This window comes from Ziziphus jujuba, chromosome 10 (genome assembly GCF_031755915.1).
Source record: "Ziziphus jujuba cultivar Dongzao chromosome 10, ASM3175591v1".
Classification (NCBI taxonomy): domain Eukaryota; kingdom Viridiplantae; phylum Streptophyta; class Magnoliopsida; order Rosales; family Rhamnaceae; genus Ziziphus; species Ziziphus jujuba.
This window is the reverse complement of record NC_083388.1, coordinates 6384797-6528975: the sequence shown is the minus strand read 5'-3', so window position 1 is coordinate 6528975 and position 144179 is coordinate 6384797. Positions and strand designations below refer to the sequence as shown.

Below are 144179 nucleotides of genomic sequence, written 5' to 3'. Positions count from 1 at the left end.
CTTGTTGCTTAAAGTTACAATTTTTAGAGCCAGCATTTAATTTAAGGCGCTTTGTTAGCTATATAGTAATATTGACATGGGACTTAATCATAAAAGTGCTTTAGAGCGATAGAGAATGAAATTTGTGCTTTGAAAAAGAGGAACTTCCACACACACACACACACACACACACACACACACACACGCTTAGAAGATGAAGACGAAGAAGGATGTGTTTTCTTTAAGGGTGAAGAGAGAAAAGGGAATGAACCTTGAGAGAAGTGTCCTACGAACAAGAAGATTCGCGGCCCAAAGTGCAAACCAAAGGGCCAAAGGGAAACCAAACACTCTCTTTTTTATTTTTCTTTATAATGTCCATCACGTGCCCTAACCATTAATTCAATTAATTTTTAATTTTTATTTATTTTCCTATTATCAAAACAAAAAGGCTACCATCCGTTAATTTAATTACCCTAAGTAAGGACACACGTCCTTCCTAGAGGGCGAGTGTCATATATCTCCATTTCTCTGTGGGTGAGTTTTATTTGTGGTTCTTCCATCTTCTCACATAGCATTTAAACATTAAATATATCATATCCATTCATCCTCCTCGTAAAAGTCCCTAACCAAATTATGAAATCTTTGCCTGGTTCACACAAATTTCATAATCACAATGATATAACTATCATCATAATGATTACTCCAGACGAGAAAACCAACAATCTGAGGAGTGATTGAAAGACACTTCACGTGATTAACAAAATTAAATTTTATTCCTTTTTTAACAATTCATTGCTTCCTACTATGTATATATCATTAAGTAATCTTAATTAACGTTAAAACACAATCCAAATATATATATATATATATATCACGTTTTCAGGAGCTTAAATTTGTAAAAAGTGGATGGAAATTGAATTATATACTTTCACACCCTCTTCATAATTAATTAATTAATTTACAACTCTACTAGCCTTTTTTCTTTTTTTCTTTTTTTATTTGTGATATTTTTAACCTTTTTTCACCGGGATTTATGATGTTAAGCTGTTGATATATTTTATCATAAGTGTATCAACAACAACAATAATATGACGACATATAAACCCAACAATTTAAGTACAAAACATACCGGAGGTCATCAATTTCCTAGTTAAATATCATTTATATTAATGAATTAGATTATATAGTTTGTTATCATACATTTCCTAATATTTCCCCAGAAAAAAAAAAAAATCCTTATTATTTAAACCTCTTATGGCGTTCAACTCTGTCCATAATGATTAGGCTTGTAAATCCAAACTGTTGTTGGGCTTTGGACATTTAAAAAGAAAGTTTTGTAATAAGATTTTGGTCAAACTCAGGACATGGACAATTAGCAAAAGATATAAAAAAATTGATTACTTTTAATTAATTCTCTTAACAAAAATATGCTATTTGTTATAATTCATGAACAATTATAAATGAAATTTATATAATATATTACACTTTAAATAGTTGTTATCAAGGAGTTTATTTTTAAAATTTTAATATACAAAATAATAAAATTTAATATCCAAATTTAAATTTGGCACATAAACAGCTGATTATCACGCCATAGCAGACTCTTCTCTAAGTACATAATCTCAAATTCATCTGGGATAAGTCAGGACTTAGGAGCGTCTTATCCTCTTTTCAAGAGAGAATTTTTGTTTTTTTTTTTTTTTAATTACCATATCATTCCTAGATTTCATTATATATTCTAAATATCTAACCAACATCAATAATGTAAAATAACAACCATATATTATTTTCATGAAAAATTAAATTCATTTAAAGTCTGATAGACAAAGATGGGTAAGGATACGTTTATCACTTATTATCAGTTGGAATGTTTTTTTGTGTCTAGGACCAACTATACGTTGATATCCTGTGCCCGGCCATAAATAGGATAATCAGAAGTTCGGTTGAATAGGAAAATCTATGCCATCCTTGGGATAATATTACAAGTCTCCCATTACTAAAAATGAAACCATGTCTACATTGGCAAGTTAAATTTTCACATCCGCTATTATATCAATTGATAATATGGTATGGATTACCAATAATATTCCACTATTATTGGTAATGAATTCCTAGTGATAATAAACAATATATATTTTTTTATATGAATAAAGTTTTTTTTTTCTTGCATTTTATTTTAATATCGAAAAATGAAGTTTACCTTCCAATTATTGCATGTACACAATAATAATCTAATAAGTTATTTAGTTTATTTTATTATTGATTATCCAAAAATAAGATTGACAAATAATATAAGACAATATTAATTTACAATATTTATTTTTATTTTTTAATTTTAATACTAAAATCTTAGAAATGGAAAATTAACCACTTAATAACAATGTATTAAATTGTATAGCATTAATTTTTTTTTAAAATATTAAAAAAAATTTGGTTTTCCTTTTTTGACCCTTTTAGTATTTACAGTGTTAATATCATGCATTATACAACAGAGTAAAGATCTCACTAAATAAAATATATATATATATATGGGCAACTCGATGATGTTAATTTTGGAATTTCATTTTTAAGTTCTTATATCACATGAAAGATTGATTATTTACTGAATCGATAAAATTTATTTTTATTAAATAAAATTTTAATATATCATTAAATTGATCATTTCTATAATTTTAAATTTTTAAAATGATAAAAATGTTAATAATGAAAAATTTGATTTTAAAATTATATTATCTATGAGCTTCTGACTTCCATTACAATATCTCAATACATTTCAAAACCATGAGTTACCTTATATTACATCCAATTAAGTTTGTATATTCAATTGGGCACTACACCTTAACTAGAAGCTTAGAGGAAGATTGGTTAAATATCTTGCATTATTATTTGGACTAATTTTATAAAACAAAGACCCAATTAAAAGCCTTTAAAAAAACATAGAACTTAATTTGGAAAAACCCAAATAAACAATCTCAATAGTGATTGATTAGGAGGCAAATCCAAACGGAGTTCATGGGCAATCTCAATAGCGAATGACTCATACGCAATGTGCAATACATCATATAAACTTACAAAAGATAAAAAAATAAAAATAAAAAAAAAATGAATAATTAAAAACAAGTCTGACAAATCCCATCCCATTTTTCCCTTCTGACAAAACACAATCCAAAACGACAAAAACATTAGATTTGGGACTGTGGAGGCAAGCTCCTACGCGGACTCCACGTTTAATCAATGAAAAAATTAAAAATTTCTAAAGAATTTAAATCGAGTGGGTCTAAAAGCGCATGGAAAACACGCGCCGCAACCCAAAGCCACTCCAACAGCTAGAGGGAAACTCCCCGCGCGGAGAGGGAGAGTAGAATGAACGCGCCAGAAGAGAAGGGAAAAAAAAAAAAAAAAGATAAAAAAAAAATTGAATGAGGAGTCATGTGACTTTTAGAGAGGGTCCATAAAACTACAAAAACTAGGGAACAAAAGTCTTTATACTTCTCTCTCTTCTCTACTCTTATTGCTGGTTGTGATTATTGGAGAGAGAGAGAAGAAAGTGAGAGGTAGAGAGGAACCCACCTCAGTTTCGCTTTCTAGGAAGCATGTTGAGGAAGGGTTTGTAGTTGTTTTTAGAGAGAGAGAGAGAGAGAGAGAGAAGAAAGCAGCTCATAGAAAGAAAGAAAGAAAGAAGAGGAAGAGAGAGAGAGAAGAGTAATCTAAGGAAGAAGAAGAAGAAGAAGAAGAAGAAGGAAAAGAGAGAGAAAGAAGAAGATGATGATGATGTTGATGAGAGAGAAAGATCAGCAACAATAACAGCAGAGAAATATAATATATATTTTGGAAAGGAAAGGTCGTTATTGCATTTCTCTCACTCTTCTGCTCTTTACTCTGGCCTTTTCTCAGCCCCTCAGGACCCCCCTCTCTTTGGAAGCTCATTCATCTCTCTTATTTCAGAAAAAAAAATAAATAAGTATTTAAGAAAAAAACCCCACCAAAAAAAAAAAAATTTATTTTTTGGTCATAAAAGCCAAAGTGGCAGTGGTAGTAGCAGCAGAAGAAAAGAAACCAGCAGCAGCAGTAGTAGCAGCACTAGTCTCTCTTAACAATTACAGCAGGACAGAGAAAGCCACCCAACAAACAAGATCTCCCTATTTCTTTCTCTCTCTCTCAAAAACTTTTTTTTTTTAATTTTTATTTTCTTTCACTCTCTCACACTCTCTCTCTCTCTCTCTCTAACAATCTCACTGATACAAATTTCAGAGACCCCACTTTTTTTTTACATATATAATACCTACATAGATACATCCATAGATTTAGTTCTAGAGTGCTCAAAACTTTTTCCGTATAATTGTATTGGATTGGATTGGATTTGATAAAAAAAGGAAAATCATCAGAATTAGTTGTGGCTACTACAAGGAGGTTACCATCAGATTCTGGTGCTTTTGCAGACTGGGTGGCTTCATCCTCCTCCGCAGCTGCAGCAGCTCGACCACCACCCACTGTTCCAGACGACCTCTCCCTCGGCTTCAATGCTGGGCCCACCGCCGCAGCCGCCGGAGCCACCTCCTCTTCTATGTGGCCCTTGGGAGGTCCATCTTCTTCCTCCTCCAGGCCCATCAACTATGGTCTTCCTCCGGAAATGGGCATGGTCGGTCTCCGCGACGTCTTTGTCGTCGCTCCAGCTTCATCTTTCCACCCCCATAACAACCACCATCACCACCACCACCTCCACCACCACCACGAACCCCTCCTCTCCTCCTCCTCCGACCACCCCCATTCCATCAACGTCTCTTCTAATCCCGCCACTGCTCTCGGTGTGGGCGTCGGCGTCGGCGTTATCCCTCTTCTCACAGCTTCCCCTTGTCTCGCTACGGCCCCGCCTCCCAATTTAGCAGGATCCATAGATGACGATTCCAGTAATGCTCTCGCTGCTCGCAGCAGAAGCGGCGGAATTCAATTGTGGCAGCAGCAGAACCAGCAGCAGCAGACGCAGCAGCATTTCTTCAAGAAGCCCGCGATTCTCGATCACGGCGGAAATAGCGGAGGAGGTGCAGCCCATCTGGTTCAGAACAGCGATGGCTCAGGTGGACTTGGTGGGTCTGGTGGGGGTGGTTCGTCTTCGGGGACAACGACATGCCAAGATTGTGGGAACCAAGCCAAGAAAGATTGCAGCCACAGGAGGTGCAGGACGTGCTGCAAGAGCCGCGGTTTCGATTGCGCTACGCACGTGAAAAGCACGTGGGTACCCGCGGCTCGGCGGAGGGAAAGACAGCTGATGTCTGGTGTTGCTGCTGCTGCTGCTGGTTCATCGGCTTCGACTTCGGGAGCTAAGAAACCTAGACTCGTTACCTCCCAGCAAACCACCACCACATCTCATACTTCCACTTCTAATACCACTCCTCCTAGAAGCTTCGACACCAGCTCTAGTCACCAAGGTTTTCTCTTCTTTCATTTTTCATCCACTTCTTCTTCTTCTTCCCTCTATTTTGTCTTTATTTAGGGTTGTGGAAATAATGAAATTGCTGAATAGGTGGTTTTCTTTTCTTTTCTTTTTTTTTTTTTTTTTTTTGGGTTTGAATAATTTGTTGATAGATGCTAAAGAGGCATTGCCAGGTCAAGTACGTGCACCAGCAGTTTTCAAATGCGTACGAGTCACGTCGGTGGAGGATGGTGAAGATGAGTATGCATATCAAGCGGTGGTGAAGATCGGTGGGCATGTTTTTAAAGGTTTTCTTTATGATCAAGGTGTTGACGGAAGAGATGGGTTTCCTAATCTTTCTGAATTGCATTTGGGTGGTGGTGGTGGTGGTGGTGGTGGTAGCAATGGAGGTGTAGGAAGAAATGGGGCGTCCTCTTCTTCACCCATTTTAGATCCCAATGATGTCTATGGAACTTCAACTGGAGCATTGCTTGGTGGTTCAAGCTATGGTAATCCAATAAATTGAAACAAAAGTTATATACATATATATTTCTTTGCCGGGTTGTTAAGATTTTGGAATATGGATCAAAAGGACTCGGAAAGGAATAACCTCTTGTAGTTGTTAATTAATTTATTTTGTTGTTTCAATTTTCTTTTATTATTATTTTTTTTTGCCTACTAATGATTGATATTGTGTAGATCAGACTTTGCGTTCAGACTTTGCATTTTTATTAACATATATATATGCTTCTATTTTCTCTGTCAAATTAGTTTTTGCTTGTTTTTTTTAAATTTTTTTTTATTATTTTCTTTTTCTTCCTCGTGTTTATATTTATTCCTTTGTCATCATATTAGACTGGGGATTATCATTTGTCAAAGAAGTTGCACTTTCTCTCTCACTATTGCAGAAGTTTCTGTACCAAAATCAAAAGAACAAATTATTAAAGGAGATGAAAGTCCTGCTCTTGTAGATATATGTATTTTCTTTATATATATATATATATGTACACTTTGATATTTGCACCTTTGGTTACTTTCTTGTAGTTGCTGCCTTTCTTTGTTGTTGGTCTCTTTTTGTTCATAAGAGTTATTGCTTGACAAAGGTGAAATCTACAGTAAAAGGTATGTTTTTTCCATCATAAGCAGACACTGCCATTAACCTTATCTTTTTTGTGCTATAATTTTGTCTTTCTTGTACGCACTGTTGACTCGTGCGCTATATACAAAATACATAATTTTCTAAAGCATTTTTTTTCTTTCTTTCTTTTGGTTTTGTATGTATTTTCAAAGTTAGTTTATAATGGTCTTAATTTACTGTACTAGTTTCTCTTTACTGTTCGGTAATCCAATTAGTTTAGTTCTTAATCAACCAGAAGTAATTAATTGTGAATTTCATAATAATCATAGTGTTGCTTTAGACTTTTTACCACATAAGGAAGTAGTTGCAATGTCACTATCATTTTTTCATCAAACAAGAAAGAGCACTCCTTCATGGATGTCCTGTCATGCCCCCATTTAACTCTTTGATTGAACTTGTGCGATATATGGACAAACCTTGTGGTTTACTTGCATTCATGAAGAAGTGAGGTACTTGCTTCTGATGGTGCATTCTAGTAAAGGTAAATATTTCCAACCAAAATGTCGATATTTCAAACTCTTTATCCAGCTTTGTGAATCGCTTCCACCTATCGATCTTTAGCAAGTTTTCTTTTGTATTTTATTTTATTTATTTTTTTTTTTTGGGTCAGCATCATTGCCCCAAATTAATGTTATATAAATGCACTGTTTCAGTGCTTGTGTTTCACAGTTTCTATTGAACTGAACTTGCACTCGAATACTTTTCTTCTCGCATCGTTTTGATTGGTTATGTTTTTTGTTTCCCTAATTGTATCCCATATCAGTGAATGTGATATGTGCAATGTATAGACATTAGTGTTGTACAATGTTTTTTTATTTTATTGTATTAATTATGTTTGGTAATTGTTGAAATATTGTTTGCTTGTTTATTCTTGACCATTTTGTCTGTTTATGTCAGTTGTGCTTAGCAGGATAATTGCTGTCGAGCAGGATGGTTATTTGGCTTAAATAGTTTTATTTATTGAGATGCCGGAGACATGGATGACTTACTGTTTTGGCACTAACCTTGCATACAAATGTTGACTAATGCTGCTTAGCTAACGGTGTCCTAATTCAATGCTTACCGTTGATTTTTCTTTGCCCCCCACATGCTGTTCCCCTTTCTTTGCCAGCATATATTTTTTTATAATATAGATGGATTTCACCATGTGAATTGCATTAGAGCATTGTGGTTTGTTTTTGTTTTTGTTTTTGTTTTTTTTTTTTTTTTGTGTGTGTGTATATTTTGCTATATATGCCTACCTCACTAAGTTTGATATATATTTTATATGTGCTTAATTTTTATTTCTTCTACCCTTCTAAATCATGTCTCAATACCTTTCTTTGAATCTCAATTTTTTTTTTCAAATAGAAATATCGAGTAGGCCATGTTTGGGCACCGAGAATCTTGTTTCTTGAAACAATTTTTATTCAAAAATGTTTAACAGAAAATTGATAACTAGTATGATATTAATGCACTTATATATTCTTGTCTCATTGTTTGCTTCATCATGTCAGCAGGTCCTTCTTTTATTAAAATAATAATTAAAAGATACCCTTCTTGGCTAAGATTTAAAAAACAATAGACTGTTGACCTGGGAAACTAAAGAAATTTTATTTTTTAGGTTGAATATCATATTCTTCTTATGCATTTGAGATCTACTTGTTCTTCTCATCATAACTTTTCTCCATCATCATTTCCAGTACGTATATGACTGATCGATTAAGGAACATATTGATTTTATATGAGTTTTTGTTTTGTGAAAACAGAAGATTTTAAGTGACTGATTTGTCTGACAATTGCACAATGCATGTCATAACAAATAGTAGGATAGTGAATGCATACCTCACATAATATGCCATTTTCATGAATATCATAAAATTAACTCGTTCTTTAGATTGTAACTTAGGAAAGTTAGAGAGCTAAGAATAATTGAGGCAACTGATACCAGATTAACATCGAGTATGCTAGCAAGCTTGTTTAATAATTTGGGTTATTTAGGCAAATTTTGTCTGCATTTTTTTCTTTCCTGTCAAGTAATCAACCCGTTTATTTATATACCATTTTATGTATTAATTAGCTTTAGATTGAAACCACCAAAATAGAATTAGTTCAGAAGATCCATGGGTTTAACATGCATTTAGTTTTTACAAAGAAATTGGTTGCTTTCAAGGAATATAATGTTTTTTCAAGACACATTTATATATATATATATATATAGTCTCATTCATATATTGTCAAGAAAATGCTCCATGTCCATGATTGTAGATGCAAATCTTGATGTCCAACATCGCATGTGGATTTTCTACATTGAATGAGAATCCATGTTTTAGTGTTTTCTCAAACATTATGGTAAATCTTTCATCTTCTACAGTCTGATGCGTGAAATTTGTCCGAGTTGTTATCATGATTTTATGTGTTGTGAATGCAGTGATTTCTGTGCAAAACTAATGATCTGAAACTAAATTAAAACACGATTAGATGAATTGACGAATGACCAATAATTTGCAGCTTGGTTAAATATTATATGCTATATATGGCCTGACCAAATTGACTACGTTGTGGCTGGTAAGAAGGTAATACTACAGTTCTTATTTTGTTTCTGAAACAAAGAATCGTTTTTTACCTTTAATTGTGTGCGTCCTATTAATGTTTATTAGAAGGTGATGGTTGTGATAAGAGCTTGCCCATTGTTATATTAGGAACCTTTCTTTTATTATTTGTTTAAATCTATGTTTGACTGGTTACATATATTAATATATAAATAAATAAATATTTCTTCATGTTCTTATCCATTTACGAGATAAATGTTTGTTTTATTGTATGGTATTGAAGAATGGTTAAAAAAAGTACACAAGGACTTGATTATTGAGCCAGTTGCCAATTTGTCATCCTAAATCCTAACAATAATCTTCTGTATGGAAGATGATCAATTTGTGTGCGTGCGCTTTTTTGCATGGATGTTTTGGACGTTGTGTATTTTGTTTATAATAAATGTAAACCATGCAAAGTAGGACGAATATTCTGATCATCTGGGATTTGATTTTTTTTTTTTTTTTTTGGGTATTATATCATTTAGTCGCGGTGAAGGAGAAGGTGAAGAATTTACTGGTTTCAGAAAAGCTCAAAAAATTGGAGTTAGAAATATTATGTTGAATCTGGCGAAATATATAATATAACCATGGATATTTTTGTTTTTCCTTAGTGACAGTCTCCAAAAATGGTGATCAAGTTTCATTCCTTTTACAAGAACAACATTAATGAAGCTTAGTACAGATTCATTCATTGATGAAGAATTTGATGCCCCATAACCAATAATGAAGCTTATATATATATATGCTTAGTTTACGCAAATTTATATTTTGAAAAGAAAAAAAAAAAAGAAGTCATGCATATTAATTTCCTCAGGTGACAGGTTATTAATTCAATCCCCTAGCAGAAAAATATGAAGTGAAAAAATTGTTTCTTTGTTCCTTTGATTCTACAAATGGATAGAAAAAGAGGGTTCACGGTGAAACATAAATTTGTTTTCCTAATAGACCGTAGATTTTTTTTCCTTTTTAGCCTCTAATATAGAATAGAATAGAAGAAAATTTTGCACATTAAAGCTGAAAAAGTGAAAACCTATTTTTATTTATTTATTATTATTTTTTAATAAGGAGTTTGATCGCTTTCTTTATGACGTAAATTCTTCTAATAAATAAATTGTAGCACTCCTTGCCAGAAGCATTTTTCATTTTTATTTATTTATGTTTTCTTGAAATCCAACCCTATACTGGCCAATAAGACAATTATGAAGGATAATTTCCAATACTTTCTTGGTATTATTGTTACTCTCTGTGCAAAGCTTTCTGCGGTACAGCTACTAATATATTCCATGTTGATCAGCATCATAGCAAAGAAATGGGTTTTATTAATGATTTTTGTTTTGTTTTTTTTTTTTTTTTAAATCTTTTCCAATGGTGTTTTTGATTGGAGTTTGGTGACGGTGGGTGGGACAGTGGGAGTAGTACTTAAGGTTTAGTTTTTTTCCCATAGATTTTCCATGATAAACGAATCTCTGGTGTTTCCAAAGTGACTGTTTCTACAAAGGGATGGGCATATGATGGAGATTTTTCATTCAATTCTGCTTACGTATATATATAATGCAAAAGGGTCATTCAGATCATCACGATGAACAAAAAAAAGCTACTAAAAGCTAGGTTCGCACATTTCCAAAGCAATATTGAAATAAAAATAAATAATTAAAACAATTTCCAAAAGATAATTATCAAAATGGGCAAAAGAAATTTGTTGAAGGGAAAGTTTCTATAAATGGTAATGCGATTAGCTTCTGATATTTTTACATTTATGGTTGGTAATGTTTGTATAAGGGAATCTATAGCTACCAATATTAACTGCTAATACTCTCAAAAGTCAAAAGTGAACCAAACAAAACTGACTGTTTATATGCTCTTGGTTGAGTGACATTAATTGTGATTTGTTTTTTTAACCCAAAAAAAAAAAATAAAAAATTCCGATTGAAATGGGTTAGTTGCAAGCCCTTGCTTCTATTAATTTCGTGTGGCATATATGGTAAAGGTTTAAAAAGAATTGGGTTTATTTTATATTCGTGAGAGTTTTAAACTATCTATATTAACTAATTTTATATTTATGAGAATTAGAGATTTAGGGATCACATGTCTTTGTTCCATTAGGTGTTGACTAATTCATAATAAATAAATAAAAAATTGATAATTATCTCCCTCGAATTATCAAACACGCAAAGTGTTAAAATAAAACAATTTCACTATTTGGTCTATGGAGTTGAATTTCTAATAAAAAAGAAAGAGGGATCATTAGGTATTGAATCCAGGACCTAAATGTTATTATCCTTAATCATGGCCAACTAGGATGTCCAAAAAGGATAAATTTCTACTTTTTAGATTTTCTTGTTGGTACAAAATGGCGTGCATGCTTATGATTTTCATTGAAAAACTTCATATCGATTCTAAGATATACACACTATCACCGTGTCATTTATGAGAATATATATGTGGTTTATTTGTAAGTTATTAATCATCAAATAGAATATTTAGTCTCAAAATATGGGGTTGAGTGGATAAAATTATGAACTATTAAATTTACCAAATAATAAAAGAGTATAAATTGAGGCGAAATAAAAGTTAATTAACATGAGAAAAAAGTATGATTTTAAAAAGTATTATGTAGGTATACATAGTTAGATATATAGTAATACGGAGCAATCCCCTATGAGACTAACTAATTAGTAGACTTCTTTTGTTTCAGTTTCCTTTTCTTGGAAGAAAAGTTATAAAGAAATTGAAGTAATATGTGTATATATATATATATATATATTAATATATATATGACCTTATTTTTATTTTATTATTATTATTTTTTTAACATTGAGAATGTAGGTATTGGAACTTGGAATCTCTATCCCAAAAAGCACTGGCTTTGCCACTTGCCTATTCTCAAATTCAAATTTTTGTTTAATTTTTTCTACTTAAAAAAAATACTACCATTTAAAAAAAAAAATTCCTTATATGTATATATATTTATATATATATATATATATATATATATATAAATACTTCCACTTTTTGATATTATATCCAAATTCCCTTATATTAAAGTCTTCAATGTACGTATTTAATTTGCACGACCAACGAGGGCAGAATATTGCAAAGCCATATGTACATACGTATATATATATATATATCGTTTTATTATTTGAGTAAAATAAACTTTATAGAAATCTAAATGATCATTATATGGTTAGTTTATATTTAAATATATTTATCATTTTAAAAATTGATTTTTCTATATTTTGATTATATTAATGTAGCAATAAAATAATAATAATAACGTATGTATATTTGATAAATAATTTAATACATTAATAGATGTGTGTAGTGTTACTTTCAAAACTATTAAATGGATCTCATAAAAACCTAATTGTACATTATATATAAGTACTGTATATGTACGACATGCCAAATGCTTTCCACAAGAAAATATATGATATCATTTTAATTAATGTATTGATGTTGTCGTGATTTTCAAGAACCAGAAAAGTTGTCACAAATTTTATGGATATCTCAAAATGTTACAACAGGTCTTTGTATTCTTGACATGTATATTAATACTGCTTTGTAAATTATATTCCAAAATGGCCAGTTTGTTTCGTATTGGACAGTTAAAATAACGAAAAAAAGTGGTCTATACATGATGCTCAGCTGATATTTCTTTGGACTAATTAATAATCATAGAGATTAGGGTAGATAGTATCAGAGTGTGAAAAAAATAAAAAAATAAAAAAAAGAAAGAAGAAAGAACAAGAGAAACAAGATAAAAATCCATATGTATCAAAAATTTCTAATTAGATTTAGAAGCCAACACCAAGAAAAAAAGAAAAGAAAAGAAAAAACAGAGATGAAATATCTTTACTTTTATTTCGCTCAATTTCTCCACTTTCATTTCAGTTTTCTTGCGGCATCTTTATATGCAGTTTTATCAGAAACATAATAAAGTTATGTTAATTAGTTAATTTAATACTTGCAAATTTTTATTTTTACTTTTTGTCAAATTAGGCCGCCCTTAAATTAGTATTAGATATTGCAATTGAGACCTTCAATTAATTTACATATTTATTGTGTGATTAAGGATATTTTATGATGAAACAAAAAAAAAAAAAAAATTTGATAGCAACAGAATCACATTAATTATATCATGTAATTTTTCAATTTTGTTTCTCAGTAACATCCATTTTCTCATTTCACTATTATATGATCCCTATTTTCATTTTATTGAATATTTCAATTAATTATACATAATTTTACAGTACAATTATTTAGACTCTACAACTTTCCACATATGGAATATTAGAGTATTCAGATTATATGTATAGCCTCCATTGTTTCTTAAAAGGCACACTAGTTCCTTTTTGCTTGGTATCCCATATATATATATATATGGAAACCTTTCTGCTTGCTTTGCACCCCATAGTATTAAATAATTGGAAGGGAAGAATATTGTGAAAGTTCATATCTTTTTTTTTTTTGGGCTTTTTTTTCTTTTGTCTCTCCATAGAATGATGGAACAAATGTGCAGCGCTAATTGCTTGCATGCACTAATGCTTGATTAATTAGTATAAACCAGTGCTTAATATGCTTTATAGAGGGGAAAAAAAGTTGCTCAATTTATTAATGGACCAAATGATTTGGGCAAAAAAAATAAAAAATAAAAAAAATTAGTTGATGTAAAAGTTTCATTTTGGCATAATCAATGGTAGCAGCTAGCTTATAAATTTATAAACAAATACATGGCTTTCAGTGCTCCAAACCCACTAAAATATGCTCTAATTGAGTGTTGATAGAATCATAAGCAAACAAGCATTAATTGGTCGATGTGGTTGGTGGGCCAAATGGGCTTTAATTAAACTTTGTTAATTGCAAGTAAATCACATTGTGGATGAAAGAACATAATGAGAGCGGTACAAAAGGAACTAGCATTAATTTTTCGTGATGCTTTCCAATAGTTCTTGATACTAATTTTTTAAATGTTTTCCTGTGTTCATGGTATAGGTTCCTTAATCCTGCCTTTCCCTTCTAAAACCCCTTATGATTCTTATTCATTAAAAGAAAACCCTTATGATTCTCTATAAATAATTGAGCAAAGGAGTTTCTTTTATATGTAGGCTAATAAGCACTCGTAGTTCTTATATTTCTCTTTTCAATTTTCTAAAATTCAAATATACCTAGATGTTTTGCATTTGAATCTCTAGATCTTTCTTTGTTATTTCAAATATACCAAGATCTTTCTTTTTCTTTTTCCTTTTTTTTTAATTTAATTTAATTTTTTATTTTTTTATATCATTAAAGTGAATCAACAATTGAGAACGAACAAGATTTTTTTTTCCCTTTTTTTTAAAGAAAAAAAAAAGGAAAAAATGTTTTCTAAAATTGTGATAATATGGAATTCAATAAAATAGTGTTAATTTGCAACACGTTACAATTTTGTTAAAACATAAACATCTTGAAAGATTTGTGAACCTAAAAACTTATAATCTCTTTTTAGAAACTTATAATCTCTTTTTAGAAGTAAAAAATTTATTGAATAATTAAAATCAACACGAACTTTATAAACAAAATGATATTAACACTTCGCAGCTAAAATTAAAAAATTGATCGTCCCTCTTGGAAGTTGTACTTTTAGGCGTGGGGTTTGTTATTCAAAAACTGTTTTTACTTTGTTTTGTTTCTTGTTTTCGAAAACAAATCCAAACATATACTTGTTTAAAATGTTTTTAAATACCGTACAACAAATTTTTTGGCTGTTTTTAAATTTAAAGATATTGTCTAATAGCAAAAGCAAAGTTAGATGTTAAATTAATTGTTATTTTTCGTTTTTTGGATATTAAATTGGAAGGTAAAAGTTTGACGCTTTCTTTGAACTCGATTCCGGAGCTCGTACGAATATAATTGGGTTCTTTATTTTATAAAGCAATGGAATGGAAATGGGGGAATTTTCCTTTTCCAAAAGATCCTTTTCAAAACTGTTATTTTTATTTTATTTTATTTTTTTTAGCAATGTAGAAAATGCAGAAGAAAATATGCTGCACTAACTGTTAACTTCATAACAATTTTTTATAACCTGCCTTTTACTAAACCGTACTAAAACACCATAAAAGTAAGAAAAAAAATAGGTAAATAAAGAGCCTCTTTGCTTAAATTCGAAAGACCATTAAAGAAAAGCAACAAAAAGAAGGTCCAAGCATCATATATCAGTACTATAGCATTTCATGATCCTATAAAACTTTTTCACCTTTTTTTTCCTTTTTTTGGGCATTTTACAAAGCTTGAAACCTACAAGAAGAAAAGTTTTCTGAAAAAAATATAAGAGTACACTCGTAAGTTCTTAGTCTTTAGGGAGATTTTTATACATTAGACTGTGACACCAGTAAGCTCTAGTTGAGCCACTGCAGTATTTATAGCATCAATAACATCCATCTTTCCCCTGCTCACCGCTTCATCCATTGGAGTCCTCTCATGGCTAAACATAACCCATTGCCAAAACGATTTATCCGTAAAGAGAAGTGTTTCAAAATCTAGAAAAAGGAAAAATCTGGACTAAGGTCACAGTCAGGAAGATCACATACCTGTTTAATACACTTACATTAGCTCCTGCCATAATCAACTTTTTAACCACCTGCATGAACGCAAACATTTAAACAAAGAAGCTGACCAAGCAGACAGTAATTGCACTTAAGCAAACGTGATGATTACCTCGACATGTCCATTGAGGCAAGCCCAATGCAAAGGTGTATTGTTCTCAACATTAGAGGCATTAAGATCCTGCTCACATTAAGACCCCCAAAAACTACATCAATGGGTCCTAGCATATGGCAAAAACTTTATACAAAACACTAGACAATCTATAAAATTAAATTATGGGATTTAAATATAAGCTAAGTTACTCAATAGATACATTAATAAACATACCAAAGACGGTCAGTTTTATTGGTTTACTACCAGAACCGAACTGAATATGGTAAAAAACAAAATAACAGCCAAGATAGTCAGTTTTGGTTTGTGTGGTCAGTGTTGTTGGTACCACCTACCAAGTTCCCTTCTATTACTGCAAGTATTTTCAGCCAATGGTTATTTATTAGTACCATGAAAACAATATATGATTCTCACCAACATCTGATTAACCAAAATTTACATACTGATTATTGAAGCAGTTGGATAAATGATGTCCCCTATACCATTGCATCTTAACTGTCCCTCGCTCGCTTCCAAAAAATTTTGACCACACATAACCTATACCTTTTTCATTCTCTAAGCATTTTAACACATGCAGTTCAAACCACCTACTTGCTTTACAAGTTTAACATAGGACCACTTCCTTGAGAGGCCACAAAACCAAAGGCCCACCACCCATAGTTCTTCACCTACTGTTAGATAAGCCACAGACGTTCTGGAAAGTTTGGTACAACACCACCAATGAAAATGATAGTGATTATGATGACAGTCAAAGCAACTGTTTAGTGGAACCCACACAAATTTCTACATTTCAGAAATCCAAATATTCAAAATAAAAAATAATAAAAATTAAAAAAATCCTATTAAACAGGTCCACCTTCTCTAATTAAACATAAAAAATGTCCTGTGCATTAAAAACCTATGTCAGAAAATCCTTATCATTTCTAAAGTTCAAAAATTTGGTGATCGTCCTACCGATTAAACAGGCCCACCTTCTCTAATTAAAGTTGTATGCCATCAAGTGGTTTCATATACAAGCAAATGGAAAAAAACCTAAACAAAATGGCATCGTAAATAGCGGATAGAATGGTCAAAGATGCTGTTAAGACATGTGATAAAAATCAAAGAAACATTATCACCAAGTTAACAAAGTAACCATACAAAAACTACATAAAAAAAAAATAATAATTAAAGAAAAAGAAAAAGAAAGAAAGAGAAAAAAGATGTATTTTTGACACACCAATAAATAACTATCAACCAAAATTGCATTTTCAACTGAAAACTAATAATTTTAAGACTGCTGTCTCACCACTCCTCTACTGATAAGATATTCCACAACATCAAGATGTCCATTAGCAGAAGCCATATGAAGTGCTGGAATCAATTATCAAGAGAAACAGGTTAAGCAGTATTTAAACAACATTCATTATATGATACTCACAGCATTAATTTTTATTGAGATGAAACATAACAACGTAACAAAATAAAAAAATAATAATAATTAAAAAAAACTGTAACAACAATGTTTAGAGATTCCACATATAAGAAGCTAAAAAAGGAACAGGAAAATATGTATACAATACTTTGCTAGCAAATTCCTTTCGAATAAATATTATGGTATACATAAAAGAGGCAGAAAAAGAGATGAAAAGAGAGGAATGACAAATTATGATTCCCTTTTCCATTCCATGTGTCCTTCTCTTTGAATTAGAGAAGGGAAAAAATAGTTTGGATCAAGAGGAGAATGTAATTTAACTCTTGCACTATGGTTTGTTCCCCAGAGGAAAAATGAAAAAAAAAAAAAAAAAAAAAGAAGAAAAAAAAAGGAGAGACATGGAATAGAGAAGAAATTTACATCTCTATTTCCTGTCTGATTTTGATAGAAAAGACAAAAAGAGCAAACAGAATTCATCTATATTTCCATATCTCAAGTCATAGGCTTTATAAGGACCAAGTCCAAGTCTTCCATCATAAAGAGATGAAATCAATCAGATCCATGCATGTACATTATATTTCAGGAACCATATTCAATAGACTTTGGGAAAATGACTATGAAGTAGTAATGTGTCATGGTTCCTATGCTAGGCCCATAAGTTTACCTTAAGCCACTAATTGGATCAAGAACCCCTTGAGCATAAATCCAAGTAAAATTCAAGGCCTCAATTGGTGACTCACTTACATTGAAATAGGTCAGTCATACTGTTAGTCCTGTTATCCTCTAAAGATGATTATCCCTAAAAACTTTTTACTAAAAACAATAGTATTGGCAATAGGAACCCCTCACCATTTCTGATTCGGGGTAGAGTGGTAAGGCAAGGGTTGCACACGTGTACTAAAATCCTTAAACAACATATAAACACCCAAAACTTTTTTGTCCATCTTGGAAAGTGAAGTAGGCGCCTGTCGTACACAACAGGATGGTCAATAAATCCATCATCAACACAGTCATTTCTCTCTAAGTGAAGATAGTTTTAAGCATAAATCCATAGAATTCAACAAATAAACCATTTGACCTCTTGCTCTCTGAAGTTAAATATCCATTAGAAAGCTTACACAACCTTCTCTTAACAGCTACTGTAATTCAACAAGACTATCAATTCCCTCCTTTATCCCCCTCGACCCCATTTTTCTTTTTCCATTTTCATTTTTCTTTTTTTGCTAGATTGAAGTCCAAAGCTGTGCTAATTTAGAACCCTAATGAAAGATGCCAATACAAGCCAGAAAAACTATTAGGTTGTAATAACCATTAAAACAATGAAGGGTGATAGTGAAGACAATAATTCCATTACACCTTCTTTAATACAGCCATTAAACCTATATGTCAACAGCTGAAGTAAAGAATTTCACATGAAATGCTTGCAAGAAAATCCATCAGGTCATAAAAATCATATGTGAAAAGGATAACAGCAGTACATGAGATTATAAGCACGAAATTATCATTGTGTAGGATATAAAATTAATCAAGAAGTGCATCTTTTGCACCTATTGGATCATTATTACAAATTTGCACCTTTCCTTGATTCCTTCCGTTCACTCCAATAAACTGCTATCTCATTTATCCAATTCCAACAGGTATAAGGCTAATAAATAAACTAGGCACAATAATTTTCTTTCAAATTACGCTGACATCACTTATCAAGATAAATGCATTCATTTGGACAAACTAGTGTCTCCAGAAAGGTTAAACCAATATCCTATAGCTCCAAGATAAATGCATTCATTTGGACAAACTAGTGTCTCCAGAAAGGTTAAACCAATATCCTATAGCTCCAAGATAAATGCATTCATTTGGACAAACTACTGTCGCCAGAAAGGTTAAACCAATATCCTATAGCTCCTTATGTAATGTAGACACCTAGAACTCGGAGGCCAGTAGCAAGAGTTTTGGATGTATTACCTAGACACACTCAGCTTTCTGTCACAGGACCCCATGTGTAAACATAGAATAGGATTGTGTTATGCACACCACTACTGTTCATAAAGCTCTCATAACTATCTCAATTTAAAGCATACCCAACATAATAGCAGTACAGGTTATTGGGTAGAACAAGAATTATAGTTGTTTGTCAGTGAACCAAATATCTTGCTAAGTTCCTTTTCACTATTGTGCCTACATTTCAAATAAAATCGTTTAATTAGCCGGGAAAAAAAAAAACACGGAACCTTCAACATTTTTACATGACATGGCTGCTCTCAATATTCGATCTCCACTTACCATATATGTATCGTTTGAACTTTTAAGTTCCTTTTCAATCCATATAATTCAGGCAGAGGCATGTAAAGAAGAGAACTATATCTAGGAAGAACTAGTTGATTAAACATGCTGATTATTAAAACTGCATGAATTCATTCACCAATGAGAATTTTTGAAGACTAAATATGAAAGAAAACATGAAAAATGACATCCATTTCTCCAAAGAAACAATACTAAGTTGACACGCCATATAAGAGATAGTTTAACATGTTAAGAGGTTGAGCCAAAATGTAAATTCATAACCTGTTCGGCCAAGTGAATCCTTCGAGTCAAGAGAAACTCCAGCAGATGCTAAGCTTTTGACATCATCAAGGTCATCATATCTAGCAGCCTGCAAAAAATAGACATCACCATCCAAGTCAACTGATAGACTGGTCAACGAAGCATAGCTTGGCTGGACATTCTCCAAGCACTGCATTAACATTTCCTCAACTACATTGTTCTTGAATTGTTCTTTATTTATTTATTTATTTTCCCATTTAACTTTGCTTTTCTCTCTTTTTCATAGTCAGGGCACAGGAAGACTAAGAAAATTAATGGATCATGAGTATATATGGTTTAACAAGGTAACAGAATAGTTAGCAAACAGGTAATATCAGTTAAGATAATTTGAACCGAATGCCAATAACATCAGAGTATATACTCACAAGAAGCATCAATCAATCTCTTACAAGAAATTAAGGTAACAGGAATTGCAAAGTAAAACAAAACAAGAGATTAGTCAAAGGTGAAAAAAATTTGAAAAAATAATGAAAAACAGAATTTGAATTGCAAACGTAGTAATAAATAGAATATCTTATTTCAAGCTTGTAAAGCTACAAAAGGATTCAAATAGGCTAATGAGTAAATATATAGATTGTTGCATGCATATAGCAAACAGAACCTACCATAAGAATGAGTAAAAAGACAATACGAATTATCTACAACAACAAACAAACCATAAAGAAAATGCAAAAAAAAAAAAAAAAAAACTCCACCGAGCAAATTTGAGACACCATATTTTGTTCCCGCAGCTTAAAAGTAGACAAGCTTCAAACTTAGTGCTACTTCACAGGAACAACAACAACAACAACAACAAAAACAAAAAAAACAAAAAAAAAACCATTGAGTTGAATTGGAATAGCCATAAACCCTAAACCTAAAGAAGAATTGCCAAACTTGGAAATCATAAAATGAGGAAGATAACAAACAAATACGAATGAATACAGAGACTCAGAGAACGTTAAAAAGAGACATAGAGATACCTCAAGCAATGCCTCCACGTTCTCCGGCGTCGTTTCACTGAGACTCGGCTCCGTTTGACTCGGCTCCGCCCCCATTTTGCCTCAGCACCTCTTCTCTCTCTCTCTCTCTCTCTCTCTCTCTCTCTCTCTCTCACTCTCTCTGTGTTTCAGTCTAAGGGTCTGTTTGGACTTGGCTTGTTTACCTTTTAGATTAAAGCCCGTTTGGGAGATTTCAATAAAAATGGAAATTTTTTTGAAAAAATGATTATAGAAACTAAATAATTTGGAGTCAATTAATAGATTAAAAAAGTTTTTAGTTTAATTATTTTAATAAAAAAATTATGAAGGAATGAATAAATATATGATATGCAAATGAAAACAATAATACACATCCCCGTAAATTAATTTTATGTTTACATGTAAATGTATAAATATTTCATTATTCTTTTTTTAATATTCAATATAATCTTTGCCTATTGTTTTATCAAAAAAAAAAAAAAAAACACTCTAGCTATTGAATAATTTATAATCAATTATTTATTAGGGTTTGTCAATATTGCGATATATTAAAATTCATATAACATTTTTTTTTAATGACAAAGAAAAATTCATTAACTTATGAATTAGCTAAGATCAAATAACAGTCAATTAAGTAGTTGTTAGATAATTTAACATGTTATTTGTTAAATAAATTTGATTACGCTAGTATTATTGTTATTATATAGCTTATTCTCCTTCAATAGCAAATCTAATTTGAAGTGACCAGGTTATTACATGTATTATCCAAAAATACAATCCACATTCTATATTATCAATTACAAACTAAGTAAGACTTATCCAATTTACATCTCTTGAGAATCCAAATTTCATTCAAATACTATATTATAGTCCTTAATACAAATTCTATATTAACAAATTATAGTCTAATTAAGACTCTATGGTCAAATCTATCTTTGATTGAAGTACGAATCCTATTCAAATGCTAAGATCACATTCCTAATCAAACTATATATGATTAGTGTCTATATAATAGAAAGCCACAAGGAATAAAAGAACGTATGTAAATCATAAACAAGTTACATAGCAGTGATCCAAACACATTATAATACGATTTTATTATTTTGCAGGAGGGTGCGGATAAAGAAAGAAGGATCAATCATACATACCCAATAAAAGTTCAAAAAAATCGCAATAAGAAAATCGGGTTTGTCTGACTTCGAAAATTTTCCAGTTAAATGCTTATATTAGATATAGAATATAAATTGTTTCTTTTTTGTTTCTTGGGTTTTAAATATGCATCTTTAGATTTTAGAATTCAGATTTTATAATTTGATTGTTTTGATCGTGATCATAAATTGCTATGTTAGGGATTTAGAATTTAGAATTGTAGTGTTATCATAAATATGTTAGGGATTTAGAATTTAGAATCTTGAATATAAATTGTTTCTTTTTTTGTTTCTTGGGTTTTAAACACGCATCTTTAGATTTTATAATTTGATTGTTTTGATTGTGATCATAAATTGCTATGTTAGAGATTTGGAATTTAGAATTATAGTGTTATCATAAATATGTTAGGGATTTAGAATATAGAATTATACTGTGATAAATTACTATGTCCAAAAGTAGAAAGTTTTACTTTCTATGGATCCCGTTTTGCTGTTTGCCAAAAAAAAAAAAAAGAAAAGTTGAGACACGAACAAAAGGTAATTACGATAAGAAATCTAAAACTGAATAAGATAAAACAGTATTTCCACCAACATACATGGTACATTCATTCACTATGGATATCCATCACTTCACAAAACCGAGTCATGCATGTCCAAGAAAAAGAATGAGCAACAACTTTCAGTCCAAAGAAATCAAGATTAGAAATCTAAAACTTGATGGATCCAATAGTGTTTCCACCAACATGATACATACTGCCTGATAAATGACAGACATTATTTCACAACTGCACATATCATTTTTTTTAATGGTACACCATTTTGACAAAGTTAGAATAGAAACACTGTACAAAGAGTTTGAATTCAAGGTCTAATATTTGATGTTTGATGAGCTTAGAGAAATAGAATTACTTCCTACCCAACCTTGCCAAATGTAACTGATGTTTGGCTGCAGCTGCTTTATCAGCAGCTTCACGCTTAAGTGCCCTCTTTGCTCGTCGTCCAGTGTTGTCTTTTGCAACCTCCTTTTTCTTAGGTTGTTGGGATGAACCAGCGCCTGAGTCCTGAAAATTTGACCGGTAGACTGGTCTTGCTTCTTGGCGCCCAGCACTAACGTATCCATTATATCCCCATCTTCGATTACCAATGCGAAGACTCGATGAGTTGTTGAAATAGGCTTCATCTAAATCATCGACTTCATCCAAATCATCATATTCATGGTAGTCCTCCACATAATCATATACATATGGTTCATCATACACATCCTTGCGATCCTCCACGATTAAAGGCTTAAACCATGTAGCTCTCAGAAGTAAACACACACTCTCCTCAAACATATAATCCTGGATACTGTCCCATGAGAATAAGCTTATTAAGGCATTTCTACAACATTCTTTCCCTTTAAATGAAAGTACAAAGTGATGACCAGTTGAGCAACAATAACATGCCACGAAAAATTTTCAGATATTGGTTACAAGAATCCAAATCAAACCAATAAATCACACTTCTTTAGCATTTTGCATTTATTTGCATACAAAATCTTAGACATCCTTCTTCAATTGTCTTTTATATGTGGTAAACCTTTATTTTACCGTTTTTAACTTCCCAATAGTTATCAAAACTAATCTGTGATTTTGTGATGATCATATAACATAAAACTTTTTAATTACCATGTCCCTTCTTTCTAATTATAATATCAATTATAAATGCAAAAGCAAATTGAAAAATGAGAACAGAGATAAGATTTACACCTGCCATCAAGTGATCGATGGATGTTGAGGAACTCAAATGGATTTTTACACTGTGGACACGTTGGATTCTGGCTATACGTTGCCCATTGAAGAATGCATGTCACACTACAAAACCAAAAACGAGAGAAAGTGTAAACAAAAATAAAAATGATATATAGAATCTTATGAGCACCATAATGCCAAGTCATTTTTTCTGTAAAAAAGGATGGAAAAGAGAATTCTCTATCATAACGCATCAAGCCTCATTCTTTCTTAACATCATAAAGACATTTTTTAACATTCTTATGTTTCATTACTCTACCTTGATATTGTTCTCTTATTAATATTCATAAAAACTGGTTTTCCTACATATTTCAATGAGAATGGGACCTATTGGAAAATTGTGAAATTTAAGCAGATTTTTTTTGTTTTTTATGTGGCACCAGTTCTATGGTAGAGTTCAAGTCACTCTTATTAATTACAAAAAATTGAATATATAACACAATTGCAGCATTGCACAACACCATAGCTGAATTTTAAGCACAAGAGAACAGAATGATGCGACATGGAAACGTTGCTGATTATAACTCTTTAAGATCTAACCTATCCTTATTTCTTAATAGCTACCTGCCCTCAAACTTAGAAGTTAGATCTTTCACCTTCTTTAAGCTTTCTATTTAAGAATCTAGTCTAACCAATACTTATTCCTTAACTGCTTTCTTTATATATTATAAAATGTTGGTACAGAGTCTTTATCATCACCGGCTGATCAACCCTACCCCATCCAACAACAAGGAGAAAAGAAGGAGAGAAAAGGAGAAAACTGAGAAATAATCTCAGCAGAAACCAAAACGCATATTATAAAGATTACAGGCCATTATGACAAAAGCAGCTTCACAATGAGTCTAAAATTGAACACACAGACCAAGACTGTAATCTGGATGCAAAGAAAACAAAAAGGAAAATCCAGCCAAACAGAAACCATTTTAAGAGATTGATCAGAGACAAACCAGTAAGCATGCTCGCAACCTTTTACAAGAGCTATTTCCTGCAGCACTATCTTGTCCAAGCATATCGCACAGAACCCACCATGATTGTCCTCCTCTTCACTCTTCATTTCCCTCTGGAAACTCGAAAACACAAAGATCAAAAATTTCCCCGCAAAAAGGTACCTGACTCATTCATTTTCCAAGATTTTCAATTTTTGCCATAAATCTGAAAATCCCATGAATTTCCCATTTCGATAAATAACCCCAAGACAAAATTACCAATCAATAAAAAGAAACCAATTAAAAGTACCTGATCTTGGACAGATAAATTGTTAAGAGCAGTGGTTAGCTGCTGCTCATCAACGTCCATGTTGGGGAACGAAGTCATGGTGAAATTCTGATGAGAAAGCTGGAGAATTTCTTTTTGGGTATACAGTAATCTCACTAAAAATCAATACGCTGAAACCGATTTTATTTATAAACAAGATCGAGAAAAAAGAAACAGAAGAAAAAAACAAAAAGATGAGAATGATTCTGATTCTGATTCTGATTCTTATCTATAAACAAGATCGAGAAAAAAGAAATAGAAGAGAGAGAGAGAGAGAAAGAGAGAGAGAGAGAGAGAGAGAGAGAGAGATCCTCTTTTGGGGATCAATCAGAGCCCTAACAATTTGGGGAACTGAACGTGGATTGAAATTGAATTGCAGATTGGTCAGCGACGCGTCGTTTTCACTTAAATGTCAAAGAGGAGGAAGGGTGGCGGTTTGAAAATTTTCAAACATTTAGGGGAGATTCTGTAATAAAAGCAAAATTGAAGCGGTTGGGTTTTGATAAAATAATCGTGAAGGAAATCACCAGCAGGCTTACGTGTCGAATTGAGATGGCTTTAGCGACATTGTCTGTGGCGGTACTAGAGCCCCATAAAAATGTGATTTTTAATTTTTTTTCCAAGTCCAGTCCACCAAATGTTACGGCTTTGAATTTGATCCCCAAAAAAGTGTCTTTCTCTGTTTTCTTGTCGTCTTGATGTTGTGTATTACCATTATATAAGAATCAGAATCATTCTGTCGCATCTTTTTCTTCCTCCTTCTCTATCGTATAAAACTGGTTAGAGTGAGATTACTATATTATAATCCAATAAAATTAAACATAAAAATAAAAAATTTTCAAGCTTTCTCATCAGAATTTTCACCATGACTTCGGTCCACACTATGAACGGTGATGAGCAGCTAACCACCGCTCATAACAATTTATCTGTCCAAGATCAGGTACTTTCACTGGCTTACTTTGAATTTCTTTTCTTTTTTTTCTTTTTTTAAATTTTGTTCGTGGTGATTAATTTACTTAATTCGTATTGGAAGAGGTTGTTAATGGGTTATATTGTTTTGGGGTTGATTATTATCAATGGGAAATTCATGGGATTTTTCAGATTCTTAGCTTTATTCATTTTCTATTAAAAAAATTGCAAAAATTGAAAATCTTGGAATATGAATGGCCTTGGGTACTTTCTGTGGGGGAATTTGATTTTTTGTGTTTGTGCATTTCCAGAGGGAAATGCAAAGTGAAGAGGAGGTTAATCATGGTGGGGTCTGTGCGATATGCTTGGATAAGATATTGCTGCCGGAAATAGCATTTGTTAAAGGTTGCGAGCATGCTTACTGGTTTGTCTGATCAGTCGCTTCATGGTTTTTTTTATTTTTTTTTTATTGTGCTTGGATTATAGTGTGGGTTGATGCATTTAATTGTTCGATTTGGAATTCTTTTTAGACTGATTGTGAAGCGGCTTTCATCTTTTTTTTGGCTTTTTATACGGTTGTTGGCATGATCTTTGTTACATGCTTCTTCGCTGATTTGGTTTCTGCAGAGATTACTTCTTGGTTTTCTTATCTTCTTTGTTGCATGGGGTGGGGTTTACTAGCTGGTGGTACAAATGCTATTAGGCTATAGCTGTTTTACAAGACTTATTTTATTGTACAATGATTCATGTATTTTGTTCCAACAATATATAAAATAAAGAAATATGTTAAGAAAAAAGGGTAGGCTAGAATAGAATCTTGGCAGAAAACTTAAAGCGAAGGTGAGAGATCCAAAGAGTTTGAGAGCAGGTCTGATAGGCAATGTTTCCATGTGGCATCACCCTGTTGTCATGTGCTTAAAATTCAACTATGGTGTTGTGCAAGTGCGTCAGTGACAAGTAAGGAATATTGAACTGAATCATAGAATTGGTGTCACATCCAAAAAAAAAAAAAAAAATCTGCTCGAATTTTACAATCTTATAATACGTCTCGTCTTTGAAATTTATAAGAAATCTTCAGAACTATTACAGTTTTCGTGAATAATGGTAAGAGATCATGATCAACGGAGGTAAATGAGTTATGTTTAACTTGACTGAAAAGAGATTTAGATTAAAAACAAAAGCACATTATAAGATGTCTTTGTGATGCTACAAAAGAATGAAAGCTTGATGCATGACAAAAATTATTTTTTTCGTGTTTTACAGAGGAAATGACTTGGCATTTTGGTGCTCATGAGGGTTCTTTATATTTAATTTTTCTTTTTGCAACTTTTTTCTCTTTTTTCTTTTTGTAGTGTGACGTGTATTCTTCGATGGGCCACATATAGTCAGAATCCAACATGTCCACAGTGTAAAAACCCATTTGAGTTCCTCAACATCCATCGATCACTTGATGGCAGGTATCTATCTTTTTATTTTTTTCTTTTTTCATTTTGCTTTCACATTTATGATATTTCAATTAGAAGGAATAGACATGATAATAAAAAGGTGATGTTATATGATTATCACACTTATGAGATTAGTTTTGATAAAAATATTGGGAAGTTAGTAATAACAAAAGAAAGTTCTATGATGATCTCATAGACAATTGAGGAAGAATGCCTAGGATTTTTTTATGCAACTAAATGCAAAATGCTAAAAAAGTATGGTTTTATCTTTTGTCCCATTTTGATTCTCGTAACCGATTTCTGGAAATTTTTCATTACATTGTTAGTGTTGCTTAACTAGTCATCACTTTGAATTTTCACTTAAATAGAAAGAATAATATGTCGCCATTCCATTGGGTTTGTAATAAAAATGCCTTAATTTGTGTTGTGCAGCATCCAGGATTACATGTTTGAGGAGAGTGTTTGCTTACTTCTAAGGGCTACATGGTTTAAGCCTTTAATTGTGGAGGATCACAAAGATGTGTATGATGATCTTGATGTATATGATTATTTAGAGGACTACTGTGAATATGATGATTTGGATGAAGTCGATGATTTAGATGAAGCCTATTTGAATAACTCATCGAGTCTTCGCATTGGTAATCGAAGATGGGGATATAATGGATACATTAGTGCTGGGCGCCAAGAAGCAAGACCAGTCTACCGGTCAAATTTTCAGGACTCAGGTGCTGGTTCATCCCAACAACCTAAGGAAAAGGAGGCTGCAAAAGACAGCACTGGACGACGAGCAAAGAGGGCACTTAAGCGTGAAGCTGCTGACAAAGCAGCTGCAGCCAAACATCAGTTACATTTGGCAAGATTGGGTAGGAAGTAATTCCATTTCTCTAAGCACATCAAACATCAAACATCAGACCTTCAACTTGAACCCTGAGTACAGTGTTTCTTTTCTAACTTTGTTAAATGGTGTACCATAAAATAATACTGACATTTGCAGTTGTTAAATAATGTCGTTTATTAGGCAACATTTATCAAGCTGGTGGAAATACTGTCAAATCCATCAAGTTTTAGATTTCTAATTTTTGATTTCTTTGTACTCAAAATTGTTGCCATTCTTTTTCTCGGACATACTTGATTTGGCATTGTGAAGCGCCGATATTCATCAGCCAATCTTGTATCAATTTGGTGGTTGTATCATGTTATACTCCTTTCAACTTCTTTAGATTCCAAGTATTTACCATCCATAGTCATTCAAAAAAACAAACACACACACACTTATAAGCCATTCTTTTTTTGGTGTCTTAACTTGATTTTATGTCAAACTGCTAAAATGGAGGCTGTAGAAGGAATGACATTCTGCTTTTAAACATAGTAATTTTGCTGTAATGTGTCATGTTGCTAAACTTGGAGTGCTAATGATTTGTGAAGAAAATTAAGAAAATATTGGGAGACTAAGAATCAAGTACACTTTTTTTTTTTCTTTTTCTTTTTTTCTTATTAATCATTCACAACAATTTCCCTTTACCCCTCAATTTCTTTACTGAGAATCAGGAGGACCTATTCACCCGTTTGTGCACGACAGCATTTAATTGAAAAGTTAGGGCGAAACAATCTTGCCTTTTGCTGTGATTGCTACTCTTTTGGCGATCTTTTCGTGGGAGGAAAAATGATTGTGTAAAAAGGCAAGAAATAAAGAAAATTTGTCCCCATCAATACGTTTCACGATGCAAACTCAATTCCTTCAAGAACACGAGTTAAAGATCACTGTTTATTAGTTCCTTTTTCAAAAGTCTTAAACTACTGTACTGGTTTCTTTAATCGCTGGAAGACCTGGAGTCTTGTAGATTATATGGCATACAGATCAATCATACGAAGACTAGCAGCTTATTTTGACAATTCCATTGCTTACTAGTATTCAAGTACATGTTAGTTCAATGCAATTTCAATTCAGGAAATAAGAATTATATACATAGAGTTGAATGGCAAAGGTCAATCAAAAGGGTAATAAAACTGTTAAAATGGGCTTGTTTCTCAACTTAGGGTGCACTATTTAGAGAATTTATACATATATATACATATAATTTAGGTTGAAAAATGATAAGACTTTAAATTGCCAGTGAGAAGGATGAAAGATCAAAAGGACATAATATCCAAAAGCCTAGAATTGAATCTTTCCCTTTCCCACATGGAGGGCATGGGACTAGTCTTGAGAGGGCGAAAGGGTAAGTGTCTTTATAACTTTGGAAGGGTATCTGAGTTTTGTGAGAGAGTGGGGGAAGAGTGATAATGAAGATGGGGGCCAAGTGGGACCTCCAATTTCACTCAGTGGAGCAAATAAGTCACAGGAAGTGGAAGCTGCAATGTCAAGCAAAGCAAAAACATCTTCAAAAATCACTATCTTCCACCCACCCCCAAAAAGAAAGAGCATGAGAAGAAAAAAGTGGTTAAAAGAACAACCATAACATCATCACCATTTTCTTCTTCATCACCATTTTCTTCACCTTCTCCTTCTTCTTCACCCCTACCTACTTTTATACTCAACCTCCCTTGACCTCCCACGAAGCAAGCTCCATCATCACACTGTAAGTTCTCTCTCTCTCTCTCCCCCTTTCTTTTTCTCTCTATATCCATGTTATCCCCAAAACCTTTCTTCTGGTTTACATGCTTTTGCTTCAATTTACAGATTGATCTTTTATAACTTATTTAAGAAGCTGTAAAAGAAATATAGAAGTAGAAGAAGGGCTTCATTGAATTATTGCTAATCAATAACTCTATCTTTGTTCTCTCCACTGTTCTGCTCTATCTCTTTCTCTTGAGTCTTTTCAGTTTACAATTGAATTTCTATATCAATTTAGACAAACCCACATAACAAGAATGAACATATAACTTTGCTAAAATGTTATATTGATGATCAATTAATCAATTTTCTGCATCCGTTTCTTTTTTCTTTGTTTTCTTTTTTTTTTTTTTTATTATGTTCTGTTTCTTTTTTCCATTGTTCCAGTTTTCTTGGAAAACTAACGGAAAAAAAGGCATTGAGATACCAAGAAGGCAGTGTTTTCCAATGGCTTCATATAATCAGACTACTGGTTTCCGGTACAATCTGAACTCAGATGCAATAAGCGTTGCAAATGGTGATGCAGAGTTTTCAGGGATTCTAGAAATCTATGTTCATCATGCTAGGAACATCCACAACATATGTATCTATGAGAATCAAGATGTGTATGCAAAATTCTCTCTTACTTACAACCCTGATGAGACCCTCACAACTAGAATCATCAATAGAGGTGGAAAAAACCCGGATTTCAATGAAAACTTGAGGATGAAAATCACTCAGCCTGATGCTGTCCTCAAATGTGAAATCTGGATGCTTAGCAGGGCTAGAAACTACATGGAAGACCAGCTTCTTGGTTTTGCTTTGGTCCCAATTTCAAAAGTTGTTGAAAATGGAAAAATGACTGAAGACTATAGCCTCTCTTCCACTGATCTCTTCCACTCCCCAGCTGGAACTGTCCAATTGACTCTTTCCCTCGACAAATCTTTACCCATAAATCCTTCCCTCAATCCATTATCTGAATCTTCCACAACTTCATCCATAACCTCAGAAGTCATATTGCTTGATAGGAAAATATCAGAAGTCATCTTAGACCCAGTTGAGTATTCCAGGATTGAATTCCCAGACATCAATGTGGTAAGAGAGAATCAACAAATGGTTTCCGAGTACTTCGATTTGGCAAGCCATGTTACAGGTTCTAAGGCTGCCTCATGTGGAGTTGCTTCTTTTCTTCATCTTGGCTCATCTCCTCAGCCTGCTGATGACTATGAAATGACTGCAAATTCATCTGAGGACAACCATGGTGATCCCATTTCTCCAAATGAGAGCATACAGAATTCCGGCTTCTTTAGTTCAACCACAACAAGCCTAAGTGATGATCGGAACTCAGCTGATTCGATCGAGAAAAAGAACCGTGCAGCTGGTGAATCATCGAATTCCGGTAATGCCTCCATCACTAATGAAGCAGCAAACCAAGGCTGCAATGCTTGTCCCGACACTCCAACTTCGAAAAAGGGAAGAGATGCCGGAGACGAAAAGGATTCGAACTTTTCAAGCAAGGAAGATCAAGAGAAGAACAACAACTGCAAAGAAGGGAACAAAATTGGATCAGCTCAGTTTGGTCAGGTGTTTTCAGCTCCACTTGGGAACATCAATCTTGAAGCTGAGCAATCTGCAATGCAGCAACAAATAGTTGACATGTACATGAGAAGCATGCAACAATTCACTGAGTCTTTGGCAAAGATGAAGCTTCCAATGGAACTTGGTAAACCAGAACGTCCTGCTGATCATGGTGAGATTATCAGAAACCATAACAACAACATAGAACTTGACAAAAAGAAGGATGGATCGCGGGTTTTCTATGGCAGCCGAGCATTCTTCTGATTCATATTTGGTGCTGCAAACTATGATGTATTCTAGCAGAACACAGACTTTTTGTTCAATCAGAACAAAGTTCAGTGTTTCCATCAGCTTCCTGGTATTAATTAGAGAAAAAAAAAATTTCTTTAGTTTTTGTTCAACCTGTCTTCCTTGTTGTGAATAGTTTTTTCTCTAAATTTATGGTGTTTCTGTTCCATAATTATCAAAAACTACATGTTATAGTCAATTACAGAGTCATAGCAAGGTGATTTTGTTTTGTTTATTTTTTATTTTTTTTATTTTTTTGGTTTTTTTTGGGCTTTTCAATGAAAAATTTATATTGTTAAATTCCTTGTTCCTAAAGCATTTATGAAATCTGACACAGTTTGTTTCTTATTATTGCTTTGAACAAAACTTGTTTGAATGGTTGTCCATGGTTCCAAAATTCTTGTTAGCTTTCAAAGCAGATAAGATAACGAGGATTTCTTACCAACTGATATCTTATTGTCAAATTTTACTTCAAAGTCCAAACCTAAACTAAACCATGCTTATCTCAAACGTTTGTGATTTGTCGAAGAGTACTTGCTTTTTCACTCAACTCTCTTGGGCTACAAATTTTATTTATTTATTTATTTTACTTTTCTTTTTTGAATTTTTAATTTCTTTGAGAGGCTTAGATGTCAAACATATTTTCCATGTTGCTCTATTTTAAATTTTGTTTTCTTGCATATTTCGTAATCTTATGCATTTTTCCTTCTCGTGTCTTGACCTGGAAAATGGTGGATTTGGATTTGCTGAGTCAAAAGTTCATAGTGAAAAGAATATTTTGAGTTCCAACTTATACAGTTTTTTTTTTTTTTTTTCAATTTTATCAAAATCAAATAACAATTTTATATTTGAAAACTAATTTTTCAAAACCAATTAATATAGTGAGACCCACTATTAGCTTTTTTCAATATTATTGACAGGAAATAGAGTCGTACTGAATTGCCTTTATATCTTTTATTGTCATTTTTTCCCCTTAAAAAAGACAATTATCATTTTTTTTCTTTCTTTTTTTCCTTTTTCCGGTGAACCTTTTTGGATTTTAGAACTTGAATAGTGACATTTCCAATATTTCCGGTCATGGCTTTAGAGGCCACAAGGTTGTGCTGTGTCTTGGCGACGTGTCTAATTTTAGGCCAGCCCAAATCGATCTGATTTCTAACTCAGATGGGCTTGAGGTCACATTTAATCTATTGAGTTTTTTTTATTGTTATTATTATTTCTTATGTTTTTGGAATAGTCGTTTGTCGTTTATGGATAAAGTCAATTAAACTTTTTTTCACTATTTCGGTCCTCACGAAATAGTGATTTTTATGCTCATTTCTCAAAAGTGAAAAAAAGGGTTTAATCATTGATTTGGCTAGTTATATAAAAAATAATTTATTGGGATGCTGTCTTATAATAATTGTACCCTTAATTCTAAATAAATTGAATTTGTAGGCCCACTAAATATACAATTTCAGGTTTAGGCTTAACCTCGATTAAGATGAAATTGCCTATTTCACCAACTTGTAACCAAAAACAAAATTCTAAAATAAATTAATGGGATGTTTGGTAAAAAAAAAAATATTGAAGAATATTAATTTTTGAAAATCAGTTTTTTTGGATTTAATTTTTTAAAAATATATTTTTTTGATATTTTTTTATAATATTTGGTTAATTATAAAAGAAAATAAGACTTACAAGTAATTAAATAAATTTATACATTAAAATTAAAAGATAAACTTGTATTTAAAAAATTACATAATATCAGTTTTTCATGAAATTTTAGAATGATACATCTTTAGTAGAATTCATTTTTCTTGTTAGTATTTCATATTACGAAATTTATTTTCCACTGAGATCCAAAAAATTTTTCTCTTAAAAATTATCCAAGTATGAAAAAATTTCACTTTTTTATATAATTTTAGATTTCCTCTAATTTTACCATTACCTAAACACCTTATAAATGAAAACTAATTATATCAAAATACAAAATAGATGTAGAGTTTTCATTTTTGGAAATAGTTAGTCAAGAATTGATCTTAAAGAAATATGTACTAAATGTATATTTTACAACAGTTAATCTATTTAACTAATTCTATTACCAAAAAAGAAAAAAAAAACCGTATTTAACTAATTTATGGTGAGTTCTTCAAAAACATTTACCTTATAAAGCTATAAATTTTGTTAGGCATCAACTTTTTCCCAAGGCTCAGAAGCCCATGGGCTTGAACAGTTTTTTTTTCTTTTTTTTTTCCAATTTTTTTTAATTAATATGAAGTTTTGGATAAATAATAAAAAATATATATAGTTTAGACGTAATGAAATTCCAAAAAAAAGTAACGAATGATTTCTTCATGGGCTCAGAAGCCTAAAACAAAAAAAACTACAGACAACATATATATATATATTTGATATTGTTTGTTACATAGAGCATAATACTAATATAAATTATTAGCATATATATATATATATATATATATCTTATTCTCGCTGTTATTGCTAATAGTGTATTTCGAGCATATTTATATTATCTAAAAGGGTTTTTTCTTTTTTCTTTTTTTTAACAAAGAAAAAAAAAACATTATTTTTTATCCCAACCGGTAATACATTTGTGAGACTTAACTATGAACTCCTTTGATACGCTTATGTGAGTGGGAAAGTTTGATATTTCCAGTAGAATATATAGGAACTATTAAAATATTTTAAGGTCATATATAGGAACTATTAATTAACGCCATATTTTTTCGGCTAAAAAACAATAAATAACGCCATATTTTACATATGTCATCCATTCAGTAGAATAAGACATCTTATTTAACCATATACACTAATTTATTTGGCTTTTCTAGCCATCGTCACAGATTCGACCGTTTTTATTTTTTTTAAATGACTAATATTTGTATAATTTTTCGTTAGAGATTTTTTTTCTGGCTAAATATCCAAACTTTATTAAGCATTAAAAAAAAAAATAGCAAACTACAAAAGAAAAATTTAATGTCCAGCCTCATCCTCCCCACACAAAATTCCAAAAGCAAGGAGGATAATTGGCGTGCAACATGATTTTCTTTGGTTTTTTTTACCAATACATATATATATAGCTTTCTTTGTGAAGTACAATATTATTGTACTTGCTCTTTGGATGTCTTTTGTAGGAAAATAAAGGATGGTTGAACAAGAATAAATTAAGATTTGAGAGAGAAAAAAAATAAAATAAATAATAACAACAGATTAGGTGCGGGCTATATAAACCTTTCTGTCTACTATATATAAACAAAAAGGCTTTAAGTATACTTTTAAAAGACCTAGAGAATCTATCTCCCAAAAAAAAAAAAAAAAACAACACCTAGAGGTCCATTAAGAAACAAAGATTCTGAAAATAAAATAGAAAAATGCTCCAATAAATAAATGGGGAAAAATAGAATAATAATTAGGGAAATGAACAAAATATTAAGTAGTTGTATTAGTCTCCTGGATCCTACATAGGCAATCCAAACGAGAATGATTATGTATTTGGCAATTAAAAAAAAAGGCCAAATCATCCGTACACTGGTATTACATTTTGAAACATGGATAACTTAAATTAATAAGTATCTAATAACTCCAAAACAAAGGAAGATTAAAAGTATGAAACTTTTGATGGCACCCCACCTTCAATGAAAAAAGAAAATGTGGGTCCCATCGTGGTTTGCAGTGTAATTTCATTTAGGAGTTTCCAGCTGCTGCTGAAAGCATACGTCCATCAGCCTCCTCTGGCGTCTGCCTAACTCTCTCACTCACTCAACTCCTCACTCGGGCATCTCATTTTGTTTTTATATTTTTCTCACCATGCAAGTATACTATACAGACTCTCACTCTCTCTGGAAGTGGAACCCACCACCCCTACTTGTGTGGGTCCACTTACTGGGTCCCACAAATACCCAGCCTCACTATAAAAAACATGGAAAAACACACTCTTCCTCCTCCTTTCTGCTCCTCAGTCCTCCCGTATCAGGTATCGTCCTCTCTTTCTTCTTCTTCTTCTTCTTCTTCTTCTTCTCTTTTTCTCTCCACAAACACTCCAAAAATGGCGGACTACGGAGGTGCAATCTCACTCTCTCAAGGCAGAGACCTCTCTCACACCTCCGACGACTCCGACTCCGACAACAGTCCCCGAAGCGTCCCAATTCTCTCTTGCGGAGCCGCCGGAGCCGCCGGAGGAGGATCATCATCGTCCAAGCCGAGAAAACAAGGCGGCAGCGCCGGTGCAGTGGCAGACATTGGTTCGTCGCTCGAGATCTCAAAGAAACCGAGAGGCAGACCTCCCGGTTCAAAAAACAAACCAAAACCCCCCATCGTCATCACCAAGGACAGCGACCTCGCCATGAAACCCGTCATCCTTGAGATCTCCGCCGGCTCCGACGTCGTCGAGTCCGTCATGCAATTCGCCCGCAGACGCCACGTCGGAATCACTGTCCTCAGCGGTAGCGGTTCCGTATCCAACGTCACGCTCCGACACCCCGTCTCCCACGCGCCGGCTCTGTCCCTTCATGGTCCTTTTAGCCTTCTCTCGCTTTGCGGCTCCTTCGTCGGTTCTTCGTCGATCACATCTCCTTCATCGTCATCGAAGCCTTCTTCTTCTTCTTCATCTTCTTCTTCCCCATCTTCTTCTTTGTCTTCTTGTTCTTCGTTTGGTATATGTCTTGCAGGAGCGCAAGGTCAAGTGTTCGGAGGAATAGTCGGAGGAAAAGTCATCGCTGCGAGCCTTGTCGTCGTTGTGGCGGCGACGTTCCTAAGCCCTAGTTTCCACAGGTTGCCTAGCGAGGGTGACGAAGCTGAAGAGACTAAGCCTATTCGCAACAGTAATACTAGTGGTGGGGGTGCAAATGAAGGTTGTAGTGGACCGTGTACGGGCATGTCCATGTCGGTTTACAATGTTGCGAGTCCAAACCCAATCAATTGCCAGATCTCTCCTGATGTCATGCCTTGGGGCCCCACCTCTCGTCCTCCACCTTATTAACAAGAAGTAGGAGAAAGAACCATATTTTCAATCCTCCAATTAATTTTACATGTATTTCTTCTAGTTACTATTTCTTTAGTGTTATAAAAAAAAAACAAAAAAACAAAAAAAAAAAAAACAAAACTTTAGAGAATGTTGTTATTAGAGATTTTTAATTTTATTCGGTAGTTTGTTTGAATTTGGGTTAACTTTGTTTTTTGGGGTGATTCATGAAAGGATTTTTAACAAATAGTAACTTTTGTTGTGATATCTTTTAAATATCCCTGTAGCTGTGTTTTGTGTTTTTTTATTGTTGTTACATTAAAAAGTATATTCTGCTTGGGCTTAGATTTTCTCTCTTGACTTCTTTCTTGATTGAGAGAGATAGAGAGATAGATAGAGACGAAGTCGGATATAGGTCTGTTTTCAAGCTACTGTTGTTGTTCTTGTTGGTGTGCTGCCATTGGTATGTCAGAAAGAGAGGGAGAGAGCCTCGGGAAGGGCCAAATTTTACCTTCTCCAATGCAAAAGCTCAAACAGAGTGAAAAAGAGAGAGAGAGAGAGAGAGAGAGAGAGAGAGAGTATGGAAATCCTCATGCTTGAGAGACCCACTCATCCATGAGTTTCATAGCTCTTTCTTGGTTACGTTGATCCATTTGCTGCAGCCAAATGATGTCTAACAAGTTTAGTTAATTTTTAAAAGATCTGCATTATTATTATGATCTTTATCTAGGTGTCATAAAATCTGATAGATGGCTATATATATATATATATATATTAGTTCGTTTTCATGTGCTTTTTACAGTTGCAGATTGTGCTGATTTATACATAAAGTTTGACTGTTTTTTATCTATTATATGTATTATTTTAACCTTTTAATATACATGAGAGACGTAACATATGACTAATTAAATCAAATCCCAAAAATGATAATAAATAATAATTAATAATATTCGAAAAGACACTCATATATCAAAAATATACATTGATATATACTTGTTGTTGTGGGTATATTTAGCTGCTATATTCTGAAGTAGGTTTTGCGTGTTTTTTGCTGTTATTCCATGAGCCATGTCTGGCTTTTTGTCCCCACAATAAGATAGATAATAGGGTTTACGTTTGGGAGACCATTGGAAGGTGATGTTTTTTTTCTAATGGAGTAAGGAGGAGTTAAAGCTCTGGTCCAAAAAATGGTCAAAATGCTCAGATCGAACTAAGTCTTTTGACGTGACCTTCTTGCTGATAAGTTCCCAAAAAAAAAAAAAAAAAAAAAAAAAAAAACTCTCTGAATCTTTTTTCTTTTTTGTTTTTTTTGTTTTTTGGGTTAAATAAATCTCTCTTATTTAATGCCGTGCCCTTTTTTGGTCCTCTATCCAACATCAATATTTGAGAAAGAGAAAGAAGAAGACGAAGAAGAAGAAAAAGGAAGTGGTAACTTTTTTGCTACTGACCCCCAAAATGATGAAAATGATTTTACCGTGGGAAGATGAACCACACTGGCTTTGGTCATGGTCATGGGTCATATGGTCCTTTGCATTTGGTCTTATGGAGGTGACTGCCAAAGACAGACGAGGGAGGGTTTTTAAGCTCAAGTGGGCGCACGCGAACTCTGAAACTTTGCAGGGTTTTCACACGTGTAACGTTCTCATTGGCCAAATTTATTATCACGGGCTGAGATATATAATAAAAGCTGCTTTGACTTCACCTTTTATTTTCTTCCCTTCTTCTTCTCTGTGACTCTTTAACCTGCAGCGTACCTTCTTTACCTTACTCACTCGGTTCCTCTAAAAAGCTCATGTATAAACTTTACTGGCTAGGATTACGTTAATTGTCATATCCACTCTTCCGCACTTTGGTTTGGCTAATTTGGAGGAAGATGAGGGTGTGGAATCCACAATATAATTTGTTGGGAATTGAATTTGTGACTTGTGTCTTTGTGAATGCTTGTAGGGCTTTTAGGAGGTCAATAGGCTTTATCTTTTTTTTTTTTTTGGTAGGATCCGTTTGGTACGGAAGTAAAAAGTCGTTGTGTCCACAATGGAGGGGGCTAGCCTGTTAAACTTGCAATGGTCTTTGTAGCATTCTCCAATGCAAAGCCCAGTTTGGTAAAATAGTAAAATGTTGCTTTTGCTATGGGGTAAACCGGTAAAAATGTATTTGTATTTTGCTAAGGTGTTTAGAATTTTGATGCTTGGGAGAGACTATGAGATCCAAAAAGGTTGAGAAACTTCCCTTTTTCTAGTTGGTATGAATACTTGCATCAGAGCTCCCTCTATTGTCTATTTATGTCAGTCCCTAGTACTCAATCCCTCATCATTTGGATTTTTCCAAATAAATCATCTATAACAATCTTTTTTTTTTTTTGGGTGAATATAACTACCTTGATTTATATATAATTTGATGCTCATATAATATTAAATCAAAATATTGATTTATAATTATAAAAAAAATATTTGATTTATAAATAAATCAATCTTAATTTATTGTGGGAAAAAATTATTCATAATCTACTCTAATGTCATGTTGACCAAGGAATATTGGCCTTAAAACGCTAAATCTGTACTTGGATAAGATTGTTTCCTTTCATCTTCATTTAATTCATCCAACATATTTTGGAATTTTGTTAAAAGTCTGTTTAACTTGCAAATTAATTGATCTTAATTAATTGCAACAAACTTCTCAGTCTCAAGTGATAATTATTATCTGATAATTAACCTAGTTTTGAATTAAATTTATCCACCTAATTAATAAGAACAAAATATATTCAATTATAAGTAACAAACTTAATGTTCAGCTCATCATGACATATATATTTTGCCATTTCGTAACATCTGCAATGCACAAAGTATCAAAATCAGCCAATTTGCAAGTACCTAATAAATAGGGTACATATATGTCTTATATATAATATCACACTGAAAAACGAGATCCTCACCCATTAATCAGTGGACTTAGTTATCGTTTGGCTATCAATTAAAAGATTTTTATGTGGTTTTAAAAATAATAAATTCTCAAACATGATCTTTTAAAAATCATTTTTTATAGCAATATTGTATTTTTTATTATTTTTGTAAAAAACAATAATATTTTTTAATAATTTAAACATATTATTATTGATATCTTAAAATAAATAATTAAAAAATATAAAATAAAAATATATTAAATATATAATTAATTATAATAAAAATACATAGGTATAATCGATTCGATTTAATTTAGCTTAATTTGGTGGGATTAAAGATGGTCCAAACCAAATTTGCCATAGGTCCAAAGCTAAACTCTATCGGTTTGGCAGTTTAGATGGGTATTTGGCCACCCTAATCCCAATTAATATTTTATACTAATTGAAAATATTAATATATAGATATATATTATCCTTAGGGTTACTCCAATTTAGAAGCTCACATATAGACATGTGTGAACACTATTACTAAGTTGTTTTTGTAAAAATATTGCAAATATTAACGACGAATGAGTAAATTTTTTATGAAAGTATTCCATATTCAAAAATATTGTACTTTTTTTTTTTGTTTACTTTCGATAATAATCTAATTTCCACAAATATTCAATATTTAATTAATTAAAACACAAGTATTTTCATAAATTGTTTTTTCATTACACACCAAATCTTTGGTAATGGTGAGTGCCGATGGCTGGAGATATCCATAAACTCCATTTGTTTATGACACAGATAATTGTCAGAATCAAAATATAAATTTTCCTAAAAGTCCCTTAAAAAGCTTTTAGATTATAAGTCGGCAAAGTTAAGATTTTTAACTAAAAATTTCCTTTTCAATTTTTATTTTTTTTTTGGGGTGGATCTTGAACTCACAAATTCTTGAAACAAAGTTTATGCCCAAGAAACAAAATGCCAATATTCGAAAACATCTTAAATGATAAATGTCATTTTAACATTGTTATTTTTAAAATTTAACATTTTTTCTTTTTTTATCTAAGATACAAAATGAAGGTAAAATGTTAAAATCTAACAATGACATACCATTAGGAGCCTTGCAACAGAATAAGAACACGGAGTGGCCTTGTCTTTACACAATTGGGAAGAAATTGACCATTTATATTTATATTTATATTTTTTGGAAGAAATGAAAATGCTTAATTTGAAAGCGCTTTGAGAATAAGCATTTATTGTGCAAAGGGAGGTGAGGTCGGTAAGCTAGCTTTTAGGTTGGAAGGTGGTGGAAGTTGGTACGTGATATGGCTGAATCAGGTGACCTATTATATTATAATATGCAAACTTACCACTTTGGTTTGAACCAAATGCCCATTACCCATCCATTTTTGGACCCTCATAAATATACCAATTACTAAACTCTATATATCATCAAGAGATTTGAACCTAAATCTTACCAAACATCATCAATTTCAATAATCTTATTTCTTTTCATATTGGTTGAAGTAATTATTAAAGGAACCTATTTGACTTCAAGATTCACTAGCATTATGATTAAAAATTAGTTGTCACTTTATTTATTCAACTAGGAATTGTTTACACGTTGTAGTCGTTTAAAAAGTTGGTAAAAAGTAAAAACTAGAATCTTCACCATTTTTTGTCCATTTGTCATGAACTGAGCCTTTTTTTTTTTTGTTGGAATAAGTAGCTTTATAGTTTCTCAGACAGTGGTTTCTGTTTTTCTCAATTAGTTGGGGTAGAGGTAATAATTCGTATTAATAAAGGTTAAATAATGGTTGCAATGTCCAAGCGGATTAACCAATAGTTATCTCTTTAATAACTGAATTGATGGCCATTAAATGTGATACTAGTTGTGTTTGGAAACAGGTATATAATGATGGTGGAATAGTTCAAAATCATTTGAAGGAAATTGTAGATCTAATATCATCAACTACTTGATTCTTATTGTTACTTAGTTGATGATATTATAAGAAATTAACTAGCTCTATTAATTTTCTGTGTGTTTTTTTTTAGTAGAGAGACAAAAAAAAAAAAAAAAAAAAGGTAGCTCACAATTTAGCTAAAAACTCAAGGTGCGGTGTTATGTTATTCTAGATTAACTCCAAAAACTTATTCAATCTAATTGTTCTATTATTATTTCTTAATAAAGTTTTATTTTGTTAAAAAATAAAATTACAGTCTCAGGCCCTAGGAATGGTAAAAGATAATTCTATGGTGTAGCAAAAGACAGTCAGGAAGAGGACAAAATACTTTTATAAGATAAAATCTACCCGAACGCAATCCACATGGACAATAAATGCTCATTATTGCAAAGGCAAAAAACAAAAACAAAAAAAAAATTAACTCTTTCCTCTTTTTTTTTCCCCTCTTAAAAAAGAAAAATATGAAAATAATGTGTCTGATTGTAAGGTGCTCATTAAACGGAAAGATAGAAATAGAAAAAAAACTATGTCCATTTATGATTTCAGTATTTCCATTTAAAGTATTTTTTTTCCAATAATTGAGTTTAAAAACAAAAAAAAAAAACTATTTAAAAAAAAAAAGCAACCGTATATTTTAACAAATTTTGAACAATTTTTACTAAAATGAAACAGACGGTTTTCTATTGCTTTTGTGGCCCCGATTAACCAAAATCTATAAGCTATTTCACTCCAAATTATATATATGTAATTTGGTCATGCAACATAGCTATTGAGTGTTACCCAGTAAAATAATTTTTTATTATATATATATATATATATTCCGCTAAGATAATATTTTACTGGGCAACATTCACATAAAACTTAAATTCGAATAATCGGACATCAGTTGACTGACTATACACAATCCAGCAGATTTTTTTTTTTTTTTTTTTTTTTTTGTGAATATGTATTTTTATTTTTATTTATTTATTGATTTTGATGAAGAAACTCTTTTTTTTTTCTTTTTTTTTTGGCTTCTAAGATGAAGAAACTTTTAGGTCATACATATAGACTGCAAAATATAGAGAAAAGTCTTAGGAAACTGAAAAAAAAAGTCTTAGGAAACTGAAGTACATATATACATTTATTTCCAAAATCTCAGGAATAAATAATAGTCCCAGAAATATAGAAGATTCGTTTCAAAGGAGAAAAAAAAAAAAAATTATTGGTGGAAAATAAGCTGATGCTTTTCTTTATATTTTTCCACGATTTTAATGAGATGCATAACCTTAAAATAACAATCTGACCCAAGCCTTTCACAATATTGTCCTACGCATGTTGAACTTTTTTTTTTTCTTTTCCCCTTATTTTCCTAGTTCTTTCCAGGAAAACTCATTCTTTGAATAATGGGAAAAAAAAAAATTAAAAATCTTGAACAAGTAAACGAATCAAAAACTGAAAAATGTTCTTCCAAAACTAAAACCCAAAAAAAAAATAATAATAATAAAAAAGACTAAAATAAAAAAATTGAAAATGGAAAAGCTTGCAATCCTTGATATAAATATCACATTCCAAGTTCCAAGCATTTTACCAAATCGAGTTTCCAAACTTAACCCTCTCATTTTCTCTCTCTCCCATTTCTTTCCAATTTTATTCTCAAAAAGAGAGAGAGACATAGAGAGAGAAAAAAAGACCCACTTAACAAAATGAAATAAACAAAAGTAAAACAAGCTTGCCTGAGCAGAAGTAATTAAACGGTACTATAAGCTTGAAGGAAACGACAAAGAAAAACACCAAAACGACACCGCAAGGAAACTGGACAAGCTTCAATTTCCGGTGGGTCGACCAGCAGGTGGTTTATTCACCGGCGCCGGAGATGCTTCTTGGTGGGCTGCCGGTGGATTTGCTGAGCTCTCTGCGACATTGGAACCTGGAGTACCACGAGGAGTGCCACCGGGAACACCAGTTGGACTGTCCTGCAGTAAGTCATATGCCCTAGGCGGCTCGTCGCCGGCAATGAGCTCCGGCGGGAGGACCTGGGAAGCTTGCCGTCGATGACGGGACATAGGTTTTGTTTTGGATGAGAGAGAGAGAGAGACAGAGAGAGAGAGAAAGAGAGAGGCAGTGAAGGCTTTGTGGGGGTTTGATGGAATTTAATAGGAATGGCCCTGTGGAAAATGTTGGAGGAAATTTTTTAATCACGCGCACTTGAAGCGCGTGGTCAAACTTTGTAAATGCAAAGAGAATCCGAGTTTTATTTCCTGGCTCACTCATAGAGAAAAATGTGCTATATATTTTTTATGATTTTTTTATTTTTATTTTTTTTAAATTTTTAGTGAATTGTTTGTTGGTCCAATTTAAAATAAAAGCATTGATTATTGAATGGATAATGTTTGCAACCTAAATTATATCTGGAAAATTTTAAAATGGAGTGAATCTTACACCAAAAGTTCTTAGATACACTTTTTATTTTTTTTTAAATCTTCTAATTAGGAATAATTAAATATATTTCCCTTTTAGTTTAGAATTTTAAGACATCTATTTTTTTTTTTAGTTTTATTTTTTAGATATGTTTCCTATTCGATTTCATTTTATTTAAAATTTTGCTAATTTAGTTGAAACATTTTCTTTGGTAAATTAATTAAGTTAAAATTTATCCGGCAAAAAATCCACAAATAATTAATAATTTTCAATTGGTTACAGGGTTTATGGATTTTAACTGGTATAATATTATTTTAGGGGTTCATATTAACTTTTATATTTCGAATTTATTAATTTGTTAAACCATTAATATATTACTACATTAAGAGTGATAATGGTTGTGAGAAAAATATTTGAACTATGCAAATATTAAAATTTCTTTTTTTTTTTTCTCTTTTCCTTTTGAATGATGAAAATATCAAACGTTAATAGCATTGATAGACTCTTTGGGGAAAAAATAATAGTTCTGTTTATGGTTTTAAAACTGTTTCTATTTAATTTTCATTGATTTAAAAACAGGAATTTTATTTTATGATAATTTATAAACAAAAAAAGAAATGCACTTAGTATAGAACGGAAGGAAAAATTTATTCTTTAATATATATATATATATATATATATATATATATATATATAAATATAATATGCATGTATGTATGTATAAAACTATGTTGCGCGTTTATATAATATAATGCAACAATATTACAATCTTTTCAATATTTCTCCCATATAATACTTTAATGGAATAAAGGGTACATGCATATAAAATTTTATAGTACCTATTCCATATGAATTTAAGATGCCATACTCATATTACTATGAAAAGTGTTAACTGATCATCTTATTTATTATTTAATTCTTTTTATCTTGATTTAAATATGAAGATAAGATAAAAATGTAATGTTTTATATCACATATATATTATAAAATTGAGGAGATTTTAACATACTAAAATATTTGATAAATTATATTGGTTTTTGATTAGGTATATAAGCATTGAAAAATAATGATAATTTTTTTTATCATAAAAATTATGATAATTATGTCCATAATTTTATACATCTATAGATCTATTCATTCAATGACTAGTATGATCGTTGTTAATAATATTTGTTCAATATCAAGCTACATAGAATTGGCGTTTATAAAATTTGTTTTTCTATTTATATGATCTGAACATATATCATTGTTTTCAATTTAGTTTGAAAATTGACATATATAATAAATTAATTATGTATTGGCTATATATGTTTATCTACTTAATAATATTGCATGTATAACTTTGTCGGGTACAACTCGTTAAGATATCACGAACTTTAATTGAAGAAGCTGTTGCACCAACTAGACCAGAAATGGAATAATGCATGGTCCTGAAAACAATCCAATATAAGCATTATTCCTAAATCGACGTTGATTTAACTCGATGAGCCTACCTTTCTACTTCGGACTACACAATTTTTGACCTCTAATTTAGCAATTTGTTGCACATGAAATGGACACACAGATATGCTACTTTTTAGCTGTCACTAACATTAATTTGGCATCTTCTTTAATTTTAAATAATTAAAAAACAAAAAGCTAATTATATATTGTAGAAATCCACTTCCTCCTATCCAAAACTTCTGGTTCAAATAAATCACAAACATTTAAAAATATAGGTGCTCATATCTTTGAGCATCACACTTTTTTCTTCTTTTTTCCAATTATGTATTACATTTTTTTTCCCCCTTTACTTTCTAAGATTAGGTTACAAATGTCATGTCATGTCATTTTATAAAATTAGAGCATTCCAAAGTCTAATGTCAATTGAGGTGTTATTAAATTTGCATAAAATTCTAGACCCAAGATAATTATTAAAATGATGAATGATTAAATTACTTTAATTTCGCGCATAACCAAATTTAAAAATTTACCATAAAGAATATGAGCAAAATTGGGGCGTGGTATACACGCATGGATTTCATGGCTTTGCTCATTTGACATGGCTTTGGCAGAGGCAGTAAATGAATGTAGGAAACGTGGCAAGTTATAGTACCATGCTTTAAGTTTTCAACCACCCAAAAATAAAAACTAAAAAAATAAATTAAAAAGGAAAATGAAGGAGGACCACGTTTTGGTCCATCATGGTCAACTTAAACAAACTAGGAAATCTCAACTTGGGGTTAATTACAAATTATAAACAAGTTTATCTAGCTTTTCCTACCGAGGAAAAGAGTAATTGAATTTGGGATTTGGGCAATGATAGTTTTGTACAATTACAATAAATTACAGCTAAAAAAAAAAAATTGCAATAACAATGATTGTTTTGTACAATTACAATAAATTACAGTAAAAAAAAAAAAAATTGCAATAAAATTTTACTAATTTATTTTTGAAACATTGTGACATAATGGAATCACGCCTAATTAAGTTGATTCTTGATGCATCTGCTCAAGTTATCCCAAAAACAAATGGCAGTACCCTTGACTTATCAGTCCTTAGTAGTTTATACAAACTTTAAGAAATTTTACAAGCATAAAAGAAAAAGTTAAGAAATTTGTCATGCAGAATTCCAAGTAGGTTACTGTTTATTAGTTAGGCACCGACTAACGATTGAGTATGTTTGACATGGTAGTTTCTTGTCGGTAACAATCAAATTTTGTCGTAAGGAGGTTCTATCCTGTATCATATTACAAAATTACTTTTTGTTTCACAATTTTAAAAATGAAAAAAAAAAAAAAGTTAGGTAGCTATCTTACAAATATGGAGTTTGAAAAAAACTGGACACATTCTATAAAATATATAAGGGTTTTATCTCTTAGTGATAATTTATTGTATTAACGGATAGCATAACTGTACTAATTATTATCATTACCTAGAAATCATTGTCTGATGAGATAGAAATAATCTTTATATAACTAAAATTGATTATACGATATTTCTTTAACTGCTAAGCATAATATTTATCTCAAATACAATTTATAAAAAAACAAAGAAAAGATATATATATATATATATATAGATATAGATATATATATATGGATTAATGAGGCTTTTATTACTATCAGCTGGAAGCTATGGTGGTGGTGGAGGCTTTGCAATATTCCATCAGAAATTGCCTTCATAGTAAACAAACTGAGTCAGTTTAAAATGCACCAATTTAGAGACTTTGAAGATATCCAAAGTCCATATGGTTTTCATTTCATGAATTTTCATATAGGTTCCAGTTTGATTTCATGGAACTCAAAAAAACCAACATGACAACACAATTTGACACATATTCACTACAAAAAAGCAATGTAAAATCAGTTTCGAATTTTAAATTAATATTTTGAATTCTTTTTTCTGTCATTAAGTATTTGAGTACTTAAATTCAAAATAGTAGAACTCAGTATAAAATTTTCTTTTGTTATCGGTTCTATCACAATTACATATTCAATTTTATTATTATTTTTAATGCTCAATTTCCTTCATTTAATATTTAATTGGAAAGTGACACATCCACATTTCTGTAGAGGCACTAATATTGCAAAATAACAACATAAAGTTAGTGTAAGGAGAATACTCTCGTCTTATAGTGAAAGGTTTATCTGGTGGATGCCATCTGAACGTTTTAGATCGTTTTGAAAAAAATATTGCCAAAAAAAAAAAAAAAAAAAAAGAGAAAAATCTTTTCCCAAAATATTCTACTGAAATGACCCTTATAAATGTGGCGCTACTATCTGCTTTACAGAGGGAACAAACCTAACACCTCGGATTTGTGAAGGTAGATTTACCAAATCAATTCTGTCTAAATTAAAGGCCGCTTTGATACATTTGAATGAGACCGAAGTGACAAAGAGAAAGACATATTATTAATTAATGGAAAAAAATAAATATAAAACATTAATACAATGGCATTTTTTGTTTTTTTTTTTTTTTTTTTTTCGCTTTGCCCTTTAAATTATAAATTTTATCACACTGCCTCCTAAATGATTGTTTTTATACTATTAATTTTAATCTAAACAAATATTTTCTATAGATTAATTCGATAAAATTAACATTACATAAGCGTGTAACTTTTTGTTTGAAGACAGTTATATGATATTATATTACATATTTGTGTAGTATGTATAACTAATTTGACAAAATTCATTAAAAAAAATTTCATGGTTGGATTAAATTGATATAAAAACAACATGTTGGGGGATAAAATAGTAGTTTGAAGGTAAAATGGCAACAATTTCTACTATTATAAAATTGTAGAATATAAACATAGTGCACATTATGTATTTCTTTAATAAGGTTTCGATTCATATGATTGTGTTGTTGGTGTGGTATGCACAGAAACTTGTCCCAATATTGGATGTGAACGACAAAAATTGCCATGTGTGTAAATAGGCCCTCATATTTTGGAGCATAGCTTTCAATTATTAGGGAAACATGTACGGTCGTGAGGTAGACATTGATATTTTGGCTTCGCTTGAAGACAAGAAAGAATCATGGATACGTGGTGCACATGCAGGGCCAATACGTGATTCTCCTCCATTGTCGTTATCATAAAAACATATCTTCTATGTCTTTCATATTTATTTGATTTATCTATTCATTATCCAATGCATTTAACTGTTAGATTTTTGTGGGGTACCAAGTTTTATGGGCCACATACAATTTTGTTCCAAAAGTACAGGAAAAAAAAATTAAATAAATAAATAAAAAAGCTGTGGGATTTATGATGGGTATGTATGCAGGTATAAACAATTGAAATGGTTGGATTAAGATAGAAATTTCTAAAATATCATATTTTGTTACAAGCAATGAAAATCTACATTCGTACTGAAAATTATTTTAAATTGTATAACTCAGCGGTGAAAAATGAATGGTGATACAAAGAGGAAATGTTTCCAATGAGGGGCTTTTTTATTTTTAATGTTTTTTTTTTTTTGCCCTTTGTGGTGCCAGGTTTTGGTGTCTTATAAGGTAGAGGTTGAGGCTGCAACACGTAGGATATAAGGCAGCTAAATGCTCTGGGAAAAAGCTTTAAGCGTATTCAAATGCTCACACGTAAATTGGTAAGAAATTTAGACTCTAATGAAGAAGATAGAGATCGGCACCTTATGGCTATAGAGGCATTTCGACCCTTATCCCTTCACCTAACTTTTTGTTTTTGTTTTTATTTTTTATTTTACTGATTAGAATGTGTTCGGACTAGTTTTACCATACATATTACGTGTCCTTTTTTATTTTTTTAAAATTTTTTACGAGGGAATGTGAGAAACCATACTAAAATTGAATAAAACAAACATAACAAAGTGAGCACAAATAATTTGATACCGGTCGGTAACAGACATTATTCATTAAATTCTAACTATGGTAAACAATAGCTTATGGATAAATATTCCCTTGGAATAAAGAAGTTCCTCTTGAAATCATCGATTTTCATTTTATTTTATTATATTTATTTATTTGCTCACAAAAACCATCGAATCTCAAGATGACATCAGCAAGGAGATCACAGTACCAGAGCTATAAATGATCATTAATACACTTAGTGTCCCAATTCCTTTTGAACTTCTCGTTGTATTTACTACCAAACTGGGGAAACCATTTCAGATTTTAACCATAGTTCCTCTAGGTCAAAATATTTTTTGAATGTACAATTGAATATACTACGTCATCAATGGGGCAACAAGTCAATAGTCTGAAACTACAAAATTTATTTTATATGATACATTTTTTGCTACAATACTGAAAAGACAATAAAAACTAAACAAATTATATAAAAAAAAATAATAAAAAAAAACAAAACAAAAAACAAAAACAAAAACAAAGGAACAAAATATCAACCACATCCTCTAATGCAACCAATAAACCATTAGCCCCAAGGTGGAAGACATCCATCAAGTAAACAAGACTACTTTCAAGCTCCTGGACCAAAAAATTGAGAGAATTTAGGATCCTTTATTATTATTATTATTATTATTATTATTTTTCAATTTGTCAATGTTTGTTTATCAATCCTGACAGCAGATTGTCAATCCAATAGCTGCTATCAAACTATCTTACAAATGAATTTTTTTTTTTTTAAATGTCAAAATAAAACATGTGTTAAAATACAATTGAAATGTAAAAAAACCGAACATACACAAGTGCTCAAAAAAGCAACCAAGAGGATTCAAGTTTCCAAAGATATTGGGAAACTAAGATATTAACGGAAGAAACAAGTTGAAGCTTGCACGCTTCACGAGCAACTTGATTGCAGGTTCTTGGCATCAAAGTGAAAGAGCAATTTGTGAAATTGGAAACCAAGACCTGTTTACATGGTTGATAATTAATCAGAGAGCTTTCCCAACAAAGATTAGGACAGTCCCCATTGCAAGTTACGACCATTAATAACAAATTAAAGCATCACCCTCACATATATTAATATGAGCTCACCTTTCTTGTTTAGCATATTCTAACCTATACAATTGGATATCATTCCCAATTGGACGATCCATTAATCTCACTTACGGCGAATTATATATGGATCAATTTCTTTGATTTTTACTGGAGATTGGGAATAGATGGAATTTCTAAAGTTTCAGCCACTTTCGCAGGAGCATAAAAATTAAACTCTTGGCCATAAAGATGAATCGCTAGCAGCAATGCAACAAGAAGTTTCATAGAAAGAAGCATCAAAGTTAGCTTGATTATAGTACCAGAGGGAGGATGTTTTCAAAACAAATAGCAACAATTGGCTTATCGGAATTAGGAATCTATTAATCTAGCAGAAACCAGTATCTTATAATTTATATAATTATTCACATGCTTTGTTTATATATATATATACACATATATAATTCTATTAAAATGTAATACTTATTTGAATATTATTAATCTGTTGTGCGACTTATGTGATAAAAATTATTGTACTTAATTAACTTTATTCTATATTACAAAATAACCAAATGAGACTCAAATCAACAATATGAAGAGGCATGCTTTTCTACCTTGTTCTTGCAGTTAATTTCTGTTGCGCAAGCTTGAAATTTCATAAAGGATCATCTTTTACGGTCATATAAATTGTCAAACTCAGAACTGAACTTTGTAATTAATAGAAAAACAAGACCTTTCTTACAAGGCTAATAGACACATTGAACATTAAAAGAATAATAAGAAATTCAACACAGATCAGTCATGTAATTCCAGATATACGGGATAAAAAAAAAAAAATTCAACTTCCTTTGAATTATGATTGGAATTTAAACGCTCTAGGACGTTTGATGTGAAAAAAAATTATAAAGCAACAATATGCATTATTAATAATATAAACATACGATACTAGAATAATCATGTATTACAATGCAATACATAAAAATTGAGGTCATTTGATAATAGTTAAATCAGTTTAAATCTTTTCTCCCAAAAAAAAAAAAGGTTTAAATCTTATTCGTCCTCTAGGAAAGTTCAACTTGTATTACAAAATTTTTAATTTGATTAAATCTTCTTTTTATTGTTTATAATTGTTTCCCTTTTATGGGATGTTTGATAAAAGAAAAAATATTGAAGGAAATTTTTGGGATTTAGTTTTCAGAAAATTAATTTTTTTAGGATTTTTTTATAATGTTTGGTTAATTATAGAAAAAAATAAAATTTATAAGTAATTAAATAAATTTATACGTTAAAATTAAAGAATAAATTTATATTTAAAAAAATATTTATAATTAATTTTTCAACAAATTTTAAAATAACACATTTCTAGAAAGATCTATTTTTTCTCTCAGTTTTTCACATTGTGGGATTTATTTTTCGATAGAACCTACAAATTTCTCCTTTTTAAAATTATACAAATAAAAAAAAATTCATTTTTCTAAAAAATTTTAAAGTTCCGCTAACCAAACACCCCATTATAGAAGTTTCATTTCCCACATATAATTTAAAAACAAAAAATTCATAACATAAGTCCTTATAAACACATAAGTGCACAGCCAATTTGTTATAAAATCAGCTTTGACTGGAAATTGATTAAATAAAACACAAAAAGGAAAATTAAAAAAACTAATATTAAATGCATTTTCAATGGTTTTACGGATGTTTATTTATGTGGCATTGAAAGGGCTTCTAGCCTATATGGCAAAAATATATACTTGATAAACATTCAACCCAAAACTCATTCTCCAATTTGTCTCAATTTTAATTAATTAATGGGGTATATATATATTTTCTTTAAAATAATAATAATAATAATTAATAATGATTTATTTATCAATTTTTTCTCTTGAAAATATTTTAATAAAGAATGTTTTGATAAGTTACATTATCAAACTACCTAAAATAAACAGTTTTTTAATAGTATTTATTTTATTTTTTAACATATCAATTTGATAAGAATTTATAGGCAAAGTCATTGAAAATATTTTTTCTAAATTTTTGATGTGATAATAAAAAATAATATTTTATAAAACTATTGAAGGTGCTTTTAAAAGCAGATGAAAAGGCCAAAGGCCATAATTTATAATAAAAATTAAGTATTTAAACGCCTAATACCACCAAACGCTACCAAATAAACAGCGACATGGCTTTTCCCGGCACTCAAACTCAGAAGCAACTTCTTTGAAAATCTACTTGGTTGGTCCAACCTCTTTTCTACTTCAGCTTGTGGGTTCCACTCACATTCATTTACCATACATATAATTATATAATATATACATACGTATATAATTATTCATTATCATAAAAACTAATTAAACATATAAATATATAACCAAAATATAATTCATTTTATTGTCGTTATTGTCCAAAAAAATTATTATCTTTGTACGCCCTTTGAGATATTTTATAATCCTATTATATGACTCCTAAGTGATGTCAACGACCTTACCCTCCTGCAAACCAGCAAGCATCTGCACACGTCTATTTTTTAAAATGCTTTTATTCCTTTTGGAGCAGAAAAAATTTATAGTTATAACATTGTTATTGTTTTGGCCATAAAAAAATATTACGTTTGAATAATTGAAGTATTTTGCATAAATGAATGACCAATGCAATGGTGAATACCACATCTCCCTGTACCAAAAATAAAATAAAACACACCTCATAAATGACCGGAACCTGAAATCAAATTATTTTAATAATGTTCCTTTTCTCTGAGATTTTTTATTTAGATTAATTTGTATGTATACTTAGTTTTCTAGTTTTCAAGCTGATAAGAAATTCTTAATAAATAAAAATAGACCAGCTATATTGAAAAAAGCAATTTATTATGCGAGAAGTCAAATGAACGAAATATCAGAAGAGAAGGGAGACACAAGATTCATCTATTTATATAATGACTGCTTAACAATATTTGCATTAGACCCCATATATATATATATATATATATATATATATATATATATATATATATATATTTATTTATTTAATATATAACAGATAATTTTGTGGTACAGACAGTATATTTTTATCGTTGAACGACAATTTTTAAAAAAATTATTATTTTTGTATAGTAGTATTGACGATAATAATTTCAAAATTTATTATCTTTTTAAACATTTGCACAATAAAAAAATTACGGATATTTGCATTAAAAAAAAAAGACCATATATATATATATATATATATATTTCTATATTAAAGTTTGTATGCAAGCCAAAAAATTTCTCCAGAATTGCCCATGTATAATTACCCCACAGTCCTATGGAACAGCTTGATTAATACCCTTTTAGTCAAACTTCTCAGATAACCAACCACTGCCAAACATTTCACCACTCCACAATTAACCTTCTTCAACAATTAATCTCCTGGTTGGTCATCCAACCTCCATTACTTCTCAAGCTGCAAAATATTCCCCAATTCAAAATCCTCCTCCATGATCACTATCTTTCCACTGCACCGCTTTCTGCAGAAACTTAACTGAAAAAGCTCAAAAAGGAGAAAAAGAAACAATGGCAGCTAATTGTTTTCATTCACCAAGCAACATTGTTGTGGATGATTCACCGATCTTCTTCTCAACCTCATCAACCTCACCTGAGGAGGAATCTACCACAACCAGTCTTTCCTCTTCTTCCTACCATTCCCCACCACCCCTCCATTCCAAAACCTCTTACAAACTCACTGTAACAAATCTTTCCTACACTCTTCACTTAAAAAGCTCTCCTTTTTATCATTTGGTACAAAAGCCTAAACCCTTTAGCATTCTCAAATCTGTATCTTTTGTGGCAAAAAGTTCTGAAATTCTTGCTGTTGTTGGACCAAGTGGAACTGGGAAATCTACTCTTCTCCGGATAATCTCAGGGAGGGTAAAAGAAAACCATTTTGACCCTAAGTCAATCTCAATCAATGATCGTTTGGTTACCTGTCCTGCTCAGTTGAGGAAGCTATGTGGATTCGTTGCTCAAGAAGATAATCTGCTTCCTCTTCTCACTGTAAAAGAGACTCTGTTGTTTAGTGCCAAGTTTAGGCTCAGAGAAATGAGCTCCAAATACAGAGAAGCAAGAGTGGACATCTTAATGCAAGAGCTTGGTCTTGTCCATGTTGCAGAGAGTTTTGTTGGGGATGAAGAGAGGAGAGGGATATCAGGTGGAGAGAGGAAAAGGGTATCCATTGGAGTTGATATGATTCATGACCCACCCGTTTTGCTCCTGGATGAGCCAACTTCGGGCCTAGATAGCACTTCAGCTCTCCAAGTGATTGAGTTGCTTTCTTCCATGGCTCAATCAAAGCAAAGAACTGTAGTTCTATCAATTCACCAACCCAGTTACAGAATTCTCCAATACGTTTCCAATTTCTTGATCCTCTCTGGAGGTTCTGTTGTACATAATGGTAGCCTTGAATCGTTGGAGGAGAAAATTCACAAACTGGGAATGCAAATCCCAATGCGAATAAACGCTCTGGAATTTGCCATGGAAATAGTAAGGACTCTGGAAGATTCATATTCCAAAACCCATCAAAAATCCAACATAGAAGTTAATAGGGAACATTATTCATTTACCGTGTGGGCATCAGAAGAAGATCAAAGTGGCAAAATTCAACAGCATAACACCAACACCCACGAAAAGGGTGTTCTCTCTTTTTCAAATCTATTTGAGATTATGTTTCTCTGCGCAAGGTTTTGGAAGATAATTTACAGAACAAAACAGCTATTCTTAGCGAGAACCATGCAAGCCATTGTTGGGGGATTTGGGTTGGGAAGCGTATACATAAAAGTGAGAAAAGACGACGGAGGAGTTGCAGAAAGATTAGGCCTATTTGCATTCAGTCTCAGTTTCCTTCTCTCTTCTACAGTGGAAGCACTACCTATATACCTTCAAGAGCGTCGCGTTCTGATGAAGGAAGCCTCAAGAGGAGCATACAGAGTTTCCTCGTACATGATCGCCAACACCATTGTTTTCCTTCCATTCTTGTTCGTAGTGGCTATTCTTTTTGCTGTTCCAGTCTACTGGCTTGTCGGACTCAACCCCTCCATAGCTGCGTTCACTTTCTTTACATTCGTTGTCTGGCTCATCGTTTTAATGGCAAGCTCTCTGGTTCTGTTCCTGAGTGCAGTCTCTCCGGATTTCATATCAGGGAATTCTCTGATCTGCACCGTTCTTGGAGCTTTCTTTCTCTTCTCCGGATACTTTATCCCAAAAGAAAACATACCCAGATACTGGATTTTCATGTACTATGTTTCACTTTATAGATACCCATTGGATTGTTTGCTCACGAACGAATATTGGAGCTTGAGGAGTGAGTGCTTTTCTTGGACTGGTTCAAGGTGTTTGCTAACTGGGAATGATATATTGAAAAGCAGAGGATTGGAAAACGATCCAAGGTGGATCAATGTGGGAATCATGTTTGGGTTTTTTGTGTTGTATCGTGTGCTTTGTTGGATCATTCTTTCTCGAAGAGTTTCAAGAACAACAATTTGATTTTTTATTTTTTATTTCTTTTTTTAAGTGTTTACTATTATAGAAGAAACATTATTATTGTAATTAAGAGATCTATATATATATATAGGAATTTTATGTTTTCCCTTTATTCTGTTTTTTTTTTTTTTTTTTTTCACATATATTTTCCTCTTGATGATTTAGAATGTCGATTCTATTTACAGTAAGGTCACCAGGAATGGTCCAAATGGATATTTATTTTCTGCCAATGAAAAAAAGAAAGGATATTATCATACTCCAAAGATCCTTTGGGTCTAAGAGGAATGTAGATCAAGATGAAAAAGTAATATGGCCCAAATAAGAAAATGGATCCAATGGTAGATCATGTTTTCCAAGAACAATGATCGGTTCAGCCCAATTAGATTAAATTCACCGTTAATTATATAATATATATATATATATATATATATGTATTTATTGGTTTTGCTGCAGAGTTTATATTCGCCCGTCAAAATTTGAAAAGGTAAGTTTTGCTCAAAATGGTCACTTTATCACGCATCATATCTATAAAGTAGATAGATTTATTTTGGAGTAAAACTTTCCTTAAAGTAGATAGATTTAATTTTGGAGTAAAACTGTCCTTTTTGAAGTATTGTGCGATGCTAATGTTTCATGTTGTTGTGTAAATCCAGTTATCTCTTTATAACAAATATGTACATGTACATATATTTATATATGTGTTTAAATCATTAGGTTTATATTAGAACCACATATAGTTTTAACATTAACTTTTTGTTACAACTCAAAAGCAATATGAGGATTTTTTTTAATTATTAAAATGTATTAATAATTAATATTTAAAATTATATTTATTAATAATTAATTCCAACAAAATTCATTTTTCTTATAAAAAATGTTTTAATGTGTCATTAAATTATATTTGATCATTTTAAAATTTTAAACCTAATATTTAATATAATTTAGAAGCTAATAAAAAAAATATGATATTAAAAATATCATATTATCTTGATATGAGTCTAACTCTCTCTCTCTCTCTCTCTCTCTCTAATCCTATTTTTATTTCAACATGAAAAGACAAATAAAGAGGGATCCTAATTTTCTTTTTATTTGACAAGACAAACAAATGAATGGTTCTTTCATTGCATTGATAAAAGTCACCAGAAAGATTGTTTTCGAAAAAACATAACCTCCCAAGTTTGAGATGAAAATTCTACATTTATATTTGACTATTTTAAAAGCAATGATATCGAGACAAATCGGCATGTTTTGTTTATAGTCAAATCAATATGTATGGATAACGATTATAGATTCAATTGAATAAAAACGTAAAATTAAATAAAACAAGACTAAATTCCAAATAAAATCCTCTCGAATTCTCTTGAATAGGCTAGAGCTTAATACTTCATTTCAAAGAAAATGGGTCAAAAAGTGATTTCAAAGAAAATGGGTCAAAAAGTGAATCTATCTCCCATAGAATTCAACATCTTTCCAACAATTGATTAGCCACGATTTTATGGTTTATGGCCTGATTCCTTTGAGATTAGGAGTCTGAATCCTACTAGAATTTTTAAAACTGAAAGACACCATATATACCTGTTAAACAATTTGAGGAAAGGTATATTCTTTTGGCCAAGCTTAGAGATTATATTCAAAAATACAATTAAGTATTAGAGTATTTTTTACTGACACCATACCAGTACCCCATGATTATTCACGTTTATGTTAATTTTGAAATTCAGGTTCAAACAGCACATCAACATCTATACATCATCCATTTTATTTTAAGACAATAATAAATGTTTTCCCTCTGTGGAAATCTTCTTCTTCTTATTTTTCTTCCTATATATATATATATCCTTTAGTCTATACTATAAGCGAGAAGAGCTCCCAAGTTTTGGTCATGCTTTACTGTTCAAAATGGTTCCAAAACGACTACTTTTCGTGCGTTTTGGTTTTTCTTTTCCTTCCACATTTTATGCTTCTTTTTTTATTTTGCCATACAGGTGTCAGGGGTTGTGGTATGGCATGCATTATGGTTATGATGACTTACAGTATGGTAAGGATAGAGTTGGTGTACTTTATACAAAATTCTGGACTTCATTATTGTACTTCAGAAAAGACTTTGCCTTACCATGTAAGTAAAGATTTTGATTTATAATATTTTAAAGCCTATTTCCTTGGTTTTCAGTATTTAAATGCCATTGGTTTTTTTTCTTTTCTATTTTTTTTTTTTTTTGTTTTCAGCTTTTCTCTCCCCCTACTCTCTTTATCAGGGACGACAAAGAACCTGAGGATTGTGTTATTCACTACAAAATTGGTAACTTTAATTTTTTCCATTCCTTTGTGAGTTCATGAATTTCATTGTGCATGGATCTTTGCATTTTTCATTGCTTTTGTGTGCACATGCATATGATTTATATTTCAGTTCTTCACCCAATATCACATATTGATATATAAAAAACCAACATGTATTTATGAACTTCAAGAAACTAAAGCTGATGATTTCCAAAAGTGCAGGTGAGGCAGATCCAATAGCGCTGAATCTTGAAAGTTCTCATTTACAATTTGGTGAAAGGAGTAGGAAGCAGTTTGCCGAGCTTAAAGACAATGCTTAATTTGTTATCATGGGAACCATCTTTTTGTTAATGTGGACATGATAGATTACTATCAGTTCATAAGTAGATTATTATCAGTCTTTTGTGAATTTATAGCATATTTAGACTATACTGTGATAGTTACACTAATATTATTATTTTGTACATTGCAAGATGTAATAGAAATTGATTTAGGTATAACCTAATACATTTCTATTAAATCTTGCAATTTATCTTAGGAAGATAGCAATGATGCTAAGATAGATTCATCTATGACACAAGTATTTTATGACAACTTTTTGTTTAACGAAAGTAAAATAGTAATTATGAGTTTTTATGATTGTACTTATATTTCCTATGATCATTTTTTATTTTTTGTGTTTCTTTTAGTTAATATATAAATCCATGAATAAATTAAATTTCATGATAATGGACTAGAATCAAAATAAATTGTTTATGTTTTCATTAGTTTTAAAATTAATTTATTCTCACTAAATATCTAAAACATCTCAATATTGATTGGTGTATAAAAAACAAATAAAATTGAAAGGATGAAGCTAGAATCTATTTACGAACAATAATGGTTTTTGCTTTTTCAAATTTTATGCTTTTCTAGATTTTCTGTTCATCTAAGAGTTGGTGATGCAATCTTGGTGCCTTTATCTAGAAAGTAATTCATTCTCAAAAGAACGTGTCCATACCTAAAGATAAAAGACCTGTTTTAAGTATTCAAGTGGTGGAGGCTGATACATTGGACACCCATACATCGGATATCGGACACCCATACATCGGATATTTTATATCGGACACCTATGTCTCGGACACAACTTAGCTCGGACAGACATCAGTTAGCTCGGCCATACACAACTTAGCTCGGATAGACATAACTTAGCTCGGCCAGACATCAGTTAGCTCGGCCAGACACAAGTTAGCTCGGACAGACATCAGTTAGCTCGGCCAGATACAACTTAGCTCGGCCAGACATCACTTAGCTCGGCCAGACACAACTTAGCTTTGCCAGACATAAGTTAGCTCGGCCAGACATCAGTTAGCTCGGCCAGACACAACTTAGCTCGGCCAGACATCAGTTAGCTCGGCCAGACACAACTTAGCTCGGCCAGACATCAGTTAGCTCGGCCAGACATAAGCTAGCTCGGCCAGACATAAGTTAGCTCGGCCAGACACAACTTAGCTATTTCTTTAAAAAATAACAAGTTTTTACGTCTATAGAAGAAAAAAAAACCAAAGTTAAAAATAATTGCTCTTTCTAAGATTCGAACACAAGACCTCATGGGGCTCACAATGCTTAAGCAATCAACACAATCAACAAGGCTTAAGCATAAGTTGCAATAAAATTGCAATGACATTATTCTTATGCACTTTACAACATTAAAAAACATGGACATATCGACCCAAGGACGGCTTGGGGGAATCACCCTCTGCAAGAACCATGATGCCCCATGTCGAAATTCGAATTCTAAAATCCTGAACATGTCCCAATTTTAAAAAAGAAAAAATGGAATTTCCCTCAAATGGATGGAAATCCCTTGTTGGGCACTTAAAAGTGGTTGTTTTTGAAAATCGGGCGGACAGGTCCCCTTCAAATTCCCTTTCTTTTGATATATTATGAGCCCCGATCCGACGGTCGGATCAAAAGTTATGCCCTTTCAAAGTTTTTCGATCGTTTTACGCATTCTTTTCTCGCCCGCCCCATTCCTTGTGTTCCTCGTTTCTGCCATTCCATCACTTTGGCTTGTGTTTCTTCAAGAGACGATCGAATCGAGTGGTCGCAAGCCAACAATGGCCAGACACAACTTAGCTCGGCCACACAGAAGTTAGCTCGGCCAGACATCAGTTAGCTCGGCCAGACACAACTTAGCTCGGCCAGACATCACTTAGCTCGGCCAGACACAACTTAGCTCGGCCAGACATAAGTTAGCTCGGACAGACATCAGTTAGCTCGGCCAGACACAACTTAGCTCGGCCAGACATCACTTAGCTCGGCCAGACACAACTTAGCTCGGCCAGACATAAGTTAGCTCGGCCAGACATCAGTTAGCTCGGCCAGACACAACTTAGCTCGGCCAGACATAAGTTAGCTCGGCCACACATCAGTTAGCTCGGCCAGACACAACTTAGCTCGGCCAGACATCGGTTAGCTCGGCCAGACACAACTTAGCTCGGCCAGACATAAGTTAGCTCGGCCAGACACAACTTAGCTCGGCCAGACATAAGTTAGCTCGGACAGACATCAGTTAGCTCGGCCAGACACAACTTAGCTCGGACAGACATCAGTTAGCTCGGCCAGACACAACTTAGCTCGGACAGACACAACTTAGCTCGGCCAGACATAAGTTAGCTCGGACAGACATCAGTTAGCTCGGCCAGACACAACTTAGCTCGGACAGACATCAGTTAGCTCGGCCAGACACAACTTAGCTCGGACAGACGTCAGTTAGCTCGGCCAGACAGAAGTTAGCTCGGCCAGACACAACTTAGCTCGGACAGACATCACTTAGCTCGGCCAGACACAAGTTAGCTTGGACAGACATCAGTTAGCTCGGCCAGACATCAGTTAGCTAGGCCAGACACAACTTAGCTCGGCCAGACACAACTTAGCTCGGCCAGACATCAGTTAGCTAGGACAGACACAACTTAGCTCGGCCAGACATCAGTTAGCTCGGCCAGACACAACTTAGCTTTGCCAGACATCAGTTAGCTCGGCCAGACACAACTTAGCTAGGCCAGACACAACTTAGCTCGGCCAGACATCAGTTAGCTCGGCCAGACATCAGTTAGCTCGGCCAGACACAACTTAGCTCGGCCAGACATCAGTTAGCTCGGCCAGACATCAGTTAGCTCGGCCAGACACAACTTAGCTCGGCCAGACATTAGTTAGCTCGGACAGACACAACTTAGCTCGGCCAGACATCAGTTAGCTCGGCCAGACACAACTTGGCTTTGCCAGACATCAGTTAGCTCGGCCAAACACAACTTAGCTCGGCCAGACATAAGTTAGCTCGGCCAGACATCAGTTAGCTCGGCCAGACACAACTTAGCTCGGCCAGACATCAGTTAGCTCGGCCAGACACAACTTAGCTCGGCCAGACATAAGTTAGCTCGAACAGACATCAGTTAGCTCGGCCAGACACAACTTAGCTCGGACAGACATCAGTTAGCTCGGCCAGACACAACTTAGCTCGGACAAACGTCAGTTAGCTCGGCCAGACATCAGTTAGCTCGGCCAGACAGAAGTTAGCTCGGCCAGACACAACTTAGCTCGGACAGACATCACTTAGCTCGGCCAGACACAAGTTAGCTCGGACAGACATCAGTTAGCTCGGCCAGACATCAGTTAGCTAGGCCAGACACAACTTAGCTCGGCCAGACACAACTTAGCTCGGCCAGACATCACTTAGCTCGGACAGACATAAGTTAGCTCGGCCAGACATCAGTTAGCTCGGTCAGACACAACTTAGCTCGGCCAGACATCAGTTAGCTCGGCCAGACACAACTTAGCTCGGCCAGACATCAGTTAGCTCGGCCAGACACAACTTAGCTCGGCCAGACATTAGTTAGCTCGGACAGACACAACTTAGCTCGGCCAGACATCAGTTAGCTCGGCCAGACACAACTTGGCTTTGCCAGACATCAGTTAGCTCGGCCAGACACAACTTAGCTCGGCCAGACATCAGTTAGCTCGGCCAGACATCAGTTAGCTCGGCCAGACACAACTTAGCTCGGCCAGACATTAGTTAGCTCGGACAGACACAACTTAGCTCGACCAGACATCAGTTAGCTCGGCCAGACACAACTTAGCTCTGCCAGACATCAGTTAGCTCGGCCAAACACAACTTAGCTCGGCCAGACATAAGTTAGCTCGGACAGACATCAGTTAGCTCGGCCAGACACAACTTAGCTCGGACAGACATCAGTTAGCTCGGCCAGACACAACTTAGCTCGGACAGACACAACTTAGCTCGGCCAGACATAAGTTAGCTCGGACAGACATCAGTTAGCTCGGCCAGACACAACTTAGCTCGGACAGACATCAGTTAGCTCGGCCTGACACAACTTAGCTCGGACAGACGTCAGTTAGCTCGGCCAGACAGAAGTTAGCTCGGCCAGACACAACTTAGCTCGGACAGACATCACTTAGCTCGGCCAGACACAAGTTAGCTCGGACAGACATCAGTTAGCTCGGCCAGACACAACTTAGCTCGGCCAGACATCAGTTAGCTCGGCCAGACACAACTTAGCTCGGCCAGACATCAGTTAGCTCGGCCAGACATCAGTTAGCTCGGCCAGACAGAAGTTAGCTCGGCCAGACACAACTTAGCTCGGCCAGACATTAGTTAGCTCGGACAGACACAACTTAGCTCGGCCAGACACAACTTGGCTTTGCCAGACATCAGTTAGCTCGGCCAAACACAACTTAGCTCGGCCAGACATAAGTTAGCTCGGCCAGACATCAGTTAGCTCGGCCAGACACAACTTAGCTCGGCCAGACATCAGTTAGCTCGGCCAGACACAACTTAGCTCGGCCAGACATAAGTTAGCTCGAACAGACATCAGTTAGCTCGGCCAGACACAACTTAGCTCGGACATACATCAGTTAGCTCGGCCAGACACAACTTAGCTCGGACAGACGTCAGTTAGCTCGGCCAGACATCAGTTAGCTCGGCCAGACAGAAGTTAGCTCGGCCAGACACAACTTAGCTCGGACAGACATCACTTAGCTCGGCCAGACACAAGTTAGCTCGGACAGACATCAGTTAGCTCGGCCAGACATCAGTTAGCTAGGCCAGACACAACTTAGCTCGGCCAGACACAACTTAGCTCGGCCAGACATCAGTTAGCTCGGACAGACACAACTTAGCTCGGCCAGACATCAGTTAGCTCGGCCAGACACAACTTAGCTTTGCCAGACATCAGTTAGCTCGGCCAGACACAACTTAGCTAGGCCAGACACAACTTAGCTCGGCCAGACATCAGTTAGCTCGGCCAGACACAACTTAGCTCGGCCAGACATAAGTTAGCTCGGCCAAACATCAGTTAGTTTTGATCCAATATGTATCAAAAAATAAATGTAAAATGAAGAAATGTTCCATCACATATTTGATCTTCAACAGTTGCCATACTGGTGAGATCCACATTTTATGCTTCTTTTTTTATTTTGCCATACAGGTGTCAGGGGTTGTGGTATGGCATGCATTATGGTTATGATTATACATTGACCAAAAATGTTGTATTTCATGAATTGTTGAGTTTAGTAAATTCTTCAAATAGGTAAGCTCAATGTATGTTACTTATATTGTTGATGTTATTTTTATTTATTTATTTATTTTAAATTTTCTGGTCATTTTTTATATATTTGAAATCATGCTTTTAAACATATATGATTGTTTTGTTTTTTTAGGGATTGAGGTCAATTCCATTAGAATATATATGATACACCGGACATCTATACACCGGATATTTTATGATGCGATTTGGATATTAAATTTATGAAAAACTTTGGATAAAATGATTAATTTGTTTATGTTTGTTAATAATTTAAGATTAAATCCTTCTAAACAAATTGAAAAATGTTAATTAAAAAAACTAATTTAACAAATTTTTTATTCAAACTTTTCCATATTACTTCAAAACTATTAAACATTCAAATTTTAATTCAAACCACGTGCATCGCACGTGGCCATACCTAGTATATATATATATGTTGTTTGTCTAAACCAAGTATCATTCCAAAGTCTGCACTCAGACACTAGACTTAAACTAGTCATATTTCACACTTGGGAGTTCTGTTTCTCCTATAGATATGTTTGTCTCGTTTCACTTTGAAGAAGATATGGTTGTGTTTGCCTTCTCGGTGGCCATATCCGTCTCCTATATCCTTTCAAAGTAGTCGTCATTTTGCTACTCTTTGAAGCTTTTCGATTATGGTGGATTCTTGGATTTTCTTTCAAGGGTTTTACATTTTTTTTTTCAACAAAGCTATATTTAATTGTTGTTGTGTTGAATTTATAATTTTTCATGTGTTGAATCTAAAAAAGAAAAAGGAAATGTTTCAAATCCATAACCATATGGTGTGGTATGAGGTGCTTGATGGTAGTTATTAGTAATTTTAAATATTATTAATTTGTCTGTTTGTTAATTTAATAAATTTTAGTGGGGTTTTTGTGATGGAATTTTATGTTATAATATTCTCTATTACATGTCATATTTTATATATTATTGCTTGCAAGGTCTAGGCACAATTATAAGCAGGGAAGCAAGTGTCGCTGAGACCGGCGAGAAGTTGCCGATAATGTCGGTTGTTGGCCACCACCGACGCCAAAAAGGGAGAGAGGGGAGGGGGTGGGAAGAGTTTCCATCATGGTTGCAGGAGGAATGTTTCCAAAATCGATGGGTTTCGATTGAAAATGCAGATGTCGATGGGGATTTCGTTTTTTTGGTGAATATGGTGGAAAATCGGTGGATTGTCATTGGTTGTTTGTGCAATTTTCGGAAAGATCTCGATCGACGTGTATATGTGGTTGTGATCTGGGATCTGATCTGGTTTGTGTGTGTGTGTGTGTGTGTTTGTGATCTGCTGCTGTTTGGTTTGTGTGTGTTTGTGTGTTGTGAATTTGTTTCCCTGGTTGTGATGTGAGTGTGATCGGCCGAGAAGAGATGGCTGGTTGTGATTTGGGTTGTGATCTGATCAAGAAGAGATGGAAAGAGAAGAGGAAGAGATGGCTAAAGGGAAGGGGGATACGCAAAGATGTCTGAAGAGAACAAGACAGGAATTTTTTTTTTTTTTAAAGAATGTGAATGAAATTATGAAAGTGCCGAAACTGAAAAAAAAAAATGTGAATGAAAGTGCAAACTATGAATGAATGTGCAGGAATTATTGATGCTTTTGATTTTTTTCAAAATGTTAATCAAGTAGAGTAAGATATCGAAGGGAAAAAAAAAAACAAAAATTTGAAATGAAATAATCAGAACAAATATTTTCATAGGCATCTTTTATGAATTTTGATAAGAAATTTTACAGTTGTGAATATAATTCACATGTTAACAGTAACTCGTTTTGAAAAAATAAAATCACTAGCTGTAAAGAAAAAATCACGAGAGAATTACGAAAAAAATAATATAATTAAATTATTGTACTTGAAAAGCACAAATATTCACATGAGGAATTTTTTTTAAGTGATTTGTAATACTGAGGAGGTAAGGAAATGAATGTAGTATAAAAATGCATGTGTAGCAGCTCAGCCATATTTTTATTTTTTGCATCCTTCATCCTCAGTATAGATCATAGAGAGAGTAAGTTTAAAAGTTTGGCAAAAAGAAATGGAGTAAATGCAAAGTTTTTATTGAACGTAATCAGTTTCCAATCTTCTTTTCTTTTTTTATTCAACATTTATATTCATAAAAGAAAGAGTTTTTGGAAGATCCAAGTTAGTAATAAAGTTTTAATTCACAATTTTTTATCCTCAAAAGTAAGCATTTTAATAACAAATATTGTTAAAATTATGCTTATTATTTAACATAAAGTTAACTATATGTATTATGTAATTATTATTATTATTGTTGTTGTTGTTGTTGTTGATGTTATGATTATTATTAACGTTGTCATTAATATTTTTTTATTAATATTATTATCATTGTTATTCTTATTATTATCCTTATAATTGTTATTCTTATTATTATTATTATTGTTATTATTGTTGATGTTATTATTATTATTAATGTTGTCAATATTATTATTATTATTATTATTGTTATTACTTTTATTATAATTAATATTGTTAATTTATTATTATTATTATTATTGTTGATGTTATTATTATTATTTATGTTGTCATTAATATTTTTTATTGATATTATTGTTATTGTTATTCGTATTATTATTATTATTGTTATTATTGTTGATGTTATTATTATTATTAATGTTGTCAATATTATTATTATTATTATTGTTACTACTTTTATTATAATTAATATTGTTAATTTATTATTATTATTATTATTATTATTATTATTTATGTTGTCATTAATATTTTTTTATTAATATTATTATTATTGTTATTCTTATTAATATTCTTATAATTGTTATTAATATTGTTATTATTATTATTATTAATGTTGTCAATATTATTATTATTATTGTTGTTGTTGTTGTTGTTGTTGTTGTTGATGATGTTATTATTATTATTGATGTTGTCATTATTATTATTATATTAATAATAATATTATTATTATTGTTACTACTTTTATCATTATTAATATTGTTAATTTGTTATTATTGTTGTTGTTATTATTCTACTTATTATTATTATTTTTTTATTATCCTTATTATCTTTATTGTTATTAATGTTGTTATTATTATTACTATTATTGTTACTACTTTTATTATAATTAATATTGTTAATTTGTTATTATTATTTTTATTATTATTATTGTTGATGATGTTATTGTTATTATTAATGTTGTCATTAATATTTTTTATTAACATTATTATGATTGTTATTATTGTTTTTCTTTCTTATCCTTATTATTATTGTTATTAATATTGTTATTATTATTATTAATATTGTCATCATTATTATTATTATTATTAATATTGTTAATTTGTTATTATTGGTATTGTTATTATTCTACTTATTATTATTATTATTGTTATTAATTTTATTATCCTTATTGGAATTACTGTTGTTATTATTGTTGTTTTTATTATCGTTGTTATTATTATTATTATTATTATTATTATTGTTATTCTTATTAATATTGATATTATTGTTATTATTAATACGGAGTTCATTATTATTTGGTGTTTGTAGTATTATTATTATTGTTATTCTTATTAATATTGATATTATTATTATTGTTATAATTATTTTCTTGTTATTAATATTGTTATATTTTTTTATTCTTATTGTTGTTCTTAATATTATTATTAACGTAATAATTATTTACGATTATTGAAAGGAAAAATGGAAAGTAGTAGCGGAAGAGCAAATCCAGCTTGGTCACATTGTATTCCAATTGAAGATAACAAATATGGTACAATTTGTAAATATTTAACCATAAAATATAAAGTGGTGGAATAACAAGTTTAAAGTATCATTTAGCACATTCTGATCCAAAAAGTAATGTTAAAAAGTTCCCCAATGTATCTTCACAAGTGAAGAAAAAGATTTATAATTATTTAAGAAAAAAAAAACATGCAAAATTGAAAAAATAGACAATGGAGGAAGATAGTCATAATGAATTACGGGGTACCTTAGCTCCGTCTCGGAGTAATTATGATGATGGTAATAATATATGTATATATCTAACTGATATGCATCCTGATGAAAGAGAACCATATAATGCTGCAGTTTGTGTATCTAAATAAGACAGATGGGAAAAAGAATAAGGCAGAAACTTTTTTAACTGTAGAGGTCAAGAATCAAGATCTTCTCGAGAGGGTGATAGTCAACCATATGCTCAATTCCGTCGTGCAACAAGTGCAAGGGAGCCCAGTCGTAGACAGCAATCTCAACAATTTCCTCTAGCTGCACCTTCGTTATATAAGCCATCCGGTGCAAAATAAAAAAAAATATAAAAGATATGTTCACAAAAGGTGGTATGAAAGACACATTAGGAAGACTAGTAGCAAAGTTCTTTATTTATGATAATGTCCCATCTGCAAAGGCAAATCGCACCAGTTCAAAAACATAATTGTTGGTGCTCAACAAACAGATATGGGAGTTCAAATTCCATCTCCATATGAAATTAAGGAAAAATATCTAGATATGGAGTATAAAGAGATGCAATAGCATATTGAAAAGTTCAAAGAAAACTGGAAGACATATGGTTGTACAATTATGTGCGATAGATGGACAAGACCAACTAAACTATCCATATTGAATTTTATGGTCTATTGCAAAGGGTCATCAATGTTTCTTAAGTCAGTTGATGCCTCAGATAAAATCAAAAACTATAAGTATATATACAAACTTTTGGAAAATGTTATCCATGAAGTGAACAAGAACAATGTTGTACAAGTAGTCACAGATAATGGTTCTGCATTCGTAAAGGCCGGTAAGAAATTGATAATACAGTACGACTTGTATTGGACATCTTGTGCTACGTACTGTATTGATCTTATATTTGAGAATATTAGAAAGCATGAAAGTATTGCAAGGATCATTCAGCGTGCAAGAATGATAACCAATTATATTTACAATCATAATTGGTTACTTTCTTTAATGCGAGATATATGTAAATGAGACATTGTTCGACCAGGAACAACAAGGTTTGCAATAAACTATATTGCTTTAAATAGTCTCCTTAAAAAAAAAAAGCTCATCTAAAACAAGCCTTTACAAGCGATGCATGGGCTAATATTATCAAAGCTCATCTTTGATAATCATTTTTAGGATTCTGTTACTCATGTTATTAATTTATATGAGCCATTATATAATATTTTGCGAATTGTTGATGCTGAGTTCATACCTACGATGCCAATATTAAATCATTATTTTCAAAAAATGAGATATGCAGTCAATAACCAAAGAGGAACTCAGTGGGTTATGGACTACATTGATGTTCGATGGAACAATACACTTTCTTATCCTCTCTATATGGCTGGTAATTTTATGTCAATTACTTATTATTAATTATTATTTTGTCTTCTAATTTATATATTAGATTTAATTTTTATTATTATTTTGTAGCATACTTTTTGAATCCACAATTTCAGAGTAAAGAAGGAATTGGCACTGATTTAGATCTTGTACAAATTGTTCGTAATGTCTTTAGAGCATTAGATCCAAATTCGGATCGTATATCTCAATTTGGAAATGAAGTAAGATTTTGTTTATTATTATTTTTAACTAACATATTAATAATATTTTTTTATAATTTTTTCATTATTATATATAGATAATATGCTTTAGAGATGCACGAAAAGGATTTAATGATCTTGCAGCAATTGCCGCCCGAACGGAAATGATACCTAGTATGTGCATTTCAATTACTTGTTATAAAAAAATCATGTGCTTAATATTAAAAAATTTATTAATATATAAAATTTATTAAAATTTAATATATTTTGATTTATAATGTTAAAATATATAGCTGAATAGTGGACAATGTATGGTAATACCACTCCAACACTCAGAAAATTGACAATACGTATTTTGTCACAAATTGTATCATCATCCGCATGCGAGCATAATTTGAGCACCTTCGCTTCAATACACACAAAACAACGAAATAGACTCTCATATGAAAAACTTCAGAAATTGATTTTTTGCTACTATAATATGAAATTGCGGATCCGTGATATGGAATTAACAAATCAACCGCAATTAGTTTCAGATTATTTGGATCTTCTTGAAATTGGAGCTGATCCTGCTGAAGATGAAGATAATCCTATTATCCAATAAGTTAAGAATTCACATTTAGATGATGATGAAGGCAATTCAGATTCTCGAGTCGCAATGCATGCTTCACAATTAGGGATAAATGTTGACAATGTTATTGCTGAAGAAGTTATAAGCAGTGATAGTGGAGAAAATTATTCGTTTGAAGTAGTGATAAGGCCTTCAACTAGGCGATTTAGTTCTCGTATAGAAACATTTGGTGGCGGTTATTCTCAACCAAATGAATATGAGGATGAAGATAATGATGATGTTGTTGATCTTGATGATGATGATGATGATGATGGAGGTAATGGTTATGGTGGCAATAGAGAAGGAATATATAATATAGGTGGAGGGGGGAGTGAAACATAATATCGAGAATCAAGCCAACAACCATTAAGCCCATTTACTGGTGAAGATCAATATACACATGCAACACATGATTTTTATCATGAGATTTGAACAGCAGGTACTGGTTCAAGAAGGCATTATGGCATTTCCATGATAAATTAACATGATGAAGATTATCTTTCTAACTCTTTAGATACAATGAGTTTAAATACACAAGTTAGTTCTCAATATGGAAATTCTAAGATTCAAATTGTGTATCCAATTTGTCAAATGATATCACATAATCTTCACAATGATTACGATGTTGATATTTTCAATCAACCCATGTCTCAAAATGAATATTATACTCCTCATTGGATAAATACACATTACCATCTACTTGGACAATTGGTTGGGATTGATAGAGAAATATATACTTGGTACATCCACAATTACATAGAAAATTTCTCCAATATGATGAGTTGGAATGCCTATTGTTATACGCTCGAAACATCAAGATATGATCATCAATTTGAAGAACCAAGGAATTCTTTTTGGTATTAATAATATATTAGGGATTATATTTGAAAATTTCTTGTATCTTACTATTATCTGTTAAATTTTTTATATTTTGGTGCTAATTAACTTTATATTTTATTCACTTATAAATAATTTGTAATATTTATAGAATATTTTATGATTATTGTATTCTAATTATTGTATTTTTATATCATTTTACTATATTAATGATCTCATATATAAAAATTTGTATTCTAAATTAAAAAGTTACAGTTTCCGTAACTTTATCGATATTTCTATCAATGTTACCGTAAAATCATACCGTCAATATTTCCATCAATATCGATATTTTTTTTACTGATTATATCTTCTTCTTCTTCTTCTTTTTTTTAAAAAAATCCACCATGAATTGAGTTGGTTCCACTATGTAACCCATCTTAATCTACTTTGGCTTTGTTTTTTTAGTTGAAGAATATAATTTGATTTTCATTGTTAAACAACTCAACTAAAAATTTAAATGTTAGATTCAATGCCTGTTTATAAGTTATTTTAAAATGACCAAAATCATTTTCAAAGAGATGAAAATATTTCTTATAATATGTTTAGCACAAAATGTGCAATTAATATTTGATGATTTAGATATTAAAAAATCACTTAAAAGAATCATCAAATAGATGATTATTGAAAAATCACTTTCTACTTTTTAAAAGTGGAAGTGATTCCTATTGCATCACACAAATTCATTAGGGTAGTTTTATCAAACTAATTAGTTATAATTAAATAATATACTGAAATGACAAATACATAATCAAGAAGTCTCTAATAACATTTAATAAATTAATTTAAATCACTACAAATCCCTAAAGTTATAGGTTATAGGATGTTAAGGTTTTGAACACAAAGTCACCAAGCTATCACCACTAATCCTACAAGGTATAGTTTGTATATCAATTATTTTCCGATAATAAAATAGAGAGATAAAATGTTATCAAAAATTATATTTTATTTTTTATTTAAATTTGCATAATATGGGACACCAAAGACTTCCGTCAATTTAGTCGGTGTTCAATTTCTTGCATGGACCTTTTCCTTCGAAGAAGATACCTTTTTAATTTTTTTTTTTAAATTTTTTGTGATTTAGATAAAATTTCATGAAATATTTAATAATGAAAATAAAAGTAGTTTTCCACGGTGGAGAATTTTGGAAGGAAAAGACAAATCATAAACTTGTATAGATCCAAATACTGACACATATTATGGTCCACTAGCTTTCATTGGTTAACAGGTGGCTAAAATCAGCTTAAACAACGTGTTTATATATTATTATATTAATTAAGGTTAAGATTAATCTTGTTTCTTTAAAAAAAGTTATGATTTGTTAACTGTTAATAGTAGCTGGTGGGCGTGATTAAGATATAATATGTCTTTAATGGCATTTATTTGGGACAAAAGGTGTTCTATGCCAGATTCAGTATCCAACTTTTTCAAACGTCCGCGTTTTCTATCGAAGCGTTGAAAACCTTTGGTTAGTTTCCACATTTCTCTCCTTCTCTCTCTCATTCTCTTTACACTGCTTTGCTGTTTCTAACAGGTTCGGCTTCTTTCTTTTTTCTTTTTTTTTTTCTTTTGTTGCTCCGACTTTAATTTACTTAAATTGCCTGATCTTTCTGTTTCTGTAATCCAGTTTCAAGATTTGCCCATTTGGATTTCTTTATGTGTCAACACAGATCCGTGCTTGTCAATTCAATTTATCTCTGAATTCTACTAAATTACCATATGTATGATCTTTTATTTTTATTTTTTTACCTTCTATTTCTGTTTGAATTTCTGGGTTTGTCAGCATTTATACGAAATATGCTCATTTTGTTGGAACAATTAGCGGAATTTTGTTTATGCTTGTTCTTTTTGGATGTCGAAGTTGATTCCCAGTTCGTTTCTAGACTGGTGTAACTTGATGCATTGACTTGTTATTTTCTTTTCGTGTTACTGTAATGCAGATAGTTTTTAGCATTTTGTGAGTCCGTGATTGGCTCAAACTTTGGAAGGGGTAGTTTTTATCTATTGGAATTATATAATGGAACTATGAACTGGCGGGTTTTAATGGGTTTGATGGATTTGTGTTCAAGAGCTGCTGTAGATGCCAGAACTGGGTTGAGTTGATTTGTTAAGGATTTTAAGTTGAAATTTTTTATATTTGAGGTGAAAAGATGATTGGAAGAAAGAACATTGGACGTTCGTCGCCAGTCCTTTTGGTTCTGTTGGCACTTGGATTTTTCTTTGCAACATATAATTTGATAACTCTTATAATACACAACAAAGCTTCCATCTCGGGGAGTTGGATGTGGGATGGAACAGAGCTTTTTGATCCCGTGATTCAGAGGCCTGATGATGAGAAGAGTGCAGGGAATTCCAAAAAGTATCATGTTGCCCTTACGGCTACTGATGCTCCTTATAGTCAATGGCAGTGTCGGATAATGTATTACTGGTATAAGAAGATGAAAGACATGCCTGGGTCAGACATGGGAAAGTTTACACGAGTTTTGCATTCGGGAAGTCCTGACAATTTGATGGAGGAGATTCCTAGCTTTGTAGTTGATCCTCTTCCACAGGGTTTGGATCGGGTGAGAAGTTTTCTTACACGGTTATCCTAGTTCTCTTATACTTTTATCTGATTTAGTAACTAGATATTCTTAATTTCCAGAAGGCTTTTACTTCTTGCATGTGGAAATGTGTTTTTCACATAAAGTATTTGTCAATTCTCTCTTGATATCAGAAAGGCAGTAATGGTATTCTTCTCATTTCCTTGTTGTACATATGTTTTTCAAAAGGAATCCGCTTGAAGTTTTACATGTGAATTCAATCTGTACATAATGCTCATTATTGTTTCTCCTGAGATTACTTGAACCAAGCAAAAGTTCAGAGTCTGAAAGGTTTCATTGCACTTTCATATTCACTATCTATCTACGGGATTAATAGTGTTATGCCATTGCATATTGATCATGGCACCATGTCTTCTTTTCTTGTTCTTCGAAACTTTTCTTTATTCGTAGTTTCCCAGTTTACTGCTATCAAATTCGCTGAATCTTGAAAGTTCATGTTGTGAGCAGGGTTACATTGTCCTCAATAGACCATGGGCTTTTGTGCAGTGGCTGGAGAAAGCAACGATAGAGGAAGAGTTAGTTTTCTAAAACATAGATTACATAAAACTTTTTAACCATGTACCTGAATGAAATCTAAAATCTTATTTTTCTCTATGACTGATGCAGATACATTTTAATGGCAGAACCTGATCACGTATTTGCTAATCCTTTGCCCAACTTAGGATATGGAGATCATCCAGCTGGATTTCCATTTTTCTACATTAAACCCACTGAAAATGAGAAAATAATTAGGAAATTTTATCCCAAGGAAAAGGGTCCTGTCAGTGATGTTGATCCAATTGGAAATTCCCCTGTAATCATTAAGAAGGTGAAAAAAAAAAAAAAAAAAAACCTTCTCTTGCTGTTAAGTTTTTTAAGTTGATTGGATTACGACCAACGTTACTTTTCTTTATTTTATTTTATTTTTATCTTCAAATTCATAAGCATAATTTTTTTCTTAAAATTGAAACTGAAATAAATTTTGTATAGAGCTTAAGATCAAATGGAAATATGAAATTAATGCTCTTGTAGTAATAACAATCATTATACCTCTTCTATTTCCCAAACAACAACATTGTCTTTAACATGTGGCATTGACCAAGTCTTATGCTTCAGTCGTTGTTGGAGGATATTGCTCCCACGTGGGTGAATGTTTCTTTGAGAATGAAAGATGATGAGGAGACTGACAAGGCTTTTGGATGGGTGCTTGAAATGTGAGTGTTACTTTAAATAGATCACATATGTCTTTGTTTCATTTTGGTGGGATCATAAACAGATGATCATGAGAGTAATGATATTGTACTTTACTCTGCTCTCATTTTTCTCCTGTACTCAGGTATGCATATGCTGTAGCATCTGCATTGCATGGTGTGCATCATACTCTTCGTAAAGACTTTATGCTGCAGGTTTGAACATATGATATCAAATAACATTCTTCTTCTCTTTAATGTATTCATTTATTCATCAAACCAGATTAACTTGCATAAATTTGATTTTTCAGCCTCCATGGGATTTGGAAGTTGGCAAGAAGTTCATTATCCATTATACTTACGGATGTGATTACAATTTAAAGGTTTCTCTCTCTCTCTCCCCCACACCCCAACCCCCCACAACACACACACACACACACGAAAAAGGCTGATTGGTTAGATTATTATTGTGCCAACTTAGCTTTTGCCGGTATAATTCCATAAATATTTGCACCTTTTTTTTTTTTTTTTTTCTGTTTCTTTTTCTGGTATCAAATAGGGGGAACTGACTTATGGAAAAATTGGGGAATGGCGTTTTGACAAGAGATCGTATCTCAGTGGTCCTCCACCAAGAAACCTGCCCTTGCCTCCTCCAGGAGTTCCTGAAAGTGTGGTATGTATTTGGTGGCTTGTTGGAGAAATCATTAATTAAGGCTAATTGAGGAAGTAGTACACAGTTTGGCAAACCTTTTTCTCAAATGGTCTTTAAATTTATCCATCCCTCATTTTTTGAGTGGGATTTCTCATGGGATTTTTTGATGCACATGACAATTTTTTTACTTTTGAGTTGTAGATCTCCTTTTTTAATTTTCAACTTTCACCTTAGGTTTATCAGTTCAAACCCTTCTCATATTGATTGAAAGCCTAAAACAAAATTAAAGGGACGCAGCCTATGTACTCAAAAATTATACCTAGATAAATGTGACATTAAAAATTTAAAAGATCAAAAAGACTTATAACTTCTCTTCTTCCTTGCAAATAGTCCTCCCCAAAGCTAGGCTTCATCAGCATGCTAACAAAAGTTCTGCAATTCCCAGGATAGTTTACAAGTAAACAAGCTATAAAGTCAACAGAAACCCAACTCATATAGAAGCTTTTGACAAGCATAAATTGTTCTATAGCTGCTATCACACCAAAAGAATTCCATGTTTCATCACACATGCCCGCCTCAAATATCCTTCCACTAGAGCAATTTTATTTTGGACAGAACAGAGAGTGATAGTGAGACTTTAGAGACCATGAATTTTGGCTAGGGATAGTATCATATTTTAAGAAAAACATGAAACTCCAACCTAAAGTTCCAACAAGGATGTGGATTTATATATGTGGCATAGGGCAACTTAAAATATATAAAACTTTTATTCATATGTAGGTTATTTATTGTATATTTTCCTTGCACCATGTGTCTTGTTCATCAAATCTACGTAGTGTGACTATTTGTCATGATAAACTGCTCTAGATCTAATTTCCCATATTCTATCATAAATTTAGTTTTTCTGCGTATGTTAATGTATACATGGAATGCTAAGAATCATGGCTGTTCTCAACCTATCAATCACTATATATATTGCTTCAATGTTCAAACTATGCCTTGATTCAAGGATTGGGGTTTACTGCAAGTCCATTTAAAATTTTGTTTCTGAGCATTTTTGGGGTTTTGTTTTAACAAAGCTATCGTTAGCTTTTAGTACTTATATTAGTACATGGAATATAACCTTTTTAATTAGTTCCATCACATTTGTATTCATAATCATAATTTACCAGTGTATCGCATTTTGCTGAATTCTGGATTGGGATAGGTTTTATATGTTTTTATTTGGATCGTTAATTGTTCTCAGTGTGCCCTCAACAATCTAGGCCGAATAGTTTGAGATGATAGAAAGAAAAAGAAATCGCTGTGTCAATGGAGTCTGAATGAACTCCATGTTTTTGGAAGTTTAATCAGCATACACTAGTATTTTTCTGATGCTTTCTGTTACTTTCTGACAAAACTTGAGATCATTCATGTTTAAAGATTCGGTGGATGTTATGTTTACAAAAATTGTGATCTATTTCCTCTGTGTGTGTCATTTGATAGATCCTGCACTAATCTTGTTGCAGGTAAGGCTTGTGAAAATGGTAAATGAGGCTACTGCAAATATCCCTGGATGGGACACACTAAGTAGTGGGTGAGAGAGAAGATTATCGGCCTATAACTTGCTTGTTCCATTTACTGATATCAGATGGCTGCTAGGAATGGAGTGGTTCATCAATACCAATTACATGCAACCATAGAATGTTACAGATAGAGAAAGAATGAATGTCTTGGATGAGTCAAAAAAGGGGGAATTTTATGGCCTCAACTCTCTTCAAAATATAAGGCTACTAAATTCTTTTGTATACAAAATTTTTGTACACTTTCAGTATGGGATTTTTATATAAAGATTTATTAGTAAAATTCTGATTACAATTAGTTATGAACCTGAAAATTGGTTACTTTTATCACTCGAATGAAAAGCAGATAGGATTTTTGAAAACGGATGAGAGATATGTCCTATTTTGTTTCTTATTTTTCGAAGCTAAACAAGTTGGAGATTACAATGTGCGTTTATAAAACATGTTACACATCAAATTTCAAAAGTTTATATCAACTTTTGCACCTTGAAATCCTTTGCTTTGCTCTTTTCCTCTCTACCCTCTTAATGCTTCTCTGTCTTTTTTGTCTTTTTGTCACCTCTTAATATTTGCTTCTTCCTAGCCCTACAATTTGGCTGAAAATGTAATGATTAAGCTTCAGTCAGAACGCCGAGAAGCCAAGGTATATTTCATGTCTTTTGTTAAGTTTCCTATGGTGTCCTATAATAAAAAAATACAGACAACAAAATCAATTGTCTTCTAGTGTGTGTATTTTATGTTTCCTTTTATTTGAGAATTGACAAATGGTAAAATAAAAATGCGGTGCCTATAAAGTTCATTTAGGTGCAAATTGTTAAGAACCATACAAATTGCCGCCAAATTAAGAAACTAGAAAAATCCGTTGCAGTGATGACAAACACTTCCATAAAATTCCATTTGCTTATCCAACTGATTCATGCTCAAAAAGACTTAAAACTTACTTGTTATCGATTGCATGGTGATAATTCATTACCAAAAAATAATAATAATAATAAGATTGCATGGTGGTAATTCCATAACTTATTATTGCTTTCTATTTTATAAAACTTATTGTGACTGGTCTAGTAAATGCAACAATTGTTCTATCAGTAACAAATACCAATTTTCTTCCTGAATTTCACTACTAAAATTTCTCTCTTTTTGTATAGAAAATAGAGCAACATAGTTAGTTATATACATTTTACATTGCTATATATTGCTTCCCAATCTACCTAACTTGATTGTGACTAGTTTTATGGGTTTTTGTTGGATGAAGATCTTGTAGTGAGAGATGGTCTCATCTGGACAATCTGTTCTTGATCAACTCCCATTCTTTTAGCATAGAGCCCTGCATCGAAGAAGCGTTTTACTGCATCTTCCATGTACTCTTTCCCTTGTCTAACAGTCATTTTCTTCCCTATCTTTTGCGGATAACTTGTCAGTATGTTGTCTCCTTTTAGGACTGCCGCAAGCTGCATTAGCTCCTGCTGGAATTCAGTCAGCAATGCATCTTCCTTCGCCTCGGTCTTCCTGATCTTCGCTGGCGTTGGTAGTTGCTCTGCTCAAACAGAACGCCAGTATGGAGTCAATGCCGCACTTAAGAGACTAAACACATACATATAATGTTGTGCTAGGATTAATGTAGATGTAATTGTTGAAAATGACCAACCTGGGCAATCAGTTCTTGGTTCTGTCCTAACTTGGACTACATGTTCAAATGTTCCAGCCCATTCATCCCTCTTGGTTAGAAAGGGTGAAGATAGGTTGAACATCTTCTTAACTGTTGCTGGAATAGATGAGTGTTCAAATTCTGATGTGGGAGTTGGTGATCCATTAGTCCCATGTACAACTGCAAATCAGTTTTAAAACAACTTGGATTAATTTTAGGATGCAAAATTGGAATAACTTTCTTGGCCACTAAATATATTTACTTAATAGGACTATATTTTTCATTTGGACAATTTTTTGACTTCTACATATGCCTTAGGGGTGTGTACAAATGTTTCTATGCGTATGTAACTTAGCACACAATAGATGCAAACTCTCATCAACCAAACAGAAGGTGATGGAAAATGGAAAAAGGCTCTTTAACAGCAACCTAACCTACCCAATAATTTGAATTGGTTAAGAAAAGGGACAGAAATGGACACTTTTTGGTTTCTGCCTCTTACTGGTATTAGTAAAGCATGATAATCAACTGTGATAACACTTTTGCATTGACAAACAAAGATAAAACCAAAAAAAGTAGATGATGATGTCCCCATTATCTTAAATGATGCTCCTTCTATCTTTTACAAAATCAGTGTGAAAATGAAACCAAATTATTCTCTATGTGTCCTAGTTTGCGTCTAACCGATAGCAAAGTCATCAAACCAAGAAGATATTTAGTTCCACGTGATGACAAAAATGACTGCCATCAAAAATTCAAACCCATCTTGGATCTCATTCATTTTATATATATATATATATATATATGCGAAAATGAGTCAAATACTGGTATAATGTCAAACCGGCCAGCCAGCCATAAATATATATATAAATGTACATGTATGTGTACAACGCGTAATTAATTAATTAAAGTAGTCATATGCATGTGTGATTCTTATGGATTCAAAATAATTTTAACTGATTATTTAATCTTATTTTTATTCTTGGGTCTTCAATCTGATCAGATTGTGTGTGAAAACATAAATTAACTATTCTGAGCAAACTCCCAAGTGTATATTTACCTAAATATACTTTTACCAAATTTGATCTTCTGAAAAATTAGCTTTTAATTTATAACGATAGACACAATGATATGATAATAAAATTAAAGGTTGTGGGTTGCCATATTCCTAACTAAATTTTTAGATTTTTTTTATTTATTTTATTTTGTAAATAAAGTAAGTTTATGAATCTTAAAAACTTAAAAGTTTAAATTTAACTGTAGATAGTTTCAAGAGATAGGTTCTGCATATGCATGATATTTTATGAAAGCAATACGACAAGATGAAATATTACTAAACATATGCAGTTAATCAATTATAAAGTTGATTATCAAATGGAAATTTAATTAGGATCAATCTAATCAAACTGTTGGATAAATTAATTCAAAACTTGAGGTGATTAAAGATTTGAAAAATTGAAGAGAGTTTAAAATTCAAAAGGGAAGTTCAAGATTTATATAATGTTTAAAATTCTAATTAGTTGAAATAAGTTAGGATTATATATTGTTTTGAATTTAAATATGTTTTTTTACACGTCTATATAGAGACTTGATTTTCAATGTATTTAAAAAAGTTTAAGAAGTGCAGCGTGAGTACTGAAAAAAATGCATATAGTTTAAAATTTAAAAAAAAAAAAAAATTATGTGTGCTGTTCTTTTCTTTTCCCATATTATTCTCTTCCTATTTATTTTTATTTTTGCCTCTGTTAAAAAAAAAAGAAAAAAAAGGGGGGTATTTACTTACCAGTACCCTTTTGAATCCAAGGAGAGACCACGATGGTAGGAACCCGGACCCCCAAGCGATCAAAATGAAACAAAAAGGGTTCGGGTCCCACAATCCCATCAGGGCTGGGGACCCCACGGACAGGAGTGGGCACATGATCAAAGAACCCACCATGCTCATCATAAGTGATCACGAACAGGGTTTGGTTCCACTGCGGGCTAGCCCTGAGAGTTTCGTACACCTCCTTCACGAACATCTGCCCTTGGTACACGTCATGGGATGGATGATCATCATTGGCGGGGGATTTCTTGGTATCCGTGTACCGCTGCTCCACCACAACGTACCGTGGGAGCTTCCCGGCCTTAGCGTGGCTCTTGAACGCTAGGTCGTATGAATGGAAGTTATCTATGAATTTCAGCTTCCTCAAGTTCCTGTAGAACAGCGTGGCAGGGATATTTTGGTAATATATCCCGAAAGATATGCCCTCATCGTCCAGATTCTCGAAGATGGTCCTTTGTGGGTAGCCTTTGGCCAACATTGCCGGAATGTTGCTCGTCGCTCCGGCTGATGTGCCGGAGTGGACGAAGAGCCGGTTTGGCTGCGTTGAAGATGGTACGGACGCAAACCACCTGCCCATATGATAAGGATTATTAATTAATAAAGCTTGTGCCACTTATAAATGTCAAAAACTTTATTCTTCTTATATTTCTAATAAATGGTATGTAATAAAATTTTATTTCGCATACCTTATTTAATGCATATTATGGAATAATATTTGATACTCCACCTGCTGATTAATTGATATATGTTTTTTTTTTTTTTTCCCGAAAATTTGAATGTTTACCTACCTTATTCATAAGAGAGGATATGAAAGTCTTTATCGCACAGTTTGGCTTAATCCATGTTTGTAAGAAGTGATATTATACCTACCTCATTCATTTGCAGCTCAATTATTAAAGTGTCATATATTGCAAAACCAAATTAAATGAAAATTTTATTTATTTATTTTTATTTTCACATTTTTTCATATGATAATTAATCAATTTATCTCTTTAATTTTCTTCCATTCAAATCCAAATTATATGCAATCACGCCAAACCAAAAAACAAAAAAAAATCCAAACAATTTCTACTTTTTTTTTTTTTTTCTCCGCGTAGTTTTCTTTTCCTACCTGCAAATTAAACTCCAAAAAAGCAAAAAAACTTTTATTGGAGCAAATTAAATGTGATAAAAATATATATATATATATAAAAAAAAGGTTAAAAGAAATATACCTATCAAAGACGGCAAACTCAGAGACAAGAGTTTTATAGACGGCGACCATGTCAGGTGAGAAACCATTCATGACATCTCTGGACATGTTGGTGGTGTTGTCCATTGAAAATGCCTGCTGTGCGAACCCATTCATCGGAGGTGGGTCCGATGAGGTATTTTCCGACCCAAATATTTGCTCCCGGATGGCCTGGAACGAGTGTCCAGGATCTGGGTCCACATAGTGGGACTGGTTCTGGAAGAAAAACCGCTGAGAGTTCGGGTTGGTAACCGAAAGCTGGTTGGACTCCGACCCATCAACACCATTGATTTCCGGGTTGAGGCGCTTCATCCAACCAAGCATGTGGTCGAAAGAGCGGTTCTCCATGACCAGGACGACAATGGTTTTGATGGGACTGGTTTGGGTATGGATTATTGGAGTGGTAGTAAAGAAGATGAGGATATGGAAGAGGATGGAAATGGTGGCTGTTGTTGTTGCCATTTTCTTTTTCACTTTTTTGTGTGGGGTTTTTGCATGAAAGTGTTTGGAGGAGATAAATTGAGAAGAAGAGAAAGAGGTCTTGGATTTTATAAAGTACTGAAAGAGGGTTTGGATGTTAGTGTGGGGAGCATTTATTGTTTCTTTTGCGTTTTCCAAAGTTTGAAATTGAAAGCCCGTGAAAAAGGAAAAGGAAAGCAAATGAAATGAACCTTTTCTTTTGGTGAATGGATGAAAGGAAACGAACTGTTTCTCAAGGGCAGGTGCTTTATGGAGATAACGTGGCGTGATAAATTATTAATAATTGAAGGTGTGATAATATTTATTAAAAAAAAAAATCCACATTATTTATTTTTATAATTTCTTTTTTATGATAATAATAACAAACCTACACTGATGATTATAAAAAAAAAAAAAAAAAAATTCATGATTCTGGGACTAGATGATTTAATCTCACACAAATCTATAAAGCATCTACACATAGGACCATATATAATACAACCAAATAATGTGAAAGTGGACTATTTGATTTTAGCTCAAGGTGATGGGGCGGTGTGCTTTTGGGGTGGGCCTGGTAGGGAATAGACAGCTGCTAAACGGTGTCGTTTTCTTTTGTGCTCTTTTTTAATTCATTCGGTTATATAAATATTAATTACAGTATTGATAACGAATTTTATAGTTTTAGAGTCATGACCACTCTTTTAAAAAAAGAAAAGCATGACTTTCTTTGTATTAAGTGTTTTTTTTTTTTTTTTCTAAGAAGAGAAAACCAAATAACCAAACAAACAAAATCTTAAATTTGCAACTTAGATATAATTCATTCCTATATGTTTTGCGTTAGTTATAATATTTTTACTAGTTATTACCCAAAATTAATTTTAACATAATATATGTGGTTCATAAAGTTGGGACTTGGGAAAAAAGTGATGTACCTAATTTTTATTGACTAAATAACATACACGTTACCAAATTAAAATGTAAATTATGCATACACTAATACAACAATTTTTACCTTTTTTTCTTGTCTCTTGAATTAGGGAAAACTTAATCGCAACTTAGCACTTAAGGTATCTTGGTGAACAAAATCTGTCCTGGTGTTTAAATTTTTTTAATTGAAAACAAAATGTTTCCTTTTTTCTGTTGAAGAAAATAAGTTATAAATTGTTTTTATCCTGAAATTATTAATTTTTTATCCATTTTTACCTTTCTTTGTCACAGTTGATTTAATTTGTTTAATAAGAGGGGATATGGACAATGATTAATGTCATACATAATCACCAAAAATTTTCAATCATCAATCAATTAACTTAGTTTAATTGCCAACTATGTTTCTAAATAATAATATGGAAAAAAGTTAATAATTGATAGGTACTTATGTATCACACTGGCATAAAATACTTCAATTGCAAAGAAAAATATAATTAATTATTTCTGTAGGTTTAAATATTTAAAAAAAAATTAATATTTTTAATAGATAATTCAACTTCAAACAATTATGCTTTTCATGAGTAATTTTTTTTTAATAAATAACTGCAAATAATGCTTATAAAATAAATAAAAAGAAATTTTCCTTCCCTTTTATTTGAAAAACCATATATGAACACAAAATCAAATATTTAGGACAAATTTCAGCAGTTAACTATTGACTGTGAGTTTCATGAAGGTACTTAAATTTGAATCGAAAATTATTTTCTTGTTAATTATTGTTGCTGTAATTTGTGAAGTTATTATTGGAATAAATTAAGACAAAAATGTGTACATCGACGAAAACGAAGTCCAAATTAATGATATCTTAAATAGCAAGCCACGATGAAGCTGACAATTAAGGATGTAATTCTCATATACTACAAATAATTAGACGTTACAATCCTTATACTTCCCAACGAAGTTATGGAAAGGGATTTTATTAGTTTTATTATATACATTATTGAATAATAATTAGCAGAAACGAAATTTTCCATCATATCCTGAAGAGGTTATAAATGGAATGTAAAAGGAATATACTGATTTTGTAGTTTGCACTGTCTCTTTTTGTTTGCTTTTTCCTGGGTCCAATGCCCTGGCTTCAAATGGAATTCAGACAATCACATATATATATATATATATATATATATATTTTTTTTTTTTTTTTTTTCATTTTTCCTTCTGTGTTTTTTTTTTTTTTTTTTTTTTTGGGTCAAATCCATTATCTACCTAATTTTTATGAATTCAGAAAATTGTATTTTTCATTATGGCATTGAGCAAGTCCAACTAAGGCTAACTCTGGTTTTGAAAAGCTATATCGGTAATTGCCAAAAGTCCACGATAAAAAGTTTTGGCAATGGGATGTTATAGCAAAAACATGCATCATGATAATTTATTTCTAAGAAAATTTATTTCCTCCACATGTATACTATTCGTAACCAGGAATATTCATATGGATGACATTGTATATCTACATCCATGATAAAAAGGTTTGGCTGTAGGATATTGCAGTAAAAACATTCAACATGATAATTAATTTTTGAGAAAATTAATTTTTGCCCATATATATATATATATATATATCATGATAATTTATTTTTGAGAAAATTAATTTTTGCCCATATATATATATATATATATCATTCGTAATCAATAATATTCACATACACAATGTACCTGTACAATTCCTCTTTCACGGCAATGTAACACAAAATCGACTTTATACACACAATTTATAAATATTTTTTCCACCCAAAATATAAAGGAAATATAAATGTTTTATAATATATAATAAGCATAAGAATATTTTTATTATTTCAAATTTTTTAGCACTTACACCTGGTATCACTTGCTGGGGCTGGCAGAAAAACCAGTGTTATAAAATCACAAGTATTATGTAACCATTGTCGTGAAGTTGATTCGATGGTAAAACCCTCATATTTACAACAATGAGATCGTGGCTTTCAAACATCCAAAGAGAATTTTGGGGATAAAATCATGTAAACCTTTATTTTAAATTTATTTATTTTTTTAACTGCTCCTGGGAATTTACCAAAAATGAATTAAAAAAAAATTGAGGGAACAAAACAAACAAAATAAAACCAAACCACTATAATTTCAAATTTAACCTGGTATTCAACAAAAGATACATTATTTGGTAACGAGAAGTTGGGGTAAAACCCGACTTCAACAGAGTTGCATACATTAATAACCATATTAAGTAACCTTAATGAAAAGTGTTCTAACTGGGACACACTGCGACCATACACCAAACTAGTCAGTACTCACTTTCAGTATCATTTTCACATTCCCATATTTCCGACACCACCTTGTATCATTCCCAACCCCTACTTTCACCAAAGCTTTCCTGCCAGAAAACTCAGTAGCATCACAATTACCAGCAACTAACTGATGATGGCAATGGCTATTTTCAACACCAACACCGATATTCCAGAGTTCAGTAGAATAGTGAGTACATTTTATTTCCACCAATTGCAAGAGACCTATGGTCCCAAAACCAACCGATGATCATTATTAAAACATTCTATCCACCCCAAGTAACCAGATAAGGCATTTACTTCTTACGATATTCGCATCACGAAACACGTTTCCATATTTCTCATCTCCGGGCTGGAGAGCTCGGCAAAACCTGTAAAAAGAAAAAATTGCAAGAAGATAGGACTCGTTGGCAGACACAAACAACCGAAACATAAAGATAGGACTCCTATAGCGTATCCTTTGCCACTGAAAGATCACATCTCACACACACAACTGACACATAAACAGCCCTCTGTTATCAGAGGAGATGCAGTTTGCTTAAATAGGAAGTAAGAAGCATGCACCACAGAACATTTAACAAGGGCAAATGCTGGAGTTGGAGGAGCAACTGACAAACGATAAGCAAATATGGCTTATAAATCTCACCTGTGAAGTGGCAATTTCCTGCAAGAAGCCAAAGGCCACCAACACTCCATAAAAAATTCAACATTGACAAGGCTTCAAAGTAGGAGTTTGAAGTTGGTAGCAAAAGAATGCAGTACATTCGCCAGAATCATTTCAAGGACCCTAACAACCAAAACGCACATCATCAAGACAAACTAGCCAAAAAGCATGAGTACAAAATTAATACACAGGTAGAAAACAAGATCTTACCATCTATACTCACATACTGACATCACACAAAGTAACGACCTGTCCAGGCAGACTGTCCTTGATATTGCTCGGGCAGTGGAGTAAAGTTCTGATTTCCATTAAGGAATTGTTGCTGTTGCTGCAGCTGTTGTTCATTGTTTGTTTTAAGATGATCAAACATCGGGTAATCTTGCCATCCTTTCTGTGCTTCCCCTTGAAATTGCATAGTTGGAACTTGTTTCCCAGGAAAGGGAAAGTTGATTGTTCCAGACAAGCCATTGCTGTTAGCAACGTGATGAGTGTTTGACTGAGATGGGTAATTAAGGGAATTAATAAGCCCAGTGCCTTTCATCGATGGAGGCACCTGATATCCATCCAACCAGCTATAATCATCCACTATAGTATTTTCACTTGCAAAATCTGAACGAGAATTAGGTTCATTTACTTGCTTAGCAGGAACCATGCCAAAACCAGGTGGAGGGTTAAAACCAGGTGGTGGGCCAAGGTGCCTAACAGGTCGACTTACTGGACTTCTTCTTAATCCTGGAGACATGGCTGATGATGACTTTGCAGTCAAATTCTTAGTAACTGCTCCAGAAGAAGCAATAACATCAACCTTGGATGGTATAAAAGCCTCTTCCGCTTTAGTATGACTATAAAACATACCACCAGTGCCAACATTGGAAGACTGTTGAATGGGAACTGAAAGTGCAACAGAATTATCTTCCTGCATATCAGATTTTACATGCCCATTCCCCATGAACCTCAACCCATTCAAGCTGTTAGCTAAAGCAGTTGCTTCTTCTGCTGACCATTTTGAACCATGAGCAGGAACTGGCTGCAAATGCTGCGGGAACATATTTCCAACAGATACAGGTGGACGTGGAAGACCATCAAAAGCTGCTTGATCACAAAGATTATCAAGAGCAGCAGAAACAGAACCACCATTAAATTTCATGCCACCAGAACAAGCATTCTTACCGGCCAGCATGCCCTCATAGGCTGCCCAATTTGAGTCAATCACATCAGGTCGCTTGTCAGAAACAATTGGCTTAAAAACAATTACTTCATCGTCATCTTCGCCTTCTATATATGGCTGATGGTCTGGCTGTGAAACTCCTAAATTTGCTACTTTCACTGCATGATTTTCTAGCACCATATCATCTGTGCTGAGCATTCCTGAATATGCAGGTACGACATTGTCCGATACTTGATGCTCATCACCAATACCAAATTTCTTTCCCTTTGAATCGAAAACTATAGCTTTCTGATCAACCCTGACTAAACTTGCTAGAGCCTTGCCTGCTGCAAAAATCCTTTTAAGACGGGCCCTTTTTTCCTTTTGACTGTCACTTCCAAATGAGTGCTTCCTTGAAAATTCTAAAATGGATTGTGCAGGAAGAAGTGGCAAGAATCCTCGCAACTCAAAATCCTCCCACAATGCCAATCGGTTCTCAGTCTCCCCTTCTTCATACCTACTCATATTATTAAAACACATATCATCTTCATCACCATCTAAAAATGTTGGCCCAGTTGACAATAGCTTATTCAAAAAGGATACAAGAGATTTCCAAAATTTTGATCTAACAGCAGTCTGTTTCTCATCCACATCACTTCCAGCTGCAATATCTGGACAACATGCCAACCATTCAACAAAAACTAGAATGCCAGGTAACAGGAAACTTGAAGAAGGATCACCCAACTGCACACATCTCTCTAATATGTGCCCCATCAACTCAAAAGCCGCAGTGGATGCATTCTGAAGTAAAACAGTTCGTTGTAAAATTTCAGCATATGTCTGACCTTCAGATTCCCTATTCACATTCTGTACTGTGAATATAAGAATGGAGATAAGCCTGACAAGTACAAGACCATTCTCAACAGCATCTGCACCAAAATTCAGCTCCTCTTCTGCTCCAGAAGACAGTAGTTCACACATACCAATGCTAACTGAAGACAGAACTTCTACAAACGTTTCGAGGCTAGACAAAGAAAAGAAAAATAAGAATAGTCCCCATAAGCAACATAGAATCTACATTTGTATTCATATGTACAAGTCTGTGTTGATATGTTAACATACATTTATATGAACATATATATATATATATACATATGTATATATATATATATAGAGAGAGAGAGAGAGAATATTGATACATATTTGTAAATATATATATATATACAGAGAGAGAGAGAGAGAGAAAGAGAGAGGTTCATGACTCGGACAACAACACACCAATTCAACAAAGTGTTCAAAACAAATTACCTTGTGCGGGTGAAAAGAATGCCATTTAGACGAACAAATCGAACACAAAACATTTTATATGTCTCCTGAATGGTATATGTTCTTTCCTTGACAAGGCTAGAATCAATATCCTTATTAACAGGCTTTAATTCTCCCTTGCCCCTTCCTTTGCCAGTCAGCCGGGCAGATGACTCCTTGATCATAGAAACATTAGTATCCCCAGGCAGTTGAGAAAAACTCTGACGATTCTGGGAAAATTTTAAACACATTACAAATGTTATTATGCAAAATTTGTAAAGTCGTCCATCAAAAAGCTAATCCAACTATCATTTGTACAATTTGTTTCAATAAAGGTCTCTCTACCCGCATGACGGAATTATAATAACTTATATGGGGTATAGAGCCTCTAATAGTGTAAAGAATCATCAAGGATTAGCAAGTCCCCAAATCTAGAAAATCAATATAATTGCAGTTGAAAGAAGCAGATATATCATGTCATTTGGTTAAGGGTGTTAAGCCATATGAGACATCAAAAATCATAAAATATCTCTGTACTGATAACTACAACACATTATGAAACGCAAAATTACTTTAGACTTAATTGCATCACCATTTCAAAATGCCTAAAACTGCTTTTAAGAAGATAAAAGCACATGATAAATATATGTATAATTCACTAACAGTACACAAAGCAATACCTTTTCAAAGGCGACAATCAAATTGTCCCTTGCAGTTGAGAAGGGACTCTCCACTGCCAGACTACGAAAATATCGATAAACAGCTACCAGCTCATCCCCCGAATAGGAAGCTAATATAGCAAGCTGGAATAAGCAAAGTATTCATCATACTTAGCAATCAAAAACAACTGAAAAGGGATAAATTTAAAGAGGAAAAAACAAAAGGCAAAAATTAAAGAAAAACCTGATGATGAGGATTTCCACTTGATGGCCATAGAGATGCAGCCTGCAAGTAGTAACTTGAAGCTGCAGCATACTCACGAGTTTTGGAGTCACCCTCCCCATATAATCCTTTATAACGTGCAAGGTCACCCAAGTATATCAAACAACGATGGCAAGATATCAAACCTTTCTTCACTTCAGCAGATTTTCTCCCATCTTTCTCCATGACAATTCGATTCTCTGCATCCTCAGAGAAATTACCCAGTGGAAGCCCATACTTGGCTCTAATTTTCACAATTAAATCATGGTAAAACCCTGTTGCTTCTGAAAGGAAGGTTTTAAACTGCACCCTTATTTTCGTAATTCGATCTGGACGTGCAGGGCCCTTCACACCCTGAGATGTGTTTGCTCCAGCAGAAGCAAGAGCAGCACTGTAGTGTGCTCTCAGTTCCTCAATCCGCTTGTAATGCAACTGCCACAAAGCATATTCAATATTGTGCTGCTCAGAAAAGGCATGATCCTCGAGAATTATTGCCTCATAATTCTCACGTATCTGCTGCCACGCATTGGGATCTGATGGAATACGGGCCTGTACAGACCTTCGTCGCTTATTCTCCAGCTCAATGATCTGAAAGAAATGACACATCGTTATCATCTTTTCTTTAGAGAGAATGCAAAAACAAATATGACGAGAGAAAGCAAAGAATGCTTATAACTAGAGACGAGCAGTTCACCAACTAGTTATCAAGAGAAATTTCTACAAGGGATACCTTATCATACAGACGTTGGGCGCGCTCCCTTGATGAAGGAGCAGACATTTTATCCATCTGCACTATCATCATCCATCAAATATGTTTGACAACTTCAAACTGCATAAACCTGAAGAAAATTCAGACACCATCACTACGCAAGAAAATATAATTTTCCAAACACTATAGATTGAGCAACTAAATCTTTCATACTAAACATTCTGCACTAGAAATATTATTAAAAACCATTATTTATCATCAGCAGACATTTATTATACTACCATAAGAATTTGACTGCTTCTCATTTGGAATGACATATTGTAACCATCAAATATAGAAAATAATCAAACTAATTGTTAAAAAGTTAAACACAAAACTAATTCCCAAAAATATCATACCGTCTGACTAATCTTAAATACCTGAAAGAGCATATAACATTAAGAAAATTTAGTTTTTTTTTTTTTTTTTTAAGAAAAAAAAAAAAAAGAAAGAAAGAAAGAAAAAGAAGAAGCGAAGAGAACCACAATATACCAGGCAGCTGAATTTGATAAAATAAATATACACATATATTCTTGACATCCTTCGACCCATTACCACGAAGTGATTAAAAATACATTCGCGTGCATATGCTTACTTCAACTGTTAAAAAATTTATAAGGCCAGACAACCAAATTCATCATAGAGTTGTTTTTGACAGATCAAAGTTCGGCCACAAAGTATCCATTCAAGAACCACAAAAACCAATCCTAGGACCTAAAAAGAGCTACTAACAGCCAGAGCACATTACATGAATTTTCTGTAGCAAGAAACAAGAAATATCCACTTAGGCATTATTAATCACTCAGCCTATCATATTTCCCTTATAATAGGCTCCCCCACAAAAGTAACAGATATCATGCATTTACTCTTTCGTTAGAAATGCTAAAGAAAAAAGACCTTTAAATTCCAACCCTTGGTAACGTTCATTGTTGAAGTGTTAAAAGTTCAAAAAAATACGATACATATACACATATATTCGAGAAAAATGGTGTCTAGAATTCAAACAATTTCAAAACAACACCAATAATTTAACTCTCATAATACTAGCATAAAAACATAAAATTGAAACCCAGAAATTTTATATGAAATATTACAAAAAAATGCCACTGTATCTGCCAAAATTTCAAAACAAGCACCTTGATTTCCTTTAATGTTACATAACCCCTTAAGCATATAATATATAAATAAAATCACACAAAGAATTCATCAAATTCCACCAACCGATGAACGATTTTATACCAAAGCTTAGAACCCAAAAAGACCAAAAAAAAAAAACTACAAAATTTAAAATTTTCAAGCGTCTAAACTCTGAAGCGGAAACCCCAACAAGCTATCGACGAAAAACAAAAAAGGCAAAGATCCCAGAAGACAAAAACCTATATAGAATCACACACAAAACGTTCCCATTCCAATTTTATAACTTCATTCTATTTTCTTTCCTTCCGTTTGAAGAAAACCCTAAAAAAAAAAAATTAATCTAGAGAAGGAAAAACGAAGTGCATATTCTGACAAGACCGAAAATTAAAATAGAAAATAAAAAGTAAAGAATAAAGGAAAACATCAGATCCGCCATACCCAAAGATGATACCTTAAATCAGATCAATTAGTCCTAAATTTCCCCAAAACAATACACCCAAAAATAAAAAATAAAAATAAAAATAATATTCAAGAAAAAAAAAAACACCCAAAAACAAAAATTAAGAAACAAAAACAAAAACCCAAATCAAATTTTTTTTTTTTTTTTTTGAAAAAAAGGCACCTTACCAATCGGATCTGCTGAGAGGTACGTTAAATTGCAGGTCTGATTGCGAGATTTCAAAGAGAAACGAAAGTCATACGTTTAGGGTTTGGGATTGTTGGTAGGAACTAGGAGAGAGACCGACACAGAGCAAGAGAAGAGAGAGAGAGATAGAGAGAGAGAGAGAGAGAGAGAGAGAGGGTGAGGTTTGGTTTTTCTTTTTTTTTCTCTCTCGTGTTGTTTTTGGTCCAAAGGGGATGAGGCTTCTCAGAATTTTCTATTTATTTTTTTATTTTTTTCTTTTTTTCTTTTCCTCCGGACTCTGGTCTCGCAGGCGGCGTTTACCTTCCAAATACGTCGACGTTTGGGATCGGTTTTATCATCCAATTGTTTATTGGCAATTTGTTTTTTTTTTTTTTTAAATCCTATTTTTAATAAATTAATTAAAACGCATTGATTGTATTTTATCATTTTTTTTTTCCTTTTTTTGGTAAAAAATTGAATTGCTGTGGGGATAAATAGAGGTTACGCGCTTCGTATGGTTAAGTGAGAATCACTTTCGAAATTAAAGCGTTATTATTTAAATATTATTTTATTTTAGACCATAAATTTTCATCACCTTTGTTTCTTTTCCCTGTTTGGTTGGTTGGATTTCACTAAATAAAGAAAAATTAGGAAAAAAAAAATTTCCATCCAAAATTAAATATATATAATGTGCACATGTTTTATTCTTATTGTTTTGAGTATTATTTTCTCTATTTTTATCAAAAAAGGAAGTATCATTTTCTCTATATTTTTTTCTAAGAAATCAAGCAGTATAAATCAAAACTTGTTAAAAAGTTTTCGAGTACCAAGTATGAAGCATTATTGATAGTAAACTAAAGTTTGCGTACCAATTGCAAAAGTTATCTTCAATTTTTTTTCTTCGAACAAATTTAATATTTATTTTTTCAAAAAAAAGTATATGTAACTTTTTGAAAATAAGTTCAAAATTATGATACAATAAAATTACCCATTCAGTTTTTACTCTATCATAAAAATATCATTTATGTTTTTTTCACTTTGTTGACACTACTATACATTTACCCCCAGTGAGTTATTTTTTTTTTAGATGACAAGCATAACCTCTAGATCCCTTTTAATAATAAATGAATAAGGAAGTAAATAGCCTTAAGACAATACAATTATTCTATTATTACGAGCAAAGATCTCTTATCTCATCCTATTCGGGGTAGATTTTGTCACAATCCTCCTACTCAACAATTTTCCAATTGTTGATAAATAATTAATGGAAGTGACCAGAAAAAGAAAAAATAAATTGGATTCGAAATAATTTTTGTGGAGAAGTAAAAGATTAACGTAATTTTTGGTGTACAATGAAAATTTTGAGGGGATTAAAGAAAATTAAAATGAAGGTTTGCAATGGAAATTACACGAACAAAGCTACAAATATTGAAGATCCAGCCCTTTTGCATGGTGTTCGGGTCCTCTTATACATTGTCTTAGGGAGACAAAAGAGAAAGAGAGAGAAAAAGATTTTGTTTTTGTGGAAGATGGGCGTTTTGGTTAGAGTCATAGAGAAAATGAGAGAAAATATGAAGATTCAATTTCATTTCCATGTCAAATATTCTATCGTTGCAAGACGTATGTAAAACTATGAAATATATATACATTATGTGCATATGGTATATAAAGATGTAATTGTAATTTTGAAAAATATTGTACATATGAAAAACAAAAACAAAAAAAAAAAACAAAAAAAACAAAAGCAAAACAAACTATATTGTACTTAAAAAATAAAAATAAAACTAATGAATAAAGTATTAAGTTACGTAGGTTGAAACAAAAAAAATGTTATATTAAAACCATATCTCATTTTCTTTTGGAAACATGTTAATATGAAAACTAAAATGAAATCCATATACTCCCATTAAAAGTTTAATTGCTTACCTCAAAGGGTTATTTCCAATTTTAAGTTTTTAGTCTTAAAAATAATTTTTTAAAAGAATTAACATATAAAACAAAATAGATTAATCAATGTTAATTTGATTTTTATCTCCTCGTTTATGCTTCAATTGTTGCTGAAACTGGTTTCAAGTAAACTACCATCTGGGCAATTGAGCCATTGGAATTTGTACCTCCAACGAATGGTTATGCTTCAGTATTTCCCCCAACTATCTTAATTCTTTGTGCTAGAACTTGAAAAACTCAATCCACCAAGTATGGATCCAAACCATAAACTCGCCATGGGATTGCCACAAATATTGGCATTAAATCTAGTTAAGTTGCCCTTGAGAGATAGTTTTCATAAGATAAACTTTTTTTATTAAAATATCCTAAACTTTTATTTCTTCTTAAGTTAGGAAGAAATTTAATCTTTTTATTAACATATCATTTTTAATAATTTATATAATGTATGCTTTTAGTATTAAAAAATATTTATTAAAAGGATTAACATGTAAAAAATAAATAAATCAATCAATATGGATCTCATTTTTTATTTTCAAATATAAACTAAAAAATGATTTCCAAAAATAAACTATTGATCAAAATATCCTAAATTTATGTTTCTTCTATAAAATAAAGAAGAACTTTAATCTTCATTAGTTATTAACATTACATTTTTTAATTATTTCATACATGATATGATATGTGCTTTTATTTTGTATTACCGTAATTTTTGTTTTATATTAAATTAGGAAATTTATTTTTTCATATTAAATTGTTAATATTAAAAAGTAAAAAGAATTAAATCTCTCAAGTAACAATTGATACATAAACAGTAATCTCATGAATGAATGATTGGCAAATAGCAAAAGCCTTATTATAAATATTAATTAGTTTAACCAAAATATATATTTTTTTTAAAAAAATTTGTAATCTTATTTTGAGATGATAAGTGATCGTTTATTTGGGAAATATTTGAAGAACCAAATATAGCAAATAGTTTTTGGAGCCAACAAGGGGACGTGTGATTGCACGCGCCATGAGAGAGAGTATTAGGTGCTTGTAGATTCGGAGTGTTTGGTGACGAGGGGAAAAAAAACCTGTGGGGGAAGGAAAGCAGAGTGGGGTCCATGCATTGGTGATACCGTAGTGCCTACTCAACGTGAACATCCATCGATTATTCTTTCATGAGCCTGTGGGCTCCCACCGTCGCAGACCATGATCCATCAGGACCGTTAAAACTTTTGGCTTTTGTATTGTGACGGTCAAGATTGCCTATTTTTGATAGTCTTTCGGTTGGGGTCGCACATCAACGGTCCATTTCACGCCTTTGTTATTTTTCGGTTGACTTACTACAATAAATAATATATAAATACCTAAACAAATATCTTATAATTTTTATTTTTTATTAACATATATAATCCAATTTCACTACATTACTTTTAGAGTTTAAGCAAACTTCATGTTATATCATTTTTCCTTTTTGGCATTTTACTATTAATTTTTTTTCTCTCAAAAATATTGCAATGGTGAGATATATAGTTCCATTGAACTTATGGAAAATAATGCAATATATTTGGATAATATAATTAAAATGTTTGTTACATAAGAGTATGACAATATTTGGAAGTGGAAAAAAAAAATTTTAATGGAGAAAAAAAACAATAGTGATGGCATTGATGATGAATTATGGTTGTTAGGTAAGTGATGCTGAAATGGAAGACAATCCTAGAGGTTTAGTAGTAGTGATAATGTGGTTTAGCAGTAGTTATAATTTCTTTCTTCCTTTTTATTTTTTATTTTTTTTGTAATATAGTAGTGATAATGTCAAACATGAATTGTGAGAGAATGTTATCTAATGTGACGTTGATCATTGGGAAGGTCTTATTTCTAGTCAATTAAATGTTTAATTGAATTTAGCAGGGGAAAAAGAGGTAAAATAAATTAAAGTAAAAATTAAAGAAAGTTTAGAACCAGTTTTAGTGCCTGTGAAATCATTAAAAAGAAAATAATTGTGTTTTTTTTTTTTTTTTTTAAAGTCTATTTGACTCTGTCAAAATGAATATATTAAAATGCTTAAACCATTAGCTTCAAATAGACATTCATTTTAATATATATTATTATATAAAACTTAAAGGATAAAAAATTAAATATTTATTCCTAAAGACAAGGATAAAATAGACATTTTAGAAGTCAATTTAGTTAAAAAAGTAAAAAACATATATTTTCTATGAAACATCAGGTAATGGAAAGTAGAATGGTTTTCGTCCCGATTTCCTAATATAATGAGTTGTTATAATTTTCTTTCATTGGTGTGTAGCTCCAATTTTTCCAAGCCTCCAAACAATAAGTTGGGGAATTAGGTTAAGCAAGGATTTATAGGATACCTACAACCGCCATCAATCCTTAATTACTCCTCTAAATCAAAGATTAGCTAAAATTACTAAAAGGGTAGTGGTAGATACAACTAGGAATCTAACAACATTTTGTTTATTCACAGTTAAAAGCAATCAATCCTCATGGACTTAACCACAAAAAACAACCAAGAAACAAAAAAAAAAAATAACACACACACACACAACTTTCTTAAGACGAAGTTCATATTAGGCTCTTCAGTTCAAAAATGAACTTCATCGATCAACACAAAAGGAACAATTTAAGCTTGAGAAGTGAAATATACAGCATGTAAAGCTGATAAGCTCGTAAAGATCGATGAAGAAAATTGCAAAAACTAAAGCAGCAAGAGAAGACCAAACGAAATGGTAGTACAACACTTGCCAATATGATGCTATTAACATGCTTAAATCATAAAATGCAAAATATTACAGACTTGCCTATATGGTGCTGATGAAGAGAAACCCAATGTTAGAACTTGCAAGGAATTTAAGGCCCTATATTATGCTATTTCGTCAGTAAAATGAGTGGGAAAAAAAAAAAAAAAAAAAGATTAAACAGAAGGAAAAGAAGAAAAACATTAGTCTATCAAGCAAACCAGCAAAACAAATGGAACTAACAGCTTCCTTATAACCTGTTGTTATATTAGTCTAAAGAAGCAAATATGTGCATACATTTAGATACATATAAGAATATATTTACATTGTCCAATACCCAAATAGTATAGTGGATGATGTAAACTACCACAATATCACCCTAATATTGATAAACCCCAAAAGATACTGACAAAAGCCGTCTAAATTAATTACAATTTCAAAAGCTAGATCACTCTAACAACTATGAATATAAAAAAGAAAGATTTGGGACAATCTGTTTCAACGGGTGAAAAGTGAAGGTACTGCCGCTAACCACTTCCAAAAACTCCTAATCCTTTTTTTTTTTTTTTTTTTTTTTAAGTCTTTTGCATATTCCAACTTCTCCACCTCACATTACTTAGCCATCCGAACTGGATTATAGGCGTCCCTGATTTTAGCTTTAGAAGATGCGTCCTATAAGGTATTAGTAAATTCTTGAGACCTGATATTCATGCAAAAAATCGATTAGAACAAATAGCCAAAAGTAAATGTCGCAAAACCAAGAAAAAAATAACCTACCTTCTCGAATCTACACCATGCTATAACCAAGTTTTTCTTCTTATAATTATGAGAAATTAACAAGAAGCTATAACAATGTTTTGATGCTAAGCATACCTGTGATGCACATTGTCTTATAAACATGAGCAATTCTAGCGTCTCCTTTCGCACTCATATTTGGCCTCTCCAAGCACTCAAGAAATGCTAAGTCAGCCTTCAATAGATCGGCCTGATCATGAGAGTCATAACCAATATCATGGCAGTAGCAACAAAAATCCAACCAATCAATAGGCCGTTTATCCCAGATAGGAGAGCCACCATCTTTCCCACTGGACCAGTTGGGTCCACAATAATGCCCATATCGGGGGAACAGCTGAGAAAGAAATGCTCTTACACCTGTATGCCATGGAACCTTGGAAACATAAGGCCTAAAGCGCACAACGGTACGATTCTCAACAACTCCTTGAGACTGCCGGGCTCGCTTTCTCAACTGTCTATTAATAGTAGTTGGTTTTCTAATATTATTCTTAGCATTGAGAGCTATCCATGGAAAAATGGAAATGAGGGACCATCCCCACAGTTTCACATCGAAACGAGCCTTTTGCTTGGGTGGTTCCATAAGGGTACTAGCGGAATCAAGGTTTGATCCCAAATTATTATTTGTTTGGGTTCTAAACCAAAGAATTTGAGTAGAAAATCTAGAATTCATTTTGTTACCAATACGTCACCCAAATTCACACAATTGAGCCACCAAAAGCATCATTTATTCACTTTGCTCTGCCATTGAAATTACAAAGTTACATTAAGAGGGGAAAAAAAAAAAAAAAAAAAAACCAAAAAGATAAGTTTCAAAATTGATAAGAGTAAACCTAAACATCTTTTTAGTTAATTCTCACAGCAAAGACATTAATAAGTTCACAATATCACTTCATTAGAATATCAATTCTAAAAATCAATATGGTTAATGGGAAACTTACCAATAATAACAATAATAATACGAGCAATAATCTATTTTTTCTACCAAACAAACAATGAAACGAGAACAGGTTGCCAGGAAATAGAAACTTTACTCTCTGCTGCATTTAGTTGAAGAAATTTCTTTTTTGAATACATGGAACACATTAAGAAACAAGAAATTATAAAAGATTAAACCGTTTCAATTCATTTACAGCATTACTTAAAATAAGCAGTGAAGAAGAAAGAAAACGGAAACACAAAACTGCAAAATTGTTTCTTCGATTTCTTCCCAGCCAAACAGAACCCCAAAATAATAATAATAATGATAATAATATATATTGGAATTAATAACAAAATAAAATCAGTGTCTTTGAAGGAAAAAAGAAACTGACCTTTGAAACTTCGAGTACGCTGAGAGAGAGACTAACACCATTGAATTCACGGCCATGAACAAAAGAAAACAGCAGCAAGCGATATAGAAATAGAGAGAGAGATTTTAGAGAGAGAAGTTTCTCGAGAAAATTCTCTCTAGAAAATTTAGGGAGTTTTTAACTTTTTATGCGTTATCTGATTTGGACTTTGGTAGATTGCGCTGACTCCGAGCCTACTATTAGACAAATCTATTCCAACCACATTTAAACACCTGTGCTGGGTGTGGCTGTGTTGGACCCACTGTCTGATAAATAGATATATTAATATGAGGTTGTAATATTTTTTATTATTTATTATTTTTAATTTTTAAAAAAAATTCACTTATTTTTGAGGTTCTTATTGTAAAACGTATATATATATATATATATATATATATATGTATATATGTATATATATAAAAGAAGATAAAAAGAAATACACTCCAATATTTTGTGCGTGGAATAGAAAAAAAAAAAAAAAAAAAGAAATCTCGTGTGGAAGCTAGATAATAAATGGTTTAATGAAATTTCAATAATAATAATAATAATGCTAAACTTTTATTGTAAATATGAAAATTTTCTTTCTTATATGATTGTAAATATGATTTTTTTTATTTTTATTTTTTATGCAGCATCTTAAATAGAGATATATTATGACTTCATAAAATAGAGATACATTTTGAAATTAATCTAAAAAGGAATTCCAAAAACAATCGGTTTGTAATTTGGAATAAAATCGAAAGAGGCTATATTTGCATACCTAGCATCTAAAACTTTAACACGCTCCCCCATTGTGTTTTTATTCTCTTGATTGACTAATTTGTACTTCTTTGTTAGAAATATTATATTAATGATATTTTTAATATCTTTTTGACGCAATCAATTCTTTCCAATAAAAAAATACTCGATTTTGTAATTTTAATAACCACATATGCTTCAAATGGTATATAATTCAACATAAATATATCCTTGAATTTCTGTAGCAGTATCAATGTGATCTTTTAAAGTGAAATTTTTTAAGGAGAGCAAATATCAATTTTTTTTTTATTATTTTTTTAAAATATAGTTAATTACTAATTGTCTACGTCTGCATATGGAACACCTTGAGTAATTAGCTACATCAAAATTGGGACTTCGATTTAATGGTTTCTAATTTGAATATAATAAATGCCATTCCAAGTTTGATCCTAATAAAAATAGATCCAATGGCAAGGAAGAAAGCAAGCAATAAATTAGTCTATATATGCCAAAATAATAATAATAATAATAATCATCATCATCATAGTGGGGCTATTTAGTTATAACATTGAACGATCTGATTCATGAAACGACAATATTCAACACAAAAACAGATTGGATAAAACATGGAAGATACCATCACTTAGCTTTCCAAATTCTCAACCAAACCAATACTTTCGTTTAAAAAAAAAAAAAAAAATTGAAAAATTGGGATTGTGAGGGTCCAAATCCAGGATCACTGCCACAGGAAACAGAGACAATTTCAACACTCACATTAACATATTGTCCTCTTACTTTCATTGAGGAAAAAAGGAAAAATAAATTACATCACATCTTAATGACAGAAACAAAAATGCCAAGTGATATAATTAAAAAAAGAAAAAAGAAAAAAGGAAGAGATTACATAAGAAATAATAATAATATATATTAAAAAAAAAAAAACAAAAACTAGTGACTTTAGATTCCATCCTTTAGACTGAAAAGCATCTAACTGAATTAGCCAGAATGCCATTGCCAGATAATCCATGATACAATCAACCGAGTCAAATGTACAAGAGCATTCCCACCAAAGAAAAAACACCAAACAAAAGAAAAATTATACAAAAAGTTTTTTCTTCTCCTATAAATATTTTCGCTCGATAACGTTACCCCCCACCACTACTATGGACACAACAGAGGATTGCTTTGTTTATAAAAGTCCGCCAGGAAAAAGTTAAAAAAATAAATAAAAAAAAGAACAGAAACACTTCCTTATAAGAGATCCAATCACATGACATCTTCACCAAGAAAGAAGAAAAAGAAAAAAACTTTAAATATGAAACAAGAAATTAAAAGAGCGCATGACTACAACTATATGCAATGGTATCAAAGGATGTACAAAGTGTCAGGCATACATCTTCCCAGATTTCATTCGATGAGCTCCGCCTTTGGTTATTAGTTCCACCACAGCTGGGATAATGATCTAAAGAAATCTTTATGTGGAGTTTGTGGTGTCATCAATTCCATGGAGGAGACGATGGTCTATAGACAAAATCTTGGGTAGATGTTGTGCCATAGTTCAAGTCAAGGTTATGGAGCTGTTCCATGAGCTGTGAACGTCTTTCCTTGAAGAAATCGAGACGCGTCGTCAATTCTACCAAAGCAGAAGATGCTGCTGATGGGTGTCTTGGATAATCCACTACCTATAAAACCAGAGTCGTAGTTCAATAAGAACACAGTGACGTTAAGGAATCAGGTAGGGAGATAAATGCAAGAAGGGTCATGATTTTTGTAAAATAAAACAGGGAAGAAAAGACATTGGTAATCATTGGCATATAATTCAAGACTACAGGAGGAAAAACGCAACTTCGAGATTTAAGATAACTAAATACTTGTATATGCAGAAAAAGAAAACCAACACTTCAGCAGTATTACAATTAACATACAGGAGCAAATCCTCAATTAAATGAACTAAAAGACAGTGAAACATCAAAAAATGAAGAAAGAATAAAGAAAATACAACCGAGGTTCTATAAATTGAGAACTAGAAGTAAGATTGATAGTTAGCAAGAATTGATCTTACTTCTGCAGCTCTAGAAGTGGAAGGCACTGCGGCAGAATCAACTGCAGAAAGTTCGTCCATAGACATACTAGTCGAAGCCTCAGTGCTTTTAGAATCAGTTAAGCTAGTAGAGTCCATGAATGGCTTCCGGTTTGGCTGCCTGCTCCCACTGCCAGATACTAATACTTGTCCTTTGATATTCCTCCAATCTGTCCCCAACAAACTCTCCTGTTGCAAAACAATTAAGAATTATCATCCAAGTAGTTCAAGACAAAAATCCTTATAATAGAACAAAATATGATAAAGAAATCAAAACAATCAAAGAGCACCCAGGATCTTGAAGAAAGTTCAAAGAAAAATGAATTACCGAACAACAAATCATATGGTACCTTTTAGCAAAAGAAGTCATATATATATATATATATATACATAGCATGCAGGGCCAGAGAGATCAAACAACTCTAATGGTCATACCAAATTTTGAGAACAGAAGCAGAGTGGCAGTTGCATACTAGTATTTGATAAATCACACTATCCAACAGAAAATTTTAATGTGATTTGACCAACCTCGCCCACATCAACAGATCAGAATCAGAACATTCATAATCTCACACATATAATCAAGGGGCAAAACTGCATGTCAAATCTTGTTTCCTTACTCTGTATTGTTACATGGTCCTTCCACGACTCTACCTTATATATCTATCACAAAGGAAACCTTACAGAATTTCTCTCTTGTAATGCAAAATGTTAACTAGTATATATACACACACACACACACATATATATATATATATATGGAATTAAATGAATACCATATGGTTCAAGGAGACTCTTGGCTAAAAAAACACAGAAACAAGGATATAGGCTTCCTTTTCAGCCAAGTACACTTAAACTACTCAGATTAAGAATTTGAGATGCCACTCCAGTAATATATATTTAGTCCTCGATAATATTAACAAGCCACAGATGGCATGGTTATGAAATAAATACCAGTTAAATAATGATTTTTATCTCAATTATATTAAAAACTCTACTATTTCTAATAATAAAGATCAAGGTGCAGCTTGCTATTTTACTATTTTAGATATTACATGAAGTAAAATTGCTGAACTATGTTGTATTCCTGAACACAATATCTGAAAGCTAGCAATAGAAGCCTAGCAGAGTCATCCCTTCTTGGTTTCAGGTTATATCAATTTTAAACAATGTAATTCCTTGTGAGGTATTAGAAAACAAGGGCAGACAGGAAGAAAGTACACTGAGCATGCAATTTTTATTACAATGATAATACATTTCCCTTCCCCCCCTTGATTTATTAGCTTCTTTCCATTCCAGATTGTGCAGTTGGAGTCCATCATGAATTTTTATGTTGCCGGCTCAGACAATCTTTCCACCAAAAATAAAAGAGAGGAAAAGAGGTAGATACAATAAAAGAAGAAAGATAAAAGGAAAGGAGAAATATAAATAGAGGAGCAGATCATAGAAATAAAAGAACAAGATGATGAAGAAATTAAGTTGGAACAATAAACTAAAATGTCAAATATGATTCAAACTTCCTAAAGCATACCTCTGTCCTTTGTTTTCTTTCATGATTACAAAAGGCAAGAGTTGTGTCGAAATCTTGCTGAAGAAATCTCCTGCAGAAGTCAAACAAATTCATACATTAAAAGATTATAAAGTTACCAAATTTTAAAACACATCAGTGCGACCACTTGAATTCCATGTTCCAACATGTAAATTTAATTCGCTAGGCGTTCCTTGGTCTAAAATTCTTTATATCATATAGATGGTGGCCATACAAGATGCACACCATTCATATGCCATACTAGCAAGTCTGGAATTTTAGGTCCTGGATACAGCAGTGGACAAATAGAATGAACCAGAAGCAATCATTTTCATTGTGGACAAAGCTCTCACATGATGAGTGCGGCAACTCGAAAAAACTAAATATTAACCATGAAGATATCAAGGTATTAAATTAGAGACTTAAAAATGACAGATTTAAATTGGTGCACTTGATCTCGGTCCCTTCATCCTCAAGAAAATTACAATCATACTATATATCTCTATGTGTGTGTGTGATGGAATAGTGAAATTTAGCACACTCACTGTTGAGAATTATGACTCTGGACATGCTGATAACGATCACAAGCATCAGAGAGTGAACCATAGTGATTCTGCCGCTGCTGATTAAGTTGATGGTGGAGTTCTGCAACTTTCTGCTTCAACCTGGCCACATCAGCTTCTGCAAGAGCGATCTCCTCAAGCTCAGCCCTTGTCTTCACATTGGTTTTAAGTCGTAAGAATTTGGATTAAACCAGCAATTTAACTAAACAAAAAATAAAAATAATAAAAGGAAAAGAAAATCCTGTACAGTCTACACAAACCTTAGAATCCATGCCACGTGAACTGGAAAATTGTCCATTAGACATGCTCAGGCCAACTTCCAGTGCAGCTCTAAGATCTCTTTCAGCTTGCAGTTGCTCTTGCAATCTTGACACCTATACAATCATTTACAAGTTAGACCACAGCATACCAAAAGGCATAGCAAATAGCATCACAAGCATGATTATTACATCCATTTGGTCGGAGAGGGAAGGAGGGATATGGGAAAGACTGGTGCAGGAACGAAATGTTTGCATTTCTTCCAATAGAACCTATTAGGAAAATTAAAAGAGAAGAAGATACAACACTCCGGACCCATAGGGAGGATGGTAATCCCTCCTCTTCCATTCTTTCATCTTTCCACTAAGCCAAAACATGCATATCCCTTTTCCCTCAGCCACTTTCTTCCCCACACCCCCCCCCCCCCCTCTCTCTCTCTCCAAACAAAAAAAAGAAAAAGAAAAAAAAGTTATATGGTTTTGGCATTAGAGCATAAGTATAAACTTAGTCACATACATCTTGTTCAAGAGCTAATCGCCTCTCATGCAAAGCTTGCTTCCTTCTCTCCAAGCTAGCTTGTAGAATTGCATTTCCTCTAGCCTACAACAGAAGACAACCAATTCCATTAACAATAGCAGCAATTTTGATCCACCATTGTTTAGTTTAATAAATGAGAATAATACCTCCTTTGCAATCCTGTGTTGCAATTCACTTTTGGCAATTTCAAGCCTCTGAATAGCAAGCCTACAAAAAATGATAAAATGTTAAACTCTTTAAATGCAAAAGATTAACAGCAAAGACAGATGACAAATAACTGCTTATAGACAGTTTCAAAAGCCCTATGAAATTGTCTTTTCTCGTTTAGATACTGGCTAAAAATTATATTGTAAGATGCTCTTGTGTTCAAATTGCAGATGATGCTGACACATTCTTGGTATTAAGTATCCATTTTTGCAGCTTGATAGTGTGTACCAAGAACCTATCCACACACTTATTATATAGATATTTGAGCATGAAAAATTATAGGCCCTGATTCCGTTTTTCCAAGTCAGTTAGTTATACTAAAGTTGTTGAAGTGACCACAGACAAACAAATTATGAGCATTCTTACTCTTCGTCTCCAGAAGAGTCAACTGATTCCACCGATGGTGTCTTTCTAGCCTGCATGAAAATCAACAGTGTATTAGATATCATTGCATTTGAGGTATAATTCTATAAAAAGCAACTGACAGCAACTCACATTGCTTCTTCCCCAGAATGTTGATCGTTTTGTAATAGGATTTAAGCCTGTAACTTTACTCGTTGCTTTTCCAGGACCTGGTTCAAGTCCAGATACAGCTAAAGGATGCCCTGGATCCATTGATGACAAAATATCACCCATTGAACGGTGAGAATCTCCAGCTGGTGATACACTCGCCGGGTCCATCTCATTGATTGAGCTATCATTACCCTTCTTCGGATTGCCATGTTCTTCCATCAGCTGAACATTTGCTTCCCTGACCTGTTGAGGATCAATATATAAATTTGAACTCTCAGCTGAGGCATGATTTTCTTTTGGCGATCCAACATCTGAATCGTCACCTCCAAATGCCTGTATGTGGGAAAAATGAAACTGTGTTAATTTGACTGAGTCAAAGGGTTGACTTGAGTATTGTTCATCTTTTGTTTATTTGGTAACTATGCAATTGGAGATCTTAAATCCTATACTAAAGACTATTCCTATTTCTATTAGGAAAATCTAGTCTAGTCCATATATGACATAAATGCATTTGTTGACTGTATATCGTGTTAGCATGATATACAAAGTGGAGCCCAAGTTACTTTTAGCCTTAGGGAATTATACTAACTTTAACATGATATCTGATGCAACAGCCTCATTGTTTATAATTCTTCTCTTCAAATCCTGCTAACCCTCATTATGTGTTGCCCGTGTAGGTAAAAAAGGCTAAAGGTGGACAAATCATGAGTTCAATCACACACTTAATCCATAAGATATTTTAAAATTTATGCATACATGTACAATACAAATGCACATGCATAGAGAGACAGAAAGATCACCTTATAGTCATAGAGGTCACTGCCAGCATAACCACTGCTTTCACTCAATTTACCACTATTTATACGTTCGGGTTCATCATCTGTTTCTGGATCAACTTCATTTTCTGCATCATGGTAGCCATTGTGTTTCAGATCAATATTCTCATCGTCAGTTGAATCTTCACTCCCACTGTTTTCAATCCGAGAATCAGCTGAAATAGAGCATCGTTGTAGATTTTCATCCTGAAAAGGAGAATAGGTAAGTTACACATGAAATTATGGTATGATCAGGAAACTGCTTGGATTTCACAGCCCTTTATCCACGTCATGTAATGCATAAGCATAGTAACACCAAACTTTTCCTTAACGAGCGTAGTGCTCATCGTATTCAAGTGTATATATATATATATATACAACCAATTATTTCTTTGTCAGATGACCTTTAATTGATAATGGTCTCCAGTAACTATATTTTTTATAGGACTTGTATCCAGTAAGATTTTAGCATGGAAAAAAAAAAAAAAAAAAAAAAAAAAAAAAAAAAGAAGAAGAAGAAGAATTAGACTAGACAGCTAGGCATGTATTATCAATGTTGGTAAGATGTATGCTCTTAAATTTCAGATAGGATCACAAAACTGTCAAGGACAGTGAAGGAGGGCTCTCTAACGTGTGTGATGATTTAATATGCGTAGCTTCATCAAATCATCCAAGTACCTGTTTGCCCAGTTTAAAAACAATTGTATACTGTTCACCTACAAAAGATGTTGCAAGAAATAAAAGTAACCCAAACAACCCAATTCCCTAATCAAAGAGACACTACCTTATTATGAGGGTAGCTCCAAAAAAGAAGGAGAAAAAAAAAAAAAAATTTCTATGGAGACCAAGTATCTTACATCAAAGATGCTCTCATACTCCTCCAAGAGTGCTGTAATGATTGCCTGAGCATTATTAGCAGCATTTGCTGCAGCAAGAAGCTGTGCAGAATTATCACCATTGCTATCAAAATCATCATCCAGTTCACATTCACCAGCTAATAAAGGGCGTAAAAGCAAGGGTGCCATGCATGCAGCAACTGCAGATGGAGTCATCCGATTCTCATGAGAGTGAGAGGATATTGTATGCATCATCTTCAGAATTCTGCAAAACCAGCAACAAGGTAATTGCTACATTTACGTATAATTAAGATGCAAATTCTTCTAAGCCTCCTTAAACATAAAAATGCATAATGAAGTTAGCATAGGTTACAGCACTGACAAAAAAGTTCTTTAAGAATAACTGCATGAAATGTAAAAAATCACATGCCCAAAGCCCTTAAATTTTTATAAAATAAGGTAGACTCATACAACATGGCATTTTTTCTTGGGATTATATGCTTATCATAATAGAAAGAAAGTGCAGACACTCATTGGTGGAAAGAAAATTAGACGGTAGAGTAGGTCACAAGTGGAAAGTACATTCTATCAAACTTCTGAAAAATAAAAACAGAAAGCCTTGTGCTCAAATGTGTTTGTACTAGATATTGCAGAAAATAGTCAAAATGCCCCTTTTGCTTCAAATAAGATAAGAAGAACCTTTGTTGTATCATCAAGCTCATTTATATAATGTAATGATTTTTGTTTAGTTCTACAATGCCATGGAAAAGATCAATTAACTCATCATCCCATTCCCACCATGCTAACATCAAGCTTCAACTTCCACTAAATTCTTTGGAGGAAAACAAATGTGTCTAAGGTTCTCTAGGTTTATTTTATAAAGAATGCATTTTGTTGCTATTTATGTGTTTGGTTTGTTTAGTTGGACAACTATTAATCTATGTAAGGTTTTTCTCCTTTGTTTCTTGTAATTTTTTTTTTTTTTTTTACAAATATCACCTTTCAATTATCCCATATTCCAAATTACCATTAGCAGACAAAGTATTAGTTTCAATGAAACTAAAACATCATGAAAAAAATTAACTTATAAGGATGACATGCATGTCACAAAAAAAAGTAACATGTCCCAAAATGTAGTGAGCCTGGTGACTAGGACCTAAGCATTCACAAACAAAAGACAGAAAGAAGGTGAAATATCATGTCAGATAAGTTGATTACCTCTGTAATAATCGGCGATTAGGTTCAGGAAATGTTTCCAATATTGCAGAGCGCATTGCATTCATACGAGCTTCCTTTCGATCAATTTCTAACCAGATAGACAGCAAAGCAAAACCATAAGACACTTTCATCAATTAACATGAAAAGCAGTAGCAGACCATAAAACATTGACTATGAGCAAAAATAAGTAGTTCAAATTTTGGTTAAGTTGCATCTCTAGTGTAATATACTTTTAAGAGATTGCTTAATTCGATGTTTCCATCAGAATTCTATGTGTTACAATGTTTCCATCAGAATCAGTTCTTAGAAAAATGCTATAAAGAATTTCATGAGAAAATCTGCATAAAAAGGTATAAGAAAGTCAAACTATAGTTATCTATGGTAAATATACATGAAAAGGGAATTTAAGAACAATAGAGCAAAACTTACTATAAGCCTCTAGCAATGCTGTACAGCAGGATGCAGGTACAGGAGAAGAGGGTAGCTCGCGCAAAACATGCTGACAATGAAAAAACTTGGTAATTATTGAGCTCAAGCCATTAATCATAGATTATAATAGTCATAAATAATGACATCAACCGAGGCAAAAATGTACCTTAACACAATCACCAACAACATGAGCATCCTCATCAGAACCAAATTCAGTCTTGCCTACAAAAAAGAAAAACAGGATTGAGTAATCCTTTGAAATTTTTTAATGCACATTTACCAAGGGTCACAGAACATTCAATGAAAGTCACAAAATGATGCTTTCAGTGGTCTCACAGTCCCAGAAATTTAGGAACTAGTTTTTTTATTTTCTTTTTCTTTTGGGCATCAGAAAGTTTGAAACTCAATTAGAGGCAGTACCTTGTTCATATTCTTGAACTCTACGCTCCACCTCCTCAACATCTGCAGACTGTCGTAAAATTCCTTCAACTTTAGTACCTATTAGAAAAAGAAATTGACTTATCAAATATACAACGTGCATGTTCCTCTTTCATTTTTACATTGTATCTCATAAAATTTTCCAACTTGCTCTCAGAAATAGTTTCATAGGCAATACAATTTTCAAAAGTGAACCCTGACAAGTAACCACGCACAACTTTTATGAATTAATAATACCAAATTAGTGAAATCGCACAAGGACATGAATAACCACCCATCAGCTTCACAAGGAACAGGGTGAACAAGGATTTTGTTAAAGGCCATTTGTTGTACCTTCACTTTTATTAGGGTTATAAAGTTATAGTTTGCTTTTAGAGATGCTTCAGATCTCTGGGCAGATGCATGATTATTGGAGGGCCATTCTACCATGCATCTTTTGGGGACTTTGGAGGGGAAGAAATAAAGGTACTTTTGATAGTGTAAAAAAGTCTTTTCAGACTTGAAAAATCAGATTCTAACTTCCCTCTTCTTTTGGGTCATGAGAACTATTTTGTTTAAAATGGGTTCACTTTATGTTTCTTTGAAAGCATGAGGATATACTTCTTTATTGTCTATAATGAATTTTCCAGAAAAAAACTTATCATTTGGTTACTCTGGTTATAAGTTCTCTCTAATTTCATCAGCCTGCATGTCTATCAATCTCTCCTCTATTCCTACTCTCCATCTTTTATTGAATTGAAACCACAACAGAATTTACGAAAGAGAAATTGGTTTTTATAATTAAGAAAAGAAAACAAAGCTTGAAAGCAAAGAGAATTTTTCTTCCTATTTCTCTTAGTAGAAGTTTCATCAATGTCATTAACTTACCAAAATTTTCAAGAAACCGCAGAGCTTTCTCAAGGAAGGATGGACCTCCATCAATATCTTCTAGTGCAAGCAAAATTGGTCTTCCTACAACCAATGACTTAACAGGCCGTTTCTCCCTCCCTGGTAAGCACAAAACTATGAATAAGTAGATCACTCAATAGATATGACCACTAGGTGAGGCATAAAAAGTTGACAGTGTATAAGTACAAACATTGATGGAAAGACCCTTCAATTGTATCATTTGTGTCGGTCCGGAAAATCCCATTGTGTCCCATAACAAGGGCAGCACTTGGTGCTTGTGCAAGGGCATGTTCAAGGGCTGTCTTCCATTCATATAAATCTTCAGATGTCTCAGCCTGAAGTTTGGGACACTCAAGAAAACATATTGTCAGTAAAACTAAAAGCAGTAATTATGCAACTTAGCCTCTTTACTAGGAAAATGAATATAAAACAAAAATCTGATATTAAATTTATAACCTTAAGGGTGAAAGCACGCCCATCACGTCCATCAGGAAACAATACAGTCAGGAGCTTTTTGTCTTCTCTAACAACAACGCTACAAGAAAACAGTTGCATCCATGAAGAATAATGCTGACAATACTACAAGAAATAATCAAGAACAACCATGCATACCTCCCAGAGTTGTTCAAATCAATGCCGCCCAAAGTTAAATTTACTTCACCACCTTTTTGTGGAAGTGCACTCTATACAGCGACCAATAAAACATAATTTGTTTCAGTGAAATTTATGATACCACGTGATATAGTGCATGCACATAAAATAGTTGTAACATTATTTCAAAGACAAGAATCCCAGTTAACACCATAATATAACGGAAGAAACATTTACTTTTCTTTTTGTTGATTGTGGATCTTTTCAGAATTTTGCAGGTTTTTTGATAAATAAAGCAAAGAATTTACTCAAAAATAGAGAAAAGTTTTATCTAAATTGTCTATGATTAACATAAAATTTTGCAGCAAATTGCTGCCAGCAGAATTTCATTGGATTTGTAAACAACTGAAGGTGAGGAAAAAAAATTGAACCCTATTGGCATGATTCGAATTTAACAAAAGAAATAATTGATACTCACAGGATCGTTCTTAAAGAAAACCAAAGAAGTGCGTGTAAGGATAAACCATCTCTTCTTCCAAGACTTCCAACCTATTCCTGCAGTTTGAACAGAGTATCACTTAAGCCACATTGGAAAAGAATGCTAAATATGATGTCACATAAGCAACCAAAAAAAAAAAAAAAATCTAAACACACTACACAAAAAGACTACCTTAACACATAATTTGCTAAACCCTGAACAAATGACATTTTGAACATATTATACAATGCCTTTTAAAGAAACTCGACAATGTTTTGGAATGAATGTTCGACTAGTTTTACAGATCATGAATACTTTCCCATGTGCTTTACTTGTTAGTGACTTCCTGTCTGATAGAATCTGGAATTCTATGTTTCGGTCTTCCCAGAAAATAAGAGGTAGAAGTAGAACCAATAGAGATTTATTATTTTATTTTTCCCTGGATCATCTTCAATAATTATTTTTTTGTATACATATCGAATCACACCATAAATTGGTTAATGTGATTTTAAAAAGTAGTGTTTAAAATAATTTTCATTTTGAATATTAAAATTTACAAGTCTTAGATTAAATCATATTGAATCATCTCTCTACTTTCCCCTCTTTCTCATATTAAAGCATCATACATTTAGCAAAATATTTATTATTAAACAACATTTTAAGTGCAGCCAATAACAATTTAGGCACAAGATCAATCTTCTGTAGGAACAACAAGCAAAAATATACATGACATTCAAGACATTCAAAAGGAACTTTCCGAATTCTTGAGTGGGCATGAACCCCTGGCAGTCTAAATGCAATTCTACCATTTCTCAGAATTTTTTTTCCCTTTTCTAAAATGCAGTGATTCAGATCAACAAATGATGGCTAGATGAAGCATGTTTATAGATACCACCTATGGATGACCAAATACAACTTTAGTTATACACTGATTCTTGAAAAGGTAAAACTCAATGGGAAGAAAGTACAAGACGTCCAAAAAAAAGGGTGAAAGCGTGTCTTTAAGAACTAAATATCTTTACTTGTCATTATTTTGAGGCATTCCTCATAGTTTTCCATGTAACATTTTGTCAAATAATTTTCATAACTATAACAGATGAATTCTATGAAACGTCCATGGCAGTAAAGGTACATAAATTTTAAAGATTCAAGCACTGTTCACTTAGCATTGTTTACTCAAAAATTTTAAAGATTCATACATTGTTCACTTAGCAGTATTTACTCATAAAACTAAAAGCATCAATTGGCTAGTTAAGGAGATTAAACCAAACTTGTTTTGAGAATCTAGTGACATTGTCTTAAAAAACTAAAACTTTACAACAGCTAATGAATAAAACCTTGGTATGCAAATCTTAAAAGCGCATCATAAATCTACAACATAAAAATTTGTGTGATAATAACAACATTCTGAATCAAATTCCCAAAATGCAGATTGACCGGTTTATTCTTACAAACTAAGAGATCATAAAAGAACAATATGCTTCATGCATTGAAAACTGATAACTTTGTAAACCATGTCATAATAGAAAAAAGGAAATGAAGGACTGACCTTTTGAAGATATGAAAAGTGGGCCGCTCTTGAAAACCTGCTAAATCATCAGATATGTTAGTACCCACGGCCAAATTGGACTACTATGCTATTAAGCACCAAGAGGTGGAAGGAATGTGTAATCATCGATATGAAAATGCAAATCTTCATTGTGAAAAATTGACAACAAACTTCAAACTACTAATATTATCAAAGCAAAATAAATAATAATAATAACAAGATATAAGTTATTATCAAAGCAAAATAAATAATAATAACAAGATATAAGTTATAACATATGTAAACGACTTGCAAATGGAAACTCATTCTGATACAGCAAAGTTAAACTTGATTTCGGCCATCACAAGAGTACTACTACCACACCAACGTACTTTGCAGTTTTTTTTTTTTTTTCCATTCCAACTAATGCGCTTTGTTTCCTTCCATTTAGTTCTTCTACCACATTTGTTCCTAACAAACTACACTAGGCCAATTTACCAAAAGAAACTACAATAGGCCACAATAGTTGGCGTCTGAATTTTAAATTTAAGATTAATTTAATAAGAAAAATAAAGCTACAAACAAATTCCAAAAAATTTCAATCTCGTATGAGGGTTAATCCTCCCTTTTTTTTTTTTTTTTTTTTTTCAAAACAAGGTAAAATAGTACTACCAAAAATTTTTGAATTTTTTTCAAATTCTTCACCCTTGGTCTCCATGTAACTTAAATTATAGAAACCAAAATCAACAATTCAAAAAAAAAAAAAAAATTACCTTCTTTCACTACTACTTTCCCTCATTCACATTTTCTCGGCAATTAAACACAAATTTACGTAACATAGGAATAGGATGCAATTGATAAAAACAATCAATTTTTTGGAAAAATAATAATAATAACAATTCTCACCATCTGTGATTTAGAAAATAAAATTTTTTTTAAAAAAAAGCTCACATTCCCCTTACTTCTATCAACTTTCCAGAAAACAATACCAAACAGTAACTAAAGACCATAAGATCCAAGCTTTCTTTCAAATTCATTCATTTTTTCCCACTAACCAAACAGAACCCCAAAAAAAAAAGGTACCGTATTCGGACCACCAGGCCGCGGACGTTCGAAAGCCGCTAAAGTAGCCGACATTTTCGCCGATTACCATTGAAGAGCACACAAACCCAGAAAAAAAGAAAAAAAACAAACTACGGTCACCGAGAACAAACGAGAGACATTCCGCAACTTCACCGAAAACGAAACATCCCAAGTCCCCATGGAGTCAAACCAGTCCAGACCGAAACAAGCTTCACATTGAACAAAACCACTAATATACCAAATAGATCCGCAGCCGAAGCAACAAAAAATCGCTGGGATCTGAAAAAGTATTACAAAAAAAAAGTCCGTGACAGAGATTCAATAAAACCCTAAGAAAAAAAAAAAAAGCTAGAGGTTTTGATAGGACAGATAGATAGTGCCAATTAAATAAACAAATAACAACCAAAACTACCACAGTACCACTTTGCCTCCCACTGATTTTTCTTTTTTCTTTTTCTTTTTTTTCCTTTTTGTGATTAAGAAGAAGAAGAAGAGAGTAAAAAGGTTAGCTCAAAATTCGTTGCCATTAATAAATTTTCCTTCACTTTCTCTCTAATTTTCTCTTGTTTGGATTAGGTAGAAAGCAATAGTGGTTGTCGTAGTAATATGGTAATGTGGGCGTGTGAGAGAGAGAAAAGAGAAAAAAATTTTAAAAAAATTAAAAGTTCTTTTTTTTATTTTTTATTTTTAATTTTTTTTGGACATTAGAAAGAGAGGGTCTTTGTTTTTCACCTACTTGGAGAAGAAGAAGGAGGTCTGATTGTATGAAGTCAAGATTTTGTCAAATCTGGTATATACCCAATTAGATAGCGCCGCGTCTACAACGGAAAATCTTAAGCGCGCTGTGTCTGTATATTGTTTTATCATTAAAAAAATAAATAAATAAAGGTTTTAAAAAAACAAAAATCTACATTTATTTCAAACAGTTTGGTAGTATAGTTGGTATTTAGTCTTTGATATTTTTATTTTTTTATCTAATCATGTTTAATTTGTTTATCTCAAATAGTTATTAGCTTTAATCAGTGCTAATTGGATATTTCAATTAAAAATTAAGGAAGTTGAGTTGACAAAAAAAAATAATAATAGATAACAAAAACATAAATATCAAATTGATTACAATGTCAATTGTGTTAGCTATCATTTTTGTATTTTTATATTCAAATTTATAATTATTTAAGATTTCTAATAAATTAATTAATACCAATAAACATTTGAAATAAAAAAATAAAATGTACTGAATAAAATAATTAAAACCCAATCAGACTACCACATCACATCTATAATTTTTAGTTTGATTTTTTTTTAATTTATTTCTCATGTAGAAAGATTCAAAGTCTCTTCTCTCTTTTTTTTTTTTTTTTTTTTGGCTTGGAAATTGTCTTCATTGTTATGTATATATTTTGGAGTGACAAATATAAATTAAAACAGTGAATCTGTCATAGAATTTTCCTTATATAGTTAAAAGCTTTGAAGAGGTAAAAGATATCTTGTCATATAAAAAAAAATGTAAAAATGTACGTAAAAATTCATATGCAAATAAAATCCACAATCAATTTCCAAAATGATAATCATTAAAATAGGGACCCAATTACACTGACATTAGTTGAAATTTTTTAATGTTTTTGATAAATTTGGACCAATAACTCATAATCAATCTATTGTAAAACCTAACACATTGAATAGACATAGGAATCGGTGACAATTTCAAAGGAAAAAAAATAAAAACATTTTTTAATGTGGGCAATAAATAATGAAGCTTATAACACAAGGCTGGTGATAACCAATAAGAGAAAACGTGGCAGTATCTTACTGGTCCATGGACAAAACATTGAATAGATGGCACAGTAAACAAGCAAAACCGGAAGTCGAAGGAGTACAGAGGTGACCACCGTTCCAGTTTTCACTTTCTCTTGAAAACCCCCAAACGACAAGGATAATCCAAATTTTTTTTACTTCTGGTGAATTCTATGGCCACGCGCGATTTCGCACGTACATTACACGTTGCTTAACTATTTTGGCTTGGTGGGCGGTTCAAGTTCGTCTAAGATTTGAGAGCGTGGTTGCACGTGGGATAGAAAGCAGTCGTGGATGTAAATTTTTACCGGGCTAAACGGTAACCTGTGGCATGGTGTTCTGGAATTTTGTCCATTTCGGTTGCAACACGAATTAAAGTTAAATGGTTGATGATTTGTCTTTCGGGGTCATTACCGGTAGAACAATGTTATACATACCAAAATTTTCCATTAAATTTTTGATAATTAATTATGTGTTAATTTTTTAATAATATTAAATTATATTATCTTATGAATATTAAAATTTTAATAAAAAAATTTGAACACTTAAAATTTAAATTTATCGTGGCCAATAACACATGTGAACTAGCGGTGGGCAATTAATCTGTTGCTCAAACCATCTGCAAACCGTTTTTCCTTTTGTAAAATTGTAATTAAACGATAATTTTTTAATTAATTAATACAAACTTTAAGATATTGGGACACAAGTCTGAATTTTTTTAAAACTAGGTACTCAAATTTTTGGTCTGAAAATTAAGCATTAAATTCGTTTACGTATATTTTGTACAATTTTTTAAAATTTTTGTAAATATAAATATATTTAATTAATTGTCAAGTTATTAATATTCCCGCTCATAATTACTCCCAAATCCTATTTCTCTCTTTTTCTTCTATTTATTTTATTTCCCAGTCAAAATTTTAATTATTATGTTAGTTGAAAAAAAATTGTTGATTTTATTATTTTTTTGTAAGGAAAAACTGAAATATCTATTAAAGAATCAAATGTTGATTATTCTTAAAGTTAATTAAACAAGTGCAGGTTCAATACGTGGAACTTTGATACAAATCCAATTGTTAATCATTCTATTGATTGTTTTTTAAATGGCATATACAAATATACATATTAAATATTCTTGATAAATATATATATGTATATACAGTTTACTATAAAGATGGTAAGAACCCAAAGATGATTATTATTGTTGGAGGATTAGGTTTTTCTTTTTTGGGTAAACAACTTTATTGGTAGGCATGTTACATAATAAAGTATCTATTCTAAAATAAAATTAGCTATTTTCAAATGATATTCAATATTAGATTTTTATTTTATAGAATAAACATTGTTTATTTTATAGTAAAATTATATATATATATATATATATATATATATATATCTCCATGTTATATGAAAAATGAGTTTTAATAATAGTCAAACTTTAAATGTTCCAAACTTTTTATTTTTAAACTCGATATAAAATCTCAAGTTTGATTTAAAACTCATTTTATAAATATACATTTAGACTTAACGTTGTTGGTTTTCTTTTGCAACTTCAAGCTTAAACTCAAATGCATCAAACAATAGAGAGTTCTGATTAAAGTAAATTTGCATATCTCAAGTTTGATCTCAAACTCATTTTATAACTATGCATTTGGACTCAACGTTGTTGGTTTTCTTTTGCAACTTCAAGCTTAAACTCAATGCATCAAAACAATAGAGAGTTCTAATTAAAGTAAATTAGCATTTGAATTGAACAAAGATTTCTAAGCTTCACTCGAACTTGAGTCAAATTAATCTCACATAAAGTACATACTCGAGTTTAATTCAAACTCTCCTTGATGCATCTATACCATCATTTTTTCAAGAAGGAAAAAATTATAAACAAACAACAAATCTCTTTTCTATTAGAAACTTTTTATAAAATAAATAAATAGAACATAAAAAAATCAAAAAACGAAATTAAAATTCATATTGTAGCTAGTCAGTAACAAATTCCATCAACATGTTTAATGCTAATCTTGTAGTTTAATTTCTTTGTAAGAATTTATTACGTCCTTCACCATCAATAAAAATGAGACAAATTGTTATCAAATCTAGTCGATTAATATTTTGAAAACTCCAAATCTCATATTCGATGCAAAACAAAATTAGGCAATCCATTTTCTTTCATTGTCATAACTTATACCTCTAGCTTTTAACTAACCATTTTGATATTACATAAATCATGACTTAAATAAGTAATTTTCTTTACTATTGGAAATCAACTAATAAAATAACCATAATACCCATAGTTTATTTTATCCCAACGACCGTAATGTTAAGTGAAATAGATAGTTTTAGTAATTAAACATCGATATTTATATCTATGACACATGGATTTGAGTCATGGAAGAGTAAGGTTTTGATATATTTGTATATAAATATTGCAATCCAAAAAAAAAAAAAAAAAAAAAAAGAAAAAAACATAATGTTTGGTGAAAGACAGCAAAATATGCATCTCATTCCAGTTTTCAAAATTCTATATATATATATATATGTCATTCTAGTTAATCAATAAATCCAGCTCTTTTCTTATTAGCGAAATTATCCATATATATAGTTTCCTCTTTTCCTTTTAATCTACAAATAGAATTAAAAGTTGTGAATTATATAAATCTTTTTTTAAAACATGTCTTCCATACTTAATACTTGAAGGCAATTTTTGAGGTTAATGATTTTTTTTTCAATAATAAATTTAATGAATATTATTGAATTTGTTTTAATATCACAGCAACTTTTGATAATTGTTTACAATTATTATTATTATTATTATTATTATTATTTTGTTTAATGATGAAAAGTTTTTAAAAATTTTATACAAACACAATTTTTTATTTTGAATATATGACATATATACATATAATTAAATTTAAATTAAATCTTTAATAGCAGATGTTCAAATTTTATTTTTCAATTATTGGAAAATATTAAGGGTTCAAATTTATATTTATTAATTATCGAATCTTAAAATTATTCACTTTTTATAAATAAAATTTTGATATGTAATGAAATATATATTTGATATTTTTGAATTTTAAACCTCAATTTATTATGCAATAAAATAACTAATTAAAAAAAATTCATTAATTTTAACAAAATTCATTAATATATATATTCAAATTCACGCTAGGATATATATATATGTATTATTTTTTAATCTATTCGATAAAAGTATAAGTATTGAAGACCCATTTAAACATCCGATTTTTACAATAGCACTATTCCTCGTAAGGTTAAGTAATTTTTCTCAACTTCAAAAGTTTTGGAACTCAGTAATAAAAATTGTTCGGTCCAATAATTTGAATTACCATGTCCTCCCCACACCCACACCCACACCCACACCCACACAAACACACACACCATTATTTATGGGGAAAGAAAATGTCGACACCAAAAAAATGACGAGCTCAAAAGCCAAAATTCAAGGGAGAGAAAAGCTCAAAAGGGTATCAAATCAAGCAGCCTTCCACCGAAAAAAAAAAATAATAATAATAAACAAATAATAAAAATCAAGCAGCCAATTAGCCAAGCAGAATGAAGTTTCAACTTGCATTTGTGCCACAAATTTCGTGGTACATACTGAAAGGGACGGGTTTTTCAATATGGAATTAGCTTGTCATTACAAATTATATCAACAGTGACAATGTCAGGAACATATTAAATAGATCTAATTGTCCTAAGCTAGTCTTGCCAAAGGCTACTCATATTTTTCTTAATTAGACTCGTACTTAGGAAACGCATTTGAAAAGTGGCGTAAAACTATTCCATAATTTTGCTGGAGATAGACCTATTTGGGAAGCCTAGAGACCCTGCCCAGTACATTGGAAAAATATTTTGGCTACTAACAAGGAGTTTATAATTTAGGAAAAGTTATCATAGATTAAAATGTTAACGTTAATGAATTCAATAAGAACTAGAAACAACTAAAAAAAGTAACCCTAAACTAAAGATAAATTGTAACAATAGTTTAGTAGTTCAGGTAAAAGCACTTATATATAATGGCAGATAAGCATTTAAATATAGATGTATCAAATATTTCATATCATATTTTCAAAAACAATTCAAACGACAATAACTATTATGAGTTTGACCAGGTTTGGAGTTAAAAAAAAAAAAAAAAACTTTCTCTCTCAATTTAACATATATTAAAAAAAAAAAAAATCCCTTTTTTCCAGTTTAACATGTCCAAACAACAGTCATCAAACATTTCAGAGTTTTAATAACTGTTAAAAAAAAGAAAAACGAAAAAAGGAGGCAAACAATTCAGAGCTTGAAGCAAGCTCGACAGGAGCTCCATAAGTTGTTGGGCTCCAACAGAATATGGGCTTTGAAGACTATAGTGATCCTGGACTCTGGGCTTCGATAGGTTGTGGTCTTGACTAACGAGAGTGGACCGTGGACCTCTATACTCCATGTCCGGATCACCCTTCTAATTTTTTGGGTCCTTTATGTTTTTACAGGCATCAAAATATGTGTATAACTGTGGAAAATATTTTGTACATAATACATTTTGGTGGAAATTAATTTTACTTTATTAACCGGTAATAAGAACTTCACTGTCAATTAAAGAAGAATTTCAACGAAGAGAGCTAATTTTAATGGTTAAGCATGTTTATCTATATTTATAGGAACAAAAAAATAGTTTGTAATTAGTTGTTTAAAAAAAAAATCAAAAAATTTCATTATCCATTTACATATTCTTTTAATATATATATATATATATTTTATTTTTCTGATAAATGTTTAAACGCATGCACACTCTTTCATTTGACATCTATGTGCTGTTTCATTGGCTGAAACGAAAGCAACAAACTAACATTACGCCACCATGCTGAATACTGAGATTTCATTAGAAAACCAAAAGGAAAGGGCAATACAAACAACAACCAAAAAAAAAAAAAAAAAAACATTATGCCATCATGAAAAATATAAAACTAAAAATAAAAATAAAAATTACAAAATAATAATAATAATAATAATAGTAAATGATATTTAAGTAAATAACGAAAAGAGAATTCCAAATAAAACCCTCTTCAAACCGACCCCACGACCTATAACCAAGCTGAAACTGCTGTTTCTGCTTGTTCTTCTTCGTCTTCAAACCAGAATAGAGGTAAACAAATACTTCAACTATTTTCTCTATGATTTCCATTATTTTCTTATAGTTTCCAGTTTTAAAGCCATTGAAAGGCAAGCACTAATTCAGTTACGACTTAATACCAAAAAAAAAAAAAAAGAAATGATAGCAAAAACACTTCTTAGTCCTCAAACCTACTTTCACTTTCCCTCTCAGATTTTCCATAGTTATTCCAAGCTATTCTCTTCAAGTTCACCCTTAACTTCTTGCTTGGATTTAGAAACCCGATTACGTTCTCTATTTGAAAAACCCAATCCCCAATATTCCGAGGCGGTTTCTCTCTTCCACCATGCCGCCGATTCTAGCCTCTTTCCTTCTCCTTCGTACTGCAACTTCCTTATATGTGAACTCACAAAGTCCAAAAACTATGAATTGGCCTTTTCTATTTATAAGAAGATGACCCATGTTCATATTTTTCCAAATTTTGTATCTTTGAGTTGTGTAATTGCATATTTTGTTAATGAAAATAAACCCCAACTCGCTCTTGGGGTCGTAGGTTCGGTTTTGAAGCGTGGTTTTAGGGTTAATGCATTTGTTATGAATCTTATATTGAAGAGTTTGTGTCAAAATAATGAAGTTGAAGAAGCAATGGAGTTGTATAGTATAATGGGAAGACTTTGTTTATCACCGGATATGATAACTTACAACATGCTTGTAAATAGGCTTTGCAAAGCAAAGAAATTTGAAAAAGCGGTAACCTTGTTGGTTGATATGGAGATTAATGGTTGTCACCCAAATTTGGTTACATACTCCACTTTGATGGATGGTTTTTGTAAGGATGGTCGAATGGATGAGGCATTAGGTTTGTTGGACGAGATGAAGAAAGTGGGTTTGGAAGTGGATGTCGTTGTGTATGGTATTCTTATCAGTGGTTTTTGCAACAAGGGAAATTTCGATAGGGCAAAAAGAATTTTCGATGATATGTCGGAGAAGGGGATATCTCCTAATGTGGTAACATATAGCTGTTTGATTCATCATCTTTGTAAAATGGGGCAATGGACAGAAGCAAAAGCGATGTTGAATGAGATGACACAACATGGAATTCGGCCTGATATTGCAACTTATACAGGCTTACTTGATGGGCTCTGCAAGTGTGGAAGTACTACAAAGGCTATGGAGGTCTTCAATTTGATGATACAGAAGGGTGAAAAGACTAATACTGTGACATACAATGTTATAATTAATGGACTCTGCAAGGAAGGGTTGGTTGATGATGCTTTTAAGATTTTGGAAATGATGATGGATAAGGGGTTGACGCCTGATGTGGTTACTTACAACACATTGCTGAGGGGACTCTGTTGCAATGGTAAGGTTGATGAGGCAGTAGAACTTTTCACTGCCATTTCAAAGGATGGGGGTTCTGTTGATCCAGATGTTATGACGTTTAACATGCTAATTCTAGGACTTCACAAGGAAGGCCGTCTTGATGAGGCTATGGAGATTTATCATGCGATGGTCAAAAAGGGGATTGTAGGTAACCTAGTAACTTGTAATACTTTAATTGATGGATATCTACAAGCAGGAAAAATAGACAAGGCTTTGGAACTATGGAAACATATATTGAAGTTTGAGTTAGTTCCAAATGCAATGACCTATGGCATTATGATTAATGGATTTTGCAAAATGCATATTCTTAACATTGCCAAAGGAATATTTATTAAAATGATCGCTTCTGGGCTTGATCCTACTGTGGCTGACTTCAATATATTGATGGCATCCTTGTGTAGGGAAGGTAGTTTGGACCAAGCTAGGAGGGTGTTTCAAGAAGTAAGGAACTCAAATCATTCACTAGATGTTGCCTCATTTAATGTAATAATCGATGCAACTCTCAAAGCTGGAGATGTTGAGTCTGCCAGAGAATTGCTAATGGACATGCTCAAGATGGGTCTATCTCCAGATGTCTTGACATATTCCATACTAATAAACAGGTTTTCAAAACTTGGGCAGTTGGATGAAGCTAAAGCATTTCTTGAGAGAATGATTGATCGTGGTTTCAGACCGGATGCCGTTGTATATGATTCTTTACTCAAAGGTTATAATTCAAAAGGTGAAGCAAAAGAAGTTGTTAATCTGCTTCAAGAAATTGCAGATAAGGATGTTGTTCTTGACTCAGAAATAACTAATACCATCTTGGCATGCCTCTGTGATTTATCCGAAGATCTTGATGTGATGAAGATTCTCCCAACTTTTACCCAAAAAACATCAAGAGGAACAAGCACTTCGTTCAATGAGTTATTGATGAAACTCAATGAGTTGCACCCAGATCTTAGATTAGTGTCTGCATAATTCTTCTTTGCTTTCAAGAAAAGCTTCCCAGTTTTGCAGCATTCTTTGTTCAGTCTTGTATCTTCCTATGTATGTTCCAGGGGTAATTTTTGTATAGTACCTGATTTTTGGCTATCTTACGTAACAACCAATTGTAATACTTTATTTTTCTCAAAGAATCGAGATTTAAGAAGTAGGCGTTTTGGACTTCTTTTCTTTAAGAAAGTGCTTTAGTTCTATTGGAAATTATAGTTTCACAATTTCAATGGTTTTGTTTCTCTAAATTTATCTACAGTGCTTTCAAAATTTGCCCCCATATTTTTGTTCATTGTAATTCTGTATTAAATTTAAACTTATAGATTATTATGCAATCTTTATATATATATATATATATATATATATGTATATACAAATGCTGAAAATGCAATCTTTGTACTTCTTGCCTCATTTTATTTATTTATTTATTTTTTAATGCTCGGGATAAATGTTTTCTTGGCTGTACAACGCTACTGTTTTTATTGCCTTCGGGGACAATGCATGTATCTGAACAAAGAAGTTGGTTTATCAATTTGTAAACATAAATTTTTAGTGCATAAAGATTGTATCCATGTGAGAGCTTGATGTTATCATTAATTATATAATAACAAAGAAAAAGGAATATAGGAGATCTAATTCATTTTTCATTTACCATTTGATTTGCTTAGACATTTTATTTTCCAAAGTTTTCTTAGTGATCAAACATAGCATGGAAAATTGTTGACTTCTTCTACCAATTGGCTTAGAATTGAAGAAGAAAAAGAAATGTAAATACAAAGTATTTCACAACTCATATATATATATATATATATAGTTTCATGTAAGTTATTTCTCAAAATTTTCTAATCTATAAATAATGACATTGGTGTAGATTTTAATAAAAGCATATAAAAAATAAAACTCAAAAATCAGAAAAAAAAAAAGTACATGTACAAAAAGAATGACTTAAGAAAATCAAACGGTAACAATGTAAGCAAGCGAGAATAACAATGAGGGAGAGAGAGGCAGTGAGTTCAAGTACGAAACAGTCTCTGGAAGTCGAAGTCCAAAGGTAATGTTACGGTTAGCTTCAAATCTTGTACGGAGAACCCCATCTTCATACCCTGCACCTTCGTCTTCTTCTTCTTCTCTTTCTTCCTTCTTCGACTTGTTCAGTCTCCCTGCAACATTTTCCTCTCTCCGAAGAAACACTTCCTCTTCGGAACTTGTTCTTCAGCAGCAACAGCATCAAAACCCAAACCAACCGCCATTATCGCGGGTGCTTCGGCTCTATTCGTCGGCTTCTGGTTCGAGACCTAGCCTCTCTATATGGAGGAGGAAGAAGGAGATAGGCAAAGAGGGCTTGATCGTTGCCAAGGAGCTCAAAAGGCTTCGCTCCAACCCTCTCCGCCTTGACCGCTTCATTCGCTCCCATGTCTCCCGTTTGCTCAAGTCCGATCTCGTCGCTGTTCTCGCTGAGTTCCAGAGGCAGGACCAGGTCTTCCTCTCTATGAAGGTTTGCCATTATTTTCTTTTTGCTTCCTTACGTGTTGTTTGATTGCTGAGAAATATTGAGGAAAGGTCGAAACTGATATGAATTGCATTGGGTTTTTCCATTTTCTTGTTGCTGGTTATGGATGTGATTTTAGAAGGTGAAATTGTATTGCTAAAGTCTTTGTTTGGATTGATGCAAAATTTTTCCCTCAAACTTGCTTAAGTGGCTTGTTACTTTCACGCAGCTTAATACCTAGGAAGTCTATGATTTTATAATTGGGAAAAAAGAAGAACGAAAGAAAGAAAAATGGAAAGTATTTTCATTAAATTCATTCTCCAAAAAAACAAAAAAAAAAAAAAGGGGGGGAAAAAATTCCTAGTGTTGAAGATACATATAAGTTCAATTGCTAAAGATTAGTTGCCCTGCTAGGGAATTAGAGGGTATGTATGTTTTAGCATATTAAGTATTTGGAAGAACCAACTTTTATTCAAGCTTTTTGTAGTCATATCATATAAAAACTATTATGAGTTAGGCTTTTAGATTAGGATTTAAGAGTATGCGGTACATAAGCACCCATTCTCTTCAACCAGTTCATAAAAAAGCTTTGTTCACAAATGTAATTAACCACTAAATATTAACATGAATTGAGATATTCAAACTATTTACTGCAGAGAATAGGAGTTGCATTTCTAGGGAAAAAAATAAAATATTATCTTAACATCTGCAAATCCTCTGCACCAGTGTCTTGATTACCTACTTATTATGTGATATTATGTACTTGCTATAACAAATTGCCTAATACAAAGCATATCCACTCCCAATTTTCTGAGGTCTTAAAGATTTGCAGAAGACTCCAAATACTGCTCCCCACTGGATAAGATGAAAATCTGATACTTCCCTAGTTAATTATTCTTCCAAAATTTTGTCAATTGGGAGGACTCTGGTTCTCGTCATCTTGTTCTGGTCAAATAGCAAGTAATCTTTCAAATATTTATCAGCCTAGCTGGGTGTGAATTTATTTTTACTCTTTAGTCATAATTGAATATTGTGGATGGAAAGTTTCTGAAAGTTTTTCTTTAGATTAAACTAAAACATATTTTTGTTTCTGCTTCCATCCTTTGAAGGTCTTATTTTAAAGGCATTCCCCTATGTGTAGATATTAATTGCTGAAAACATGGATTAACTCTCACCATCTTCTGTTTCTATTTATTTATACACATATATATATATATATATATTTTAATAGTAACACTCGCACTTTCAATAGCATATTACTTCAAGCAACTTTCTAAGTTCCTCTCTAGCACCTTCAATTCTTTTGGAGGGTTGCCATACAAGCTCTCTTCTTCTAAGTGTGTTACAACTGTATGTTAGATTTTTTTTTGTCTTTCCTATGTATGTGAGCTGCAACTTACTAACCTGCTAGTCAGTGTTTTACTGATCTATTCTTTCGAAAACCTAACCTCTGACCCTCCTCCATGCAAAGAAAGAAAACAATATAAATGAGAAATTGCAGTTAGTTCATGGTCTTGAACTCTTGATAAATTTCAAAAAACAATGATATTACAGTCGTGTAGTTTTTTGGCAGAGAACAACCTTTAATGAGAGAGGATTTTTTTTTTTTTTTTTTTTCAATTCCTGTTGGATTGATTTGCCATACGTTTTTACTCTGAGTTGCTACCCCACCATTATGTTCCTAGCCTTAAAAAAGGGAAGCCTAGAAGAACAAAATAGTGGAAGTGTGGAACAAACAAAACCGATTTTCTCTTTCTCTTTGCTGTTTTTTCTGATATCTAAAAGAAAAGAGGAAATTTGTTTTGAGGCAATTATTTATTGTGAATATTCAGTTGATGCATGTTAGCTGGATATAATTCTTATAAATTAACTTCAGAACTGAAAAAGAGAAAAATAAATAACGTCTGCAAGTTGGTTGACTATTTGGCAGTATTTCACTTACATTATATGGTATATCTTGCTTTTCAGATATATGATGTGGTGCGTAAAGAAATTTGGTACAAGCCCGACATGTTCTTTTATAGGGATATGCTTATGATGCTTGCAAGAAACAAAAAGGTAGATGAATCAAAGCAGGTTTGGGAAGATTTAAAGAGAGAGGGAGTTCTGTTTGATCAGCATACTTTTGGGGACATTATCAGAGCTTACTTAGATAGTGGATTGCCTTCAGAAGCAATGGAAATATACGATGAAATGAGACGATCTCCTGATCCTCCAATCTCTCTACCTTTCCGAGTCATATTGAAGGGGCTCCTTCCATACCCTGAACTACGAGAGAAGGTCAAAGATGAGTTCTTGGAGTTGTTTCCTGGTATGATTGTTTACGATCCTCCTGAGGACTTGTTTGAAGATCAAGAATGGAGGAGAGATAGTGAAGATGATTAGACAAGGCTGCTTATTTACAGAATTTTCGGAATGAGAGACGTTAGTCTGTCATAAGGAAGACCACCGTTGGAGGTGAAACTTGAAAGTAGTTGTTTTCTTTACTCATCGCAATCTTGTAGAGGTCACCGCGAGTTGATCAATTTGTGAATCTTCCTTTCTAATTTATGCATTTCATGAGAGTAAAGATCTTTGTTCTTGTCTCTCAAAAGCATTTTTTGGCGCTTATGCTGCATTTTGAAATGACATGCTTGAAACTAGATAACTGAATCAAAATATGCAATACTGGTTGTAACTTTTCCTTTTTTCTATTTATGATAGTGAATTTTACTCTTATTTTGTATCTATAATGTCAAGCAACGATGTGAGACCCAATAATTTTTAACAATGATAGGGTAGTTCCCATGTTATGTTGATATTAATTTTAAGGTATAATTTCCATTTCTATGAAAATAGAGGATGCCAAATTAGTTCAATCATATAATGTCGCCTATTTTAGAAGAATAATGCCTATTCGTTTTTTCACTTTTCTATAATAAAAACATAATTGTTACAAATAATTTACCCAATTTTTAAGAAAAAAAAAAAGTTAAAGGAGTTCTTTAAACTAGATTTTGCACCTACTTTATTATTTTGGTGATATTCTAAATTTTATTTTAGTTTATATTGGTTTTTCTATTTTTATAATTTTTTTAATAAATTTTAGAAAACATAAATAGAAGTTGCATATCATTTAAAGCTATTAGAATTTTTTAATTTGTTTTCTATTAATCAAAAATCTTAATTTTTAACTATTATATATATCCATATAGTGTGGCATTTTATTGTCGAACCAACTTGAAATCCATTTCTATCAATTAAGATTAAAGAGGACCCAAAACCGATTTCGATCGAAGGAAAACTTGTAAAAAACTCAATATACTAGTATAGTTAAAACTTACAAGGTATATTGTTTCTAATAATTTAATTTTTTTTGGTAAATAAAAATTGAATAATTTAATTTAAATGTCTACTACATGTTCTTTGCCATATGAAAATTATTTAAAGTAATTGCTCATTCAAAAAAAAAAAAAAAAAAACAGCAATAATTGTAGTTGTTTTATCCTCTTTTTCCTGCTTATCCTTTCAATTATTGTGGGTTACCAATGAAAATAAACTATTTGTTAATTGAATCTTTGCAAAAGTGTTCTTTTACACTCAAAAGTTTCATAACTTGTAAGTCTCATCATCTTTCAAAAACCAAAAAATAAAAAATAAAAAATAAGAAATAAAAAAATAAAAAAAATTATAAGTTCATGATTGTTTAATTCTATAATCTTTTCATGAATTGTTAATACGAAGGTTTAAAATATCCGATATTTTTTTGATATTTCTTCGATATTTTTATTTTTTGAAATAGTCAAAATAAAATTTAAGTTCAACATGGAAATGAATAGGATTTCCATAATATCCATTGAAATTTTCTAAATTTCGACAAAATTTCTATGGAAATTTGCATAAAATATTTACATCAAATCCTTAACAATTTGGTTAAAAAAATCTATAATTTCCATGAAAATTTCCACTGAAATTTTAAAAAATCCGATATTTTTTAAATTTTTTTTAAAAAATTCATAAATATTATTGATATTTAGTAAAAAAATTATCAATGAAGTTAATTTGATAAATTTTTTTATCCTTTAATTACTTTTTAGATATTTAATGATATAAGCAAAATAGAATAAATTAAATTGAATAACATTAATAAATTCTATTTATTTATTGAATATCGATAAAGCAAAAATACAAACATTGTGGATTATATTTTTGAATCTTGGAAATCTTAATATTTGAAACTATAATGGAAAATGATGATGAAGAGGGCAATCAAATGTACTAATGGATTAGAGATATTTATTTAGATGATCACGAAAGGAATCCTGATCCAAAGATTGCTCAACAGGCTGAAAAAGAGGGAATAAATGTTCAAAAAATGATTGCTGAAAAAGTAAATTCTAGTAGTGGTAATTCATTTCAAAGATTTATGAGAGAGCCAACTAGAACTATTAGTGCTTCAGCTTAATCAGGTGGTACACATTCACAATTTGAGACTCTTAATAGTCACTCTAGCTTTAGTGGTGATGAAGGTAACTTTAATAAATTGTTTGAATTAGAAGTTAGAAGAGGTAGTGGTCAAAGGGAATCACCAAGTCAAGAAGTTGGATTAAACCCATTTACTGGTATAAGATGAAGATTATGGAAGTAGAAATGCAGGTCAAGAATTCAGTGCTATTGGACAAGACTATATACATAAAAAAAATCTATAATAGAGATGTTATAACAAGAAGAAGATTCAATTTCTATGAATTTTGGATTTATGAAGATTGGAAGTCATTTTCATAATCCTTATTCAATATGTATGGAATGTCATCAAGTAGCAACTCATGGGTACTATTTCAAACTCAACTATCAGAGAGTAGTAGTTATGCACATAGTCAACCAATAATACAAGATCCATCTGGTTGGTATATTAATAATTATATGCAAAATTATCAAAGAGATACGTCTTATCATAACTACTTCTCACATTTTATATCTCAAAATTAAAACAAGAAAGAAACTGATGATTTTCAACCACCAAAAAAGTTTTATGTGGCATTAAGATGACATTTATGAACTGCAATGTGATTATGATAATCGTTTTATATATTTTAGTTAATAAATAATTTTATCATATATGTATTTTTTGATATATTTTTATTAATAATAATTCATCTATGGTTATTAATGCTTATTATAAATCAATTCACTAAGAAGAATATAACATTCATTCAATATTTTAGCAAGTTTTATAATCAATTTGATAATCAATAGATTAAATAAGTTAATTCTAAAATTTCAATAAAAATTTCCACTTTTAAAAATAAATTTCCATCATTTTTTATAATTTTTTATCGATATTCGATATTTCTATGGAAATTTTCGTATTTTAAACTCTCGATATTTCCATCGATATCAATTTTTTGAACTTTGGTTAATACGTAACAAAAAAAAGCATTAATATGATTTTAAAACGATTGATGCATGTGATTTAAATTTTTGTTATGTATCAAAAAAATTATAGAAAAATCATATAAAACTAAATAGTTCAAAGATCATCTAAAGAGGTCAAAGACCATCTAATTTTTTTTCCCCTTTTATTCATTCCTCGTTTTAAATTACAATACTTTTTTACAAAAATTAAGAATAACTACAAAATTCACCAAAGTCAATAATTTTTTATTATTTTTTTTATTATTTTGACTCTGTGATGGATCTTTGTTTCTTTAATTATGCATTATTATTTTTAAACACATCCTTTGCCTACATCTCATTCAATTTTTGTTTTCATTTTTAACATTTTCTCTTTGCTGCCTATTTGGTAATCGCTAATTTTCCTTTGCACAACAAATGACCTTTTTTTTTTTTTTTCTTTTTTCTTTTTGGGGGTAATATAATTTACCAATTTTCAATGTTGGAATTTTAATTTAATTATGTTGTAGTGTTTGTTTGGTAGATTTTTTTTTTTGGTCAAAAGTTTTATTTGAAGATCAAAAACTCTTTTATTGAAAATAAAAATGTTTGACAAAAATCAACAAGCAGTTGTTGATCCCAAAAAAAAAGAAAAAGAAAGAGCTCTTTTAAATTGTTTTAAAAAAAATCTAAATTTTATACTTTTAAATTTTTTTTTTAGTTTATATAAAAACTAAATAAGTATTTAATGTATATTTTTTTTATTACAATTAAATACTTATTAGCTTTTTAATAATTTTTTTTTAAAAAAAATTTATTATACAAAACTCTATAAGCTAGAGCTATACTTTCATCTATTACACCAAACAAACCCTTAGTATCTTTAGCTTTTAGCTTTTTGTTTTTTCCCCCTCTCTCTTATTGACCTTTACTTTTCATTTAGTTTTTAGTTATTGTGTTGGTTTTCTTGCCTTTAGAAAAGTTAATAACTTTGAAATTTATTATATATACATTTATTATTTCAGACACGTCTATCGTTTATATTATGTTTATATTCTCTTTTCATCTTAACTATTCTCCCTCTTTACCCATATATATATATATATATATTTTTTTTTTGGTAATTAATTTGTCTTTACCTATATATCTTTGTTAGTGTTTTCTATCATGCTGATTTTTTATTGAATTTCCGTATGTTTTAGTGGATTTAGGCTTTTATTTTTTTTATTTTTTTTTATTTGGCTTCTAAGTTAATTAGAGTTTTTAGTTGTTAATATTGGTTTTCTCACTTTCTTCAAAATTATAATATATCTATTTTTAAATGATAACGCTAAAATGAAATTTATTAACTATATATATACATTTGTTATTTTACGACACATTCATTCATTTTTTTTTTTTCTTTCCGTCTTAACTTTCTTGTCTCTGTCTCGTTACAGTTTTTACCTCTTCTTTTGATATAATATAGCTCGCCGATTTTCGGCATGTTAGTATTGGTTTTCTCTTTCCTTAAAATCATAATACATATATATTTTTTAAGAAATTAAGTATAACTATGGAATTCACTATTTATATTTTCAGATATCTCTACATCTCACTCATTTTTCTCATTCTATCTTTACTCTTTTCTCTCTCAGTCGTGGTGTTTGTTGGTGTGGTCTATTTCCCTCTCTTCTTTTGGTAATATTTCTCGCCAAATTTTCCACTGAATTTTTAGTATGTTTTAGTGGATTTAGCTTTTTTTTTTAGTATGCTTTAGTGGATTTAGCTTTTTTTTTTTTTTTTTTTTTTCCTTTTTCTAGTGAATTGGAGTTTTTAGTCGTTAGTATTGGTTTTGGAGTTTTTAGCCGTTAATATTGGTTTTGGAGTTTTTTTAAATTTCTAACATTGTTTTAAAATCATGGATAACTATATGAAATTCACTGTACATACATTGTTTTTTTTATCTTCAGATACATCCTTTGCCTACATCTTTGCTTATTTTCTCTTTCCATCTTTATCCATTTTTCTCCATCGCGGCCTTCGTTAGTGTAGCTGACTTTCCTTTGCAGTGACAAGTATTGTCTCTCTTCTTTTGATATTGATATCTCTAATAGGTTTTCTATCGAATTTCAGTATGTTTTAGTGGATTTAGTGTTTTTTTTTTTTTTTTCAGTGGATTAGAGCTTTTATTTCGTTAGTATTGTCCTAATTAGATTTTGGACCTGTTGTGGTTGTTATTAGTTGGTTTCAGACTATTATTGTGCATTAATAAGTATATATCTATCTAATATAAATTGAGATATAAAAATCAATGCTATAAATATTTATATATTGTTTCTACATATATGAAAAAAAAAAAAAATGTTGCTTGTATGAGAAAGGAGATTGGACTTTAAAATGCTCGTATATAGTAGTGTGTTATTTTCCATCATAGGTACATTATACATACAAAATACGTAATAAAAATTTATATACTAGCACACTATAGGTTTTGCGTTAGCTTGAATTACATATCAGAGACCAAAATGATTACACAATCACTTTACTTTCCAACGACACACTTGAATTCCTCAAAACGTACCAAGTTTTGGCCCATACTCAAATCTGTTGCGCCAATGGAAAGTTCTAAGGTCATAGATTGTTGCAATGGCATCATATGTCTTAGATATGGTATGTTCTTTTATCTATGTAACCCTGCAACTAGAGATGCAAAACCAATCTTCTGAGACTAGTACAAAAGTTTCGCTTTTGGATTTGGATTCGATGCCAAAAACAATGACCACAAGATAGTCTTGATTAAGTTTGGATTTGTTGAGGTCTACAGTCTAAAAACTGGTATATGGAGATTGGCAACAACCATACCACAGAGGGGTTTGTCAAGATTTGTGTCACCTTTTGATGTTTACGCCAACGGAATGCATTCGTGGTTGGAAAACAGAACTATCAACAACAAGGGAATGTTGAATAAATTAATATTTGTGGACTTGGCATAATCAATTATTCACTTACAGGGCCTATTTATGTCATTAATGGGATGACTTATTTTATTTTTTTGTAGTAGGGCCCTTGGTCACACACTCTCTATAAGACTCCAGTTGGCCCATTGGACTGGAGGAGCAACCCTCTTTATAAGCCCATTGACTTATCCATATTTTTTTTAGTATAATTATATTGTCAAATTATTATTATTTTATGTATGTCAAAATTAATGGATAAGTCTGACTTGCAGACACTATTTAAAGGGTCTAGGGCAAGCAAACATTAAGAATACCATACAGTATTTGGAGACTAGGGTTTTCAGAAATCTGAGAGTGGTTTGAGTGTAGTGTGTCCATAGGCACTACTTTACGTTGTTTCTATTTTGCAGAATTAAAGATCTAATTTATCAATAGCTACGTTTGGAGGCTAGTAATTTATGATTTATGGAATTTATTATGTATATTTAGATCCATAAAATTTCTAACAATTAGTATCAGAGCATGGTTAATATGTATAATAAATTTCATGTGATTATTCGGATTATTACTGTATGTTCGGCCATTGAATAATCTATACATGTTTTTTGTTTATTTTTCCTTCTTCTCCGATTCAAATACATGTGTAGATTAAGAGAATCAAAATTAGATATCTTGTGAATATATAAGATTCATGCCCGATTGTGTTTGTGATGTTTATATATTTGCTGGAATCTGTGTGATAATACTTTCGATTATGTATGCATATCTATATATATCCCGATTGCTATTTCTTCATAAAAAAAAAATCAAATCCTTAAAATCCGAATAATGGTTATTGATGCTATTTGAAAACTGGGCTATGTTTTATTGGAGTTTATGGATTGCATGTAGTAGTTTAGACTAATCAATTTGGTTCAAAACCTTGTAAAATCTATTGATTTTGAAACTTCCATGGCCGAATATAAACCTTGCTTGGATGTTTATTTTGGGTTGATTTTGAATCAAATTGATTTGTGGGAAACGTTGCCCAAGGGAAGACGAAACTATCGCCGCCGGTATTTCCTGAAACGGAGTCCGGAACGGCGAGATAGAGCCGGGTAAGAAATCGAGTCGCGGGACCCGTACAGGTTGGTGTTAGGATCCGTCTAAAATTCCTCACCGGAACCCTAGACAAGCCCTGATCCCAGGGAAATACCACCGAACCTTCCAATGGAAAATCCGGCAGCACCTCCCCTAAGGGTTGGACTTACCACAAATTTTCTGCACTGAAAACACACTTCTATATTCATCCCCTTATTCCTCCCACAATACTACAAATTGATTCCACAAATTTTACAGCACTTCACAGGAATAACAGTAATCCAGTGCATAAATAATACATAAGTGTCCAGAACAGTATACAGAGCTTTATGAAGTACTATTTAACAGAGAATACAACAAAGATGAAAGAAATATTACAATTGAAATAAACGAATACAAAGGTACTTCTCGAACTACGATAGCAGCGGAGATTTGGTTTGCTCCGGAAGAACGTCTACCACCCCTTGCACCTAAGGGAATGAAATTTAAAAACGTGAGATGCTAATTATCTCAGTGAGTGACCCTATCTACTGAACACTTTTACTATTAATAATATAACAAATAAGGGAATTTAATTTAATACCGACAATTAAATAGATAAATAAATAATAAATAATTGAAAGTAATAATTTCTCTCAAAACTCTCACTATTTACTCCGTTGGAAATGTTCCCTTTTTAAAACATTTTCACAAAATCCGATATTCGTATTTCCCAAAAACCAAGGGATTAAATAATTTGATAAACAATAAATAAATACCACAAATATAAATAAAATGTAATAAAATATGATAAATAATTTTGAACACTTTGGGGTTTGAAATTTCCATCCAAAAATTTATACTTGACGCACCACACCATATACCAGTGATGCCCTCCGATACCCAGCGTCCCGAGCACCGACTAGCGGGGGGTTAAAGAGAGAAACTTGCATACGGCACTTCGGCGTCCCGACAGTACCGCTGCTGAAACCGTCATCCCGGCCAAGGAGGGGGGTGGCTGTGGCCAATATCAAACTTGCCTGCCCACGGTCCAATGGCAACTCACGGGAGACATAATAACTTGCGCGCTAACCACATATACACCGGAACACCAATACTGTATGAGTGCGTCTAAAATAATTATTAATTTAGTTATTACCGTACCGATTTTCCAAAGATCACCATGGGAAATATACCAGTTTTCAAATTCACCATCCCACATATTTTCCTTTAACATACCCGGTACGAAACCATTGATAACGATATAAAAATAATTTTTCTCGTAACACGAGATCCAATAAATAATATTCCACGGGCATAATTATAAATTTAAACCACCAATTAAACAAATACTTTTCTTAAAATATTTAAACCAATTATGCCCAAAAATAATATTGAAATCCAAATACAATTAATTAATGAAAATACTTTGCTCATGTGTAATAAATACCATTAAATCACAATAATAAAAATCGGGGTTTCTGAATAACCCAAAATTTACGTTTAGTACCAACAAACATATACGTACTTATAAAATAATAATTTTTCACAATTATAATTAAATTGCACCACATGAGCATAATTCCAAACATCAATTAAACACCAAATAAATATAATTAATTGCCCAAAATATTTTTAAAGGTGGGTCACTCATCTGGAATACGCAATTAAACCACGATCCACAATGGGATCAACTTCACGACTCACCCGTGCTCCTAGAACAACAACATTACATATCTCAAATAAATTAATATTTTATTCGGATAAATAATACCCGGTATCTGGGGGTTAAACACAAACGTTAACCAAAATTGACGAGTAATATACCGAATCGAAGCTTGAGTGACGAGGATCACGAATCCGGTCTTACTTCTCGGAGATCGGATCGGTGGTGGTCGGAATCTCGCCGGAAAGCTCTCGGCCTTTAGAGCCTCGATTCTCCCAAACCGTCGTGAATTGGAGGAAAAGGACACTGGATTTGGATTCAGGGGGTCGAAATTAGTGGGGAAGGACCGGCGGTGCAACTGGGTACTCGCCGAAATAGTGATTTCCGGCGAGTCGCTGCGGTCACCGGCGGCTGCGGGTCCGGTGGCCGATGGCTGAGATTTTTGGGGTTTTTGTAGATCGAGGGGAGAGGGTTCCAATGGGACCGGCGGTGAGGCAAACGGAGGCCGGACGGTGAAGAGATCTGGGTTTGAAGATTTTCAGCCCCTCGTTGGAAAATACTCCGATCCCGGCGCGTCGGAGGTCCGGTGGCCGTGAAATTTGGTAGGTAGGTCGAAATTCCCATGGGTGAGAGACTGGTTAGGCGCGTGTGGCTTGAGGTGGTCGGAAATGGGTCAAACGACGGTGGTCGGTGGTGGAGGGGAAAAATCGTCGTCGCCGAAAAACGCTCCGATCTGGGCGCGTCGCCGGTCGGTTGGCCGGTCAGAAATGGAGAGGCACTCTTGTCTGGCCGGCGCGTGTGGCCCTCCTATGGCCGGACGATGGCCAACCGGTGGTGGCCGGTCATTTCTCTCTATAGCTCTCTCTCTCTTTCTCTCTCCTTCCCCCTGTTTTGCCAAAATAAAAACCACCGTGGGTGATCCTATTCACCCACGTGGACCTCTCAGATGTCGACAAGTGGCATTTTAACTGTTCATCGATTCAAAAACATTAAAATATTACTGTAGTTGGAAAACTTCACACGTCCATAACTTTTTAACCAGATGTCCAATTTAAGCATGCCGTTAGTCTATGAACTCATATCGACGAGCACTTTACAACCATACAAAAATCAAAGCAAAATTCTACAACCATAAAAAGTTAACTCCTGGCACCTTTTGGACAGCTTGCACCTCGACTTATTTTGCTCATAACTTTCAAACCGTAGCTCCGTTTTCAACGTGCTACTAGTCTACGAACTTGTGCCAACGTGTACTTCGTAACGGTACCTCAGTCAATCTGAAATTCCATCCGAGTCAAAAAGTCAACTTTTGACCCCTTGGTCAATGGTCAAAGTCAACGGTCAACGGATAACCTTAGTCAAATTTGAGAAAATTCTGGTGTACTTTGGGACGGGGTGTTACATTGGAATCGGATCAGACCCGACCCGGCTAGTTGAGGAAGAAGGCGCGAACGACGTGCCGTTTTGGGCTGACTGCTGATGTCATTTGCTGACGTCCGCACGACACGTCGTTTGCTGACGTCAGCAGATGACGTTAGCAGGCAAAAAAAAAAAACTTATTTTTATTTTATTTTATTTTATTGATTTATTTGTTGTTTATTTATTAATTAATTTAATGATTCAATTGTTCAATTTATTTATTTATTTGTTTAATTATCACATTCCAATTTTATTAAATTAAATTAAATATTTATGATTGGAAAATTGGATTGTGTGAGCTTATCCAAAGAGGCTTTGTGCCTAGTTGGTATAGTAGTGTGGGATTTTAGGTACTCACCTGTCGTGAGACTTATTTTGTCTGCATTATGTGTACCAATGTAATATGTGTTGGCATAGTGGATGGGTTATCTTTTATTTACCTATATCATAAAATTGTCAATTTGTTAATTATCTCCCACTTATTAACCAGGGTCTATACGGGTAACTAGGCTACCCTGTTGGTAGTTTTAGTTGCTTTGTATGACGCCTGGAATGGCAGTGGAAGTTAATTAAATGCCATGTATTGCAGGTTCTGAGTTGCCCTGTCGGTGATTCAGTTAAATGCATTTGATTGTGGTTATTTGGTTGACTGTCCCTGACCCGCGTAAGGGTATCTTTAGTGCTACAAAGACCCTAAGCGATATTTATGTTTGTGTTTTTGTGTTGAAGGGCTGGAAAATAGTAATTGAATTGTCTTAAATTTTTGAATGTCTTGTTGTTTACTATTTTTACAGCTAGTAGCACCCCAAACCTTCTGCCCATGACTGCCATGATGAAATTGGATGGGACAAATTATCAGAAATGTAAGAAAACCTTAGTTATGAATTTGACCTTTATGAAATTGGATTTGGCTTTGGAGATAGATCCACCAGAGATACCACTGATGAGAGTACTACAGCAGCTAAGAAACTTTATGAGAATTGGAAGCACTCTAATAAGTGTTGTATGATGATGATGGAGAATTACATGGATGAGGCCATATATGCTAGTATTCCTAAAGTGGATACTGCAAAGGGACTTCTTGAGGAGATAGGAAAGAAGTTTATCAAGTTTGATATGAATGAGAAGCATCATTATTTGGACCTATTGAATAATACTAAGTATGATGGTATTAAAGGAGTAAGGGACCATATTATGCTACTTTCCTCCTATTATAATAAGCTGAAGGACCTTAAGATGGATATTGGAGAGGAGTTCTTGACCTATTCTATAATGAGAAGTCTTCCATCACAGTTTGATAATATAAGGTCGAGTTTGAATACTAAGAAAGGAGGTTGTAGTTTGGAGGAATTGACTGCTATCCTTGTCAAGGAAGAGGATGATATTAAATTAAGTAAGTCTAGGTCTGTTGCTATGGTTTCACATCAGGTAGATAAGTCTAAGAAGTTTTTCCAAAAGAAGGGACAAGGATTCAAGCCAGGACAAGGTTTCAAGCCTGGGCAGGGTTTTAACCCGAATAGGAAGAAGTTTTCTGGTATGAAGCCTAAAGGGCCGAGGGATGGTGTTTTTCAAATTAGAGAAAGGAAAGAGTACTTCAATGGAAGGTGTGGATACTGCATAAAGTTGGACACAAGAAGATAGACTGTTGGACCTTAAAGGAAAAGCAAGAGAAGAAAGGTAATATTTTAATGATTGAGACCAATATTATCAATGTGCCTATGAATTCTTGGTGGTTAGATATTGGAGCAACAATTCATGTTACTAATTCATTGCAGGGGATGATAAGCCAAAGGGGCCCAACCAATCTTGAGAAGTATGTTTATATGGGAGATAACTCAAGAGTGAAGGTGGACATTATGGGAACAATCAAGTTGAAGCTTGCCATTGGATATGCTTTGCTTTGGAGTTGCAAGAAGTTTCTTATGTACCTTCAATAAGAAGAAACTTGTTATCTATTTTTGTTTTGGATAGTCAAGGTTATAGTTTTTTGTTTGAAAATAACAAAGTTGAATTATTTAAGGATGGTAAAGTTGTTTGTTTTGGAACTTTATGTGGCAATTTATATAAGCTTGATTTATTTAATAATGGTCTCAATTTCTATGTTAATTCTGTTGTTGCTCCTATTGTTGCTTCCAAACACCCAAGAGTTAATGACAATTCCTCAATGTTATGACATAAACGTTTGGGACATATTTCTAGGCACAGAATGGAAAGGTTAGTGAAGGATGGGATACTTCCTAATCTTGATTTCTCTGATCTGTTGACTTGTGTTGAATGTGTGAAAGGGAAGTTAACTACCAAGGTAAGAAAGGATAAGTTAGCTAGGTGTGGAGATGTTTTGGAGTTAATCCACACTAACATATGTGGACCTTTTACACCAACTGCTTTTGGTGGTTATAGATATTTTATTACCTTCATTGATGATTACTCTCGTTATGGACATGTTGAGCTTATTCGTGAGAAGTCAGATTCTTTAGTTGCCTTTAAAGAGTTTAAGGTAAAGATGGAGCTTCAAAAGAATAAGAAAATAAAAGTTATAAGGTCTGATAGAGGTGGTGAGTTTTATGGTAAATATGATGAGAGTGGAAGGAACCCAGGGCCTTTTGCTATTTATTTGCGTGAGTGTGGCATTGATGCGCAATATACGATGCCTGGTACACCTTAGTAAAATGGCATAGCTGAGAGAAGGAATAGGACTTTGTTGGATATGGTGCGGTTTATGTTGGCAAATTCTAGTTTGCCAGCTTATTTATGGGGAGAGGCTTTAAGGACGGCGGCTTATATTTTGAATCAAGTTCCAAGTAAGTTCGTTTCTAAGACACCTTTTGAGTTGTGGTCAGGAAGAAAGCCTAATTTGCACCATTTTCGAATATGGGGTTGCAAAGCTGAAGTAAGGATTTATAATCCCCAAATTAAGAAGTTGGATCCTAAAACCATTAGTGGATATTTTGTTGGCTATTGTATAGGATCTAGGGGTTCAAGATTCTTTTGTCCTTCTCACACCACCAGGATCGTGGAATCAGACAGGACCATTTAGTTTGAAGATGATTTTGGATTTGATGATAATAATGGAACAAGGGTGCCTCAATTTAGAGAAGAAAGTGTTTTCATTCCGTGTATAGTTGTTCCTGATAGAGATATTGTTGATCCAGTAGTTGATAAACCAGTAGTTGGTCAAAATGAACTCATTGTTGAAGAGCAGGATATTCCAGCTATTGCAAATGCTGATGTACCTTTGAGGAGGTCACAAAGGACTAGGAGATCAACTATTCCTGATGACTATGAGGTTTACTTGCAGGAGCATGAGTTTGACATAAGTGATGATTCAGATCCAGTCACTTATGAGGAGGCCATAAGCAGTTCAAACTCAAATTTTTGGTTGGATGCAATGGAAGATGAAATGAAATCCATGGCATCAAATGGAGTTTGGGATTTGGTTGAGTTACCAGAGGGTAGCAAGCCTATTGGGTGCAAATGGATCTTTAAGACTAAAAAGGACTCCAATGGTCAAGTGGAGAGGTATAAGGCTAGACTTGTAGCTAAAGGGTTTAGCCAGAAGGAATGAATTAATTATACAGAGACTTTCTCTCCTGTATCCACAAAGGATTCTTTTAGAATCATTATGGCGATTGTGGCGCATTATGACCTGGAGTTGCATCAGATGGATGTCAAGACTGCTTTTCTGAATGGTGATTTATATGAGGATGTATATATGGTTCAACCAGTTGGTTTCCAACAAACAGGGAATGGTAATTTGGTTTGTGAGCTTAAGAAATCTATTTATGGTCTTAAACAAGCTTCAAGATAATGGTATCTTAAGTTTGATGAGGTTGTCACCAAAAATGGCTTTAAGGAGAATATTGTTGATAGATGCATATATATGAAGGTCAGTGGGAGCAGTTTTATATTTCTGGTGTTGTATGTTGATGACATACTTTTGGCTACTAATGACAGTGACCTATTAGCTGAGACAAAGTAGATGTTGTGCAACCATTTTGATATGAAAGATCTTAGTGAGGCTTCTTTTGTTTTCGGCATCAAGATTGTTCGAGATAGGACTAATTATGTGTTGCAATTGTCTTAGAGAGCTTATATTGATAGAATCCTTAAGAGATTTGATATGCATAATTGTTCTCTTGGAAGTGTACCGGTTACGAAAGGTGAAAAGTTTTCTAAGGATAAGTGTTCTAAGAATGATAGAGAAAGAATGGCAATGAAGAATGTTCGCTATTCTTCAGCAGTGGGTAGTTTGATGTATGCTCAAGTTTGTACACGGCCTGATATAGCTTTTGCTGTGGGTGTGCTTGGTAGATTTATGAGCAATCCTGGTCCTATTCATTACCAAGCAGTTAAAAAGGTCTTTAGGTATCTTCAGGGTACTAAAGATCATATGTTGACATATCGTGGCACCAACTCTCTTGAAGTATTGGGTTATAGTGATGCAGAATATAAAGGTTGTGTAGATGATAAGAAATCTACCCCTGGTTATATATTTATCATGGCAGGAGGTGCTGTGTCTTGGCGGAGTGCCAAGCAATCAGTGACAGCATCCTCGACTATGGAGGCAGAATATGTGGCGTGTTATGAGGCTACCCGTCATGTAGTTTGGCTACGGAATTTTATCCATGATTTAGGAGTAGTTGACTCCCTTGAGAGGCCTATTATGATGTATTGTGATAATACTGCAGCGGTATCTTTCTCCAATAATTTAAAAGGTACTCCTGGTGCAAAGTACATTGATGTGAAATATTTTGTGGTAAAGGAGAAAGTTGAAGAGGGCCTCATTACTCTTGTTCACACGCCGACTTATAGCATGGTGGCAGATCCACTGACCAAGGCTTTACCGGTAGGCATATTTGAGGAGTATATGTCCCATATGGGATTGTTAGGCAGTTGAGACTGTTATGGGTCAGTGGGAGTTTGTTATGTTTTCTGTAGTAATATCCATGTTGAGTATTATTTATTTCTTTGAATATTTTAATACATTGATGTATGTGGATCATTATTTATTTATGAGATGATTTATTACACATATTATTGCTCCTTGTATTTACAGGCTTGTTGAGACTATTAGTCTATGTATATGTGTATGTTGATCCACAGGTGCCATGGTGAATCCCTACTACCTAGTTTTGTATTGTTGTATCCTGTCGATACGCAATGTGCTTGAATGAAATGGTTTTGTATGTTGGGGGATTGCACATGTTTAGGTAAATATCTACTACCTAGACTGAGTTTATGGCATGAAAAGTACTCAGTTGAAATGGTATAATGTTTTGGGAGATTTACTGAGAGAATCTCTATTGCTTAGTCTAGTATATTGTTGTGCCCTGTCGGTATACTATATATTTGGATGAAATGGCATTATGGTTCGGGAGATTATATAGTAAGTGAGTTTGGATTTTATATGATGATGATTATGCAGTCCAAGTGGGAGAATGTTGAATAAATTAATATTTGTGAACTTGGCATAATCAATTACTTACTTACAGGGCCTATTTATGTCATTAATGGAACTGACTTATTTTATTTTTTTGTAGTAGGGCCCTTGGTCACACACTCTCTATAAGACTCCAGTTGGCCCATTGGACTGGAGGACCAACTCTCTTTATAAGCCCATTGACTTATCCATATTTTTTCTAGTATAATTATATTATCAAATTATTATTATTTTATGTGTGTTAAAATTAATGGATAAGTCTGACTTGCAGAGACTATTTAAAGGGTTTAGGGCAAGCAGACATTAAAAATACCATACAGTATTTGGAGATTAGGGTTTTCAGAAATCTGAGAGTGGTTTGAGAGTAGTGTGTCCATAGGCACTACTTTACGTTGTTTTTATTTTGTAGGATTAAAGATCTAATTTATCAATGGCTACGTTTGGAGGTTAGTAATTTATGATTTATAGAATTTATTATGTATATTTAGATCCATAAAATTTCAACAGAGAATTCATGACGAAATTATGTCATTCGATTTGAATGAGCTGGAGGTGGTCATAGCAACATGCTTGCCTAGTGCTATCAATTTGAGTGCTCACAATTACAATGAAGTCCCTATTTCTAACCGTGATCACAATGGCATGGCGATGAGCACAGTGTCTGGATGTTGGGTTAATTTGGTGTGAAAAAGTAATGGACCAACATGGACTAAGATGTTTACAATTGAATCCCTTCAAAGAGAGGAAAGAATACTTGGGTTTTGGAAGAACTATCAAGTGTTTGTGGAAGCAACTAATGGAGATCAGCAAACTGAGACAGTTTTGCTTGACCCTCTTACCAAACAGAGAAGCAACAGTATCCAAATGAATTTTGGTGGTAAGAGAGCGTTTTATGTCTTTACTAGCTTCAAAGAAAGCCTAGTTAAAGTCAATGAGGAAGTGTGAAGAAAAATAAATTAAGAATCAAAATGGTCTTTAAACTGTTTAAAATATGTTATGTTTTTTCTTGTGCCTTTTTATTGTTGAATTAGGAAGTTATGTTTTCTTGCGATTTTTGTTGAATTATATAGTTGTTTTATAATATAAGCTGTGAGACTTCCATTTATAATTGTAGAGTGTCATTGGTTCAATTTGCCAAGCCAATCTGACCAAATTTAAATGAGATTTCAAATGCAAAATTAATTAGAAATGGATGGATTAGCCTATTTAGATTATATGGTGGATTATTTTTAAACTTTCAACCTATACGAGACTTTGTTTGCATTTTCCAACAATAATAATCCTTTTAAATTTACATATGAAAATTCTTTTGTTTTGATGAAAATTACATATGAAAATTCTCAAATATATATGTGTGTGTGCTTTTCTTTTCTTTGAATGTTGACATGAATGACTAGTCGAGGAGGCCGTTCATTTGAAAAGCAAGATGGGTATGAATTGTACTTTTTGTAATTTAGCTAAATTTAATTTGATTTAAAATAGTCCAATACAATTTTTTTATTTGGGTCCGTAAAGATTCGAAAATTATAGGTGCAAGACAGCCTTATTACAGAGAAAAGATGACTCAAGTTTTTAATTATGCAGTTTACAATTCAAATGTATAAATGTGGCCGGTGGCCTAAGAAGTAGTGCTGATTCCAAGGGCATGATACTGGCATATTTGCAAATAGAGATGTGGCAAAATGTGTATATATATATATATATATATGTATGTATGTATGTATAAATACAATAATAGAATGCATGTGGGAAAGCATATATACAATAATGGCTGTGACGATCTATTATTGCGCAGCTGGATCCCGAAAGAAATTTTTAAATATACTTTCAAATTATTGGGATGATGCAATTCTTGAGAGAGGGAGAGAGAATTTCTGAAAGGGAAATTAGGGATCGATCTTGGTCTTCTTCATGGTAGCTCAAGTTGCTGAAGAAATATTTGGATTCAAAAACTATATTGCTTGACTAACAACTCCATACTCTCAATAATGGATGCCAATAAACAATGTTTTCTTCCAAGCCATATGAGGAACAAGTTTACTGTCTCAATAACAAAGAAATAAGAATTCCAAATGAATGATAATAATGAAAATTTAAGATTGACTGGTTTTTTTGTTGATCAATTTGCAGTACCATCCAGACGTATGCAGGGAAACACTTGTGAGATGTAGTTTCACAGAATCAACGAAGCATACGATACAAGTCTTTCCTAATTTTCTTTCTAATAATTTGGGTCTCAAATTTATTTTTTCTAGATATAAATTTCCATTCAT

General features: G+C 32.3%; 14 protein-coding genes across 23 annotated transcripts; 8 read left to right on the top strand and 6 right to left on the bottom strand.

The window, feature by feature from the left end:
- The first annotated feature begins 3471 nt into the window (after positions 1 to 3471).
- Positions 3472 to 6156, top strand: LOC107408025 (protein LATERAL ROOT PRIMORDIUM 1). 2 transcript variants are annotated; one of them, XM_048468861.2, is made up of 2 exons: positions 3472 to 5405; positions 5584 to 6156. In XM_048468861.2, the coding sequence occupies exons 1-2, from the start codon at positions 4544 to 4546 to the stop codon at positions 5913 to 5915; spliced, it is 1194 nt and encodes a 397-aa protein (XP_048324818.1). In that variant the 5' UTR covers positions 3472 to 4543; the 3' UTR covers positions 5916 to 6156. The 2 variants fall into 2 exon arrangements, with proteins under 2 accessions (XP_048324818.1, XP_048324817.1); XM_048468860.2 differs by having other exon boundaries at positions 3479 to 5405; positions 5563 to 6156.
- Positions 6157 to 15213: 9057 nt separating this feature from the next.
- LOC107404342 (ankyrin repeat-containing protein P16F5.05c) lies at positions 15214 to 20948 on the bottom strand. The gene is made up of 6 exons (XM_016011292.4): positions 20774 to 20948; positions 19773 to 19860; positions 17085 to 17149; positions 15797 to 15865; positions 15670 to 15719; positions 15214 to 15563 (listed from the first exon to the last, which is right to left on the bottom strand). Exons 1-6 carry the CDS (start codon positions 20846 to 20848, stop codon positions 15455 to 15457), a joined length of 456 nt encoding a protein of 151 aa, XP_015866778.1. The 5' UTR covers positions 20849 to 20948; the 3' UTR covers positions 15214 to 15454.
- Positions 20949 to 22459: 1511 nt separating this feature from the next.
- On the bottom strand, positions 22460 to 25322 carry LOC107404343 (uncharacterized). 2 transcript variants are annotated; one of them, XM_025068611.3, is made up of 4 exons: positions 24945 to 25322; positions 24656 to 24860; positions 23667 to 23771; positions 22460 to 23265 (listed from the first exon to the last, which is right to left on the bottom strand). In XM_025068611.3, the coding sequence occupies exons 2-4, from the start codon at positions 24760 to 24762 to the stop codon at positions 22824 to 22826; spliced, it is 654 nt and encodes a 217-aa protein (XP_024924379.3). In that variant the 5' UTR covers positions 24763 to 24860; positions 24945 to 25322; the 3' UTR covers positions 22460 to 22823. The 2 variants fall into 2 exon arrangements, with proteins under 2 accessions (XP_024924379.3, XP_015866780.3); XM_016011294.4 differs by having other exon boundaries at positions 24656 to 24768; positions 24945 to 25320.
- Positions 25323 to 25579: 257 nt separating this feature from the next.
- Positions 25580 to 28535, top strand: LOC107410716 (uncharacterized). The gene is made up of 4 exons (XM_016018185.4): positions 25580 to 25902; positions 26183 to 26295; positions 27224 to 27328; positions 27749 to 28535. Exons 1-4 carry the CDS (start codon positions 25828 to 25830, stop codon positions 28188 to 28190), a joined length of 735 nt encoding a protein of 244 aa, XP_015873671.3. The 5' UTR covers positions 25580 to 25827; the 3' UTR covers positions 28191 to 28535.
- Positions 28536 to 29543: 1008 nt separating this feature from the next.
- Positions 29544 to 31888, top strand: LOC107404341 (uncharacterized). The gene is made up of 2 exons (XM_016018171.4): positions 29544 to 29895; positions 30318 to 31888. The coding sequence occupies exon 2, from the start codon at positions 30378 to 30380 to the stop codon at positions 31749 to 31751; it is 1374 nt and encodes a 457-aa protein (XP_015873657.1). The 5' UTR covers positions 29544 to 29895; positions 30318 to 30377; the 3' UTR covers positions 31752 to 31888.
- Positions 31889 to 35650: 3762 nt separating this feature from the next.
- Positions 35651 to 36933, top strand: LOC107410711 (AT-hook motif nuclear-localized protein 17). Its single transcript, XM_016018178.4, has one exon. The coding sequence runs from the start codon at positions 35695 to 35697 to the stop codon at positions 36751 to 36753; it is 1059 nt and encodes a 352-aa protein (XP_015873664.3). The 5' UTR covers positions 35651 to 35694; the 3' UTR covers positions 36754 to 36933.
- Positions 36934 to 53719: 16786 nt separating this feature from the next.
- On the top strand, positions 53720 to 55993 carry LOC107410709 (ABC transporter G family member 23). The gene has a single exon (XM_016018176.4). It carries the CDS (start codon positions 53931 to 53933, stop codon positions 55893 to 55895), a length of 1965 nt encoding a protein of 654 aa, XP_015873662.3. The 5' UTR covers positions 53720 to 53930; the 3' UTR covers positions 55896 to 55993.
- Positions 55994 to 72098: 16105 nt separating this feature from the next.
- LOC107410699 (hydroxyproline O-arabinosyltransferase PLENTY) lies at positions 72099 to 77061 on the top strand. 4 transcript variants are annotated; one of them, XM_016018161.4, is made up of 10 exons: positions 72158 to 72307; positions 72401 to 72494; positions 72714 to 73337; positions 73824 to 73891; positions 73983 to 74184; positions 74472 to 74569; positions 74692 to 74761; positions 74857 to 74928; positions 75105 to 75218; positions 76706 to 77061. In XM_016018161.4, the coding sequence occupies exons 3-10, from the start codon at positions 72924 to 72926 to the stop codon at positions 76775 to 76777; spliced, it is 1110 nt and encodes a 369-aa protein (XP_015873647.3). In that variant the 5' UTR covers positions 72158 to 72307; positions 72401 to 72494; positions 72714 to 72923; the 3' UTR covers positions 76778 to 77061. The 4 variants fall into 4 exon arrangements, with proteins under 4 accessions (XP_015873652.3, XP_015873649.3, XP_015873647.3 ...); XM_016018162.4 differs by having other exon boundaries at positions 72194 to 72241; XM_016018166.4 differs by lacking the exon at positions 72401 to 72494 and having other exon boundaries at positions 72099 to 72241.
- A 673-nt stretch (positions 77062 to 77734) lies between these two features.
- On the bottom strand, positions 77735 to 82126 carry LOC107410701 (non-specific phospholipase C2). Its single transcript, XM_048469274.2, has 4 exons — positions 81444 to 82126; positions 80191 to 80798; positions 78408 to 78587; positions 77735 to 78296 (listed from the first exon to the last, which is right to left on the bottom strand). The coding sequence occupies exons 1-4, from the start codon at positions 81920 to 81922 to the stop codon at positions 77992 to 77994; spliced, it is 1572 nt and encodes a 523-aa protein (XP_048325231.2). The 5' UTR covers positions 81923 to 82126; the 3' UTR covers positions 77735 to 77991.
- A 2853-nt stretch (positions 82127 to 84979) lies between these two features.
- LOC107410712 (nonsense-mediated mRNA decay factor SMG7) lies at positions 84980 to 91959 on the bottom strand. Of its 5 annotated transcripts, none has more exons than XR_003054900.3 (8): positions 91711 to 91959; positions 89929 to 90037; positions 89181 to 89786; positions 88958 to 89080; positions 88281 to 88507; positions 86049 to 87996; positions 85808 to 85948; positions 84980 to 85532 (listed from the first exon to the last, which is right to left on the bottom strand). XR_003054900.3 is itself a non-coding variant. In XM_025071036.3 (7 exons), exons 2-6 carry the CDS (start codon positions 89998 to 90000, stop codon positions 86058 to 86060), a joined length of 2967 nt encoding a protein of 988 aa, XP_024926804.3. In that variant the 5' UTR covers positions 90001 to 90037; positions 91711 to 91958; the 3' UTR covers positions 84980 to 85948; positions 86036 to 86057. The 5 variants fall into 5 exon arrangements, 1 of the variants encoding a protein (XP_024926804.3); XR_003054899.3 differs by having other exon boundaries at positions 86036 to 87996; positions 91706 to 91958; XR_003054898.3 differs by having other exon boundaries at positions 86036 to 87996; positions 91711 to 91958.
- A 4689-nt stretch (positions 91960 to 96648) lies between these two features.
- LOC107410706 (uncharacterized) lies at positions 96649 to 98692 on the bottom strand. The gene is made up of 3 exons (XM_016018172.4): positions 98508 to 98692; positions 97276 to 97935; positions 96649 to 97102 (listed from the first exon to the last, which is right to left on the bottom strand). The coding sequence occupies exons 2-3, from the start codon at positions 97865 to 97867 to the stop codon at positions 96978 to 96980; spliced, it is 717 nt and encodes a 238-aa protein (XP_015873658.3). The 5' UTR covers positions 97868 to 97935; positions 98508 to 98692; the 3' UTR covers positions 96649 to 96977.
- A 1559-nt stretch (positions 98693 to 100251) lies between these two features.
- On the bottom strand, positions 100252 to 113923 carry LOC107410714 (rho GTPase-activating protein 7). Its single transcript, XM_016018182.4, has 23 exons — positions 113674 to 113923; positions 113254 to 113532; positions 112192 to 112228; positions 110643 to 110719; positions 110186 to 110256; positions 110030 to 110108; positions 109764 to 109908; positions 109553 to 109672; positions 108668 to 108745; positions 108414 to 108469; positions 108248 to 108317; positions 107819 to 107906; positions 106622 to 106865; positions 105750 to 105971; positions 104932 to 105282; positions 104803 to 104852; positions 104376 to 104436; positions 104209 to 104292; positions 103695 to 103808; positions 103417 to 103586; positions 102875 to 102944; positions 101326 to 101532; positions 100252 to 100945 (listed from the first exon to the last, which is right to left on the bottom strand). Exons 2-23 carry the CDS (start codon positions 113305 to 113307, stop codon positions 100760 to 100762), a joined length of 2634 nt encoding a protein of 877 aa, XP_015873668.3. The 5' UTR covers positions 113308 to 113532; positions 113674 to 113923; the 3' UTR covers positions 100252 to 100759.
- A 6069-nt stretch (positions 113924 to 119992) lies between these two features.
- Positions 119993 to 122696, top strand: LOC107410703 (pentatricopeptide repeat-containing protein At4g28010). The gene has a single exon (XM_016018170.4). It carries the CDS (start codon positions 120323 to 120325, stop codon positions 122504 to 122506), a length of 2184 nt encoding a protein of 727 aa, XP_015873656.3. The 5' UTR covers positions 119993 to 120322; the 3' UTR covers positions 122507 to 122696.
- Positions 122697 to 123425: 729 nt separating this feature from the next.
- Positions 123426 to 126728, top strand: LOC107410707 (pentatricopeptide repeat-containing protein At1g62350). The gene is made up of 2 exons (XM_016018173.4): positions 123426 to 124016; positions 125979 to 126728. Exons 1-2 carry the CDS (start codon positions 123576 to 123578, stop codon positions 126393 to 126395), a joined length of 858 nt encoding a protein of 285 aa, XP_015873659.3. The 5' UTR covers positions 123426 to 123575; the 3' UTR covers positions 126396 to 126728.
- The last annotated feature ends 17451 nt before the right edge of the window (positions 126729 to 144179 follow it).

Excerpts from the sequence above, each read along its gene's own strand:
- LOC107410701 (XM_048469274.2), bottom strand. The coding sequence starts at position 81,922 with ATGGCAACAACAACAGCCACCATTTCCATCCTCTTCCATATCCTCATC. Across the intron at positions 80,799-81,443 it reads GAGTTTGCCGTCTTTGATAG|GTGGTTTGCGTCCGTACCAT; the intron begins GTATATTTCTTT and ends TCATATGGGCAG. Across the intron at positions 78,588-80,190 it reads TTGGATTCAAAAGGGTACTG|TTGTACATGGGACTAATGGA; the intron begins GTAAGTAAATAC and ends ACTGATTTGCAG.
- LOC107410712 (XM_025071036.3), bottom strand. The coding sequence starts at position 90,000 with ATGATGATAGTGCAGATGGATAAAATGTCTGCTCCTTCATCAAGGGAG. Across the intron at positions 89,787-89,928 it reads CCCAACGTCTGTATGATAAG|ATCATTGAGCTGGAGAATAA; the intron begins GTATCCCTTGTA and ends CATTTCTTTCAG. Across the intron at positions 87,997-88,280 it reads ATTCTTTTCACCCGCACAAG|CCTCGAAACGTTTGTAGAAG; the intron begins GTAATTTGTTTT and ends TTCTTTGTCTAG.
- LOC107410699 (XM_016018166.4), top strand. The coding sequence starts at position 72,924 with ATGATTGGAAGAAAGAACATTGGACGTTCGTCGCCAGTCCTTTTGGTT. Across the intron at positions 73,338-73,823 it reads TTCCACAGGGTTTGGATCGG|GGTTACATTGTCCTCAATAG; the intron begins GTGAGAAGTTTT and ends TGTTGTGAGCAG. Across the intron at positions 75,219-76,705 it reads CAGGAGTTCCTGAAAGTGTG|GTAAGGCTTGTGAAAATGGT; the intron begins GTATGTATTTGG and ends ATCTTGTTGCAG.
- LOC107404342 (XM_016011292.4), bottom strand. The coding sequence starts at position 20,848 with ATGGGGGCGGAGCCGAGTCAAACGGAGCCGAGTCTCAGTGAAACGACG. Across the intron at positions 19,861-20,773 it reads ACGTGGAGGCATTGCTTGAG|GCTGCTAGATATGATGACCT; the intron begins GTATCTCTATGT and ends TATTTTTTGCAG. Across the intron at positions 15,564-15,669 it reads AATGTAAGTGTATTAAACAG|CCATGAGAGGACTCCAATGG; the intron begins GTATGTGATCTT and ends GGTTATGTTTAG.
- LOC107410711 (XM_016018178.4), top strand. The coding sequence starts at position 35,695 with ATGGAAAAACACACTCTTCCTCCTCCTTTCTGCTCCTCAGTCCTCCCG.
- LOC107404341 (XM_016018171.4), top strand. The coding sequence starts at position 30,378 with ATGGCTTCATATAATCAGACTACTGGTTTCCGGTACAATCTGAACTCA.
- LOC107410714 (XM_016018182.4), bottom strand. The coding sequence starts at position 113,307 with ATGTCGGCTACTTTAGCGGCTTTCGAACGTCCGCGGCCTGGTGGTCCG. Across the intron at positions 108,746-109,552 it reads GCGGTTTCTTGAAAATTTTG|GTACTAAAGTTGAAGGAATT; the intron begins GTAAGTTAATGA and ends TTTTTCTAATAG. Across the intron at positions 102,945-103,416 it reads CAGAGTCATAATTCTCAACA|GAGATTTCTTCAGCAAGATT; the intron begins GTGAGTGTGCTA and ends TGACTTCTGCAG.
- LOC107410703 (XM_016018170.4), top strand. The coding sequence starts at position 120,323 with ATGATAGCAAAAACACTTCTTAGTCCTCAAACCTACTTTCACTTTCCC.
- LOC107410707 (XM_016018173.4), top strand. The coding sequence starts at position 123,576 with ATGTTACGGTTAGCTTCAAATCTTGTACGGAGAACCCCATCTTCATAC. Across the intron at positions 124,017-125,978 it reads AGGTCTTCCTCTCTATGAAG|ATATATGATGTGGTGCGTAA; the intron begins GTTTGCCATTAT and ends CTTGCTTTTCAG.
- LOC107410706 (XM_016018172.4), bottom strand. The coding sequence starts at position 97,867 with ATGAATTCTAGATTTTCTACTCAAATTCTTTGGTTTAGAACCCAAACA. Across the intron at positions 97,103-97,275 it reads TAAGACAATGTGCATCACAG|GTCTCAAGAATTTACTAATA; the intron begins GTATGCTTAGCA and ends CATGAATATCAG.
- LOC107404343 (XM_016011294.4), bottom strand. The coding sequence starts at position 25,022 with ATGACTTCGTTCCCCAACATGGACGTTGATGAGCAGCAGCTAACCACT. Across the intron at positions 24,769-24,944 it reads ATTTATCTGTCCAAGATCAG|AGGGAAATGAAGAGTGAAGA; the intron begins GTACTTTTAATT and ends TCGAGTTTCCAG. Across the intron at positions 23,772-24,655 it reads GGTTGCGAGCATGCTTACTG|TGTGACATGCATTCTTCAAT; the intron begins GTTTGTCTCTGA and ends TTGGTTTTGTAG.
- LOC107408025 (XM_048468860.2), top strand. The coding sequence starts at position 4,544 with ATGTGGCCCTTGGGAGGTCCATCTTCTTCCTCCTCCAGGCCCATCAAC. Across the intron at positions 5,406-5,562 it reads CACCAGCTCTAGTCACCAAG|ATGCTAAAGAGGCATTGCCA; the intron begins GTTTTCTCTTCT and ends ATTTGTTGATAG.
- LOC107410709 (XM_016018176.4), top strand. The coding sequence starts at position 53,931 with ATGGCAGCTAATTGTTTTCATTCACCAAGCAACATTGTTGTGGATGAT.
- LOC107410716 (XM_016018185.4), top strand. The coding sequence starts at position 25,828 with ATGACTTCGGTCCACACTATGAACGGTGATGAGCAGCTAACCACCGCT. Across the intron at positions 25,903-26,182 it reads ATTTATCTGTCCAAGATCAG|AGGGAAATGCAAAGTGAAGA; the intron begins GTACTTTCACTG and ends GTGCATTTCCAG. Across the intron at positions 27,329-27,748 it reads CATCGATCACTTGATGGCAG|CATCCAGGATTACATGTTTG; the intron begins GTATCTATCTTT and ends TGTGTTGTGCAG.